Source organism: Triticum urartu, chromosome 4 (genome assembly GCF_003073215.2).
Source record: "Triticum urartu cultivar G1812 chromosome 4, Tu2.1, whole genome shotgun sequence".
NCBI classification, from domain to species: Eukaryota; Viridiplantae; Streptophyta; class Magnoliopsida; order Poales; family Poaceae; genus Triticum; species Triticum urartu.
The window spans coordinates 537,163,963-537,308,141 of NC_053025.1; positions in this window are offsets into that span (position 1 = coordinate 537,163,963).

Consider the following 144,179-nt stretch of genomic DNA (forward strand, 5'->3'; position numbering starts at 1 on the left):
GTTGAGACCGATGAATTGTGGGTTTATGATCAAGTCTATCTATGAATAATATTTGAATCTTCTCTGAATTCTTTTCTGTATGATTGGTTATCTTTGCAAGTCTCTTCGAATTATCCGTTTGGTTTGGCCAACTAGATTAGTAGTTCTTTCCATGGGAGAAGTGTTTAGCTTTGGGTTCGATCTTGCGGTGTCCTTACCCAGTGACAGAAGGGGCAGCAAGGCACGTATTGTATCGTTGCCATCGAGGATAACAAGATGGGGTTTATTTCATATAGCATGAATTTATCTCTCTACATCATGTCATCTTGCTTAAGGTGTTACTCTGTTTTTAACTTAATACTCTAGTTGCTTGCTGGATAGCGGTCGATGAGTGGAGTAATAGTAGTAGATGCAGAATCATTTCGATCTACTTGTCACGGACGTGATGCCTATATACATGATCATGCCTAGATATTCTCATAACTATGCTCAATTCTATCAATTGCTCAACAGTAATTTGTTCACCCACCGCAGAATACTTATGCTCTTGAGAGAAGCCACTAGTGAAACCTATGGCCCCCGGGTCTATTCTCATCATATCAATCTCCATCACTTTAATCTTGCTTTGCTTTTTTACTTTGCTTTTACTTTTAACTTTGCATCTTTATACCCAAAATACCAAAAATATTATATCTATCAGATCTCACTCTCGTAAGTGACCGTGAAGGGATTGACAACCCCTAATCGCGTTGGTTGCGAGTAGCTATCATTTTGTGCAGGTACGAGGGACTTGAGCGTGGCCTCCTACTGGATTGATACCTTGGTTCTCAAAAATTGAGGGAAATACTTACGCTACTCTGCTGCATCATCCCTTCCTCTTCGGGGAAAACCAACGCAAGCTCAAGACGTAGCAAGAAGGATTTCTGGCGCCGTTGCCGGGGAGTCTACGCAAAAAGTCAACATACCAAGTACCCATCACAATCCCTATCTCTCGCATTACATTATTTGCCATTTGCCTCTCGTTTTCCTCTCCCCCACTTCACCCTTACCGTTTTATTCGCCCTTCCTCCATTCAATCTTGTGTTACCATGTGCTTCCTTTTTGCTTGCATCTTCGCTTGCTAAGAGTTTATGGATCCTCATCCACTTGCTAATCTCTTTAAAAGATCCAATTATGATGAACCTATTGCTAGTGAGTTGAGTGCACTAGATTATCTTTATGAGGTTTTGCCTGAAATTCGTGAATCTAAAAATTGTGATAAAGTATTTTATGAAATGATTCACGATAGATCTTTGAATAAAAAGCATGATTGCAATGATTTTATTATAAATTCTATTGATGTAAATTGTGCTAATATATGCAAAACGCTAAGCTTGGGGATGCTAGTTTCGCTATGTCTACTACTTGTTTCAATGATCATGATTGGGGTGATTCTTCTTATGATCTTGAAAATTTATTTAAGCCCCATGATGAATATGAGATTGATAATAGTGTTTGGAATAATATTGAAAGTGGGTTTGGAAGAGTGTCAACTTTAGATCCCACATATTTGGAGCATGTTCAATCTTATGAAATTTTTGAGAAAAGTGGGTTTGGAGAGGTCATGACTTTATTTTATGATAATCCCACTATTTCGGAATAGTGTCAACTTTGCATACATGTGGATCGTGGTAAGAATATGTTTTCTGATAGCTATATTGTTGAATTTTCTTATGATCCTACATATAATTATTATGAGAGAGGAAAATATGGTTGTAGAAATTTTCATGTCACTAAATTACCTCTCGTCATGTTGAGATTGCTATCGTCTCTTTCTTCTTCCCTGCATATGCTAATTTTTGTGTGAAATTCAAAAATGCTCAGACATGAAAACTAAAATGTTCATCATGTGGAACATATTCTTCTGGTAATATTGGTGGTGAACCAACATTTTTGCAAAATGCCTAAGTGGCCTAAAATAGCTAAAACAGAAAAGCTTTAAAAAGAAAAAGAAAAAGGAAAAGCAAGGAGAAAAAGAAGAAGAGGAAGCCCCTGCCTCCCTGGGCCTTGGGCCATCCGGACCAGCCGGCCCATCCTAGGCGGCCCACCTCCCCTGGTCGCTCTCTTCCTCCCCTGTTCAGCCGACCGGGGCTCTTCCCGCATGTCCCCGCCAAACCGCCTCGCCGTCGACGACGAGGGAGGTTACAAGGCCCCGTGCCTCCCCACCTCCACTCACCCTACTCCCCCTGGCATCCTCGTCCGTTCTCCCCTGCCCCCACTAGCCCCACGCGCCTCACCTCTCTCTTTTCCCCACCTTGCCTGAGAGCTCACCGCCGTTCTCCGTCGAACACGCGGCCACCGTCCATACCGCACCTTGCCAACGCGTTACTGAGCACCTCCGTCGTCGACTACGTCCTCTACAGCAAGCCGTTGGGGACAGGAGCCATTACATCGCCGTCCCGTCTTCTCCTTCTTCCTCGGGCACCGCCGCCATCGTCTTCGATTGCGGCTACCTCGCGCCGTCCCCGAGCTCGCTGCCACTCCCCACGGCTCCACTTTGAGCTCACCCTCCTCTCCCCGCTCTCCCATGTCCCTCTGCCTAGCCGTAGCCGCTCCATCGCATTGCTGACCTCTGCCGCCCGCCATGACCACCGTCCACGGCATTGTGCGTCTCCCGCCCCCGCCCCACCGCGTGAGCCACACTGCTGTTGGGGAACGTTGCAGAAACAAAAAATTTTCCTACTCGTTTCACCAAGATCCATCTAGGAGTTCATCTAGCAACGAGTCATCGGATGCATCTACATACCTTTGTAGATCGCGTGCGGAAGCGTTCAAAGAACGGTGATGATGTAGTCGAACACAACGTGATCCAAATCACCGATGACCAAGCGCCGAACGGACGGCACCTCCGCGTTCAACACACGTACGGGACGGGAGACGTCTCCTCCTTGTTGATCCAGCAAGGGGGAAGGAGAGGTTGATGATGATCCAGCAGCATGACGGCGTGGTGGTGGATGCAGGGCGTCACAGTAGCAGGGCTTCGCCTATACTACGAGAGAGAGACGTAACGGGGAGAGAGGGAGGCGCCAGGGGCTGGTGTATGAAGTCCCTCCTCTCCCCCACTATATATAGGGGTGCTAGGGGGGGCGGCGGCCCTAGGAGATGGAATCTCCTAGGGGGGCGGCGGCCAAGGGTGGGGGGCTTGCCCCCCAAGCAAGGGGGCGCCCCCTTTAGGGTTTCCCCTCAACCCTAGCCGCATGGGCCCTAGGGGAGTGGCGCCCCAGCCCACTTTGGGCTGGGTTCCCTCCCACTTCAGCCCATGGGGCCCCCGGGATAGGTGGCCCCACCCGGTGGACCCCCGGGACCCTTCCGGTGGTCCGGTACAATACCGATGACCCCGAAACTTGTCCCGATGCCCGAAAAAGCACTTCCTATATATAATTCTTTACCTCTGGACCATTCCGGAACTCCTCGTGACGTCCGGGATCTCATCCGGGACTCCGAACAACATTCGGGTTACTGCATATACATATCTTCACTACCCTAGCGTCACCGAACCTTAAGTGTGTAGACCCTACGGGTTCGGGAGACAAGCAGACATGACCGAGACGATTCTCCGGTCAATAACCAACAGCGGGATCTGGATACCCATGTTGGCTCCCACATGCTCCACGATGATCTCATCGAATGAACCATGATGTGGAGGATTCAATCAACCCCGTATACAATTCCCTTTGTCAATCGATATGTTACTTGCCCGAGATTCGATCGTCGGTATCCCAATACCTCGTTCAATCTCGTTACCGGAAAGTCACTTTACTCGTACCGTAATGCATGATCCCGTGACCAGAAAATTGGTCACTTTGAGCTCATTATGATGATGCATTACCGAGTGGGCCCAGTGCTACCTCTCCGTCATACGGAGTGACAAATCCCAGTCTTGATCCATGTCAACCCAACAGACACTTTCGGAGATACCCGTAGTCTACCTTTATAGTCACCCAGTTACGTTGTGACATTTGGTATACCCAAAGCACTCCTACGGTATCCGGGAGTTACACGATCTCATGGTCTAAGGAAAAGATACTTGACATTGGAAAACTCTAGCAAACGAACTATACGATCTTGTGCTATGTTTAGGATTGGGTCTTGTCCATCACATCATTCTCCTAATGATGTGATCTCGTTATCAATGACATCCAATGTCCATAGTCAGGAAACCATGACTATCTGTTGATCAACGAGCTAGTCAACTAGAGGCTTACTAGGGACATGTTGGTGTCTGTTATTCACACATGTATTACGATTTCCGGATAACACAATTATAGCATGAATAAAGACAATTATCATGAACAAGGAAATATAATAATAATGCTTTTATTATTGCCTCTAGGGCATATTTCCAACAGTCTCCCACTTGCACTAGAGTCAATAATCTAGTTACATTGTGATGAATCGAACACCCATGGAATTCTGGTGTTGATCATGTTTTGCTCTAGGGAGAGGTTTAGTCAACGGATCCACTACATTCAGGTCCGTATGTACTTTACAAATCTCTATGTCTCCATCTTGAACATTTTCACGAATGGAGTTGAAGCGACGCTTGATGTGCCTTGTCTTCTTGTGAAACCTGGGCTCCTTGGCAAGAGCAATAGCTCCAGTGTTGTCACAGAAGAGCTTGATCGGCCCCGACGCATTGGGTATGACTCCTAGGTCGGTGATGAACTCCTTCACCCATATTGCTTCATGTGCTGCTTCCGAGGCTGCCATGTACTCCGCTTCACATGTAGATCCCGCCACGACGCTCTGCTTGCAACTGCACCAGCTTACTGCCCCACCATTCAAAATATACATGTATCCGGTCTGTGACTTAGAGTCATCCGGATCTGTGTCGAAGCTAGCGTCGACGTAACCCTTTACGACGAGCTCTTCGTCACCTCCATAAACGAGAAACATTTCCTTAGTCCTTTTTAGGTACTTCAGGATATTCTTGACCGCTGTCCAGTGTTCCTTGCCGGGATTACTTTGGTACCTTCCTACCAAACTTACGGCAAGGTTTACATCAGGTCTGGTACACAGCATGGCATACATAATAGAACCTATGGCTGATGCATAGGGGATGACGCTCATCTCTTCTATATCTTCTGCCGTGGTCGGACATTGAGCTGAGCTCAATTTCATACCTTGTAACACAGGCAAGAACCCTTTCTTAGATTGATCCATATTGAACTTCTTCAATATCTTATCAAGGTATGTACTTTGTGAAAGACCTATGAGGCGTCTCGATCTATCTCTATAGATTTTGATGCCTAATATATAAGCAGCTTCTCCAAGGTCCTCCATTGAAAAACTCTTATTCAAGTAGGCCTTGATGCTGTCCAAGAGTTCTATATCATTTCCCATCAAAAGTATGTCATCTACATATAATATGAGAAATGCTACGGAGCTCCCACTCACTTTCTTGTAAACGCAGGCTTCTCCATAAGTCTGTGTAAACCCAAACGCTTTGATCATCTCATCAAAGCGAATGTTCCAACTCCGAGATGCTTGCACCAGCCCATAAATCGAGCGTTGGAGCTTGCATACCTTGTCAGCATACTTAGGATCGACAAAACCTTCCAGCTGCATCATATACAATTCTTCCTTAAGGAAACCATTAAGGAATGCCGTTTTGACGTCCATTTGCCATATCTCATAATCGTAGAATGCGGCAATTGCTAACATGATTCGGACGGACTTTAGCTTCGCTACCGGTGAGAAAGTCTCATCGTAGTCAACCCCTTGAACTTGTCGATAACCCTTAGCGACAAGTCGAGCTTTATAGATGGTCACATTACCATCCGGGTCTGTCTTCTTCTTAAAGATCCATTTATTTTCTATGGCTCGCCGTTCAACGGGCAAGTCAGTCAAAGTCCATACTTCATTTTCATACATGGATCCTATCTCGGATTTCATGGCTTCTAGCCATTTGTCGGAATCCGGGCCTGCCATCGCTTCTTCATAGTTCGAAGGTTCACCGTTGTCTAACAACATGATTTCCAAGACAGGGTTGCCGTACCACTCTAGTGCGGAACGTGTCCTTGTGGACCTTCGAATTTCAGTAGGAGCTTGATCAGAAGTATCTTGATCATTATCATTAACCTCCTCTCTAGTCGGTGCAGGCACCTCAGGAACATTTTCTTGAGTTGCGCCTTTTTCCGGTTCAAGAGGCAATACTTCATCAAGCTCTACTTTCCTCCCACTTACTTCTTTCGAGAGAAACTCTTTCTCTAGAAAGGACCCATTTTTGGCAACAAAGATCTTGCCTTCGGATCTGAGGTAGAAGGTGTACCCAATAGTTTCTTTTGGGTACCCTATGAAGACGCATTTTTCCGACTTGGGTTCGAGCTTTTCAGGTTGAAGTTTCTTGACATAAGCATCGCATCCCCAAACTTTTAGAAACGACAGCTTAGGTTTCTTCCCAAACCATAATTCATACGGTGTCGTCTCAACGGATTTCGACGGAGCCCTATTTAAAGTGAATGCGGCAGTCTCTAAAGCATAGCCCCAAAAAGATAGCGGTAAATCGGTAAGAGACATCATAGATCGCATCATATCTAATAGAGTGCGATTACGACGTTCGGACACACCATTACGCTGAGGTGTTCCAGGCGGCGTGAGTTGTGAAACTATTCCACATTTTCTTAAGTGTGTGCCAAACTCGTGACTCAAGTATTCTCCTCCACGATCTGATCGTAGAAACTTGATTTTCCTTTCACGTTGATTTTCAACCTCACTCTGAAATTCCTTGAACTTTTCAAAGGTTTCGGACTTATGTTTCATTAAGTAGATATACCCATATCTACTTAAATCATCAGTGAGCGTGAGAACATAACGATAGCCACCGCGAGCCTCAACACTCATTGGACCGCACACATCAGTATGTGTGATTTCCAATAAGTCGGTTGCTCGCTCCATTGTTCCTAAGAACGGAGTCTTGGTCATCTTACCCATGAGGCATGGTTCGCATGTGTCAAATGATTCATAATCAAGAGACTCTAAAAGTCCATCTGCATGGAGCTTCTTCATGCGTTTGACACCTATGTGACCAAGGCGGTAGTGCCACAAGTATGTGGGACTATCATTATCAATCTTACATCTTTTGGTACTCACATTATGAACATGTGTAGTATCACGTTCGAGATTCATAAAGAATAAACCATTCACCATAGGAGCATGACCATAAAACATATCTCTCATATAAACAGAACAACCATTATTCTCGGATTTAAATGAGTAGCCATCTCGAATTAAACGAGAACCCGATACAATGTTCATGCTCAAAGCTGGCACTAAATAACAATTATTAAGGTTTAAAACTAATCCCGAAGGTAGATATAGAGGTAGCGTGCCGACGGCGATCACATTGACCTTGGAACCATTCCCGACGCGCATCGTCACCTCGTCCTTTGCCAGTTTCCGCTTATTCCGCAGCCCCTGCTTTGAGTTACAAATGTGAGCAACTGCATCGGTATCAAATACCCAGGAGCTACTACAGACACTAGTAAGGTACACATCAATTACATGTATATCACATATACCTTTTGTTTTGCCGGCCTTCTTGTCTGCTAAGTATTTAGGGCAGTTCCGCTTCCAGTGACCGCTTCCCTTGCAATAAAAGCACTCAGTCTCGGGCTTGGGTCCATTCTTTGGCTTCTTCCCGGCAGCTTGCTTGCCGGGCGCGGCAACCTCCTTGCCGTCCTTCTTGAAGTTCTTTTTACCCTTGCCTTTCTTGAACTTAGTGGTTTTATTGACCATCAACACTTGATGTTCCTTCTTGACTTCTACCTCCGCTGATTTCAGCATTGAGAACAACTCAGGAATGGTCTTTTGCATCCCCTGCATGTTGAAGTTCATCACAAAGCTCTTGTAGCTTGGTGGAAGCGACTGGAGGATTCTGTCAATGACCGCATCATCCGGGAGATTAACTCCCAGCTGAGACAAGCGGTTATGTAACCCAGACATAGTGAGTATGTGCCCACTGACAGAACTATTTTCCTCCATCTTACAGCTGAAGAACTTATCGGAGACTTCATATCTCTCGATCCGGGCATGAGCTTGAAAAACCATTTTCAGCTCTTCGAACATCTCGTATGCTCCATGTCTCTCAAAACGTTTTTGGAGCCCCGGCTCTAAGCTGTAAAGCATGCCGCACTGAACGAGGGAGTAGTCGTCAACACGTGTCTGCCAAGCGTTCATAACGTCTTGGTTCTGTGGGACGGGAGCTTCACCTAGCGGTGCTTGTAGGACATAATCTTTCTTGGCAGCTATGAGGATGATCCTCAGGTTCCGGACCCAGTCCGTATAGTTGCTGCCATCATCTTTCAGCTTGGTTTTCTCTAGGAACGCGTTGAAGTTGAGGACTACGTGGGCCATTTGATCTACAAGACATATTGTAAAATATTTTAGACTAAGTTCATGATAATTAAGTTTGTCTAATCAAATTATTAATGAACTCCCACTTAGATTAGACATCCCTCTAGTCATCTAAGTATTACATGATCCGAGTTAACTAGGCCGTGTCCGATCATCACGTGAGACGGACTAGTCAACATCGGTGAACATCTTCATGTTGATCGTATCTTCTATACGACTCATGCTCGACCTTTCGATCTTCTGTGTTCCGAGGCCATGTCTGTACATGCTAGGCTCGTCAAGTCAACCTAAGTGTTTGCATGTGTAAATCTGTCTTACACTCGTTGTATGTGAACGTCTGAATAAAACACCCGATCATCACGTGGTGTTTTGAAACAGCGAACTGTCGCAACGGTGCACAGTTAGGGGGAACACTTCTTGAAATTATTATGAGGGATCATCTTATTTACTACCGTCGTTCTAAGTAAACAAGATGCAAAACATGATAAACATCACATGCAATCAAATAATAAACGTGACATGATATGGCCAATATCACATAGCTCCTTTGATCTCCATCTCGGGGCTCCATGATCATCTTATCACCGGCTTGACACCATGATCTCCATCATCGTGTCTCCATGAAGTTTCTCGCCAACTATTACTTCTACTACTATGGCTAACGCGTTTAGCAATAAAGTAAAGTAATTTACATGGCGTTTCTGAATGACACGCAGGTCATATAAAAGAATAAAGACAACTCCTATGGCTCCTGCCGGTTGTCATACTCATCGACATGCAAGTCGTGATTCCTATTACAATAGCATGAACATCTCATACATATAGATCATTCATCATTCATCACAACTTTGGCCATATCATATCACAAACCACTTGCTGCAAAAACAAGTTAGACGTCCTCTAATTGTTGTTGCAAGTTTTACGTGGCTAAATTAGGGTTCTAGCAAGAACGACTTCTTACCTACGTTAAAGCCACAACGTGATTTGTCAACTTCTATTTACCCTTCATAAGGACCATGTTCATCGAATCCGCTCCAACTAAAGTGGGAGAGACAGACACCCGCCAGCCACCTTATGCAACTAGTGCATGTTAGTCGGTGGAACCGGTCTCACGTAAGCGTACGTGTAAGGTTGGTCCGGGCCGCTTCATCCCACAATGCCGCTGAAGCAAGAAAAGACTAGTAGCGGCAAGAAAGTTGACAAATCTATGCCCACAACAAATTGTGTTCTACTCGCGCAAGGAGAACTACGCATAGACCTAGCTCTGATACCACTGTTGGGGAACGTTGCAGAAAACAAAAATTTTCCTACTCGTTTCACTAAGATCCATCTAGGAGTTCATCTAGCAACGAGTCATAGGATGCATCTACATACCTTTGTAGATCGCGTGCGGAAGCGTTCAAAGAACGGTGATGATGTAGTCGAACACGACGTGATCCAAATCACCGATGACCAAGCGCCGAACGGACGGCACCTCCGCGTTCAACACACATACGGGACGGGAGACATCTCCTCCTTCTTGATCCAGCAAGGGGGAAGGAGAGGTTGATGAAGATCCAGCAGCACGACGGCGTGGTGGTGGATGCAGGGCGTCACAGTAGCAGGGCTTCGCCTGTACTACGAGAGAGAGACGTAACGGGGAGAGAGGGAGGCACCAGGGGCTGGTGTATGAAGTCCCTCCTCTCCCCCACTATATATAGGGGTGCTAGGGGGGGCGGCGGCCCTAGGGTGGGGGGCTTGCCCCCCAAGCAAGGGGGCGCCCCCCTTTAGGGTTTCCCCTCAACCCTAGCCGCATGGGCCCTAGGGGGGTGGCGCCCCAGCCCACTATGGGCTGGGTTCCCTCCCACTTCAGCCCATGGGGCCCTCCGGGATAGGTGGCCCCACCCGGTGGACCCCCTGGACCCTTCCGGTGGTCCCGGTACAATACCGGTGACCCCGAAACTTGTCCCGATGGCCGAAACAACACTTCCTATATATAATTCTTTACCTCCGGACCATTCCGGAACTCCTCGTGACGTCCGGGATCTCATCCGGGACCCCGAACAACATTCGGGTTACTGCATATACATATCTTCACTACCCTAGCGTCACCGAACCTTAAGTGTGTAGACCCTACGGGTTCGGGAGACAAGCAGACCATGACCGAGACGACTCTCCGGTCAATAACCAATAGCGGGATCTGGATACCCATGTTGGCTCCCACATGCTCCCCGATGATCTCATCGGATGAACCACGATGTCGAGGATTCAATCAACCCCGTATGCAATTCCCTTTGTCAATCGATATGTTACTTGCCCGAGATTCGATCGTCGGTATCCCAATACCTCGTTCAATCTCGTTACCGGCAAGTCACTTTACTCGTACCGTAATGCATGATCCCGTGACCAGACACTTGGTCACTTTGAGCTCATTATGATGATGCATTACCGAGTGGGCCCAGCGATACCTCTCCGTCATACGGAGTGACAAATCCCAGTCTTGATCCATGTCAACCCAACAGACACTTTCGGAGATACCCGTAGTCTACCTTTATAGTCACCCAGTTACGTTGTGACGTTTGGTATACCAAAAGCACTCCTACGGTATCTTGGAGTTACACGATCTCATGGTCTAAGGAAAAGATACTTGACATTGGAAAACTCTAGCAAACGAACTATACGATCTTGTGCTATGTTTAGGATTGGGTCTTGTCCATCACATCATTCTCCTAATGATGTGATCTCGTTATCAATGACATCCAATGTCCATAGTCAGGAAACCATGACTATCTGTTGATCAACGAGCTAGTCAACTAGAGGCTTACTAGGGACATGTTGGTGTCTGTTATTCACACATGTATTACGATTTCCGGATAACACAATTATAGCATGAATAAAGACAATTATCATGAACAAGGAAATATAATAATAATGCTTTTATTATTGCCTCTAGGGCATATTTCCAACACTGGCGCCCTCCAAGGCGTGCACATCACCGAGCTGCAGCCCCAACCGATCCCCTAGGATGCTCCCGATGCGATTCGAACGGGGCCCGAGCGCCACCGCCGCTCCCCGTCGTTGCTCCGGCCAGCTCCACCCCCAGCATCGCCAATTACCACCACTGGGCACGGCGTCGACCCGGCGTTCGAAAGAGCCCATCCGTGCCTCCGTTCGTGCTCCCTGTCGCTGACTCCGTCGATGCCCAAACTCCGGCATCCGCTCCGCCACTCGCCACTGCCGTCTTCGGCCGTTTTCGGCCAAGCCCCCCCACAGTTTGACGCGCAAGCGTGCGCCCATTCAAACGCCAGTAGCCACGCGCGAAACGACCCCCTGTGGCGATTTTCTGAACCACTCCGGCGACGCGCCGCCGCGGATTTGGTCGCCAGAGCTCTCTCCGGCGCCGACGCCGACGTGTATCGATGGGCCCCGCCCTTGGGTCGCTGACTAGTGGGTCCTGGGGGGCCCGTTGACTGGGTTGACTCAGTCAACATGCCGACTGGGCAGCCCCAGCCACTAACATGTGGGCCCCACTTGTTTAAAACATTTTATAAATAAATAAATCTATTAATTAGTTTTAATCATTAGTTAGTCACTGACACCAGGGGCCCACACCTCTAATTAGCCTATTAGACTAGTTTAATCCACTGTTAAGCTAACAGAGGCTGACATGTGGGTCCCACTGGACCCACAGGTTAGGTTTGACCTGGTCAGCAAGTCTGTTGACTGCCGACGTCATCAGCACATCATGCTGACGTCATATTTTCTTTTATGCTAATTTAATTAATTCCAGAAAATGTTTAAAACTTTGAAAATTCATAGAAAATAAACCGTAACTCCGCTGAAAATGTTTTCTACATGAAAGTTGCTAAAAAAATCCAACTAATCCGAATGCATGGTCCATTCACCTGTCACATGCCCCTAGCATGCTGAACATGGAATCGTCCCCTCTCTTCCATCTGTCCGAAATTCGTCTAACGCCGGGAATTCATCCTCGGATGTTTATCCCCTCCGTCTGCAACGTGTAGTACTACGTTAGGACAACCCTAGCTCTGCCTATCATCATGTAATGCTTAGTGATGCATCTGTTTGCTCTCTATTTACTGTTTCTTCCCCCTCTTCTCTCCGATAGAACCTGAGACCGATGCCGCCCCTGTGATCGACTACGTCGACGACACTTCTTTTTTAGCAGAGCTTCCAGGCAAGCAAACTGCTACTGTTTTCGATATCGCCCATTTCTTTCCCTCTCATGCTTGCATTAGAACTGCTACTGTTTTCTATATGACCCTACTCTGATGCATAGCCTGTTTTTGTTACCTGCTTATTGTTACCTTACCTGCTTATCCTAAACTGCTTAGTATAGGTTGGTTAGTGATCCATCAGTGACCCCACCTTGTCCCAGTTGCCTCGCTTTATGTTTGATGACTCGATCAACATGATCGATGTCCAAGTCCTGACACCGCACATCACCCCCTAGTTGTACGACTCTATAGAGTTACCATCGAGTGCCAAGGGTGGAACCTCTTACATCACTCCTGATGAGATCTCTGTAGTGTAGCTATACGGTCGAGGTCATCGAGGGCGATTTCCTCCTTAACCACTTCCGTTACGGCTCAGTTGTGCAACCCCTCAAGTGTGAACCTAGAGGGTGGATTCTCTTATGTTCACCTTGATGATAACATCGAGTGGAATTCACCGGGGGTGATTCCTCGGGTTTTCCCCTTCGTGTTAGACACACAGTTACTATGGTTACTATGAATTTACACTAAACCATGTTACTAAAGACGGGTCAGCCCTGAGGGGTACCCACGCGAGCTTAATAGCGAGTGATGTAGAGTCGGGTTGACCTGGAAGGTGCCCGCGAGATACTTATGAGGTGTAGCCGGGCATTCTTAGTCCTTGCCGCAAGTACTCGAGACGGGGCGACGGGGTCACATCTTTCGTGAGTCTCTGCTCGTGACCGCACTGCCAACGCACTAACGGTTTGGATATTTGATCCGAGGGGCCTCTGGCCTGATAGCACTAACCATCACGTGCGCATTGTATGGGCGTTCTGCGTCGTATGCATCAGCCAAAGCTTAATAGACGTCATGCGATTGAGCGGTGCACGCCGGGTTGGACTGGTAAGCTCCTGCCTTTTTAAGGAGGTGGCTAGATCTGCTCACGGGCCACCCACGCAACGTGCAGGAGTTCCTGGGGCGATGGTCCATGACCCCTGGGGGCATAGGTTTAGTCCGGCGTGCCTGACCTCTCTATTAAGCCTTGGTCGGGTTGCGGCGTATTATTTGGCCGAGGCCGGGCATGACCCAGGAAAGTGTGTCCGGCCAGAGTTAATCGAGCATGGTGGGTAAGTTGGTGCACCCCTACAGGGAAGAAAACATCTATCAATAGCCTGTCCTATGTTAACGGACACTTGGAGTTGTATCCCGATCGATACAACTAGAACTGGATACTTGAGATGAGAAATGGATAGGAGAAATGGATATGAGAAATGGATAGTATGGCTCTGGGATTGCTTTCTCGCAGGGAGTCAAGAAAGGATCTCTGGCCGAGGTTGATAACACTACTACTACTTTAAATTATGTTGATCTGTACTCTTCTTTATGCTGCAAGATGCTGGAAGATGCTAGTTTTTGATAGGCTAGGTTTTCCCCTTCTCTTCTAGCATTCTGCAGTTTAGTCCACAGATATAGTCCATTCCTTTGATACAGATGCATACTTAGTTTAGATTTGATGTAAGTCTTGCGAGTACTTTGGATGAGTACTCATGGTTGCCTTGCTACCTCGTTTTCCCCTATACCCGATTGTTGTGACCAGATGACGGATCCGAGGAGCCAGACGACACCACTGATGCTTACTACTACCCCGAGGGTGCCTACTACAACGTGACGGCCGCTGACGACTTGAAGTAGTTAGGAGGCTCCCAGGCAGGAGGCCTTGCCTGTTCGATCATTGTTGCTTTTGTGCTAGCCTTCTTAAGGCAGACTTGTTTAACTTATGTCTGTACTCAGATATTGTTGCTTCCGCTGACTCTTGTGTATTCGAGCTTATGTATTCGAGCCCTCGAGGCCCCTGGCTTGTAATATAAAGCTTGTATTATTTTAATTTGTGTCCAGAGTTGTGTTGTGATATCTTCCCGTGAGTCCTTGATCTTGATCGTACACATTTGCGTGTATGATTAGTGTACGATTGAATCGAGGGTGTCACAAGTTGGTATCAGAGATGACTGCCTGTAGGTAGCCCCCTTTCCAACTCCTTGGCCGAAGTTGAGTCTAGTCACTGAAAAACTTTTACTAACACTGGCTGTGTGTCTTACGGGTCCACTCGCCATTGGGTGGTATTAGGATCTTTTTTTCCTCGTCTATACTCTGGGACTCTGATCTCTCTTCCATTCGGGTTAAACGAATTTACTAACTCTAACATTAGGATCCCGTGACCACATTCACCCTAAAGTTGGATAAGCCATAGTTATTCCTTAGAATAGTATTCTGAATAGTACACACACTGTCGTGTTGACTACAAAGTGGTATCCTACGTACCTCTTTCATTATGCATGTTTCATCATGAATGATCCTTGTTTTTGCAAATGCTCAATGCTGAACTACCCCCTATTACATGTTAGCTGGATGGTTAGACCCGCTGGTCGTGGCCGTGGTGCCAACGATCCACCACTGCCCGAATTCTTTGCTGGAATGATGCAACAATTTGAGTTGAACCGCCAGTTCATGGAAGGAATGATGGCTCAGTTTCCTCGTTCGAACATGAATCAACAACCAACCCTAGTAACTCTGCAGGACTTCATGTGTCTCAACCCAACTATTTACTGCAGCTCAACTCAACCCCTTGATGCTGATGACTGGCTCCGCAACATCACGTATGAAATGGAGTCTGCTAGTGTGGCCCCTGCTAGCTATGTCACCTTTGCATCTTTCTTTTTGAAGGGTCCCGCTGCTCAATGGTGGGACAGCCACATGCATACCCTGCCTACTGGAACGGTCATCACTTGGCCGGATTTCCAAGCTGCTTTCCGTGCCCGCTTCATTCCTCAGGGAATCATGGACATGAAGAAGCGAGATTTCCGCAACGTCACCCAAGGCAACAAGACTGTAGATGCTTATCATCGGGAATTTCTGGACTTTTCATGTTATGCTGAAGAAGACATTTCAACTGATGCTTATAAGCAAGAGAAGTTTCGTGATGGACTTCACCCTGATATCAAGCTAGCACTGCTCATTCATGACTTTGCCGACTTTGCCACCTTGGTGAACAAGGCTATTCAGGTTGAGACTGGTCTGCAGGAACAACAGGGATCCCTTAGGCGTAGCCGTGACACTGGCTCATCTTCGGCCGCTTCAGTGCAGAACTGTCGGACATGGATTCCCCACAGCATGTATCGTCCACCTGCACCTGCACCAAGACAGTTCTATGCTGCACCTCATCTGCCTCCTCCACCGCAAAGGCAGCCTCTTCGAGCTGTACCACCCTAAGCTCCCGCTACCAATCCCAATGATGGTCTGTGCTTCAGAGGTGGCCGTCCAGGTCACCTAGCCAAAGAGTGCAATCAGAAAAGGAACCAGCTGGCTTTGCCCTCAACTGGTTGTAACAATCAGCCCCATAACAACAATGCTAGACCTTATGGTCGTGGTCAGGCTAATAATGTTGATCTGAATGAAGCTCAAGACCAGCCCGCCACTGTGATCGGTACTCTTCTCATAAATTCAGTACCAGCTTCTGTTTTATTCGATTTAGGAGTATCACATTCATTCATGTTAGAATTTTTTTTCTTACGCACACAACATCCGATGTGAGCCCATGAACACTCCGATAGTGGTACACACCCCTGTGGGTTAGTGTCGAACTACCATGATTGGTCACGACGTCCCCGTTGAAATCGAATGGTTGGAATTTCATGTTTCTCCCATTATTCTGGAGTCTTCCAACATTGACCTCATTCTAGGAATGGAATGGTTGAAAGCACATACTGCCTCTATCATTTGTGCCACCAAAGTCACTCATCTCCTACATCCTTCCGATGAGATAGTAAGCTACCATGCTCGGATTGTTCAAAACGCTGAAGCACGACTTTATGCCTTGAATGCGTTGAATGCAGCACCTCTTGAGGGAATTGAAAAGATTCCAGTTGTTCGCGACTTCCTCGATGTCTTTCCAGAAGAACTTCCAGGAATACCCCCTGCCCGGGCTATCGAGTTCGTCATCAACTTGAAACCAGGCACCGTTCCTATCGCCAAACGACCCTACAAGATGCCGCCTCATGAACTCCTTGAACTTAAGGAGGAAATCGACAAATCCCTTTGCAGTGGATTCATTCGTCCAAGTTCCTCAGCTTGGGGAGCACCTTCTCTCTTTGTGAATGAGGGAGTCCTGGATTAGGGGGTCTCCGGACAGCCGGACTATATCCTTTGGCCGGACTGTTGGACTATGGAGATTTTGTCTCGTGTCCGGATGGGACTCTCCTTGGCGTGGAAGGCAAGCTTGGCAATACGGATATGTAGATCTCCTCCCTTGTAACTGACTCTGTGTAACCCTAGCCCCCTCCGGTGTCCATATAAACCGGAGGGTTTAGTCCATAGGACAACAACAATCATACCATAGGCTAGCTTCTAGGGTTTAGCCTCTACGATCTCGTGGTAGATCAACTCTTATAATACTCATATCATCAAGATCAATCAAGCAGGAAGTAGGGTAGTACCTCCATCGAGAGGGCCCGAACCCGGGTAAACATCGTGCCCCCGCCTCCTGTTACCATCCGCCTTAGACGCACAGTTCAGGACCCCCTACCCGAGATCCGCTAGTTTTGACACCGACATTGGTGCTTTCATTGAGAGTTCCACTGTGACATCATCATAAGGAGGGATGGCTCGTCTCGTTGTCAAGAACAACATCACCTCTGGGGAGCCTTTGTTGTAGGCCAAACTCTCCGACTAGGCGGCTTCGTCATGACCGCCCGCTCAACCACCTCGCCGACGATGACTTCTCGGGTCATCGAAAATAGCCTCCACACCGGCACAAAATTCACCAAGAAGATGGATCCAATGGAGCTCTCCTTTTTGAATGAGCTCTTGGATCGCATCGCCGCTCTGGGTGTCGCTACCGACTATGATCGGATTCGGCTTAAACTCGACCAAAGGGAGGTTAACTCTCCGCCGGTCACCCATCAGATAGCGGTGGTGGAGGAGCAATGCGGCGATTCTTCCTCTATCCTGAGGACGAACTATGTACGGATTCCCGAGCTCTCCGAGCCGGATACCCATACCCATCCACGGGAGGACATCGCCCAAACCTTGAACCTAGAATCAGGTAGCATGCCGAACCTGCGGGGCAACATCCCGGAGCTCGAACTTCCAAGATCGGAAACTCCCCGCCCCTGGGACTCAGATTGGGTCAAGGTCTGGACTTAAATCCACCCACCCACCCAGATATAAACGATCTTTCCCACATTAGGCAAGAGCCCCAAGAGACAGTACATCACTATTGGGCTAGATTCCTCCTTGTAATGAACAAGGTCAAGGACTGTTGCGAGGAAGACGCAATTTCGTTCTTTTGCAACAATTGCACGGACAAGGGAATCCTCAACGCCATAAGTCGCCGTGAAATAGCACACTTCGCTGACTTGGCGGCCATAGTATGGAAGTACTGTGCGATGGAAAGCGCCTGGAAAACCGAAACAAAATTTTGGGATAATCCGGCCCTGACAAAACCCCCAGTCTGAACTAAAAGGGTGCACTCTCATAAGTCGCCTGACTCAATTACAAAGAAGCAAAAGCCCACTACAGGGCGTGGAACCATATTGGAGGGATGGCTTAACGGGCCCTACAAAATTCATAGTACAGCCGATACCATACCAACACACAGCCTTAGAGCATGTTGGGTACTCCGGCAGGTGGCCAAGAGCGGTGAGGATCTCCTCATTCAAAACACCGCAGAGCACCATCCCGTGGATAACAATACAGTATTGACAGTCTTCGAGACCTTCACCTCAAATAATAGGCGTAAGCGAGCAGTCCGCAGCCTTGCCGAAGTCTACCACGTGGCAGCAATAAATCCATGGAGTGACACGGCTATCACCTTCAATGCCAGTGACGAACCTAAATTCCGAACAGCCCGAGCACCAGCCGCCCTGGTCCTCAGCCCAATTGTGGACGACTTTTGGCTTACTAAAGTGCTCATGGACGGTGGCAGCGGACTAAACCTCATTTATGAGGAGACTCTTCAAAAAATGGAAATAGACAGAAACCGTATTGAGCAAAGCAGCACGACCTTCCGAGGAATCATCCCCAGTCAGGAGGCATGTTGTGCTGGGAAAATCACACTAGATGTGGTATTCGGCACTCCGGAGAATTACAGGTCCGAAGAAATTACATTCCAAGTGGCCCCGTTCAGTAGCGGATACCACGCCCTTCTAGGGCGGGAGGCATTCACGATCTTCCAAGCCATACCCCATTACGGGTACATGAAGCTCAAAATGCCCAGGCCCAATGGAATCATCACTCTAGCTAGTGATTCGAAGATAGCACTCCACGCTGAAAACAAAATAGCCGCACTGGCCCTCGAGGCATTATCCGAAACCCTTGCAGCGGAGGAATTAACTGCGCTACGCTCCACAATGGACAGGGACGACGTGGTACTTGACAAAAGATCCAAGTCCACTTCTTTTAAACCAGCGGATGAAATAGTCAAATTCCAAGTCCATCCAACGGACCCCCAAAAACAGCATCCATCGGGGGACAGTTAAACCCCGTTGTAGACACCGCACTACGGGAGTTCCTGCGCGAGAATTGGGACATATTCGCCTGGCATCCTTCAGACATGCCAGGAATCCCATGCAGGCTGGCCGAGCATAGCCTTAACATTCTAAAGGGATTCAAGCTGGTCAAGCAGACTCTTCGGTGTTTCTCTGAACCTAAGCGACAAGCCATGGGAGAGGAGCTAGCCAAGTTACTGGAGGCCGGATTCATCAGAGAAATAAAACATTCGGACTGGCTAGCAAACCTGGTGATGGTACCAAAGAAGGACAAATCCTGGCGCCTATGCGTCGACTTCAAGGACCTTAATAAGGCTTGCCCAAAGGATCCCTTCCCCCTCCCTCGCATCAATCAAATTATCGACGCAACCGCAGGACACGACTCATGGTGCTTCCTCGACACATACTCCGGTTACCACCAAATTAAGATGGTGGAGTCCGATCAAGCCGCAACGGCATTATCACTCCATACGGCCCCTTCTGTTTTAACACAATGCCCTTCGGGGTCAAAAACGCTGGCGCAACGTATCAACGCATGATTCAGACATGTCTGGAAAAGCAGATCGGCAAACAGTGGAGGCATACGTAGACGATGTGGTGGTTAAAACCAGACACGTCGACTCCTTAATAGATGACTTGAGGCTCACGTTCGACAATCTCCGAACATACGACATTAAGCTCAATCCGGAAAAATGCGTTTTCGGCGTGCCCATCGGAAAGCTCCTGGGCTTCATCATCTCTAGTAGAGGAATTGAAGCAAATCTGGCTAAAATCCGAGCTCTGTCGCAGTTGGCTATCCCAACTGACCTCAAGCAAATCTAGAAGTTAACTGGATGTGTGGAGGCCTTAAGCCGCTTTATCTCCCGATTAGGAGAAAAGGCACTCCCCCTTTATCGCCTTCTTCAGTGCACCGAACACTTTGAGTGGATGGATGTAGCCACGGCCGGATTGGAAGAAATAAAAGCCATCCTAGCCACCAACCCAATCTTGGCCGCGCTAATTGTCGGCGAACCAATGCTGTTATATATAGCGGTAACTCACCAAGTTGTAAGCGCAGTGCTCGTCGTCGAACGAGAGACGGACGGACATAAATTCCCACTTCAAAAGCCGGTATATTATGTATCCACTGTCCTCACTCCATGCAAATCACGGTACCCACATTATCAAAAGATAGCATACGTGATATTCATGGCATCCCGGAAATTACAACACTACATTCAAGAGTGTTCAATTACGGTGGCCTGAGAAGTACCACTCAACGACATAATAAACAACCATGATGCCACGGGCCGGATTGCCAAATGGGCTATCGAGCTCCTCCCGTTTGAAATAACATATAGACCACGGCGAGCCATTAAGTCGCAAGTACTGGCCGATTTCGTCGCCGAGTGGACAGAAGCCGAACTCCCTAAAGAGTACCGCGCGTACTCCAATTGGATCATGCACTTTGACGGCTCTAAAATGCTGGCTGGTCTGGGGGATGGCCTCGTCCTGACGTCCCCCACCGGAGATACAGTCCAATACGTATTCCAAATACTATACACAAAGTCCAACAACGCAGCCAAATACGAGGCCCTATTACATGGTCTCCGGATGGCAGTTTCCATGGGCATTCAACGCCTGGTGTCGGGGGTTTGGTGCGACATATACCAACGGATGGCTTATCATGGTGGGGGTGAGTAGAACGTCGCCGGTGCCTGGAAACGGGATAAGGCGAAGGCATGCACGCCGGCAAATCTTACCCAGCATCGGGGCTCTCCGGGGAGAAAATACCCCTACTGCTGCTCTACGGGGTCTCCGCATGATCACTATGGCAAAGTGTTTACACGGTTGCTCCTTGAGCTGTTTTCTGGTGGTAGGAGAGGGCAAGGCTAGCTCTCTCCCTTCTATATCATCTGGTCTAGAGCTAATGGGTTCCAACCCTTTGCATGGGTGCCCTGGGGGGTTTATATAGGCCTACCCCCCCAGGGGTACAATGGTAATCCGGCTGGACGCGGGCCCAGCCGTCAGTGCCTCTGGCCTCCGTCTTCTCTGCCGACCGTTGGGGCCCGCCGACTGGCGGGCCCCGCTGACTGGCCTGGTACGGAGCCGATAGGCCGCGTCCGTCGCGGGCGGGTCTTGCCGGCTGCTGATTACTGTAGTCGTGCTTCTGGTGACGCGGGCTTGATCATGAGGTCGTGGCAACAGCCCCACCGCCTAGCGGACGATCACTGTTGCCACTCCCCATCACATCTTGATTAATGGCGCGTGGGCCCCAAAGGGAGGGCTCGGCCGACTCCCCCGGGCCGACTCTCGACGGGTCCAACTTGTGGTTCTCCTGCCGTCCCCCGACGTCTCACTGACTGGTGGGGCCTGCTGCCTCCAGGCCGTACAAATAAGCTGTCATGGGTGCAGGATTCGGCCCTGCGGCGCTGATGTCAGGGCCGGCATGGCAACAGTGCCACGCCACACGGAGATCTTCCGGGGTACGGCGTGTTGTGGCCATGCCTGCCCTTGGTGAGGGGCGGGGGTGGTCTTCGCTGCAGCCACGCCCCTGCCTCGTCCCCTTTGATGAGGTCATGGGGTTTGTTGGAGTCGCAGGCCGACTCCCCAAACCGGCTTCTCTGGAAGTCGTCCCTGGGACTCGGCCGTGAGCAGGCAGTCGGCCGCCCTACCGTCGACTCCTCAGGAGGCAGCTCTTTGTCCTGGGGTCTTGAGGGGCGCAACCTGCCCCGATGTCTTGAAAGGTTCTGGGACTCGGGTTGGCCTACCTGTGGCCCATTACTCCGACAGTAGTCCCCGAAGCTGGTGAGGCGCCGCGGACGATCGGCTGAGAAGCCTCAGCAGTTTCTCTTTCCGGGTGCTCAACACATGGTCCTTGATTGTCTTCTGCCGGGCCGACTAGAAGGAGTCGGACTTGCTCAACTCGGACTCACTTAATTCCGACTCGCTCGGTATTTCGAACATCGCGGCGGGATTTAAGTGGCGTGCTAGCTAAGCCTCCAGGCCGCCGCCCGTTCTAGGCCTGTCACACGAGGGCACGTGGCTAGGCCGTCCTGCCAGCCTACGCGCGTGACGGGACAGGCCCACAGGCAGGGCCCGCCACTACCGTGCCTCGGCACCCGAGCGGATCCGCTGTGGCCCCGGTGGACGGTTGGGATTCCTGTGGAGTTACTGCGCACAGTAACTTTATCGTGGATCGAGGGGGTCGTGGGGTCGTGGGCGTAGTAAATCCCCACATCTGCCCCCTCGGCTTCGCAGCCCATGAGGCTATAAGTAGGGGGAAGAGGGGGCACGCGCGCCCCTGCTTCCCACTACTCCTCGTTCTCTTCCTTCTTGCTGCTCCTCTCTCTCCTCCTTCCTCTTCTCTTCTTCGCTCCGCCGCGCGCCCAAGCTACGGCGAACGCTGCGGCGACATCTCACGATGAGTTCTTCCTCCGCCGCCGTGCCTCCCCCAGTGCGCTCCGACACCTGGGACGACTCCGAAGTTCATGAAGACCACATCGAGTTCCTCCGCCGGACTTGTAGGCTCCCCGGCGAGGATCGCATGCAGGTGCGTCTTGCGCCTAAGGGGGAGATTTCCCCCGCGCCGCAGGAGGGTGAGCGGGTTATCTTCCGCTTGCACTGCCTGCACAGGTTGGGGCTGCCGGCGAGCAGTTTCTTCCGGTCCTTCCTGGAGTTCTACGGCCTCCAACCGCACCACCTCACCCCCAACGTAGTGGTGCTGCTGTCCGCCTTCGTGGCCATGTGCGAAGGCTTCCTCGGAGTCCTCCCCACCCTCGAGCTCTGGGGGGAGTTTTTCTTCTCCAAGCTCGGCACCCAGGTTGCGGGCGTGCCGGCTCAGTGTGGCGCTTTCATCGTCGTGCGAAGGTCGGGGGCCGACAATCCCTTCCCCTCCATCTCGCTGATCAAGTCGGTGAAGATGTGGCAGAGATCCTACTTCTATGTTAAGAACGCCTCCACGAGGGGGGACTGGGTCAACCTGCCGGCTTTCGAAGCCGGCCTGCCGGCTGGGCGACTGCCCAACTGGTCGTACCGGGCCAAGTCGCTGACGCCTGCGGGAGCCGGCGCCATCACGCGACTCCAAGTGCTGACACAGTCGGAGGGTCTGACTGGTCCGGACCTGCTGGCCGCCTTCGTTTTCGCGCCGATTTCTCCCACTCCAAGGCCGCCCCATGTGATATGCCAGATGAGCGGGCACCGCGACCCGAGTTGGATGTGCACCAAGGACATGCCTCACGAAGAGGTGGCCTTCATGGTGAACTACCTCTCGGACAGCAGGCTCCTGGAGGACTGGCGGTTTAGCAAGGAGCCGTACTCCCGCGCCAACCCCCCACCCGTGGTGAGTCGCCTTTCTTTTCTTTCTTTTGATTGTCTTCTTCTTGCCGAGTTTTGTTTTGACCAGTCGGCTTTGGTTAGAATCCCCTCCTCCACCCACCAGCCAGCACCTCGGGGCCGGTCCGCGAGTTCCTCGCCGACCGGGCGGAGAGCGACGTCAACGACCCCGATCTGGGGGCGGCGGCTTTGGAAGATGACGCCGAGGGAGGAGGAGGAACAGCAGGCGACTTCAGGCCCTCGACCACTTTCGTCGACTGGCCTGACGACGACGCCGAGGGAGAAGTCGCCCCTAGCCATCGGCCAGGGGCCAGCCAACCTGGCGCGGGCTCTTCTGTCACGCCGGGCGCTCCAGGCGGCGGAAAGAAGCGCAGGGCCGTGCCGACCTTGTTCGGCAGTCGGCCGAAGAAGCCCAAGGGTTCGGCTGCGGCGACCCGGCGGGACGAGGCGGCCGCGAAGGCCATACGCTTCCGTAAGGAAGTGAAGAAGCCGCCATTGGTCTCTGCGCAAGTATTCTGTCTTCAAAGTTTTATTCTTTCTTTGTGACTTTGTCTAAGTCTCTGCTTGCCCCTCTTGCTTTAGGGCTCCCCTCTCTCTTGAGAGGGTCACCGCCGCCTCCGTCATGGGGTCAGCGGAGATGTCCGCCACCACTCGGCGGATTGACCCCGCTGCTGACCTCCGGGAGGCGACGGAGCGGAATGCGCGGGAGAAGCGCAACGAAGAAGAGGCCCTCCGCCTGGAGAAGGCGGAGGCCGACAGGACGGAGGCCTCCGCTAAGAAAAAACTGGCGGAGGCCGAAGCCGCCGCCACGGCAAAGCGGCGGGCTGAGGAAGCCGCACACCGCCAGTCGGCGGTGCTCGTTACCCCGTTGAACTCTGCGCCGCCGCCTCCGGAGTTCACGGGGCAGACTGGGGAAGCCGGCGGGGAGAACCCCGTCGTGGAGGGGGAGGGCAGCGACCCCTCTACGCCGGATGTGAACGTTCCGCCGCCGCCTCCGCCGCCGTCTGAAGGTGCGCAGGGCGAGCAACCGGCGGGCCCTCCGGTGCCGCCGACCGAAGACGAGGCCGTGGCGAGGCTACTCCTTCAACTCGGTTCGCCAACGCACCGCCGTCTGGAGAAGGCGACTTCGGCACCCCGCCCCCTGGAAGCGGGCGCCGCCAGCTCGGCGATCCTAGACGCCGAGGCGACAAGCGCCGCGCCCATTGGGTGGGTGCGAGGAGGCGGCACAGGGTCGCTGAACCAGGCGCTTCTGGACGTCCAGGCGAAGCTTCGTGCCGAGGGCGACGCTCTCCAGAATTGCACCAAGGCGTACCTGGCGTCGCGGGCAGCCGTCCGGGTATGTTTTTCCTTTTGGCCTTTGTTTTTCTTGTTCCTCTCTGTGGGGGCACGCCAGCGCACCCACTGGGTGTAGTCCCCGAGTTTCGGGCTGGCTGCTGAGCAGGCAGCCCGGAACTCCAATTGATGAACTTTGGGTGTTAACTTTTTCTCTGAAACATTTGTCGCAGGATTACCACAACCTCCGCATTACTGCCTTCAACCGTAACGTCGAAGAGCTGGGCAAGCGGACCGCCGATCTGTCAAAGAGCCGGAGTAAGTCCTTTTCCTTCTTCGCGGGGCGTGCTGGCGCACCTGCAGGCTGTAGTCCCCGAGATTCGGGCCGACTGCTGAGCAGTCGGGCCGGATCTCCCCGGCGACCTTCTTTACTGATGACTTGACGCCTTCTTTCTTTATTCTTCTCAGGGGCCAACGCTGCTCTTCAACAGCAGCTGAGCGACGCCAACTCCGCTTTGCGCACCAAAGAGGAGGAGTGCAGCAAGCTCGCCACGGAGCGCGATCTGCTGGCCACTCAATTGGCAGAGCAGAAGGAGCTGCTTGTGAAGACGCAGAGGGAGGCGGAGGAGACGGAAACCACCCTCCTGGCCGAGTTCGCGAGCGAGCGCTCCTCCTGGTCTGACAAGGAGCCGCTGCTGTCCTCCGGCTTCCACGATATTGAAGACATCGTTGATGGTGAGTTTCTTTATTTTCTTTCTTTGAGCTGCCGACTTAAGTCGTGCCGACTCCTAGTTTTTGACTTGCTTCTTTGTTTCTTCGTGTCTTTGCAAACTTCTTCCCTGGGCAGTCGCAGGCCACCATCCAAGCCATCGAGGCTGACCGTGAAGGTCGGAGGGCGGAGGGGGCAGAGATTGCCGCCGATGCCCCCCCCCCCGAACTCTTGACGAGCACATCCTGAGCATCAAGGCTCGCCTTCGGCCGGCTCACTGGATGCTGCGCCGGCTTCAGCGTGTCGGTACCCAGGCGATTGCCGCCCTGTGGCCGGATATGCAGGCTCCGCGCACCCCCAGCCTGACGGCCGACTGGTTGGAGGTCGCGGATGGTCGTCTTGAGGCCTGGAAGGGCTCTTTGGCCTGAGCTGGAGCACGCCGGTCCTTGGAGTTCGTCAAGGCATGGTATCCGGGGTTGGACCTAGACCGGCTGGCCACGCTTCGGTCGGAGGCCCAGCCGGAGCTGGCGGCCGCGGAAGACGCCCTCGTCAAGCGTGCTGCGGCAATCGCCGAGTACACCGACACCAGCATCTTCGTCCCCAAGCGGTCTGAAGACGGCGAGGAGGTACCGCCGGAGTGGTTTGGGATGAACCCAGACTACGGCGAGGGCTCGGCGGAGGTGATTGGCTCCAGCGTCGAGGAAGAGGGCGAGGCGGAGGACGGAGGCGAGGCGGAGGCACCAGAAGATGGAGCAGACGGCCAGCCTCAGCTCGACCGTGCCTCCAGCAACGAGTCGCGTCCGACCGACCCGACTGCCGCCGGAGGCGATCAAGCCGAGACTAGCCAGCCGGCCGCCCCGACGCCTGGCGCTGGCGTCTCCTCCGACCCTCCGAGTCCGTCTGCTGCTTCCTAAGCTGCCGTTGTATCTTTGTTTTGTCTGCTTCAGCAGTCTTTGAAGAACTTGTTAATTCGCACAATTCCACCCACGGGGTGTATTTTGAACCTGTACTCGAAAATTCGGCCAAGGGCCTATGTTATGTAAATATATTTATCTAAGTTCTATCTTTTCTTGCTCATTTCTCTTTTGGCTTTTTTCCTTTGTCGTTTTCTCTTAGTTGCCTGCCTTGCCAATCGGATAGCTGCTTTGCGGACTGTTGCTGGATCAAGTGCTTGGCTACTTTGGGAAAGCAAGTACTTGGCCGTTTTTAATAGTTTTTGAGCAAGTTGGATAGAAGACGACAATCCGACTATCCGAGAGTCGGTTTGTGAGAAAGGCTGGAAGCCGTCTTGAGCTATGTTCTATGCTTTGAGTCCTTAACCATTTTTCATGCGAACACCCATTCTACCTTACCTCTGCCCACCGTACAGTCACTCTGCAAGCTGTGGCTTCTGACAGAAGACGGTTTAGGTGTTACACACTACTTGTCCGGCCACAGGAAGCATTTCATAGTGCAAGGCGGCAAGTCCCCGGGCCGACTTGTCGAGCCCGGTGCCAAGCGGCATGACAAAGAGTATCATACTTGTAGGCATAATTTTTATCATACAGACAAAAGAGGGCAGTCCCCGAGCTCATCTCGGGGGGCCCGAAGTCTTGGTACTTTAATACAAAAGGTAGCGTGGTACATACTGCATCAACTGTAAAATCTTCGGAGGAGATTTGCATTCCATGGCCGCTCTGTCTCCTTGCTAGAGTCGTCCCTCTTGCGTGCTCGGGGCTTTTGAGCGTCGATCAGGTAGTAGGAATCGTTGCCCAGTACTTTGCTGATGATGAAAGGGCCTTCCCAAGGCGCCGACAGCTTGTGCTGGCCGGCTGTTCGCTGGATCAGCCGGAGCATGAGGTCGCCTTCTTGGAAAGATCTTGGCCTGACCTTCCTGTTGTGGTATCGGCGCAGGCTCTGCTGGTAGATCCTGGACCGGCTGAGTGCCAACAGCCGGCCCTCTTCCAGCAGATCGACGCCATCTTGTCGTGCTTCTTCAGCTTCCTCCTCGGTGTACATGGTGACTCGTGGGGAGTCGAACTCTATGTCCGTTGGGATGACGGCTTCGGCACCGTAGATGAGGAAGAAGGGCGTGAAGCCGGTTGACTTGTTTGGAGTCGTGCGCAGACTCCAGAGGACGGCTGGTAGCTCATCGAGCCAGCAGCCGGCCGAGCGCTCCAGAGGCTCGATCAGCCGAGGCTTGATGCCGGACAGGATGAGGCCGTTTGCTCGCTCCACTTGGCCGTTTGACTGCGGGTGGGCGACAGACGCTAGGTCCAGTCGGATGCCCTGTGTTGCGTAGAAACGGGCCAAGGCACCTTTGGCAAAATTTGTGCCATTGTCGGTGATGATGCTGTGTGGTATGCCGTACCGAATTGTGATATCGGAGATGAAAGTTACGGCAGTCGGACCGTTCAGCTTCTTGATTGGCTTTGGTTCTATCCACTTGGTGAACCTGTCCACTGCGACAAGTAAGTGAGTTCAACCACCTCATGCTGTTTTGAATGGTCCCACCATGTCTAGACCCCAAACTGCGAAAGGCTAGGCAATAGGGATGGTCTTGAGTGCAGAAGCTGGCTGGTGCGGCTTGGAGCTGAACATCTGACACCCTTTGCATTTTTGGACCAACTCCTTGGCCTCTTCCAAGGCAGTTGGCCAGAAGAAACCATGTCAAAAGGCTTTGGCGACGAGTGCTCTTGAAGCCGCATGGTGGCCGCACTCACCTTGATGGATGTCTTTGAGAATCGCTTGGCCTTGCTCTGGCTCTACGCAGCGCTGGTAGACACCAGTGACGCTATGCCTGACCAGCTCTCTATTGACTATGGTGTAGGCTGCCGCCCGGCGTTGTATTTGCCGAGCTGAAGTTTCATCAGTCGGCAGCTCTTTGTTCACCAGGAATTTGAGGATGGGCTGGGCCCATGAGGGTGCTGCTATTTCTTCGATTGCCAGAACTGCGACTTGGACGAGGGCGGTTGGGCTGGGAGGCGGCGGGTTGGAGTCAACAGCCGCTTGCTGGGTTGATGAAGTCCCCAGGCCGACTGGCGCAGTCCTTGGGCCGAGTTCTGGAGTCTTCAAGTCCGCCACCGTTGTCCCCGGGCCGGGTTTGGCTATGGCAGCTTTGGGGTCTTTTGCCAAAATCCTCGTTCCGACTGCCGGAGCTCTGGAGTTGGATCCGACGTCTTCGGGAGGAGCCGGCACAAAAATGGAGTCTGATTCTGGTGCAGGCTTGACAGACAGCTTAAGGAGGCGTTGAAGGGCGACACCAGATGGTATTGCTTGGCGGGTAGAGCCGATTCGTGCCAATGCATCTGCTTGGTCGTTGTCATTTCTCGGCACATGGAGGAACTCGCACCCTTCAAAATACCCGCTGAGTTGCTGCACGAGGAAAGGGTAGCTCGCCATGTTTGCATCTTTCACGTCCCAGTCGCCAGATGATTGCTGGACCACTAAGTCCGAGTCGCCATAACACAAGATCCGGCGGATGCCAAGCTCTTTGGCAAGCCGGAGCCCGTGAATGAGCGCCTCGTACTCGGTGACGTTATTGGAGGCGGCAAAGTGGATTTGCAGCGCATATTTGAGCTTGTCACCTTTGGGAGAGGTGAGGACGACGCCGGCTCCCAAGCCAGTGCGCATCTTGGAGCCGTCGAAATGCATCCGCCAATGGGTGGAATCAGGTGCTGGAGGTACGTACTGGGTCTCGGCCCAGTCGACGAGGAAGTCGGCCAGTGCTTGTGACTTGATAGCGGTGCGGGGCTGGTAGTGGATGGTGTAAGGAGCCAGCTCTATGGCCCACTTGGCCACTCGACCAGAAGCATCTCGGCTACCGATGATCTCGGCAAGTGGGGCCGTGCAGACCACCGTGATTGGATGCTCTTGAAAATAAGGCTTCAATTTCTTGGCAGCAAAGTGTACGCCATAGCACATCTTCTGGTGGGGGTAGTTCTGCTTGGAGGTCGACAGTACCTCGCTCAGGTAATATACCGGTCTCTGGACAGGTAGCGCCTTGCCTTCCTCCTTGCGCTCCACTACAATGACCATGCTGACTACTCGGCTGGTGGCGGCGATGTACAGGAGCATAGGTTCCTTGGGAGTCGGAGCCGCCAGGATGGGTGGAGTAGTCAGCATCTTCTTCAACTGGTGAAAAGCTTTGTCCGCCTTATGGTTCCACTCAAAAAAAGTGGTCTTCTTCATGAGTTGGTATAAGGGGAGAGCTTTCTTAACCAGCCGACTGATGAATCGGCTGATGGACGCGAAGCAGCCGGTGAACTTCTGCACATCCAGCAGTCGGCTGGGTACCTCCATTCTCTCAATGGCCTTGATTTTTACTGGGTTGCATTCTACGCCGTGTTCAGAGACCAGGAAACCTAGGAGCTGGCCGGCTGGTACTCCGAAGACGCACTTCTCGGGGTTGAGCTTGATCTGGAACCGGCGCAGGTTCTCAAAAGTCTCCTTGAGGTCTTCCAGCAGTGTTCCACGCTTTTCCGTCTTCACCACCATGTCGTCCACGTAAACGTGGGTGTTCCTGCCGAGCTGATTGAGGAGGCACTTCTGCTTGCAACGCTGAAAGGTGGCGTCGGTGTTCCTTAAGCCGAACGTCATGGTGAGGTAGCAGAAGGCTCCAAACGGCGTGATGAAAGCAGTTTTCAGTCTGTCAGCCGGGTTTAGCTTGATCTGGTGATATCCTGAGTATGCATCCAAAAAACTCAACAGCTCGCATCCGGCTGTGGAGTCTATCACCTGATCGATTCTTGGTAAAGCAAATGGGTCCTTGGGGCAGGCCTTGTTGAGGCTCGTGTAGTCAATACACATTCGCCACTCCTTGTTCTTCTTTAGTACCAGGACCGGATTTGCTAGCCATTCTGGAAAGAACACTTCCATAATGAAGCCGTCTGCTAGGAGTCGGGCTATCTCTTCTCCGACAACTCTTCTCTTCTCTTCTGATAAGCAGCGCAGGGGCTGTCTGACCGGCTTTGCATCAGATCAGACATGTAACTTGTGCTCGGCGAATTCCGTCGGTACACCTGGCATGTCTTTGGGGGACCATGCGAAGATGTCCTGATTCTCATGGAGGAAATCGACGAGCTCGCCTTCCTATTTGCTGTCGAGGTTTGCACCTACGACGGCGTACCTCTCTGGGTGCTCCGGGTCCAAGGGTATCTTCTTTGTCTCTTTGGTCGGCTTGAACGAACCCTCAGCCTCCGACTCTTTTGGGTTGGGCGATACCTCAGGCTGCTTGCCGGCCATCGCCACAACTCGCTCAAGGAGCCGCTTCTCAGCCGCGATTACCAGGGACTCGGCCAGCCGACTGCTCTCTGCTGTGCAAGCAGACGACTTCCGGTAGTCGCCAGCCACAGTCAGAATTCCCCTGGAACTGGGCATCTTCATCTTGAGGTAGGCATAGTGGGGGACCGCCATGAACTTGGCCAAGGCAGGTCGGCCAAGCGGCGCATGGTATGGGCTCTCAAGATCCACCACCACAAACCAAACGGGCTCTCTACGGAAGTGATCTTTGTCCCCAAAGAGGACGTCCATCAGGATCTTGCCGATTGGCGAGCAGGAAAGCCCAGGAACAATGCCGTGGAACACAGTTCGGCTGTTCTGAAGCTGTCTTTGCTTGATTCCTAACTTCTCCATGGTGTCCTTGTACAGGATATTGATGCTGCTGCCCCCGTCTATCAGAACTCGCGAGAAACGTGCGGCTCATCTGTCCGTAGCAAAGGTGGCATCTAGGACCAAGGCATAGGAGCCCGGACTCGGCATCACTTCTGGGTGGTCAGCCCTGCTCCAGCTGATGGGCTTCTCAGACCAGTGCATGAACTCTGGCGTCTCCGACGCTACTGCATTCACCTCTTGTCGCTGCAGCCGCCTGCTGCGTCGATCATCAGCCACACTGGTGAACACCACATAGGCTCCATGCTCTTCAGGGTATTCGTCTTGTACCGCGCTGACTGGCCTGACAGCCGGCTGCTGGGGCGGAGGCGGAGGCGGCTGCCCACAGGCGGGGGACGCAGGAGGCCGTCTCCCTTGGCGATCCTGGTGAACCAGTGGCACTTCCGGGTGGTGTGATTCGACGGCTTTGCACCGCTGTGGAACTTGCAAGGTCCATCCAAGGTCTGCTCATAGGAGAAGGCAGGCAACCAGTTTGGCTTGCTCATCTGGCTGCTGGGCTTCAACGGTCGCGACCTGTCGGCTGCTGGAAGCCGGCTGCGGGGCCTTGCGCTTGTTGTCGCCCTGCTGTTGTCGCCGGCCGACATCTGCCGCCGGAGTTCTTGGAGCTTGAGGAGCCACTTTGCCAGTTGTGCTGATTTGAATTTCCGCCTTCATGGAGGAGTCGGCTATGGCGTACTTGTCCGCTATGATCAGCAGCTCGTCGAGGGTTTCTGACTCATCGCAAAGGAGCTTGTGCTTGAGGAGGGTGCCTTCTCTGCACCCGGCTGTGAAGTACTCGATGGTCTGCACCTCGTGCACGCCCTCGCAGGAGTTCCGGAGCTCGGCCCAACGCGTGAGGTAGTCGCGAGTCGACTCGTCGGGGCCTTGCACGCACAAGGAGAGCTGACGAGGCTTGGGAGGACACTTGTACGTGCTGGTGAAGTTGCGGACGAACGCTTCGGTGAAGTCGACCCAGCTGTTGATGCTGCGGGGCTTTAGGCTGTTCAGCCATGTCCGGGCCGTGCCCTGGAGCATGAGCGGAACGTACTTTACGGCGACACGCTTGTTGCCGTTTGCTATGTTGACAGCCGTGGAGTAGTCGACTAGCCAGTCTTCCGGCTTCACGGAGCCGGTATACTTGGGCGTGTCTCTTGGGAGCGTGAACCCTCTGGGAAAGGGTTCGTCCCGAATGCGGGGCCCGAAACAAGGCGGACCCAGCTCGCCTTCTTCTTCCAGCGCTAAGGATCGGTGGAGTCGGTCGATCCGGTGGCAGGCGTCGTTCTCTCCAACTCCCTCTCGGCGGCCAAGGCGGTCACCGAGAGTCGGATGGTCAACAGGCGGCGGGGAGACTCGCCTCTCCTTGCGAGGAGGGGGAGGCGGACAGTCGTCCAGTCGTTCCACTGCTCTTGGGCGGCCGTCTCGGTCGCGCTCTATGGTAATGCGAGTCCGACTGTGGCTGACAGTCGGCTCCTTGTCTCTTCTTCCTCGGGCGCTGCCAGTCGGCGTCCGAGACGTCGCACCTTGATCTCGGTGAAGGTCATCGACGGGCCGTTGAGGCGCCTCCGCACGGCAGCCGGCCTCGTTCTGCGCGGCGGCCGCGTCGAGAAGCCGCTGGACTCGCTCCATCATGAGGCGGCGTTCTTCGCCCTCGAAATTGTTTAGCTCGTCCGCCACTGCCTCGGCGGCTCGGATGTTCTCCGCTGGTGTAGCGTACACAGGGCGGCTTGCCCCAAACAGGTTGGCGATGGCTACGCCGCGCTACCGGACCGCGCCAAGGCGGCTGGGCCCCGCCGGGGCCGGCGAGCCGCCGACGGCGCGATCCATCTCCCGCTGGTAGGCTTCTGACAAGCGCCTCATGCTGGCCAGCTTCTTCGCGCCTTCAATGAGCTGAAGGCGGCGCGCCTCCAACGTCTCTGCGTGAGCGTCTTCCGGAATGGGCGTAGTTAGGTCTTGCAGCACCGCGCCGAGCGAGTCGTGCGCTCCTCCACTAGGGAGCTCGTCATGAATGATGACTAGCACCTCGGTGACGGTGCTTCCGTTGCTCTCTGCATGGGGGAGAGGTTCGTCGTAGACCACCACATTGGTGGGGAACGCATCGAGCGATGCGGTGTCGGAGTCGACCAGAATCGGGTCGATGGAGCCTACGGACTCCAAGTCTACGGCAGGCTCGCCGGAAACGTGGAGTTGATCGAGGAGGCCCGCGAGGAGGTTCTCGGGGCCGCCCGTGCCTGCGTTGGATGCAGGTTCGTCGGAGAGGCGGACCTCGCCGACAAGTTCAGCCAAGGAGCTGACCGCATAGGCGATCTCGATGTCGCTTAGCGCGTCGGCGCAAACTCCGTCTGGCATACCTGGCTGGCTGCGCTCGATAGGGAGGAAAAGGGTTCCCGTCCAGAGCAGATCTCCGGACGGCGGTGCACCAGGCCCCATGGTGGGTGCCAAATGTCGGGGGTTTGGTGCGACATATGCCAATGGATGGCTTATCATGGTGGGGGCGAGTAGAACGTCGCCGGTGCCTGGAAACGGGATGAGGCGAAGACATGCATGCCGGCGAATCTTACCCAACTTCAGGGCTCTCCGGGGAGATAATACCCCTACTGCTGCTCTGCGGGGTCTCCGCATGATCACTACGGCAAAGTGTTTACACGGTTGCTCCTTGAGCTGTTTTCTGGTGGTAGGAGAGGGCAAGGCTAGCTCTCTCCCTTCTATATGATCTGGTCTAGAGCTAATGGGTTCCAACCCTTTGCATGGGTGCCCTGGGGGGTTTATATAGGCCTACCCCCCCCAGGGGTACAATGGTAATCCGGCTGGACACGGGCCCAGCCTTCAGTGCCTCTGGCCTCCGTCTTCTCTGCCGACCACTGGGCCCCGCCGACTGGCCTGGCACGGAGGCGATAGGCCGCGTCCGCCGCGGGCGGGTCTTGCCGGCTGCTGATTACTGTAGCCGTGCTTCTGATGACGCGGGCTTGATCATGAGGTCGTGGCAACAGCCCCACCGCCTGGCGGGCGATCACTGTTGCCACTCCCCATCACATCTTGATTAATGGCGTGTGGGCCCCGGGGGAGGGCTCGGCCGACTCCCGACGGGTCCGACTGGTGGTTCTCCTGCCGTCCCCCGAGGTCTCACTGACTAGTGGGGCCTGCTGCCTGCAGGCCGTACAGACAAGCTGTCGTGGGTGCAGGATTCGGCCCTACAGCGCTGATGTCAGGGCCGGCATGGCAACAGTGCCACGCCGCACGGAGATCTTCCGGGGTACGGCGTGCTGTGGCCATGCCTACCCTTGGTGAGGGGCGGGGGTGGGCTTCGCTGCAGCCACGCCCCTGCCTCGTCCCCTTTGATGAGGTCATGGGGTTTGTTGGAGTCGAAGGCTGACTCCCCAAAGCCGGCTTCTCTGGAAGTCATCCCTGGGACTCGGCCGTGAGCAGGCAGTCGGCCGCCCTGCCATCGACTCCTCAGGAGGCGGCTCTTTGTACTGGGGTCTTGAGGGGCGCAGCCTGCCCCGATGTCTTGAAAGGTTCTGGGACTCGGGTTGGCCTACCCGTGGCCCATTACTCCGACACTTGGAGGTGCGCGGGGACTCGAACCTCACAATATCTCAAATAAATAGAGACTTCGATGCCAAGGATCCGAAAATGGCGGCATACCACAACACCGTCCTCAAAATGTCAGCTCGGTTCGAGGGGCTTGAATTCCACCATGTGGCTCGGGAAAACAATTAGGCGGCGGATATCCTCGCCCGTATCGGCGCTAAGCGCGACCCTGTCCCACCTAACATCTTCTTGGAAAGGCTGTTTAAGCCATCCGTGGTATGGGAAGGGGACACCGGTAACAATAGTCCGGACCCGGCCACAACACCAAATACCGAACACTCTGACACAATCGGAGGCTCTACCATCGAAATAACACCTTCAGCCCATGTGATAATGGCCGTCATCGCCCCATGGACAGAACCATTCCTGGCCTACCTAACCAGGTAGGAACTACCCGAGGACCAAAATGAGGCACGCTGCATAGTTCGGCGATCTAAAGCCTACAAGGTCCACGAGGGAGGGCTTTATAAGAAAAGCACAACCGGGGTCCTTCAAAGGTGCATCTCCGAAGAGGAAGGGCGGAAGCTTTTGGCAGAAATCCATGCTGGACTCAACGGCCACCACGCCGTAGCCCGGGCCCTTGTAAGCAAGGCCTTCCGTACAGGCTTCTATTGGCCGACGGCCCGAGAGATGCACATGATCTAGTCCAACGTTGCGTCGATTGCCAGCTTTTTGCAAACCAAAGCCATATGCCGCCTACCGCTCTGCAAACAATCCCCATTACTTGGCCCTTTGCGGTCTAGGGGCTTGATACGGTCGGACCCCTCAAAGGGGAACCCATAAGAAAAAATACTTACTGGTCATGGTGGATAAATTCACCAAATGGATAGAAGCCAAACCCGTTAAAACGGCTGAATCCGGACTGGTGATAGACTTCATATTTGGGATTGTACATCGTTATGGCATCCCCCACAGCATCATCACTGACAACGACACGAACTTTACAGCCGACGAGGTAAAACTTTGGTGCAGCAACAAGGGCATCAAGCTCGATTATGCTTCTGTCTATCACCCGCAAACTAACTGTCAAGTCGAGCGAGCAAATGGTCTTATCATGAGCGGGATCAAACCCAGATTAGTGCGGTCCTTAAAGGAATCAAACATGCACTGGGTAGAGGAGCTTGACTCCGTACTATGGGGGCTGCGGACCACGCCGAATCGCACTACCGGATACACACCGTTTTTTATGGTGTACGGCGCAGAGGCGGTTCCGCCTTGCGACATAATTCATGACTCACCTCGAGTGCACATGTACGAAGAAAAAGAGGCCGATCTCGATCGGCAGGACAGTTTGGACGACCTGGAGGAGGAGCGTGACGTGGCAAAAGCTCGTTCCGCATTCTATCAGCAACAGGCTCGAAGGTATCAAAGCAGAGAAGTACGGGCCAAAACCTATAACGTTGGCGAACTGGTTCTACGCCTGCCGGAGAAGAAAAAGAACAAACTCAAGCCCAAATGGGAAGGTCCCTTCATTATTGACCAGGTTCTGACCGGTGGAGCGAAACATCTGTGGGATGCATCGGACAATCGACTCGAGCCAAACCCATGAAACGCAGCCAGACTCCGAAGATTCTACGCCTAGTGTCGGACTCTATGTTCGTCTCCTTACCCCCGTCAATTTTTTGATATCCGTTATCTGTCTTTTCTCTCTTTCTATCTTCTTTTTTCTTCTCATCAAGGCCTTAAAAGGCTAACCTGTGTCTTGACTACACAATCTTGACGCGCTAACCGTGCTCGTTATACCTCAGGGCTTCTTATACAGAAGCTTAATATAACTATTTTTCTGGGCTTTATGCCCCGCACATGTGTTATTCTTCCACATGTACCTTTTCTCGCCATTATATGCATCGATATGACTTAAGTTTTGGCCAAGTTGGGTTGCCTGGCTCTTGTATTTATGCCCTACGTTCCCGTTAATTCGGCTAGGGCATAAGGGGAGCACCTCTGCGATTGTTACTGCCGGGTCAGCCGGATGTGTACCTCAGACTGGGTGAAGCCGAAAGCTAGCGTTCTTAAGGGAATATTCGGTCGGTGAACAAAAGATGAATTTTATTTATTTTGATACATGCCCCAAGATGTTTTAGGCTGTGTCTCTTTTCGCAGTTCGGACATGCACATTAGGGCATGCGTACCCAGGGAAAGGAACCCTTAAGGGAACTATTCTACCTGGAAGATGTTTCTTACTATCCATGTAATATAACATAGCTAGTTGGGTACTTGTCTGTTCAATCACTTATGACCCCTATGCCTGGTTTCCACGCATACCCCAGTTTTTACATAACCGAGTGGGTATTCGGATAAACTCCGGACTATCGGGTCCAGAGGTCGAAGCGAAAAGGTCCACCATGACAAATGATTTACAATACGGCTAGGGACATTATATATGTCACTTAAAGTACACAATTACTAAGATTGACTAAATTCTTCTTCTATACCATCCAACAGGTTGTCTAGCCAACAATCCTGTTGGGAATACTTTGCGCCTAATTCTACTTGTTCATACACCAAACTGACGGGGATCTCTTTCCCATCGGGCCCCATAGGTCCGACCTCGGCCATGTGGTTTGGGTCAGCTTTGGTATATCGCGTCTTCACCATGGCCCAGGCTTCCCTTGCACCTTGTCAGCAGGATGATATCTTCCATAATCGGAAGCGCCGCCGCGCTCCCTTGAGCTTCTCTATAAGCTCCCCCATGCCTCCTGGCAGGGAGGCGGATGGCCACAAGGCTTGGGCAATACCCTGCATCACCTGCCGAACTTGTTCGTGCAGTTGTGAGAGCTCTGGCAGAAGATCACCCGCAGACTCGGGCATCTCCTCCACGGGACGACCCATCAGCATACCCGCAGACATAACTCTGTTAGCCGGCTTCTTCACCCAACTCTTCAAAAGTTCGTTCAAGCACTTACTAAAAATGCCGCGTCGAAGCCGCTTATTCTCCTTCACGGAGTCCACAAGCTGGGCTCGGACATCTTTCAGTTCCATGCCCATCTGGATATTGGCTTCCGGGAGATCATTTTTCTCCTGCCTGACCCGCGTAAGCACGCGCTCGCCAGCATTTAGCTGTCGATTAGCACGTTGCGCATTCCCCGGCACGGCCTCCGGATTCACTCCGGAGTCATCTGCAACATCTATTGTTAGATTTGCATGCATGCCGCATACTATCTGGTACCTGTCATTCTTTGCAATGGAAACAAGTGTTACCAGAGGGGGCCTTCTCGGACTCCTTCAACACGGCAACCGCGGCCCGTAGCTGGGCTTTGCACTCTTCCAACTCTTGAGACAATTGGGTATTCTTCTTTGTAAGAACCTGCACAAATAATGATCCTTAAATTAGTTGTGTCAACTGTTTCAAGTCTCAGGGGCTACTGATATATATAATCGTTAGATTTTCTTACCCATATATCCTTTACATACTGGTCTGTGGCTCTGGCAAGACCGTTTTGAGCAGCACGGATGTACGCGTCTCCTGAGTTGAAGGCATCGAACATCTCTTGGGAGAAACAAGCGTCATGGAGTATGGCCGGTCGACGCCTGTGATTCATGGCGCTCTCCACTTTGGAATTTGTAGCGGATAGTCTATCCACATCCTCTGTAGTAGGAGCATCCGGCGTTCGCCCCATGTTAGCTTCCGCCTCTATGTCCGTCCCTGGAGCCCGACTGGTGGAGCCGTGATCGTCAACCTCTCCGGATATAGTCTAGCGAGAGTTTTTCTTACTAGGAAACATGGACGTCATTATATTTTAAGAAAGACAACAACCACGGAGCGAGGTTCTATATCATACCTCTGCGCCGGCGTCTCAGTCCTGACCGCCTTCCTTTTTAGCCTACCCAGCTTCGGTGTCCCTTGTTGGCGAGCCACTGCGGATTCGGCATGGCGTCCCGAGGGCCTTCCTTGTAAGACACCATATGTGTATGGTAGATGAAGTGCATAAAAGGGGATCCTTCTCGGAAGATGGGACTCCGGTTTTTCTTACATGCGATGCAGGGAGTAGCCGAGGGTAGTCGGCTATGATGGCCACCATGGCATCATCGCAGCTCAATTGATAGAATGTCATGTCGATCAGCTCCACAAATATGTCCGGATCCTCTTCGAGTCTGGGATCGAGGGCCCGGTAAGGGTCCTCCGGTTGTGCAGGTGGGCTGTTGACCTCCCTTATAGCTTTTTGCAGTTCCTGCCATGAAACGGCAAGGTGAGTATTTATGATGAAGAATGCGGGAAGGCTGGGAGTAAAAAGTGACAGCTCACCTAGCTTGGAGGGTTGTACATGGAGAATCCATCCCGTGGCTTAATACGGATGAACTCCTCTTCCTCTCCCTTGAACAAATCGGGCAGAATTTTTGCTAGAGCGGCAACTGAGTCCGGTCCCTTGCGCCCACAGCGGGTGGCATCATCTTCCCCGTTAAAGCGCCACATGGGGTGCCCTCGACATTGAAGTGGCTGCACCCCCCGCATTATACATATTGACATAACCTCGATTATTGTCAGTCCTGATCGAGCCAGCACTTTTATCCGGCCCATCAGGTAAAGGACTTCTCCGTTATCTTCCTCCTGAGGGCTCTGTGGGCGCCAGCTTTGGCGTTTCTTCAAAGGGGCATTGTCGAACTCAGGAAGACCCATCTGAATAGGATTTGGAAGGGGGACATCCTCCATGTAAAACCACTCCGAAGGCCAGTCTTCGGATGTCTTCTTCGGGGTACCGGATAGGTTTCCGGTCCCGGCGATGCGCCATATTTCGGCTCCGCCCACTTGATACATTGACCCCTTCTGTGTACGGGGCACAAGGCAGAATAGCCTCTTCCACAGCTTGAAATGAGCTTCGCGGCCCAGAAACAGCTCACAAAGGGCAACATAACCAACGATGTGTAATATGGAAGCGGGGGTGAAATTATGCAACTGGAGGCCATAAAACTCTAGGAGCCCGCGGAGGAACGGATGGATTGGAAATCCAAGTACCCTTAGTAAATAAGGGACAAGGCATACCTGCTCCCCCTTGGAGGGATTGGGGAAGCTCTCCGCTTGCTCCCCGCCATTATAGGTGGCGAGTCCGGCTCGAACGGGGACCATATACGCTGGAGGGAGAAATCCCTGGGTCTATAACTCTACTAATTGGCTGTGCAGGACGGAACACTTCTCCCAATCATTGGGCTTAGGGCTACGGGAGCGAGAGGAGGAGCTACGATGGCTGGCCATGTTGGAATGGATTTTTCCAAGCGCTCTCCGATGGATACTCGCCGTGGGAGGATGGTGTGGTCTGGATCTAAGAATCCCCGTCTCTTTAATAGACAGTTTACTTACATGGCTAGGGTGGCAAATGTAAAAATGCCCTGGCTCCTCGCATTCACTCGACGCATGGAAGATAGCCCTTATTGGGCGCGGAAGCCAAGAAGCGCAACATTTATGGGGAGCCGGACACTACTCAACAGATATTCAGAATTTGGAGAAGAACCCGCCTTGCAATGCCGAAGACAATCTGCGCGCCGGACTCATCGTCATTGAAGCCTGGTTCGGTGGCTACTGAGGGAGTCCTGGATTAGGGGGTCTCCGGACAGCCGGACTATATCCTTTGGCCGGACTGTTGGACTATGAAGATACAAGATTGAAGACTTCGTGTTGTGTCCGGATGGGACTCTCCTTGGCGTGGAAGGCAAGCTTGGCAATACGAATATGTATATCTCCTCCCTTGTAACCGACTCTGTGTAACCCTAGCCCCCTTCGGTGTCTATATAAACCGGAGGGTTTAGTCCGTAGGACAACAACAATCATACCATAGGCTAGCTTCTAGGGTTTAGCCTCTACGATCTCGTGGTAGATCAACTCTTGTAATACTCATATCATCAAAGATCAATCAAGCAGGAAGTAGGGTATTACCTCCATCGAGAGGGCCCGAACCTAGGTAAACATCATGTCCCCCGCCTCCTATTACCATCCACCTTAGACGCACAGTTCGGGACCCCCTACCCGAGATCCGTCGGTTTTGACACCGACAGTGAAGAAGAAGGATGGAACGAATCGTTTGGTCCAAGACTATCGTCCTATCAACCAAGCTACAATTCAGAACAAATATCCCCTTCCATGGATCAATGATATGTATGATCAACTGGCTGGTTCATCGATATTCTCTAAACTCGACTTGAGGTTGGGTTACCACCAGATCCGTGTTCGTGAAGAGGATATTCCAAAGACCGCATTCGTCACTCGTTATGGTTCTTACGAGTACACCATCATGTCTTTTGGCTTGACCAATGCTCCAGCCACATTCTCCCGTCTGATGAACTACATATTCATGGATTACCTCAACAAGTTCATCGTAGTCTATCTAGATGATATCCAGGTATATTCGAAGAACAAAGAAGAACATGCTGAACATCTTCAACTTGTTCTAGAGAAGCTTCAAGAACATCAACTTTATGCCAAGTATTCCAAGTGTGAATTCTGGTTACCCGAAGTCACCTACCTTGGTCATGTCAGCTCCAAGGATGGTATTGCCATCAACCCAGAGCGAGTGCAGGCTATTCTTGACTGGACCCCTGCGAAGACTGTCAAGCAAGTCAGAAGCTTTCTTGGTCTAGCCAGCTATTGTCGCCACTTTATCGATAACTTCTCCAAGATCGCCAAGCCACTGACCAATCTGCTTCACAAAGGCGTTAAGTTCAATTGGATAGACAAATGTCAGGAAAGTTTCCAGGCACTCAAAGACAAGCTGACATCTTCCCCAGTGCTTGCTCCCCCTGATTCTCGCAAGGACTTCGTCATCTATTGCGACGCTTCACGTCAAGGATTAGGCTATGTCCTAATGCAAGAGCGCAGAGTGATTGCTTATGCCTCTCGTCAAGTGCGTCCTCACGAAAAGAACTACCCAGTTCATGACCTTGAGCTTGTTGCGGTGATCTATGCACTGAAGCTATGGCGACAGTACCTTCTCGGTATTCGTTGTGAGATCTTCACTGATCATCCGAGTCTGAAGTATTAGTTTACTCAGCCAAATCTGAACCTCCATCAGCAGCGATGGATGGAAGCTATTGCTGACTACAACTGCGGTATATCCTATACTCCTGGTAAGGCTAATGTAATGGCTGATGTCCTGAGCCGCGAGTCTTATTGCAACAATCACATGGTCTTCAAAGCTCAACCCCGCCTTTATGAAGAACTTTGCAAGCTGAACCTTCAACTAGTTCCACAAGGTTCTCTAAATAACCTTGTCCTAGAACCACTCTTCTCAAAACAATTAAGTCTGCTCAAGCCAAAGATGCTCATGTTGATGTGATGAAAAAGGATCTTGCCTTAGAGAAATCCAGAGATTTTTCACTTGGTGAAGATGGAACCTTATACTTCAGAGATCGCATTGTGGTATCCCGATTCGAGCTTATGACAGAGAAGGTGATGAAAGAAGCGCATGAAACCCCTCTCTCTATTCATCCGGGAAGTACCAAGATATAATTGGACATTCGTCAGAAGTATTGGTGGTCTAAGATGAAGCAAGACATTGCTCGATATATTAAAGATTGTGACGTTTGTCGTCGCGTCAAAGCAGAACATCAGAAACCGGCTGGACTTCTACAACCACTTCTAATTCCTGAATGGAAGTGGGATAAGATTTAGATGGACTTTGTCACTGGCCTTCCCAAGTCACAGAAAGGTAACGATGCTATCTTTGTCGTCATTGACCAATTCTCGAAGGTTGCTCACTTTCTGCCAGTCAAGGAGACTATCACTGCTAGTCAATTAGCAAACTTGTATATCTCCCGAATTGTGTCACTCCATGGCATTCCGAAGGAGATCAGTTCAGACCGTGGTAGTATATTCACTTCAAAGTTCTGGGATAGTTTCCAAGAGGCAATGGGAACTCGTATTACCTGGAGCACTGCTTATCATCCCCAATCCCAAGGCCAAGTCGAGCGATTCAATCAAATTCTTGAAGACATGCTTTGGGCTTGTGTTATTTATTTCGGTAAGAAGTGGGAAGAATCTCTCCCTTATGCGGAGTTCTCTTGTAACAACAGCTATCAAGCCATCTTGAAGATGGCACCCTTTGAAGTGCTTTATGGACGTAAGTGCCGAACCCCTTTGAATTGGTCAGAAACTGGGGAACAGACGCTCATTGGTCTAGACATTATTCAACAAGCTGAAGAGCAGGTTCGCATTGTCCAGGATAATCTCAAGGCGTCCCAGTCCCGCCAGAAGAGCAACTATGACCGAAAACACTAGGATTCAACTTATCAACCTGGTGAACAAGCTTATTTGCGTGTCACTCCTTTGAGAGGCACTCATCGGTTCGGAGTCAAGGGCAAGCTAGCTCCGTGCTACATTGGTCCCTTCCGCATCCTCACCCGTCGTGGACTGGTGGCTTATCAATTGGAGTTGCCACCATAGTTCTCTCACGTCCATGACGTCTTCCACGTGTTGCAACTTCGTCGATGCTTCAAGGATCCGGAACATGAAGTGGATCCGGAATTGATTGAAGTTCAGGATGATCTCACATACAAAGAGCATCCGATTCGCATTCTTGAAGAAGCTGAACGTCGAACCCGCCAGAAGTTTACCAAGTTTCTCAAGGTGTAATGGTTGAATCATACTAAAGATGAAGCCACTTGGGAACGCGAAGATAACCTCCGGGCTGAATACCCCGATCTTTTCCCTTCTACCTCTTAATTCTCGGGACGAGAATTTCTTTTAGAGGAGGAGATTTGTAACACCCCGGTGTAATGATGCTACAGTAATCCCTGAGATCAAGCTAATATTTTTGCTATAACGGTGCTTGGTCACTTTGATCAATATTCCATTTCAAATTCCGGTTGAATTCAATTTGAATTTATGTGTGAAATTAAAAAATTCTCAGACATGAAAACTAAAATGTTCATCATGTGGAACATATTCTTCTGGTAATATTGGTGGTGAACCAACATTTTTGCAAAATGCCTAAGTGGCCTAAAATAGCTAAAACAAAAAGGCTTTAAAAAGAAAAAGAAAAAGGAAAAGCAAGGAGAAAAAGAAGAAGAGGAAGCCCCTGCCTCCCTGGGCCTTGGGCCATCCGGACCAGCCGAACCATCCTAGGCGGCCCACCTCCCCCGGTCGCTCTCTTCCTCCCCTGTTCAGCCGACCACGCCTCCCCGCCTCCTCGATCCCCACCTCCACTCACCCCACTCCCCCTGGCGTCCTCGTTCGTTCTCCCCTGCCCCCACTTGCCCCACGCGCCTCGCCCCTCTCTTTTCCCCACCTTGCCCAAGAGCTCGCCGCCGTTCTCCGTTGACCACGCGGCCCCCGTCCACGCCGTGCCTCGCCAACGCGTTCCCGAGCACCTCCGTCGTCAACTACGTCCTCTACAGCAAGCCGTTGGGGACGGGAGCCATTACATCACCGTCTCGTCTTCTTCTTCTTCTTCCTCGGGCACCGCCGCCATCGTCTTCGATTCCGGCTACCTCGCGCCGTCCCCGACCTCGCTGCCACTCCCTACGGCTCCACTGTCAGCTCGCCCTCCTCTCGCTGCTCTCCCATGTCCCTCTGCCTAGCCCCCCCCCCCCCCCGCGCGAGCCACTGGCGCCCTCCAGGGTGCGCATAGCACCGAGCTGCAGCCCCAACCGCTCCCCTAGGCCCATCCTGACGCGATTCGAACGGGGCCCGAGCGCCACCGCTGCTCCCCATCGTTGCTCCGGCCAGCTCCGGCCCCCAGCATCGCCAGTTACCACCACTGGGCGCGGCGTCGGCCCGGCGTTCGAAAGAGCCCACCCGTGCCTCTGTTCATGCCCCCTGTCGCTGACTCCGTCAACGCCGAACTCCGGCGTCTACTCCACCGCTCGCCACCGCCGTCATCGGCTGTTTCCGGCCAAGCCCCCCCCCAAAGTTCGACGCGCAAGCATGCGCCCGTTCGAACGTGAGTAGCCGCGCGCGAAACGACCCCCGTGGCGATTTTCCGAATGATTCCGGCGATGCGCCGCCGTGGATTTGGTCACCGGAGCTCTCTCCGGCGCCGACGCCGACATGTATCGATGGGCCCCGCCCCTGGGTCGTTGACCAGTGGGTCCTGGGGGCCCCGTTGACTGGGCTGACTCAGTCAACGTGCTGACTGGGCAGCCCCAGCCACTAACATGTAGGCCCCACTTGTTTAAAACGTTTTATAAATAAATAAATCTGTTAATTAGTTTTAATCATTAGTTAGTCACTGACACCAGGGGCCCACACCTCTAGTTAGCTTGTTAGATTAGTTTAATCTGCTGTTAAGCTAACAGAGGCTGACATGTGGGTCCCACTGGACCCACAGGTCAGGTTTGACCTGGTCAGCAAGTCTGTTGGCTGCTGACGTGATCAGCACATCATGCTGACATCATATTTTCTTTTCTATTAATTTAATTAATTTCAGAAAATGTTTAAATCTTTGAAAATTCATAGAAAATAAACTGTAATTGCGATGAAAATGTTTTCTACATGAAAGTTGCTCAGAAAAATCCAACGAATCCGAATGCACGGTCCATTCACCTGTCACATGCCCCTAGCATGCTGAACATGGAACCGTCCCCTCTCTTCCATTTGTCTGGAATTCGTCTAACGCCGGGAATTCATCTTCAGATGTTTATCCCCTCCGTCTGCAATGTGTAGTACTACGTTAGGACAACCCTAGCTCTGCCTATCGTCATGTAATGCTTAGTGATGCATCTGTTTGCTCTCTATTTACTGTTTCTTCCCCCTTTTCTCTCTGATAGACCCCGAGACCGATGCCGCCCCTGTGATTGACTACATCGATGGCACTTCTTCTTTTTCAGTAGAGCTTCCAGGCAAGCAAACCCTCCTTGAGCATTCCGATATCGCCCATTTTCTTTCCCTCTCATGGTTGCATTAGAACTGCTACTGTTTTTTGTATGACCCTACTCTGATGCATAGCCTGTTTTTGTTACCTTACCTGGTTATCCTAAACTGCTTAGTATAAGTTGGTTAGTGATCCATCAGTGACCCCACCTTGTCCCAGTTGCCTCACTTTATGTTTGATGACTCGATAAACGTGATCGACGTCCAGGACCCGACACTGCACATCACCCCCCTAGTTGTACGACTCTATAGAGTTACCATCGAGTGCCAAGGGTGGAACCTCTTACATCACTCCTGATGAGATCTCTGTAGTGTAGCTATACGGTCGAGGTCATCGAGGGCGATTTCCTCCTTAACCACTTCCGTTACGGCTCGGTCGTGCAACCCCTCAAGTGTGAACCTCGAGGGTGGATCCTCTTATGTTCACCTTGATGATAACATCGAGTGGAATTCACCGGGGGTGATTCCACGGGTTTTCCCCTTGGTGTTAGACACACAGTTACTATGGTTACTATGAATTTACACTTAACCATGTTACTAAAGACGGGTCGGCCCTGAGGGGTACCCACGCGATCTTAATAGCGAGTGATGTAGAGTCGGGTTGACCTGGAAGGTGCCCGCGAGATACTTATGAGGTGTGGCCGGGCATTCTTAGTCCTTGCCGCAAGTACTTGAGACGGGGCGACGGGGTCATATCTTTCGTGAGTCTCTGCTCGTGACCGCACTGCCAACACACTATCGATTTGGACATTTGATCCAAGGGGCCTCTGGCCTGATAGCATTAACCATCATGTGGGCATTGTATGGGCGTTCTGCGTCGTATGCATCAGCCAAATCTTAATAGACGTCACGCGATTGAGCGGCGGGCGCCGGTTTGGACTGGTAAGCTCCTGCCTTTTTAAGGAGGTAGCTAGGTCTGCTCACAGGCCGCCCACGCAACGTGCGGGAGTTCCTGGGGCGATGGCCCAAGACCCCTGGGGGCATAGGTTTAGTCCGGCGTGCCTGGCCTCTCTATTAAGCCTAGGTCGGGTTGCAGCGTATTGTTTGGCCGCGGCCGGGCATGATCCAGGAAAGTGTGTCTGGCCAGAGTTAATCGAGCGTGGTGGGTAAGTTGGTGCACCCCTGCAGGGAAGAAAACATCTATCGATAGCCTGTCCTACGGTAACGGACACTTGGAGTTGTGTCCCGATCGATACAACTAGAACTGGATACTTGAGATGAGAAATGGATAGGATATGAGAAATGGATATGAGAAATGGATAGTATGGCTCTGGGATTGCTTTATCGCAGGGAGTCGAGAAAGGATCTCTGGCCGAGGTTGATAACACTACTGCTACTTTACATTATGTTGATTTGCACTCTTCTTTATGCTGCAAGATGCTTGAAGATGCTGGAAGATGCTAGTCTTCGATAGGCTAGGCTTTCCCCTTCTCTTCTGGTATTCTGCAGTTTATTCCACAAATACAGTCCATTCCTTTGATACAGATGCATACTTAGTTTAGATTTGATGTAAGTCTTGCGAGTACTTTGGATGAGTACTCATGGTTGCCTTGTTACCTCGTTTTCCCCTATACCCAATTGTTGCGACCAGATGACGGATTTGAGGAGCCAGACGACACCACTGATGCTTACTACTACCCCAAGGGTGACTACTACAACGTGACGGCCGCTGACGACTTGGAGTAGTTAGGAGGCTCCCAGGCAGGAGGCCTTGCCTGTTCGATCGTTGTTGCTTTTGTGCTAGCCTTCTTAAGGCAGACTTGTTTAACTTATGTATGTACTCAGATATTGTTGCTTCCGCTAACTCTTGTGTATTCGAGCTTATGTATTCGAGCCCTCGAGGCCCCTCGCTTGTAATATAAAGCTTGTATTATTTTAATTTGTGTCTAGAGTTGTGTTGTGATATCTTCCCATGAGTCCTTGATCTTGCTCGTACACATTTGCGTGTGTGATTAGTGTACAATTGAATCGAGGGCGTCATTGGTTTGAACCCTTCTAGGAATTCATGTTCCATTACTTCGTCAGTGAAGCAGAGAGGGTGTGCGACGCCTCTATATCGGGCCAGGTCACAACGTATTTCAGATGTAGTCCGTCTGTGATTTTTGGCTCGGACGTAACTATGCTTGCCGTGTTCGGCTCGATAGCCGTCGTCACGCGTCGGGCCATGCCCCCGTGATCCATAGATCAATCTGGCTAGACCTGCTTTATTCTTCAGGCCCTGCCAAAGATCATATGTGTATCGCTGAGCAGTTTTGTCGCTGTCTTTACGGCGAGGTGGTACGGGCTGGTGTTCGGCTTGGGTTGCCGCTTTGTCCCGACCACATGGTGGTTGGTCAGCCGCATTGTGCGCTGATGGCACGGGCTCCAACGCCTCGTCATCGAATTGAGGTAGTAATTTGCGCTTCGGGTAACTTTTGAGTGGTCGCTTGAGGCCGTACTCCTCGGCTTCCAGGACGTTAGTCCATATGTCATTGAGCAGATCTTGATCAGCTTGAAGCTGTCGCTGCTTCTTTTTCAGGCTCCTTGCAGTGGCTATTAGCCGGCGCTTGAAGCGCTCCTGCTCGAGAGGTTCCTCAAGCATGATAAAATCGTTGCCGAGGCTCACCTCATCCTCGGAGAGTGGAATATAATTGTTGTCCTCCGAGTCTTCGTGCACGGCCTGTTCATCAGGGCCGAACCGCACATCTTCCCGTTCATCTTGTTCGGAAGTTGCCTCAATGGGGTCTTTATTGTATTTAGCACTATCCGGAGTGTTATATTCTCCTGTGCAAGTGTTGTTGTCTTTGCTATGGCGTGATTTAGAGCGGCACCGCTGACGCCGGCGTTTTGGTTGTATCTCATGAGGTTTATCCTCAGCTGGATCTTCCTTGTCATCGCCACTATTCTCTTTTGGTGCATCTACCATGTATACATCGTATGAGGAGGTGGTCGTCCATCGTCCGGTGAACGGTGGGTTTTCGGCCTACTCCTCTCCAGCATCGTCATCCATACCATCAATGTCTTCAGAGCCGTAATCGAGCATGTCGGTTAAGTCTTCGACAGTGGCTATTAAATGGGTGGGGGTGGGAAGCGGGATTCTCCGTCATCAGCCTGCAGTTCAAACCGGATATAGTTCAGCTGAGAGTCCCCCGCTAAGGAGAGTGTTTTTAATGAGTTTAGCACGTCACCTAAAGGCGAGTGCCGAAAGATGTCCGCGGAGCTGAATTCAAAGATCGATGCCTGATCAAGCTCGTCGTGCGCGGATGCACATGGTTTGAAACTTGTAGCCAGAGATGGGTTCGAGGTTCCGGTGACATGGACCCCACTCGAGATTGGGTCGGTGTGTGATACTTCTCCGTCATATCTACTTTTCCAAACATTTTTTCCCTTGTTTTGGACTCTATCTTGTATGATTTGAATGGAACTAACCCGGACTGACGCTGTTTTCAGCAGAATTACCATGGTGTTGTTTTATGTGCAGAAAACAAATATTCTCGGAATGAACTGAAACTCCACGGGGGGTCTTAGAAAAAATAATAAAAAATCCTCGCCAAATATGAAGACCAGGGGGCCCACACCCTTCTCACGAGGGTGGGGGCGCCCCCCCCTAGGGCGCGCCCCCTACCTCGTGGGCCCCCTGGAAACCCTCCGACGCCAACTCCAACTCTATATATTTGCTTTCGGAGAGAAAAAAATAAGAGAGAAGAAATCATCGCGTTTTATGATAGGGAGCCGCCGCCAAACCCTAAAACCTCTCGGGAGGGCTGATTTGGAGTCCGTTCGGGGCTCCGGAGAGGGGGATTCATCGCCATCGTCATCATCAACCATCCTCCATCACCAATTTCATGATGCTCACCGCTGTGCGTGAGTAATTCCATCATAGGCTTGCTGGACGGTGATGGGTTGGATGAGATTTATCATGCAATCAAGTTAGTTTTGTTAGGGTTTGATCCCTAGTATCCACTATGTTCTGAGATTGATGTTGCTATGACTTTGCTATGCTTAATGCTTGTCACTAGGGCCCGAGTGCCATTGAGGGAGTCCTGGATTAGGGGGTGTCCGGATGACCGGACTATACCGTCAGCCGGACTCCTGGACTATGAAGATACAAGATTGAAGACTTCGTCCCGTGTCCGGAAGGGACTTTCCTTGGCGTGGAAGGCAAGCTTGGCGATACGGATATGCAGATCTCCTACCATTGTAATCTACTTTGTGTAACCCTAACCCTCTCCGGTGTCTATATAAACCGGAGGGTTTTAGTCCGTAGGACAACATACAGAACAACAATCATACCATAGGCTAGCTTCTAGGGTTTAGCCTCTCCGGTCTCATGGTAGATCTACTCTTGTACTACCCATATCATCAATATTAATCAAGCAGGATGTAGGGTTTTACCTCCATCGAGAGGGCCCGAACCTGGGTAAAACTCCGTGTCCCTTGCCTCCTGTTACCATCCGGCCTAGACGCACGGTTCGGGACCCCCTACCCGAGATCCGCCGGTTTTGACACCGACATTGGTGCTTTCATTGAGAGTTCCTCTATGTCGTCGTCGTCAGGCTTGATGGCTCCTATGATCATCAATGGCGATGTAGTCCAGGGTGAGACCTTCCTCCCTGGATAGATCTTCGTCTTCGGCGGCTTCGCACTGCGGGCCAATTCACTTGGCCATCTGGAGCAGATCGAAAGCTATGCCCCTGGCCGTCAGGTCAGATTTGGAAGTTTAAACTACACGGCTGACATCCGCGGGGACTTGATCTTCGACCGATTCAAGCCACTACCGAGCGCGCTGCACTGTCACGACGAGCGTGATCTAGCTCTGCCGCCGAATAGTGCCTTGGAGGACGCACCCGCATCGGCTTCGACCCTTAGTTTGGAGCCAATTACGCCGATCGAGGATGGGTGGTTGGACGCCGCCTCGGGGGCTGCGATCCCAATGGCGATCGAGCCGAACACCAGCCCCGCACTCTGCGAGACTCGTGAATCCAAGGAGCCGGACTCCTCTCCGGACTCCGAACCCTTCGCGCCCCTGCCGATCGAATCCGATTGGGCGCCGATTATGGAGTTTACCGCCGCAGACATCTTTGAGCACTCGCCTTTCGGCGATATTCTGAAGACACTAAAGTCTCTCTCTTTATTAGGAGAGCCCTGGCCGGACTACGGTCAGCAAGGTTGGGATTCGGACGATGAAGAAATTCAAAGCCCACCCACCACCCACTTTGTAGCCACTGTCGACGACTTAACCGACATGCTCGATGTCGACTCCGAAGACATCAACGGTATGGACGCCGATGAAGGAGACGATGAAGAACCAGCGCCTATCAGGCCCTGGAAAGCCACCTCGTCATATGACATATACATGGTGGACACCCCAAAAGAAGGAGATGGCGATGGAACAGTGAAGGATGACCCCTCCAAGAAACAGACTAAGCTCCGGCATAAGCAGCGCCGCTCAAAATCCTGCCAAAACAAATACGGTGATTCCAGCACGAGATATAATAATACTCCGGAAAGTGCCGAAGAAAACCACCTCCCGCAAGATTTAGCACAGGAGGATGGAGAAACCAGCCCTCATGAGAGAGCGACAGACAGAGAGGTCGAGAACGATAATTATATGCCTCCCTCCGAAGACGAGGCAAGCCTCGACGACGACGAATTCGTCGTGCCAGAGGATCCCGTCGAGAAAGAGCGTTTTCAACGCAGGCTTATGACCATGGCAAGAAGCCTCAAGAAAAAATAGCAACAGCTTAGAGCTGATCAAGATTTGCTAGTCGACAGATGGACTGAAGTCCTTGCGGCCGAAGAGCATAATCTCGAACGCCCCTCCAAGAGCTACCCAAAGTGCAGGTTGCTACTCCGATTAGAGGAGGAAGCACTTGATGCGGCCGACCGGCCACCTCGTGGCCGCAACAGAGAGGCCTCTCGGCCCTCCACTCAAGCCGCACCCCGTACCAAGGCACGGGAATATGCGCCGGACTTACGAGATATGTTGGAGGACAAGGCAAGGCAAACAAGATCGATCTACGGATCGCGTGGGCGCCCCACGGCTCGAGACGGTAACCGTCACACCGGCCACAAATTCGGCAGGGCCGAACACAGTAGACAAAGCTCATTGGAGCTACGTCGTGATATAGCCCAGTACAGAGGCGCCGCACACCCACTATGCTTCACAGACAAAATAATGGATCATCAAATCCCTGAGGGTTTCAAACCCGTAAATATCGAATCATATGATGGCACAACAGATCCTGCGGTATGGATCGAGGATTATCTCCTTCATATCCACATGGCCCGCGGCGATGATTTCCACGCCATCAAATACCTCCCACTCAAGCTTAAAGGACCAGATCGACATTGGCTTAACAGCTTGCCAATAGGATCAATCAGTTGTTGGGAGGACCTGGAAGTCGCATTCCTCGACAATTTCCAGGGCACTTATGTGCGACCCCCAGACGCCGATGACCTAAGTCACGTAATTCAGCAGCCAGAGGAATCGGCCAGGTAATTCTGGACATGGTTCCTAACAAAGAAAAATCAAATAGTCGACTGTCCGGATGCTGAGGCCCTAGTAGCCTTCAAGCACAATATCCGTGACGAGTGGATTTCCTGGCACCTTGGACAGGAAAAGCCAAAGTCTATGGCAGCACTCACGACACTCATGACCCGATTTTGCACGGGAGAAGATAGTTGGCTTGCTCGTAGCAACAATATGACCAAGAACCCTGGTAATTCGGATACCAGGGACAGTAGTGGCAGGTCGCATCGCAACAAGTAGAAGCGCCGCATTAACGGCGACAATGCTGAGGATACGACAGTTAATGCCGGATTCAGAGGCTCTAAATCCGGTCAGCAGAAAAAGCCATTCAAAAGGAATCCTAGGGGGCCGTCTAGTTTGGACCGAATACTGGTCCGCTTGTGCCAGATACATGGCACCCCCGAAAAGCCGGCCAATCACACCAACAGGGATTGTTGGGTGTTCAAGCAGGCAGGCAAGTTAAACGCCGAAAATGAAGACAAGGGGCTGCATAGCGATGACGACGAGGAGCCGCGGCCGCCGAACAACAGTGGACAGAAGGGTTTTCCCCCACAAGTGCGGACGATGAACATGATATACGCAACCCACGTCCCCAAAAGGGAGCGGAAGCGCGTGTTAAGGGACGTATACGCGGTAGAGCCAGTCGCCCCAAAGTTCAACCCATGGTCCTCCTGCCCGATCACCTTTGATCGAAGGGACCATCCCACTAGCATCCGTCATGGCGGATTCGCCGCATTGGTTCTAGACCCAATTATTGATGGATTTCATCTCACTAGAGTCCTTATGGACGGCGGCAGCAGCCTGAACCTGCTTTACCAGGATACAGTGCGGAAAATGGGCATAGATCCCTCGAGGATTAAGCCCACCAAAATGACCTTTAAAGGCATAATACCAGGTGTAGAGGCCAACTGTATAGGCTCAGTCACACTTGAAGTGGGCTTCGGATCTCTGGATAATTTCCGAAGCGAGGAGTTAATCTTCGACATAGTCCCATTCCGCAGTGGCTATCACGCACTGCTCGGGCGAACCGCATTCGCCAAGTTTAATGCGGTACCGCACTACGCATACCTTAAGCACAAAATGCCAGGCCCTCGAGGAGTAATTATGGTCAATGGAAACACCGAACGCTCCCTCCGAACGGAGGAGCACACGGCGGCCCTTGCAGCAGAAGTACAAAGCAGCCTCTCCAGGCAGTTCTCCAGTCCGGCCATTAAACGACCGGACACCGTCAAGCGCGCCCGGAGTAACCTACAACAAGACCGCTTGGCACGACCCGAGCAGGCATAGCAATGCGGCCCCAACCCCAGCCCTCGCAAAAATGCGATACCAGTACTTCGCGTACATAACTACGCTCTAGAAATACCATGGGTACAGGGGGGAGGGGCACCATCACGGCACGCCCGAAACATGGCTTAAACTGCACCAGGGGCTACCGATTTTTTAATTTTCTCTTACTTTCAGGACTCCACTCTTTGGAAGGCCCGTTCGGTAGTTCAATTGCCGAACAAACGATGCAAGAACCAGGGAAGCAGACAAGCCACGCCGCATTACGGAACTCCCAGGTGGTCTCTATCACGAGCAGTATACCTGTTTCGCATACTATTCCGCAGCTTTCCCCTGTAACGGACACGTTAAATAGTCCAACCTTTTGCTTATTGCATTATTTGTATCGTTCTGCTTTGATCGCAGCCCTCTTTAATAAACAATGCATAGCTTTTGTCTATTTTTGCATTACTCTTTTTTAATATATGTTCCTTAACGACATGTTGCATCCGTACACTTTGGTACGACCAAAATACGCCAGGGGCTTTAGTACCCCTCAATATGGTGTGAGAAGTCCGAACACTTTAACAAGTGCGGCACCCCAAACTTATAGCATTATATGCATCGGCTCCGAATCATGTCTTGGGTCAATAGTTGGGTTTGCCCGGCTCCTATGTTTTGGTGCCTTACGTTCCGCTATATCGGCTAAGGTAGCACTAGGAGAACCACTGCGATTGTGCCCCAGTTGAGCTGGGTCGAGCACCTCGGTGGAGAAAGCTAAAACTGACTGTCATGATGAAGCGAGAGCTGGTCGCTGTTCGAGAGGTTTTATGAGTCCCTAACGACTTATGCCGCTTAGAGCGAGGAGCCGGCTCTGTCCGGCCAAGGCGTGGATAGCGCCCCGAACTCGGTCTCCCGAATACCAGGGGCTTCGCCGAAATTTTAAATTATAGAATTCTATGGCTAAGTGAGAGTGTTCACGCATTATAGTCCGATTGCCTTGTTCGTTGGGTTGAGCGCCTCCCTCGAAGGACCCAAACATGGGAAAAAGAGCGCTCAGGTTTATCCCCGAACACCCCAGCACTAGCAGCACGGGGGCAGAAGCCGACGACTTGCCATCTCTCAAAATTGATAAACAGCCGCACAGAAGGTAATATTTTAAATTCCAACAGCATTGCTTAGCGCATATGAACAAGTTTTCAGCGCACAGGACAAAACGAGCAAGTTTCACTCAAAAATGACATCCCTAGAACATTCATCCGCCACAAGGCAGGCGCCCTTCAGAACATCCTTATAATAATTCTCGGGCTTGTGATGCTCTTTCCCCGGCGGTGGCCCGTCCTTCACAAGCTTCTCAGCATCCAGCTTGCCCCAGTGCACCTTAGCACGGGCAAGGGCCCTACGGGCACCTTCAATTCAGACGGAGCGCTTGATTACTTCAAGCCTTGGACAGGCCTCCACCAGCCGCCGCACCAGCCCGAAATAGCTCCCAGGCAGAGCCCCTCCAGGCCACAGCCGAACTATGAGGCCCTTCGTGGCCTGTTCGGCTGCCTTGTGGAGCTCGACCAGTTGCTTAAGCTGGTCGCTCAGGGGCACGGGGTGTCCGACCTCAGCATACTGAGACCAGAACACCTTCTCTGTCGAGCTGCCCTCCTCGGCTCGATAGAATGCGGCGGCATCGGACACACTCCGGGGAAGATTTGTGAACGCTCCTGGAGAGCTCCGGATTCGGGTAAGTAACAAGTCACTCACGTTTATGTGTTTGCTTTGCATAAAGAATGCCTTACCCGCCGCTATCTTCTTCACCTCAACCAACTCCTGGAGGGTCTTCTGGGATTCGGCCTTGGCAGACTTGGCATTTTCAATAGCCACCGCGAGCTCGGACGCTCGCGTCTTTGAGTCAAGCTCCAAACTCTCATGTTTTTCCATGAGATCCTGGAGCTCTTGCCGTACCTTGCCAACCTCGGCCTCATACTTCTCCCGCTCAGTGCACTCCGTGGCCGCCCTCTTCTCGGCCTCGACTAGCGCTTGCTTAAGGGTCGCCACCTCAGACGTGGCCCCTACAATAGCCACGATAAATCCTGTCATTTTTTGCAATTGCACCTCTTTATATATATTTAAACAAGGTATTTCTTACCTTCATTGTCCTCGAGCTGCTTCTTGGCACACCCGAGCTCTTTCTCGGACCGCTCGAGGTTCTGCTTTAGCGTGTCCACTTCCGCAGTCAGTGCGACGGATGCAAGCAGAGAAGCCTGCATACGCATATTGACTCCTTTTTGTTAGACTCCTGTGAATTTTATTTGATCCTCTATTCGGCTTTTCTTCCCGAACGCCAAACAGAGCATCAGGGGCTACTGTCTATGCGGTAATATTATTTACACATTCTTTACTTACCTCAAAGCCTGTTAAAAGGCTAGTACAAGCTTTAGTCAGTCCGCTCTTGGCGGACTGAACCTTCTGGACCACCGCACTCATAATGGTGCGGTGCTCCTCGTCGATGGAGGCGCCTTGGAGCGCCTCCAACAGATTGTCCGGCGCCTCCGGTTGGACGGGGGTCACCAGCATGGTGGGCTTGCTCCTCTTGGAAGGAGGTCCCCTGCCGGACTCTGGAACCTTTGAAGGTTCCGGAGCGATGTCCGGCCTAGAGCCGGACTTGGAGCCCTAGGGGGTTTCATCCCCTTTACTCCTGGAGTCCGGGAGGTCGCCTTGCGGCGCCTCCAGGACCACCTCCTCCTAGCTTGGAACCTGTTGGGACAACACTTCGGTGTCGTCCGTAGGGCGGGGGGAGGAAGCCGTCGGAAGAGAGTTCACATCCGACGAGTCCAGTGAGCCGCTCGACAACGCGTTGAGCCGGTCTTTGGGTGGGCTGCATAAACATATTCGACATAAGGGAAAGTTGTGCAATAAACGAATACTATGAATTACTCTGGTATCTGGATACTTACGATTTTGCCAGGGGCTTGGCCCTGGGCGACCACTCCTCTCCGCCGTCGTCGACGTCGGTGGAGTAGTCCGAAGGAAGGGTTTTCCCCTTCTTGGACCCTCCGGCCTCCCCAGAGAGGGCGGCCTTCCTTTTCTTCTCTCCTCCCGCTGGAGGGGGAGAGGTCTCTTCTTCTTCCTCCTCGTCTTCACGGGAGGAATGCGCCTCGGAACCGTCGGATGATGGATCCGACACCTCCTGGCGCCGGGCACTCTTTCAAGTCCCCGTAGCCTTTTTCGCGGCCTTCTTCTCCGGCACCACATAGGGTGCCGAAACCAGCAGCTTCGCCCAGCGAGCGTCCGCTGGGCCTTCGGGCAAAGGAGCCGGACAGTTGATCTGTCCGGACGTCACCTGCCAATCCCGTCAAAGGTAAGGGACCTTAGATCCCGCATGGAGTCAAACTATGAAAAACGGATACCCTGTAAAAGGAAAAAACAGCTTGCCGCATGAGCGTGACGCTGCATACTGAATCCGCGATCCTCGGTAGCGGATGCGGGGGCCTCGGCGCCCTTGAAAAGCACCTTCCAGGAATCTTCATACGTCGTGTCGAAGAGCCTGCTCAGAGTTTGGTGCCGCGCCGGGTCGAACTCCCACAGGTTGAAAGCCCGTTGTTGACACGGGAGGATCAGGCGGATGAGCATAACTTGGACTACGTTGACAAGTTTGAGCTTCTTGTCCACCAGGGTTTGGACGCATGTTTGGAGTCCGGTCAGCTCTCCTTTTTTACCCCACGACAGGCCTGTCTCCTTCCAGGAGGTGAGCCGCGTAGGGGGTCCGGATCGAAACTCGGGGGCTGCAAACCATTCGGGGTCGCGTGGCTCGGTGATGTAAAACCACCCCGATTGCCACCCCTTCAGGGTCTCCACAAAGGAGCCCTCGAGCCATAAGACGTTGGCCATCTTGCCCACCATGGCGCCTCCGCACTCCGCCTGGTTGCCGCGCACCACCTTCGGCTTGACATTGAAAGTCTTGAGCCATAGGCCAAAATGGGGGCGGATGCGGAGGAAAGCCTCGCACACGACGATAAATGCCGAGATGTTGAGGACAAAGTTCGGGGCCAGATCGTGGAAATCCAGGCCATAGTAGAACATGAGCCCCCGGACACATGGGTGAAGAGGGAAGCCCAGTCCGCGGAGGAAATGGGGGAGGAATACCACCCTCTCATGAGGCCTAGGGGTGGGGATGAGCTGCCCCTTTTCGGGAAGCCGGTACGCAATGTCGTTAGACAAGTATCCGGCCTTCCTTAGTTTTTTGATGTGTCCCTCCGTGACGGAGGAGACCATCCACTTGCCTCCCGCTCCGGACATGGCTGGAGAAGGTTGAGGTGGGGAGTGCGGACTTGGGCGCTGGAGCTCGAGTGCGCGAGAATGGATAAGCAAGGGAGGAAGAAGGCGTAGGTGAAAAGGTGGATCCTTATCCCCTTATATGGGTGGACACAACTACGTGTCCTCACCAGCCTGGTAAAACTCACTTATCTCCAAGCGCCATAATCAATGGCGCGGTTGGGTTACCCACGCCCGTATTGATGAGAATCCCGGAATAAGGGGACACGATCTCTGCTTTAACAAGACGTGCCAAGGAAACCGACTCGCATGACACGCTGAGGTGGGATAATGAAACGACTCGGATAAAGGCTTGGCCGTGGTGTGTCACACTACGGAATACGTCAGTAGATTAGATTTGTGTAAATATTATTCTCTCTATGGCAATATGTGGAAACTTATTTTGCAGAACCGGACACTATCTTTGTGTTCAAAATCTTCTATGAAGTACTTGGAGGAGGAACCCGCCTTGCAATGCCGAAGACAATCTGCGCGCCGGACTCGTCGTCATTGAAGCCTGGTTCAGGGGCTACTAAGGGAGTCCTGGATTAGGGGGTGTCTAGATGGCCAGACTATACCTTCAGCCGGACTCCTGGACTATGAAGATACAAGATTGAAGACTTCGTCCCGTGTCCGGAAAGGACTTTCCTTGGCGTGGAAGGCAAGCTTGGCGATACGGATATGCAGATCTCCTACCATTGTAACCGACTTTGTGTAACCCTAACCCTCTCCGGTGTCTATATAAACCGGAGGGTTTTAGTCCGTAGGACAACATACAGAACAACAATCATACCATAGGCTAGCTTCTAGGGTTTAGCCTCTCCGATCTCATGGTAGATCTACTCTTGTACTACCCATATCATCAATATTAATCAAGCAGGACGTAGGGTTTTACCTCCATCGAGAGGGCCCGAACCTAGGTAAAACTTCGTGTCCCTTGCCTCCTGTTACCATCCGGCCTAGACGCACAGTTCGGGACCCCCTACCCGAGATCCGCCAGTTTTGACACCGACAGCCATGATTTCAGATCTGAACCTATTATGTTTTCATGAATATATGTGAGTTCTAGATCCTATCTTGCAAGTCTATAGTCACCTAGTATGTGTTATGATCCGGCAACCCCGAAGTGACAATAATCGGGACCACTCCCGGTGATGACCATAGTTTGAGGAGTTCATGTATTCACTATGTGCTAATGCTTTGTTCTGGTTCTCTATTAAAAGGAGGCCTTAATATCCCTAAGTTTCCAATAGGACCCCGCTGCAACGGGAGGGTAGGACAAAAGATGTCATGCAAGTTCTTATCCATAAGCATGTATGACTATATACGGAATACATGCCTACATTACATTGATGAATTGGAGCTAGTTCTGCGTCACCCTATGTTATGACTGTTACATGATGAACCGCATCCGGCATAATTATCCATCACTGATCCGGTGCCTACGAGTTTTCCATATACTGGTTTACGCTTATTTACTTTTCCGTTGCTACTGTTACAATCACAACAAAATACCAAAAACATTACTTTTGCTGTCTTTACTTTTGTTGCCGCTACCACCACTATCATGTTACTTTGCTACTAAACATTTTGCTGCAGATACTAAGTTTCCAGGTGTGGTTGAATTGACAATTCAGCTGCTAATACTTGAGAATATTCTTTGGCTCCCCTTGTGTCGAATCAATAAATTTTGGTTGAATACTCTACCCTCGAAAGCTGTTGCGATCCCCTATACTTGTGGGTTATCAAGTCCTTTTTCTGGCGCCGTTGCCGGGGAGCATAGCTCTATTCTTTGAGTCACTTGGGATTTATATCTGCTGGACACTATGAAGAACTTGAGAGATCCAAAAACCAAGATCTATCCCTCAACTACGAGGGGAGGTAAGGAACTGCCATCTAGCTCTGCACTTGATTCACCTTCTGTTATGAGTAAGTTTGCGACACCTACACCTGCTTCTGCTACTCGTTCTGATATTTCGCATGTTATTGATGATGCCACTTCTGCTATGCATGATACTTATGATGAAACTGCTTCTATGTCTGATACTACTGTGCCCCTTTGCGAATTTCTTGATGAACAAATTGCTAGGGCTAGAGAAAGAGAAATTATTGAATCTGAATACGATGATGATAGTGATGATGAAAATATGCCTGTTATTCCTGAGGGTTATTTATTTGATCAAGATGCTTCTTTAGCTATTTTAGCTTGGAGAGATAGATATGAGCTTAAGAGGTTATTAATTAAATGGAACAAAGAATCACTTAGAGATAAAATGAAACCTGATCCTGCTTTTGCTACTTCACCTATATGTGTTCCTGATAAGGATTATGAATTCTCTGTTGATCCTGATATAATTACTTTGGTTGAATCTGATCCGTTTTATGGCTATGAATCTGAAACTGTTTTGGCACATCTTACTAAGTTAAATGATATAGCTGCCCTGTTCACTAATAATGAGAGATCACGTTACCTCTATTTACTCAAAATATTTCCGTTCTCATTAAAGGGTGATGCTAAGATATGGTTTAATTCTCTTGATCCTGCTTGTGTACGTAGTCCCCAGGATATGATTTATTACTTCTCTGCTAAATATTTCCCTGCTCATAAGAAACAAGCTGCTTTGAGGGAAATATACAACTTTGTGCAAATTAAAGAAGAGAGTCTCCCACAAGCTTGGGGGAGGCTTCTCAAGTTACTTAATGCTTTGCCTGATCATCCTCTTAAGAAACCTGAAATACTTTATATCTTTTATAATGGACTAACCGATGCTTCCAGAGATTACCTAGATAGTTGTGATGGTTCTCTTTTCAGGGAAAGAACACCGGATGAAGCTGAAATTCTATTGAATAATATGTTGACAAATGAAAGTAATTGGGCACCTCCTGAGCCAGCTCCTGAGCTAACTCCTGCTCCAATTACTGAGCCTATTCCTAAACCAACTTCGAAGAAGAGAGGTATTCTATTTCTCAGTCCCGAAGATATGCAAGAGGCAAAGAAATCTATGAAAGAAAAAGGTATTAAAGCTGAAGATGTTAAGAATTTACCTCCTATTGAAGAAATACATGGTCTTAATATACCGCCTGTTGAAGAAACATATAATCTCAATTCTTTATTTACTACAGAACTTCCTGATCCCGATATCCCGACACAGGTAGTAAAGGTAAATTCTCTCTATAGATATGATAAAGCTGAAGTCCCTCCTACTAAAATTGCTAGTCGGTGCTTGGATGAGTTTGATAACTTTATTTTTAAGCAAGACGACTTCAATGCTTATTTTGGTAGACAATTAAAAGAAAATGATTATATGATTAGACGCTTGGGTGATTATATGGCTGATATTAAAGGTGAACTTAAACTTGTTGGCAAACATGCTTCTATGGTTACCACTCAAGTAGAACAAGTACTTAAGGCTCAAAAAGAAGTGCGTGATGAAATGAATAGTAAGAAAAATGATTATGCTGTTAGAGTGGCTACTAGAACTGGTAAAATGACTCAGGAACCTTCGTATCCGGAAGGCCACCCTAAGAGAATCGAGCAAGATTCTCAGAGAAATAATATTGATGTTCCTAGTTCTTCTAAAAAGAAGAAGAGGAAAAATGATAGAACTGTGCAAACTTCTAGTAAACCTATTGCTGAACCACCTGATAATCCAAATGATATATCTATGTCTGATGCTGAAACACAATCTAGTAATGAACATGAACCTAGTAAAAATATAAATGATAATGTTCATGATGATGCTCAACCTAGTAATGACAATGATGTAGAAATTGAACCTGCTGTTGATCTTGATAACCCACAATCAAAGAATCAACGTTATGATAAAAGAGACTTTGTTGCTAGGAAACATGGTAAAGAAAGGGAACCTTGGGTTCAGAAACCCGTGCCTTTTCCTCCGAAACCATCCAAGAAAAAGGATGATGAAGATTTTGAGCGCTTTGCTGAAATGATTAGGCCTATCTTTTTGCGTATGCGATTAACTGATGTGCTCAAAACAAATCCTTATGCTAAATATATGAAAGATATCATTACTAATAAAAGAAAGATACCGGAAGCTGAGATTTCCACCATGCTTGCTAATTATACTTTTAAGGGTGGAATACCAAAGAAACTTGGAGACCCCGGAGTACCTACTATACCTTGCTCCATCAAAAGAAATTATATTAAAACTGCTTTATGTGATCTTGGGGCCGGTGTTAGTGTTATGCCTCTCTCTTTATATCGTAGACTTGACTTGAATAAGCTGACAGTGTGCAGCTATGACGCCACTGAGTCTGCGGTTTCCGTGGCGGGGTTGCGCTTCCCGTCCTCGGATGGCACAATCTGCTGCGGATCTAGGGCCAGAGCAGTTACAGGCGCTATCCCCTGGGCATGGTCCGATGACAAATTTAAGTCATGTTCATCGTGGCGACAGGGAGCGGCTGCCACGGTGTTATTTTTGTGGAGAAATAAAAGTTCTCGGAATGACCTGAAACTTCACGGAGAATATTTTTGGAACATATGAAAAATACTGGCGAAAGAATCAACATTAGGGGGCCCACACCCTGTCCACGAGGGTGGGGGTGCGCCCACCCCCTGGGCGCGCTGATACGTCTCCAACGTATCTATAATTTTTGATTGTTCCATGCTATTACATTATCTGTTTTGGATGTTAATGGGCTTTATTTTACACTTTTATATTATTCTTCGGACTAACCTATTAACCCAAGGCCTAGTGCAAATTGTTGTTTTTTGCCTATTTCAGTGTTTCGCAGAAAAGGAATATCAAACGGAGTCCAAACGGAATGAAACCTTCGGGAGCGTGATTTTTGGAACAAACGTGATCCAGAGGACTTGGAGTGGACGTCAAGAAACGAACGAGGTGTCCACGAGGCAGGGGGCGCGCCTACCCCCCTGGGCGCGCCCTCCCCCCTCATGGGCCCCTCGTGGCTCAATCGACCTACTTCTTCCTCCTATATATGTTCACATACCCCAAAAACATCCAGGAGCACCACGAAACCCTATTTCCACCGCCGCAACCTTCTGTACCCAAGAGATCCCATCTTGGGGCCTTTTCTGGAGCTCCACCAGAGGGGGCATCGATCATGGAGGGCCTATGCATCAACTCCATGGCCCCTCTAATGATGTGTGAGTAGTTTACTTCAGACCTTCGGGTTCATAGTTATTAGCTAGATGGCTTCTTCTCTCTCTTTGAATCTCAATACAAAGTTCTCATCGATCTTCTTGGAGATCTATTCGATGTAACTCTTTTTGCGGTGTGTTTGTCGAGATCCGATGAATTGTGGGTTTATGATCAAGTCTATCTATGAACAATATTTTATTCTTCTCTGAAATCTTTTATGCATGATTGGTTATCTTTGCAAGTCTCTTCGAATTATCAGTTTGATTTGGCCTACTAGATTGATATTTCTTGCAATGGGAGAAGTGCTTAGCTTTGGGTTCAATCATGCGGTGCTCGATCCCAGTGACAAAAAGGGAAACGACACGTATTGTATTGTTGCCATTGAGGATAAAAAGATGGGGTTTATATCATATTGCTTGAGTTTATCCCTCTACATCATGTCATCTTACCTAATGCGTTACTCTGTTCTTATGAACTTAATACTCTAGATGCATGCTGGATAACGGTTGATGTGTGGAGTAATAGTAGTAGATGCAGGCAGGGGTCGGTCTACTTGTCGCGGACGTGATGCCTATATACATGATCATGCCTAGATATTCGCATAATCATTCACTTTTCTATCAATTGCTCGACAGTAATTTGTTCACCCACCGTAATACTTATGCTATCCTGAGAGAAGCCACTAGTGAAACCTATGGCCCCCGGGTCTATTTTCCATCATATAAGTTTCAAATCTATTTTACTTTGCAATCTTTACTTTCAATCTATATCATAAAAATACCAAAAATATTTATCATTGGTACTGTATGACTGGGACTGTGTGCCCTCGGGTTTAAATACCTAGCCGCTCCAACCAGACGTACAACTCTCACAGCAGTTGGAACTAGTCTACCAAATCAATGTCTTCACCGAGCTAACTTGTTCTATTTCCTCAACCCTTTCATTTCCTCATTAATGCGTTGTTGTACCTGATCGTTACTGTTTGAAGACTTTGACTGAAGACTTTCTCAATTTCCTCAGTTCAAATTCTTTAGTCAGTTTGTCTACAACCTGCTTATCCTGTGTTTACGCTTTCTGTACTCTGTGCTTGTTTCCAATTCTTCATGATGACTATGCTACTACTCTGTTATGCCTGCATCTTGCTACCCCTTGAGCACTGCGTTGGTTTTCCCTTGAAGAGTAAAGGGTGATGCAGCAAAGTAGCGTAAGTATTTCCCTCAGTTTTTGAGAACCAAGGTATCAATCCAGTAGGAGACTACACGCAAGTCGCCTCGCACCTACACAGACAAATAAGAACCTTGCAACCAACGCGATAAAGGGGTTGTCAATCCCTTCACGGCCACTTGCAAAAGTGAGATCTGATAGAGATAATAAGATAAATATTTTTGGTATTTTTATGATATACATTGAAAGTAAAGATTGCAAAGTAAAATAGATTGGAAACTTATATGATGGAAAATAGACCCGGGGGCCATAGGTTTCACTAGTGGCTTCTCTCAAAATAGCATAAGTATTACGATGGGTAAACAAATTACTGTCGAGCAATTAATAGAAAAGTGGATAATTATGAGAATATCTAGGCATGATCATGTATATAGGCATCATGTCCACGACAAGTAGACCGAAACGATTCTGCATCTACTACTATTACTCCACACATCGACCGCTAGCATGCATCTAGAGTATTAAGTTCATAAGAACAGAGTAACGCATTAGGCAAGATGACATGATGTAGAGGGATAAACTCAAGAAATATGATATAAACCCCATCTTTTTATCCTCGATGGCAACAATATAATATGTGCCTTGCTGCCCCTGCTGTCACTGGGAAAGGACACCGCAATATTGAACCCAAAGCTAAGCACTTCTCCCATTGCAAGAAAGATCAATCTAGTAGGCCAAACCAAACTGGTAATTCGAAGAGACTTGCAAAGATAGCAAATCATACATAAAAGAATTCAAAGAAGAACCAAATATTGTTCATAGATAATCTTGATCATAAACCCACAATTCATCGGATCCCGACAAACACACCGCAAAAGGAATTACATCGAATAGATCTCCAAGAAGATCGAGGAGAAATTTGTATTGAGATCCAAAGAGAGAGAAGAAGCCATCTAGCTAATAACTATGGACCCGAAGGTTTGTGGTAAACTACTCACACATCATCGGAGAGGCTATGGTGTTGATGTAGAAGCCCTCCGTGATCGATTCCCCCTCCGGCGGAGCTCCGGAAAAGGCCCCAAGATGGGAAATCTTGGGTAAAGAAGGTTGCGGCGGTGGAAATAGGGTTTCATGGTGCTCCCGGATGTTTTTTGGGTATATGAGTATATATAGGCAAAAGAAGTCGGTCAGGGGCGCCATGAGGGGCCCATGAGGGTGGGGGCACGACTGCCCCCCTGGGCGCGCCTCCCTGCCTCGTGGCCTCCTCGATACTTCCTTGAGATCCACTCCAAGTCTCCTGGATTGCATTTGTTCCAAAAAATCACTCTCCTAAAGGTTTCATTCCATTTGGATTCCGTTTGATATTCCTTTTCTGCGAAACACTAAAATAGGCAAAAAACAGCAATTTGCACCTGGCCTTTGGTTAGTAGGTTAGTCCCAAAAATATTATAAAAGTGTATAATAAAGCCCATTAAACATCAAAAAACAGATAATATAATATCATGGAACAATCAAAAATTATAGATACGTTGGAGACGTATCAAGCATCCCCAAACTTAATTCCTGCTCGTCCTCGAGTAGGTAAATGATAAAAACAGAATTTTTGATGTGGAATGCTACCTAGCATAATTTTCTATGTAATTTTCTTTATTGTAGCATGAATGTTCAGATCCGAAAGATTCAATACAAAAGTTTAATATTGACATAAAAATAATAATACTTCAAGCATACTAACTAAGAAATTATGTCTTCTCAAAATAACATGGCCAAAGAAAGTGCATCCGTACAAAATCATATAGTTTGGTCATGCTCCATTTTCGTCACACAAGAATGCTCTCATCATGCACAACCCCGATGACAAGCCAAGCAATTGTTTCATACTTTAGTAATCTGAAACTTTTTTCAACTTTCACGCAATACATGAGAGTGAGCCATGGATATAGCACTATAGGTGGAATAGAGTATAATGATGCGGGTTATGTGGAGAAGACAAAAAAGGAGAAAGTCTCACATTGATGCGACTAATCAACGGGCTAGGGAGATGCCCATCAATTGATGTCAATGCAACGAGTAGGGGTTGCCATGCAACGGATGCACTAGAGCTATAAATGTATGAAAGCTCAACAAAAGAAACTAAGTGGGTGTGCATCCAACTTGCTTGCTCACGAAGACCTAGGGCATTTGAGGAAGCCCATTGTTGGAATATACAAGCCAAGTTCAATAATAAAGAATTCCCACTAGTATATGAAAGTGGCAAGAGAATCTCTATCATAAAGATCATGGTGCTACTTTGAAGCACAAGTGTGGAAAAAAGGCTAGTAGCATTGTCCCTTTTTATTTCTTTTCTCTTTTTTTGGGCCTTTCCTTTTTTTATTTGGCCATTCTCCCTTCTTTTTTTTGGGCAATGCTCTATTAATGATGATCATCACACTTCTATTTATTTACAACTCAATGATTATAACTCGATACTAGAACAAAATATAACTCTATATGAATGCTTCCGACGGTGTACCGGGATGGGCAATGAATCAAGAGTGACATGTATGATAAATTATGCATGGTGGCTTTGCCACAAATACGATGTCAACTACATGATCATGCAAGGCAATATGACAATGATGAAGCGTGTCCTAATAAATGAAACGGTGGAAAGTTGCATGGCAATATATCTCGGAATGGCTATGGAAATGCCATAATAGGTAGGTATGGTGGCTGTATTGAGGAAGATATAAGGAGGTTTATGTGTGACAGAGCGTATCATATCACGGGGTTTGGATGCACCGGCAAAGTTTACACCAACTCTCAAGGTTAGAAAGGGCAATGCACGGTACCAAAGAGGCTAGCAACGATGGAAGGGTGAGAGTGCGTATAATCCATGGACTCAACATTAGTCATAAAGAACTCACATACTTATCGCAAAAATATACAAGTCATCAAAAACCAAGCATTACACGCATGCTCCTAGGGGGATAGATTGGTAGGAAAATATCATCGCTCGTCCCCGACCGCCACTCATAAGGATGACAATAAAAAACACCTCATGTTTCAAATTTGTTACACAACGGTTACCATACGTGCATGCTACGGGACTTGCAAACTTCAACACAAAAATTTCTCAAATTCACAACTACTCAACTAGTCAAAATAATATAAGTGAAGCATGAGAGATCAGTAATTTCTATAAAATAAAACCACCACCGTGCTATAAAATAAATAAGTGAAGCACTAGAGCAAAATTATCTAGCTCAAAAGATATAAGTGAAGCACATAGAGTATTCTAATAAATTCCGATTCATGTGTGTCTCTCCCAAAAGGTGTGTACAGAAAGTATTATTGTGGTAAACTAGAAAGCAGAGACTCAAATCATAAGAGACGCTCCAAGCAAAACACATATCATGTGGTGAATAAAAATATAGCATCAAGTGAAGTTACCGATGGACGAAGATGAAAGAGGGGATGCCTTCTGGGGCATCCCCAAGCTTAGGCTTTTGGTTGTCCTTGAATTTTACCTTGGGGTTCCTTGGGCATCCCCAACCTTAGGCTCTTTCCATTCCTTATTCCATAATCCATCAAATCTTTACCGAAAACTTGAAAACTTCACAACACAAAACTCAACAGAAAATCTCATGAGCTCTGTTAGTATAAGAAAACAAACCACCACTTAAGGTACTGTAATGAACTCATTCTTTATTTATATTGGTGTTAAACCTACTGTATTCCAACTTCTCTATGGTTCATACCCCCCGATACTAGCCATAAATTCATCAAAATAAGCAAACAACACACGAAAAACAGAATCTGTCAAAAACAGAACAGTCTGTAGTAATATGTAGGTTTCAAATACTTATATAACCCCAAAAATTCTGAAATAAAGTGGTGAACATGAGGAATTTGTCTCTTAATCATCTTCAAAAAGAATCAACCTAATCGCACTCTGCAGTAAAAAATGGCAGCAAATCTCGTGAGCGCTAAAGTTTCTGTTTTTTACAGCAAAATCGCAAAAACTTCCCCCAAGTCTTCCCAAAGGTTCTACTTGGCACAAACACTAATTAAAAACATAAAACCACATCTAAATAGAAGCTAGAGAAATTGTTAATTACTAAACATAACCAAAAATCAAGAAACAAAAATAAAATTGGGTTGCCTCCCAACAAGCGCTATCGTTTAACGCCCCTAGCTAGGCATAAGAACAAGAATAGATCTAGGTATTGTCATCTTTGTGTGACGCCCCAAGATCGGAGCTTCAGGTGCCTTCCATGATTTCCGGGTTTCGTCGCGTGATTTGTTTGGTTCGTTGCATTCATCTTTGCATCATGTCATCATGCAACCCGTTTAAAAAAACTCAATAAATAAACCGTATGGATCTTTGATCCATTTAAATCGAGGGAATTCACATGGTGAGTTCTCTTTATAACATACCCTCCCGATATTTAGGGAGCTATATTAAACCATTCCATTGGCTTGGAATCACCCACAAACACATATGCACCGTTCTTCAAATTTCCTTTGATCCTTCTCAACTTCCCCTTCTTCCTTTGGGGCCTTTTAGTAAAATTGAGTGGCAATTTTACTTTACCCATAAATGTTCCAAATCTGCCCATAAATCACATATATTGTGTAGGATCACCTCCTATAATTTCAACCCATTTGGAGTTCATTTGAATGGGTTTCAAATTCGAACTTGCCGAGTTAAATCCAACGCGTGTGGATTTTACTTCCTCCAAAAATCGCCAGGCCATTTTTGTCAAATTCCTCATATTTTTATGACTCCGGAAAAATTGTCCTCCTGCCCAAATTCCTTCCCTAACACCTCTCTTTCTTTTATTTCTCTCTAATTCTTTTTTTGCTAAAAAAACTCAGTGGGAGAAGAGGAAGCCCAACGAGGCCGGCCCATTCATTTCCTCTCAGCCCACCAGGCCGGGCCTCCTCCTCGTGTAACCTAGCGCCAGGAGACCCCCATCCCCTCATTCTCTCCCTCATCCTCTCCCCTCGCGCCGCCAAAGGCCAGACCCCAGCGCCCCATCTCCCTCGCTCTTCTCTCCCTCGATCCCCTCCATCTTCCTGTCGCACTAGTAGTACCGCTTGGACTTTGACGAATAGCTAGTTACCTCAGCTACGATCTTGTACCTTGGAGGGACTTGTAGATAGTCAGGCTTCTCGGCCTTTTTCTTTTGTAGTTGTCTGTACTCAGACATGTAATGCTTCCGTTGCTTGTATGCTCTAAATGATGGGTCATGTGACCCCTGTTTGTATTTATTGCTATGTGGCTCTTCTGAGCCTTTATCTATATGAGTTGTGTTATGTTGTGATGCCATGTTGTACATCACATACTTGCATGTTATGCGTACGTGTGATGTGTATTGCTATGTGTGGGATCCGACAATCTAGTTGTTTGTCCTTGGCAGCCTCTCTTATGGGGAAATGTAGTCTAGTGCTTCCTTGAGCCATAGTAGTCCACTACAGCTCCGGTTCACCGGAGTCCTGCTAGCCCAACACTACTGCTCAGAACATTACTGGCCGGCATGTGTTCCACTTCGTTCCTATGTCTGTCCCATTCGGGGAAATGTCACGCGGTGACTTCCAGAGTCCTGTTAGCCCAGTGCTACAGCCCGGATTCATACGCTATTGACCGACATGCTCGATGTGATTCATGTATGCCTGTCTCCATAGGTCTGTGCCGCTTTGGGTTCACGACTAGCCATGTCGGCCTGGGTTCTCTATAATATGGATGCTAGCGACACTATCATATACGTGAGACAAAAGGCGCAAACGGTTCCAGGCCATGGTAAGGCGACACCCGTGGGGATACCGTGCGTGAGGCCGCAAAGTGATATGAGGTGTTACATGCTAGACCGGTGTGACTTAGAATCGGGGTCCCGACACCCGGGGAGTTGAGCTTCGATGTGTTGTTGTCACAATTTTATCGTTGCAGTTCTAAAATACCCGAGTTTAGTTTCGCCGACATCGAAAATCTCTTTTATGCAGTTGTTGGTGAGATAACCTCGACGCCACCCAGTACTAGGGTGGGAGTTTGGGAGTATTTCTATAACTCGTATAACGGATGCTTTTCGAAGGTTGAGGTAAACGATTTCCGAAGGTTTCTTGGTTATGTGTTGAAGGATGGATACAGCTGGATGTAGGATTTGCTAGTTTTGGGTGAGATATTATGCTTCCCCTGTATCCCCAACACCTGATTGCATAACCGGAAAAATTTCGGGAGTTTATAAGTGGGAAATCAAGTAGCTCCTAGGATTTCTTTCCGACAGATGTATGATATGAAATTGGGGTTCGACGTCTAGTGGTCCGCCTATCCACGGTTGGTTTTACAGTGGTCTCGTTGTGTCTTAAAGAGTCCTTGGCTATGCCGACTCGGGGACGCTTCGTATGTCATGTGCACTGCCTTGTACATGATGGTGTTGTACGATCGAGCCCGTGTAGGCCCCACCATGAAAACTTCGGGCGAAATCTCTATCATATGTTTGTTCCATCTTAGTTTGCAAGCCAATCCTTTTTGTTTTGTTTTTGAGCTGTGGTATTCGAGTTACTTCGAAGTCAAATGTTGATTCCATACTTTTCCTAAGCGGTGTTCTCATATTCGTATGTGAATACTAATCCTTCTTGATCATCGAGATTGTCTTGCCAATCCTTTTCAACCGATGTGCTTCTCTTCAAGCGGATCCGTCCATTTTCAACATCTGCAAGATCTAGTATCAGTTCTTCTCAACGGTGTTTGTTTCATCCGTCTCCAAGTTGCCTTTATTTTTCCCGCCCACCCTCCCTTTTTCTTCGAGGACTCAGAATTCTTAATCAAGTATCCATCTTATTGGTTATGAAGTCTCTCCATTCTTTTCCATCAATATTCTTATCCGGTGATTCTCATGAAGATTCTAACGGAGATTCAAGTTCATCATTCTTCGTGCTTTTCCTTTTTCGGTGGATTCAATTCGAGTTTTCAGTGTTGATCATATTCTTTTCTTTGTTTCTAATGCTATTCACATGTCGGTGCACCTCTTAATCATCTACTTCTCGCTATTCAATTGTTCCAGAGTGTTGAAGGTATCCCGAAGATTCGTGCTTACACTCTGCTTCCGTTCAACCTATCTCGAGGTTGTTATCTCATCCAAGCCATTTAAATCATCTGGTGCAACATCTTTCAAGTAATCGTTCTACGGTGTTTCTTTTGAGTGGGCCCTAACCCACAGGTCGTTTCCCGGGATCTTACCTGACTCTTCTAATTTTCCCGGAGATTTTCAAATTCTTTTCTAAAGTCTGACGTAAGAATGAATTGTCATCAGTCAGATGGTTTCTCCAAGATCTTATAATTTTTTCTAATCATTGGCTCAACCTCTACGCTTTTCATTCTCCCGGAGTATCTCAATAATTCATGACGGTGTTTCTCGTCGTCATTCTCAACACTTGAAGACCGAAGAAGAGTTTCTCTTAAATCTTGCCCCATTCTCTTCAAAGATGTGTGGTTCTAGCTTGATGCCATCCTCTCATAACTGTTTTCGATTGTGAGAATTCTTTTCAACCATCCGGAGCAATTCAGGAGTCTTTTCAGTGGGATTCTCCAGAGCCCATCATCTCAGAAGTGTTCATTCTCAGCTTTCAGCTCTCGTTATCCAAATCTTACCAGTGCATCATTCAAGTATTCTCTAATCAGTTCATGATTTATTCGTTCATTTGTATCTAAATTCCCTCAAGTATCTTCATTCGTTCTCTAATTCTTAATGGTGATTCATCCCTTGTACTTCGTTCGTTTTCAAGTCTTACGGTGGTTCGTTCAAGATTTCTCTTCCTTCTTTATCTTATCAATTCATTCGTTCTTCCAAATCCTACCGGTGGTTCATTGAAGACCTTCCCAAGTTTGCGCTATATCTATCTTCATCTTTTCTACGAGAATAAGTAGTGTGCCAAATCCATTGTTGGTTATAAATTTAATTGGTGAAGGATAAGCATAATGTAATTCTTATTCTTGTTTCATCCTAACGATTAATTCCTTATTCCGGAGGTTCTTCAAATTCTCTATTTCAATTGTTTCATCTTTCTTTTCCGGAGTTCCGAGGTTTTCCGTTTTATCTCATCGCGAAGATCCATCTAATCATTACAAGGTTTCACCTTGATTTTTCAACTTCTCCTTCCTTTCGTTATCCTTTTGTTTACCAGAGTTCTTCATGGAGGTTCTACATGATGGTTCATCAAGGATTTAATTCCTTTTCGAAGTGTTCATCAACATTCTTTTCAGAGGAGCTCAAGTATTCTTCATCTTGCTATCCGGAGTGCAATTCTTTCTAACGTATCATTGGAGGTGGTATTATGTCATTCTTGATAATTTGAGTTCATGTTTCATGATTCACATGTTGTTAAGAATGAGGTATTTTAAAATCCATCAATATTATCATCGGAGTTTTCTTGTGTTATATTTCACCTAAAGTCTTCCCTAAGTATTGTTGCTATTTATGGTGCTTATATATGACCCAATTTCTTCATTTATCCTTCCGGTGATATAAGTGTCTCATCTCCTTGTTGATATCAATCCAACCGTGAGTGGTAGGTTGTCACCTCATAATTTGAGATGTATTCCATAAGACCATATCAAGCTTATTCTTTCATTGGTGTTTTTTTCCAACAACTCCGTTCGACCCTTCCCCTAAGGATGCCTGTTCAAGCTCTTTTGTGGCAGAAATTGGCATTTTCTTCTCCATTCTCCTATTTCAATTATCTATCCTCTATTCTTTTGTTCCGGAGGCATTGTGATGTTGCTCTTTTCAACCCATCATCTCGTTTTTTCAAAGATCATGTTCTTTTCATGCCTGTCCATTTAACCGGAGTGTTGTGCCCTTTTGCTCAAGTTCTTTTCGCTTTATCATTCCTTGTACATCTTGTTTTAACCGGAGTGCTTGCATGTACTTCTTGTCCTTTGAAACCTTTCTCTTGTGTCTTTCAACCTACAGGGTTCTCGTGATGTTCCTTGTTCCTCTTTTCTAACGGAGGTTTTAAACTTTGTTCAATCTTCGTTGTATTCTTTCTTTCAAATTTGTTCAACCTTTTCAAGGTTCTTTGGTTTCACTCATTGGTCAAATAAGCAACTTAGTTTTACCTCTTCTTGTTCTCTTCCGTTTTTTCCTCCGGTGCCATTCTAGATCTCGGGACGAGATCCTCTTGTAGTGGTGGAGTGTTGTGACACCCCAAGATCGGAGCTTCAGGTGCCTTCCATGATTTCCGGGTTTCGTCGCGTGATTTGTTTGGTTCGTTGCATTCATCTTTGCATCATGTGCATTGCATCATGTCATCATGCAACCCGTTTAAAAAAACTCAATCAAATAAACTGTATGGATCTTTGATCCATTTAAATCGAGGGAATTCACATGGTGAGTTCTCTTTATAACATACCCTCCCGATATTTAGGGAGCTATATTAAACCATTCCATTGGCTTGGAATCACCCACAAACACATATGCACCGTTCTTCAAATTTCCTTTTATCCTTCTCAACTTCCCCTTCTTCCTTTGGGGCCTTTTAGTAAAATTGAGTGGCAGTTTTACTTATAAATGTTCCAAATCTGCCCATAAATCACATATATTGTGTAGGGTCACCTCCCATAATTTCAACCCATTTGGAGTTCATTTGAATGGGTTACAAAATTCGAACTTGCCGAGTTAAATCCAACGCGTGTGGATTTTACTTCCTCCAAAAATCGCCAGGCCATTTTTGTCAAATTCCTCATATTTTTATGACTCCGGAAAAATTGTCCTCCTGCCCAAATTCCTTCCCTAACACCTCTCTTTCTTTTATTTCTCTCTAATTCTTTTTTTGCTAAAAAAACTCAGTGGGAGAAGAGGAAGCCCAACGAGGCCGGCCCATTCATTTCCTCTCAGCCCACCAGGCCGGGCCTCCTCCTCGTGTAACCTAGCGCCAGGAGACCCCCATCCCCTCATTCTCTCCCTCATCCTCTCCCCTCGCGCCGCCAAAGGCCAGACCAAGCGCCCCATCTCCCTCGCTCTTCTCTCCCTCGATCCCCTCCATCTTCCTGTCGCCGCCTCGCTTCGCCAGGGAGAGGAGCTCCCCAACGCTCCATCCCCTTCTCCGGCCTCCCAGTTGACTTGCGCCTTGGGCCACCGCCGAACCTCCTCCCTCCGTGCCAAGGTCGCCGTTGTCGCTTCGTTGCTTCCTCCAGGCACCGCTCGCAGCTACCGCCATGGATCCGAGCTCGGAGCTCCGCTGCTTCCTCGGCTCTGCACCGTCCTCCACTGCCTCCCCGCCAGAGGCCCTCGCAGGCTCCTCCTCGTTGCCCTTGCCTCGTCGCTGGACCCTGCTCCGGCGCCGCGCCGCTGCGGCCAGGAGCTGCTACACCCTCTCGACGCGCCCCTGGCCCTGCTCCACCTTGCCGCCTTGCCTCGTCGCTGGCCCCTGCTCCACCTCGTCGCCTCGCATCCGCAGAACCAGGCCACGGCCGCGCCATGCCCACCTCCCTCCTTTGCACCTGGCCTCGGCTGGAGTCGCCCCTGTCAGCAACTAGCACGACCACGAGGCTGCCCTCTCCTTCCCCTGCACAGGAGCTCGCAGCTACCACCATCGCCTCCTTGCTGTTGGCATCCCGAGGCCCCTTGTGTTGTTTTGTGTTGGACGTCAAGGCCACCAAGTTCGACTACGAGGATTCGCCAGGTACCATTCGGATGCACCAAGTTCGACTACATGGACCGCCAAGTTCCTCCACCGATGACTCGAACGGCTACAAAACATGAACCACTACCGCCGACCCGCAAAGAACCATGGACGTCAAGTTCCGTGTCTTTGACCCCGAACCTCTACGAAAATGTGCACGACTACTTCCGTGGCCAAATACCCGTGTACAACTACCCTCACTGAAGGCCGTCGTGTGAATGTCTACCCACATCGTGTATTTGACCAAGTTCGATGACGACCTCCGAAGAACTCGGATTCTCCAAGTTCCACTACCGTCGCCCCCGGAAACCTTGGATTCGTCAAGTACCTCTCCGAAAACATACGGAACCACTACTTCCCTCGAAGACCAGGGAACGACTACCGCCGCCCCCGGAAACCTCGGATGCGTCAAGTACCTCTTTAAAAACGAATGTGTACCACTACCGTCGAAGTCCGATAGAACCACGACTTCGACTACCGTCGCGGGAACGTCTACTTCCCCTACACCGCATCGAACTTGAACCCCTCCGATAACGCACGCTTCGAAGGTATAACCCCGAGATGACCGCCCGTGAACGAATGCATGTGTGATGTATGAGATGCCCGTGTTTGCTCCGTGCTCGAATTGTCGGTGCACGTTGCCCCTCTTTTGCCTTGTCACCGTCATAGACCCGTGGGAACCCGGTAACCGGGATCACCCCACCATCTCTTGCACGCTCCCGTCACTTTTCCTTTTGCACCGGTATCCCCGTGAGCTACCGGTATCGATATGGTGCCGTGGCATCATTTTCGGATTCGTCGCCGTGGCACCCTTTCTTTCCGCCACGATGACAAATACTTCATAGTATGTTCATGTCAACCTTTTAAAAAATTGCATAAAACTTGCATATGCCATTCGCATCATGATAACAACATTTAAAATGGTTAAAAGTGTTGTTTTCTTAAATTACTAATTGCACATGAGGTTTTACCGGAATTGTTGTTTGATGTTTCCGGCCTCATTTAAAATGCCTAACTATGTATTTTACTCATGTTTCACCTCTTGCCATGTTTAAACAACATTTAATATTGTTGAGTACCTAACCGGGAGAGAACTAAATAATTGATGTGGTGTTTCGTCAATATGCAACCCGTTGCATATTGAGCTCCACTTAACTTGTAGTTTTGTTTGTGCCCTTTGCCATGCCATGCATACTTAAACCGGACAGGCATCATACTTGGTTGTGCATCATGCCATGATTATGTGATGGTTTTTTACTATGTTGTTTGCTTCTTTCCGGTGTTGCTTCTTCGGGTTGGTTCCAATAACGTTGCGTTTGTGAGGATTCGTTCGACTACGTCCGTTTGTCTTCTTCATGGACTCGTTCTTCTTCCTTGCGGGATCTCAGGCAAGATGACCATACCCTCGAAATCACTTCTATCTTTGCTTGCTAGTTGCTCGCTCTTTTGCTATGCCTATGCTGCGATACCTACCACTTGCTTATCATGCCTCCCACATTGCTAAGCCAAGCCTCTAACCCACCTTGTCCTAGCAAGACTTTGTTCGGCAATGTTACCGCTTTGCTCAGCCCCTCTTATAGCGTTGTTAGTTGCAGGTGAAGATTGGATCTTGTTCCATGTTTGGAACATGGTTATTTTGTTGGGATATCACAATATCTCTTATTTAATTAATGCATCTATATACTTGGTAAAGGGTGGAAGGCTCGGCCTTATGCCTGGTGTTTTGTTCCACTCTTGCCGCCCTAGTTTCTGTCATATCGGTGTTATGTTCCCGGATTTTGCGTTCCTTACGTGGTTGGGTTATAATGGGAACCCCTTGATAGTTCGCCTTGAATAAAACTCTTCCAGCAAGGCCCAACATTGGTTTTACCATTCGCCACCTAGCCTTTTCTTTCCCTTGGGTAGGCCTGCCCAAGGGTCATCTTTATTTAAACCCCCGGGCCAGTGCTCCTCTGAGTGTTGGTCCAACCTGTCAGCTGCCGGTGGCCACCAGGGGCAACTCTGGGCTGGCCTACCGGAACCTTGGACAATCCGGTGTGCCCTGAGAAAGAGATATGTGCAGCTCATATCGGGATTTGTCAGCACATTCGGGTGGCTTTGCTGGTCTTGTTTTACCATTGTCGAAATGTCTTGTGACCGGGATTCCGAGTCTGATCGGGTCTTCTCGCTAGAAGGAATATCCTTCGTTGACCATGAGAGCTTGTGATGGGCTAAGTTGGGACTCCCCTGCAGGGATTTGAACTTTCGAAAGCCGTGCCCGCGGTTATGGGCAGATGGGAATTTGTTAATGTCCGGTTGTAGAAAACCTGAAGTTGACCTTAATTAAAATACATCAACCGCGTGTGTAACCGTGATGGTCTCTTTCCGGCGGAGTACGGGAAGTGAACATGGTGTTGGAGTAATGCTTGACGTAGGTTGTTCTAGGATCACTTCTTGATCATAGTTTTATCGATCATGCCTTGCCTTCTCTTCCCGCTCTCATTTGCATATGTTTAGCCACTATATATGCTAGTCGCTTGCTGCAGCTCCACCTCATACCTTTTACCCTTCCTATAAGCTTAAATAGTCTTGATCGCGAGGGTGTGAGATTGCTGAGTCCCCGTGACTCACAGATTACTTCCAAACCAGTTTCGAGGTGCCGAGGTTACGAAGCAGATGACACAACCGGGCTCAAGGAGGAGCTCGATGAAGATCTTGTTCATTGTGTTGTGTCGTTTCAGTTGATCAGCAGTGGAGCCCAGTTGGGACGATCGGGGATCTATGTAGCTTTCGGGGTAGTCTTCTTTTATTTTGGTTCCGTAGTCGGACCTTGATTGTATCTGGATGACGTAATGCTTTATTCATGTATTGTGTGAAGTGGCAATTGTAAGCCAACTATGTATCTCTTTCCCTTATGTATTACATGGGTTGTGTGAAGATTACCTCACTTGCGGCATTGCTTTCAATGCGGTTATGCCTCTAAGTCGTGCTTCGACATGTGGGAGATATAGCCGCATCGAGGGCGTTACAAGTTGGTAATCAGAGCCTTCCCCGACCTTAGGAGCCCCCTGCTTGATCGAATCGCTGGCGTTATTGAGTCTAGAAATGTTTTGAATCATTTAGGAATTATATATATCGGAGAGTTAGGAATTCTTTTTACTCCTCAGTCCCTTCGTCGCTCTAGTGAGGCATCCTGACGTAGAGTTTTGACTTTCTCTTCTCAAATTTCACTAAAAAAAATTTAGGATCACGCGGGTATCTTGGAATCGTTCCGATGGTTTTGTGACGAGAACATTGTTCTTGGTGCCTCCTGACATTTAGGGGTTGTGGCAGTGTCCCGATGTCACATCCCTAGTTCTGGTATGACCTAGGCTAGCTAGTCATGTGTGCATCATGTTTAAATTCCATTTAAATTTGAAATGGGGATTGGTGAAACCCTCAAAATCATTTCTGGAAATAACCCAGATAAAAATTGCTCCAAAAGGGTCCAAGAAAATGTTCATGTTGCTCTCTGAAAATATTGGTCAGAGTTAAAATTCAAACCAATATTTTTAGGAGCTCATAAATATTTATTTTGGCCATTTGGAATTAATCCAGTAATTATTTGCGTTGGATAAATATTTTATTATATATAAAATATTGTCCAATAATTCTGAATTTTGGCGAGGGGCTTTGGAGTGGTCCAACTAGTCCCTACTAAAATTTACAGAATAAAATAAAATGATTTAGTATTTTTATTAAATCAAAACAAATGTCAGAAAATAGAAAATAGAAACAGAAATGGTAAAAACCCACCTGTGCTTACCTGCTACCAAGCTCCTGTGCTGGCCCAGCACTGTGCAGCCCACCAGCAGCCCAGTCCACCTGTCCCCCTCCCCTGTCGTCTTCCTCCTGCCAGGAGGACAGCGCGTGTGGCCGCCGCGCGCGAGCACGCGCCGGCCACCTCCTGCTTCCCCGCTCGCTACTGGAGGCCCCCGACGACGCCACGCACTCCCCTCGACTCTCTCTCACTCTCTCTCGCTCTCCCTCCTCCCCTGGATCCCTCTCTCTCGACCCGCCCGAGCGCTGCCGTCGCCGCCGCTCGCCGTTGCCATAGCCACCGACTTCCCCTCGCCTCGCTGTTGTGTCCAGAAGCTCCGCCACGTCTGCGTCTACCTCCTCGTCGAGCCACGCGCCTCGGGAGGCCCTGGAGCGCCTCCATCGTCGTTGTCTTCATCTCCGGCCGCCGTGGATCCCCATCGCCGCACCGTCGACCTCAGCGCGTCCCCGAGCTCCCTGACGACGTCTACGATCTCCCCGTGAGCTCTACTTCGTTCTCCTCTCCTCCCCGTGCTCGTTTGCCCCGCCTAGCTAGCTCAGCTACCGCGCCTGAGACCTCATCGCCGCCGGCCATGGCGCCATCGTGGCCAGAGGCCGAGCCAGCCGCTCCTGCGCGCGTCACCGTGCTCCTGGTGACGACAGGAGGCCGTAGAGGGCCTCTGCAGTTCCTGTTGTGCCCCGCAGCCTGTTTTTCGCCCGAAGCCATGCTCCGGCCGCCGCCTCGAGCTCGTTTCCGGCGAGCTCAGGCACCCCCACAGCCTCCCGCTTGCTCCAAACGATGTGGACGAGCTCCAGCTCCTCGTCCGTGATCTCCGCCGCCTAAATGGCCACCGGAGGATGTTTCCCAAGCCCTCCGCTGTGTTCGGCCTCGCCGGTGATTAAACGCCGGTGGGGTTTGACCCCTTTGACCTCGCGGGCCCGTCAGGTGGGCCCCATGGGTCAGGTGATTAGCTTAAGGCTAATCACCATTTAACTAAACCTGACACTGACAGTGGGCCCCTGCGCCACTAATCCTATAATTAGGATAAACTAACCCCCTGTTAACTAACCGGTCACTGATGTGTGGCCCCCACATGTCAGGTTTGACCTGGTCAGCCCTGCTGACGCCTCTGTGATGTCATGCTGACGCAATAATGATTTTTCTGGATTGAGAATTCCAGAAATTGATATAAACATCAAAAATTCATAGAAATTCAACCATAGCTCAGATTAAAATAGTTTATATATGAAAAATTATCAGAAAAATTCAATCTATCCATCTGTACCATTTTTCATGCATGAAAAACCATCTATACATGCTGTATATATGAAAACACACTTATGGCATATTTAAGAACTTAATTTGGAGTTGTATTTGAACCCTTGGTTCAAATGGACTTCAACCAAATAAATGCTAGATGCATTAACTCAAACAACATCACATACTCATGCCATGTTCATGCATCATAATGTTGCATATGCTTGTGTTTGATTTCCGACACCGTTCCTTCTCGATAGGTCCTGCTCTGGAGAGTGTTCGAGAGTACCTGTCTGAGGAGTAGTACCCCTATTGATCTACCAGGCAAGCTACCCCCCCCCTTGTTCATTCTGATAAAATCCTACTCTCTCGCTCCTGCTCTCATTTATTGCATTAGGACAACAACGATTCAACTGCTACTTTATGCTGCGGTAGTTGAACCCATTCCTCTGCATGACCTGTCATTGCCACAGTAAATAGTTAAAACCCACTAGCACGTGTAGGAGTTGTTTGAGCCATGTTGTGTTCCTACCATGCCATGCCTGCTATTGCTTAGAGTTGTGTCAGGTCTGATTCATCGGGAATGAATTGGAATGTTATGATATGTTCTGGTAATGAGAGTTAAGCGTGTGAACACGATTTGGTAAAGGTAGCGGTGAGAGGCCATGTAGGAGTACATGGTGGGTTGTCTCATTGGGACCGTCCTTAAGAACTGAGTTCTGTGTAAGTTGTCCAATGACTAGCTACTACCACACATTGGGCTCCGGGCGCTCCAAGCTCTCTCGACTTATTAACCGCCTTGAACTCTGTCCAGGAGTTGCAAATAGTTTCTGGTGTTTGTAGGTAGTGCTATTTTTCTACCGAGTGGCACCCGGCAGGGTGGACTTGGGACAGACTAGGCACACGTGGCCCGGTGTACCGAGTGGCACCCGGATGGTGGGCTCGGGAACCCTATACACATCGTTTGGGGCCGTGAGCGAAACCTCGGCCGGATCTCCTTGCCGGATGGAACCCGAATAGGCGATAAACCTGGACTAGAGTCTTTGTGGTTAGTCAGGTCGTGGCCGACACCCTCGCCAGGCTTCCGCTTGAAGGTTGCCGAGATACATGACGGGTATATGGTGATAAGTGGTGAGAGCGTGTGTGATGAAGTACACCCCTGCAGGGTTATCATGATCTATTCGAATAGCCGTGTCCTCGGTTATGGACTTCTTGGATGCTTACGTGGTACATAGACAACTTAAAGTGGATACTCTAAAATGCTCAAGATAATGTGTGAGTGCTATGGATGGCCTTCTCGTAGGAGAGACGGGGATGAATCCATAGTAGTGTATTGATGTGGTGATTAGTGGACTCGTGTGCGCTGCCTCACCTCAAAGAAGTTTCTCATTGTCGTAGAACAGGATAGACACTGAGTCAAAGCTGGCTTGCTACAACTAAACCCCACATTACCTTCTTGATACAAATGCATGTATGATAGGATCTGATGTAAGTCTTGCTGAGTACCTTTGTACTCACGTTTGCTTTATTTATGTTTTGAAGGTGAGACATCTGTCTCACTAGTAGTACCGCTTGGACTTCGACGAGTAGCTTGTTACCTCAGCTACGATCTTGTACCTTGGAGGGACTTGTAGATAGTCAGGCTTCTCGGCCTTTTTCTTTTGTAGTTGTCTGTACTCAGACATGTAATGCTTCCGTTGCTTGTATGCTCTAAATGATGGGTCATGTGACCCCTGTTTGTATTTATGCTACGTGGCTCTTCTGAGCCTTTATCTATATGAGTTGCGTTATGTTGTGATGCCATGTTGTACATCACATACTTGCATGTTATGCGTATGTGTGACGTGTATTGCTATGTGTGGGATCCGACAATCTAGTTGTTTGTCCTTGGCAGCCTCTCTTATGGGGAAATGTAGTCTAGTGCTTCCTTGAGCCATAGTAGTCCGCTACAGCCCGGTTCACCGGAGTCCTGCTAGCCCAGCACTACTGCTCAGAACACTTGACTGGCCGGCATGTGTTCCACTTCGTTCCTATGTCTGTCCCATCGGGGAAATGTCACGCGGTGACTTCCAGAGTCCTGTTAGCCCAGTGCTACAGCCCGGATTCATACGCTGTTGACCGACATGCTCGATGTGATTCATGTATGCATGTCTCCATAGGTCTGTGCCGCTTTGGGTTCACAACTAGCCATGTCGGCCTGGGTTCTCTGTCATATGGATGCTAGCGACACTATCATATACGTGAGCCAAAAGGCGCAAACGGTTCCGGGCCATGGTAAGGCGACACCCGTGGGGATACCGTGCGTGAGGCCGCAAAGTGATATGAGGTGTTACATGCTAGACCGGTGTGACTTAGAATCGGGGTCCCGACAGCTTTGGTATCAGAGCCTAACTGCCTGTAGGATTTCCAAGCCAACCTGGTCGAAGTTGAGTCTAGAAATTCTTTAGCTATATAGGGGAATTGATTGTGGAAGGGAACGTAAGGCTCTTTTTACTCCTTATGCCTCATGCCTTCTGATCTGAGGCATCCTATCTTTCCTACGGGGTTAAGGAACTAGGCTTCCTCTTCTCTCTATCAGGATCACGTGTTACTACTCCATAGTCCCTTAGGATTGGTTGATCAGAGTCTTATCCCAGTTTGAGTACCTCCGGTGTAACCTATTTAGCAATATCTCAGAACCTTGAGTGATGATGTTGAGTATGGTGCTACTCCGTTTTTTGCAGAATGTCTCATTTCGAGCATTTTACTACCGTTATGCTGCCGGAATTGTCCTAGGAGTTCAAGAGATAGTATTTTTCCTCGTACTATATTCTACATCCTTATGATGATGCTGAATCCATCCTTGTTTCCTTGGTTGGTTCTTCAGGATGTTGCCAGTTAACCGAAGTTCTGTTGCTCGTATCCGGAACCACGGAGATGGTAGGGATGATGATCCTCCCGACCAGTCTTCGTTGGCAGAGTTCATGTTAGAGGTTGAGAGGAACAAGCGTGAGTCTAACCGCTTGCTAGCACGTATTGAGGAGAACACCTCCCATCAGCACAAAGAGTTTGTGTCCATCCATGACTTCATCGGTCTGAAACCACCTACCTTCCATCATTCCATTGAACCACTCGATGCAGATGACTGGCTCCGTAGTATCACACACAAGTTGCGTTCTACGAACGTAGCTGAAAGTGACAGGGTCACCTACGCTGCTTATCATTTGGAAGGTCCTGCTAGTATTTGGTGGCAGAACTATGAGGCTATGCTTCCAGCTGGCCAGATAACCACCTGGAGGGATTTCACTGAGGCTTTTCGCAAGCATCACATTCCTCAAGCCCTCATTGACCGCAAGAGAGAAGAGTTCTGTAGTTTCACACAGGGTAAGATGGCTGTTGATGCTTACAGTAGAGAATTTGAGAACCTTGCCCGCTATGCTACAGAAGAAGTGTCCACAAACGCCAAGAAGCAGGCTAGATTCCGGAAGGGTCTCAACCCCAAGTTGCGTCGTGATCTCCACTTGCATCATTGCAATACCTTCCAGGCTCTTGTGAACAGGGACATTAATGCGGAGACAGCTCGGCTCACTTACGAGGAGTCTCGTAAGCACACCCGTGATTTGGTTTCTTTCTCCGGTTCTAGTTCGTAGAAGCGCCGGATTTGGGTTCCGAACTCCGCTCTTCCACCCAGATATTCACCGAGGCCATCTTGTGTGGCACCTCACCCAGTTCAGTTACATGCTCCACCCAGGCCTATTGGTAGACCGCTTGTCAATGCGGGTCCACGTCCTACTTCAGGGACTTGTTTCACATGCGGAGAGCCAGGACACTATGCACGTGACTGCTCTCAAACCAACTATGCTCCACCCCAGCCTGAGAAGTCTGTTGTCCGTGGTAAGCCATCACGCAAGATGATTAGTGTCAAGTCAGCTCCCGCTGATCGTGGATGTGTGCATCACGTCTCAGCTAAAGACACTCATGATGATCCGGTTGTCGTTCTTGGTACCCTCCTTGTCAATTGCCATCTAGCTTCGGTTCTGTTCGATACCGGAGCATCTCACTCCTTCATTTCTGAAGGCTATGCTCGTTTGCATGACATGTCATTTTGCGATATGCCAACTCCACTTGAAATCCAAACTCCAGGGTCTAGATGGCAAACTACCAGAATAAGCCATGGTAATGAAATCCTTGTTGACAGACTTGTATTCCTTGCATCACTTATAGCCCTCAAGTCTACAAATATTAACATCATCTTGGGTATGGACTAGATGAAAGCTCATCATGCCAAGATTGATTGTTACACAAGGTCTGTTCAGCTTACACACCCATCCGGCAAGATAGTCACCATCTCCACTAGAGTTGCAAAGCGTCAGCTCTATTCTCTTAATGCCAACCCCCTTCCAGACCTTGAAGATATCCCGGTAGTCCATGACTTTTCGGATGTCTTTCCAGAGGAACTGCCACGCATTCCACCTGACATAGATGTAGAATTTGTCATAGATCTTATCCCAGGAACCGCTCCAATCTCTAGGAGACCTTACAAGATGGCACCCTTAGAACTAGCTGAGCTTAAGAAACAACTCGATGAATCATTGCAAAAGGGTTTCATCCGTCCTAGTTCTTCTCCCTGGGCTTGCTCCGTTCTCTTCGTCAAGAAGAAGGATGGTACGGACCGGATGGTTGTAGATTATCGTCCCGTTAATTTGGTCACTATAAAGAACAAGTATCCTCTCCCCAGGATCAACGACTTGTATGATCAGCTCGCTGGATCCTCAGTCTTTTCCAAGATGGATTTGAGGTTAGGCCACCACCAAATCAAGATCAGAAATGGGGACATTCCTAAGACGGCTTTTGTCACTCGTTATGGTCAGTACGAGTACACCGTCATGTCCTTCGGTCTAACTAATGCTCCAGCTACATTCTCCCGCTTGATGAACTCGATCTTCATGGAGTACTTAGATAAGTTCATCGTGGTTTACCTCAATGATATCCTTATTTACTCGAAGAACGAGGAAGAGCATGCCGAACATCTTAGACTTGTGCTAGGAAAACTCAGAGAGCACCGCCTTTATGCCAAGTTCTCCAAGTGCGAATTTTGGTTGCCAGAAGTGACCTATCTCGGCCACGTAATCTCTGGTAAGGGCATTGCTGTCAATCCCGAAAGAGTTCAGGCCGTTCTTGATTGGACTCCGCCTAAAACAGTTAAGCAAGTTAGGAGTTTCCTTGGTCTAGCCAGTTATTGTCGCCGATTCGTTGAGAACTTCTCCAAAGTGGCCAAACCTCTCACGGAACTTCTCAAGAAAGATAAAAAGTTTGAGTGGTCCCCACAGTGTGAGCATAGTTTTCAGGAACTGAAAAGACGCTTGACTTCTGCTCCCATACCTGTGCCACCGGATTTCACTAAGGACTTGTTATCTATTGTGATGCCTCACGACAGGGACTAGGTTGCATTCTTATGCAAGATTGCCATGTGATTGCCTATGCATCTCGACAGTTGCATCCACATGAGGAGAATTATCTTACACATGATCTAGAGCTTGCAGCCGTAGTCTATGCACTTAAGACATGGCGACATTACCTTCTCGGTAAACGTTGCGAGATTTACACCGATCACCAGAGTCTCAAATATATTTTCACCCAACCAGATTTGAACCTTAGGCAAAGACGTTGGTTGGAGTTGATCTCAGATTATGACTTAGGGATTACCTACACCCCAGGTAAGGGGAATGTCATGGCTGATGCACTAAGTCGTAAGTCCTATTGCAACAATCTCATGTTGCAGCAGGGCCAACCAGTTCTTCATGAGGAATTCTGTAAGCTTAACCTTCACATTGCTCCTCATGGATTCCTTTCTACCTTGGTGGCGAAATCTACTCTTGTGGATTAGATCATCTCTGCTCAGAAGCAGGATACGGGAATTTCCCGGATCAAGAGAAACATTAACAAAGGAGTTGGTGGTAGTTTCTCTATAGATGATCGTGGTGTTGTTTTCTTTGAGAGTCGCTTGGTGGTTCCCAAGAATCAACATCTTCGACAATTAATCCTTAAGGAGGCGCATGAATCTCCTCTCACGATTCATCCCGGTAGTACTAAGATGTATCAGGACCTACGCCAGAGGTTCTGGTGGACTAGGATGAAGAGAGAAATTGCTCAATTTATTGCTAACTGTGACATTTGTCGTCACGTGAAGGTAGAGCATCAGAGACCTGCTGGCACCCTTCAACCTTTAGCTATTCCTGAGTGGAAATGGGATAAAGTTGGTATGGACTTCATCACCGGCTTTCCTAGGACCACGAGAGGGAATAATGCTATCTTCGTAGTCATTGATCGTCTTTCCAAAGTGGCTCACTTCCTACCTGTTCGAGAGAGTATCACTGCTAGTCAGCTCGCTGACTTATATATTTCTCGAATAGTGTCACTTCATGGTGTTCCACTAGAGATCAATTCAGACCGTGGTAGTCTTTTCACTTCTCACTTCTGGGACAGTTCCCAAACTGCCATGGGCACCCATCTTTCCTTCAGTACCGCTTTCCACCCTCAATCAAGTGGTCAGGTGGAAAGGGTCAACCAAATTCTCAAAGACATGCTTAGAGCTTGCGTTATCTCATTCGGTATGGATTGGGAGAAGTGTCTTCCCTTCGCCGAGTTTGCTTATAACAACAGCTACCAATCCAGCCTCAAGAAAGCTCCTTTTGAGGTTCTGTATGGACGAAGATGTCGAACACCTTTGAACTGGTCAGAAACCGGTGAAAGACAATTCTTTGGACCGGATATGATCCAGGAGGCAGAAGAACAAGTTCGCATCATTCGTGAGAATTTGAAAATTGCCCAATCTCATCAAAAGAGCCAGTATGACCGTAGTCATAAGGAAGTGGCTTATGAAATTGGCGACAAAGCTTACCTTTGGGTTACCCCTTTGAAGGGTACCCTTAGATTTGGTATCAAGGGCAAGTTGGCTCCTCGTTACATTGGTCCCTTTCTCATTCTCGCTAAGCGAGGAGAGGTTGCCTACCAGTTGGAACTACCACCACATCTTTCTCGAGTTCATGATGTTTTCCACATCTCTCAACTCAGGCGTTGCTTCTCGGATCCCATCCGCGGAGTGGACCACGAAACGCTTGATCTCCAAGATAACCTCACATATCGAGAGTACCCTGTTCGCGTTCTTGATCAAGCAGAGCGTGTCACTCGACGTCAGAACATCAAGTTTCTCAAGGTTCAGTGGTCGCATCATTCCAAGAGAGAAGCTACTTGGGAGCATGAAGATCGTCTTTGACTTGAGTACCCCACTTTCTTTCCGCCGACTCCTGAATCTCGGGACGAGATTTCTTCGAGTGGGGGCGAGTTGTCAGATCCCTAGTTCTGGTATGACCTAGGCTAGCTAGTCATGTCTGCATCATGTTTAAATTTCATTTAAATTTGAAATGGGGATTGGTGAAACCCTCAGAATCATTTCTGGAAATAACCTAGATAAAAATTGCTCCAAAAGGGTCCAAGAAAATGTTCATGTTGCTCTCTGAAAATATTGGTCAGGGTTAAAATTCAAACCAATATTTTTAGGAGCTCATAAATATTTATTTTGGCCATTTGGAATTAATCCAGTAATTATTTGCGTTGGATAAATATTTTATTATATATAAAATATTGTCCAATAATTCTGAATTTTGCTGAGGGGCTTTGGAGTGGTCCAACTAGTCCCTACTAAAATTTACAGAATAAAATAAAATGATTTAGTATTTTTATTAAATCAAAACAAATGTCAGAAAATAGAAAATAGAAACAGAAATGGTAAAAACCCACCTGTGCTTACCTGCGGCCCAGCTCCTGTGCTGGCCCAGCACTGTGCAGCCCAGCCCACCTGTCCACCTCCCCTGTCGTCTTCCTCCTGCCAGGAGGACAGCGCGTGCGGCCGCCGCGCGCGAGCACGCGCCGGCCACCTCCTGCTTCCCCGCTCGCTGCTGGAGGCCCCCGACGACGCCACGCACTCCCCTCGACTCTCTCTCACTCTCTCTCGCTCTCCCTCTTCCCCTGGATCCCTCTCTCTCGACCCGCCCGAGCGCTGCAGTCACCGCCGCTCACCATTGCCGTAGCCACCGACTTCCCCTCGCCTCGCTGTTGTGTCCAGAAGCTCCGCCACATCTGCGTCTACCTCCTCGTCGAGCCACGTGCCTCGGGAGGCCCTGGAGAGCCTCCATTGTCATCGTCTTCATCTCCGGCCGCCGTGGATCCCCATCGCCGCACCATCGACCTCAGCGCGTCCCTGAGCTCCCTGACGACATCTACGATCTCCCCGTGAGCTCTACTTCGTTCTCCTCTCCTCCCCGTGCTCGTTTGCCCCGCCTAGCTAGCTCAGCTGCCGCGCCCGAGACCTCATCGCTGCCGGCCATGGCGCCATCGTGGCCAGAGGCCGAGCCAGCCGCTCCCGCGCGCGTCACCGTGCTCCTGGTGACGCCAGGAGGCCGTAGAGGGCCTCTGCAGTTCCTGCCGTGCCTCGCAGCCCGTTTTTCGCCCGAAGCCGTGCTCCGGCCGCTGCCTCGAGCTCGTTTCCGGTGAGCTCAGGCACCCCCGCAGCCTCCCGCTTGCTCCAAACGACGCGGACGAGCTCCAGCTCCTCGTCCGTGATCTCCACCGCCTAAATGGTCGCCGGAGGATGTTTCACGAGCCCTCCGCCGTGTTCGGCCTCGCCGGCGGTTAAACGCCGGTGGGGTTTGACCCCTTTGACCTCGCGGGCCCGTCAGGTGGGCCCCATGGGTCAGGTGATTAGCTTAAGGCTAATCACCATTTAACTAAACCTGACACTGACAGTGGGCCCCTGCGCCACTAATCCTATAATTAGGATAAACTAACCCCCTGTTAACTAACCGGTCACCGACATGTGGCCCCCACACATCAGGTTTGACCTGGTCAGCCCTGCTGACGCCTCTGTGATGTCATGCTGACGCAATAATGATTTTTTTGGATTTTAAATAATTCAGAGAATTCCAGAAATTGATATAAACTTCAAAAATTCATAGAAATTCAACCGTAGCTCAGATTGAAATAGTTTATATATGAAAAATTATCAGAAAAATTCAATCTATCCATCTGTACCATTTTCATGCATGACAAACCATGTATACATGCTGTATATATGAAAACACACTTATGGCATTTTTAAGAACTTAATTTGGAGTTGTATTTGAACCCTTGGTTCAAATGGACTTCAACCAAATAAATGCTAGATGCATTAACTCAAACAACATCACATACTCATGCCATGTTCATGCATCATAATGTTGCATATGCTTGTGTTTGATTTCCGACACCGTTCCTTCTCGATAGGTCCTACTCCAGAGAGTGTTCGAGAGTACCTGTCTGAGGAGTAGTGCCCCCCTGTTGATCTACCAAGCAAGCTACCCCCCCCCCTTGTTCATTCCGATAAAATCCTACTCTCTCGCTCCTGCTCTCATTTATTGCATTAGGACAACAACGATTCAACTGCTACTTTATGTTGCGGTAGTTGAACCCATTCCTCTGCATGACCTGTCATTGCCACAGTAAATAGTTAAAACCCACTAGCACGTGTAGGAGTTGTTTGAGCCATGTTGTGTTCCTACCATGCCATGCCTGCTATTGCTTAGAGTTGTGTCAGGTCTGATTCATCGGGAATGAATTGGAATGTTATGATATGTTCTGGTAATGAGAGTTAAGCGTGTGAACACGATTTGGTAAAGGTAGCGGTGAGAGGCCATGTAGGAGTACATGGTGGGTTGTCTCATTGGGACCGTCCTTAAGAACTGAGTTCTGTGTAAGTTGTCCAATGACTAGCTACTACCACACATTGGGCTCCGGGCGCTCCAAGCTCTCTCGACTTATTAACCGCCTTGAACTCTGTCCTTGAGTTGCAAATAGTTTCTGGTGTTTGTAGGTAGTGCTATTTTTCTACCGAGTGGCACCCGGCAGGGTGGACTTGGGACAGACTAGGCACACGTGGCCCGGTGTACCGAGTGGCACCCGGATGGTGGGCTCGGGAACCCTGTACACATCGTTTGGGGCCGTGAGCGAAACCTCGGCCGGATCTCCTTGCGGGTGGAACCTGAATAGGCAATAAACCTGGACTAGAGTCTTGTGTGGTTAGTCAGGTCGTGGCCAACACCCTTGCCAGGCTTCCGCTTGAAGGTTGCCGAGATACATGACGGGTATACGGTGATAAGTGGTGAGAGCGTGTGTGATGAAGTACACCCCTGCAGGGTTATCATGATCTATTCGAATAGCCGTGTCCTCGGTTATGGACTTCTTGGATGCTTACGTGGTACATAGACAACCTGAAGTGGATACTCTGAAATGCTCAAGATATGTGTGAGTGCTATGGATGGCCTTCTCGTAGGAGAGACGGGGATGAATCCATGGTAGTGTATTGATGTGGTGATTAGTGGACTCATGTGCGCTGCCTCACCTCAAAGAAGTTTCTCATTGTCGTAGAACAGGATAGCCACTGAGTCAAAGCTGGCTTGCTGCAACTAAACCCCACATTACCTTCTTGATACAAATGCATGTATGATAGGATCTGATGTAAGTCTTGCTGAGTACCTTTGTACTCACGTTTGCTTTATTTATGTTTTGAAGGTGAGACATCTGTCTCACTAGTAGTACCGCTTGGACTTCGACGAGTAGCTTGTTACCTCAGCTACGATCTTGTACCTTGGAGGGACTTGTAGATAGTCAGGCTTCTCGGCCTTTTTCTTTTGTAGTTTTCTGTACTCAGACATGTAATGCTTCCGTTGCTTGTATGCTCTAAATGATGGGTCATGTGACCCCTGTTTGTATTTATGCTATGTGGCTCTTCTGAGCCTTTATCTATATGAGTTGTGTTATGTTGTGATGCCATGTTGTACATCACATACTTGCATGTTATGCGTACGTGTGATGTGTATTGCTATGTGTGGGATCCGACAATCTAGTTGTTTGTCCTTGGCAGCCTCTCTTATGGGGAAATGTATTCTAGTGCTTCCTTGAGCCATAGTAGTCCGCTACAGCTCGGTTCACCGGAGTCCTGCTAGCCCAACACTACTGCTCAGAACATTTTACTGGCCGGCATGTGTTCCACTTCGTTCCTATGTCTGTCCCATCGGGGAAATGTCACGCGGTGACTTCCAGAGTCCTGTTAGCCCAGTGCTACAGCCCGGATTCATACGCTATTGACCGACATGCTCGATGTGATTCATGTATGCCTGTCTCCATAGGTCTGTGCCGCTTTGGGTTCACGACTAGCCATGTCGGCCTGGGTTCTCTATAATATGGATGCTAGCGACACTATCATATACGTGAGACAAAAGGCGCAAACGGTTCCAGGCCATGGTAAGGCGACACCCGTGGGGATACCGTGCGTGAGGCCGCAAAGTGATATGAGGTGTTACATGCTAGACCGGTGTGACTTAGAATCGGGGTCCCGACACCCGGGGAGTTGAGCTTCGATGTGTTGTTGTCACAATTTTATCGTTGCAGTTCTAAAATACCCGAGTTTAGTTTCGCCGACATCGAAAATCTCTTTTATGCAGTTGTTGGTGAGATAACCTCGACGCCACCCAGTACTAGGGTGGGAGTTTGGGAGTATTTCTATAACTCGTATAACGGATGCTTTTCAAAGGTTGAGGTAAACGATTTCCGAAGGTTTCTTGGTTATGTGTTGAAGGATGGATACAGCTGGATGTAGGATTTGCTAGTTTTGGGTGAGATATTATGCTTCCCCTGTATCCCCAACACCTGATTGCATAACCGGAAAAATTTCGGGAGTTTATAAGTGGGAAATCAAGTAGCTCCTAGGATTTCTTTCCGACAGATGTATGATATGAAATTGGGGTTCGACGTCTAGTGGTCCGCCTATCCACGGTTGGTTTTACAGTGGTCTCGTTGTGTCTTAAAGAGTCCTTGGCTATGCCGACTCGGGGACGCTTCGTATGTCATGTGCACTGCCTTGTACATGATGGTGTTGTACGATCGAGCCCGTGTAGGCCCCACCATGAAAACTTCGGGCGAAATCTCTATCATATGTTTGTTCCATCTTAGTTTGCAAGCCAATCCTTTTTGTTTTGTTTTTGAGCTGTGGTATTCGAGTTACTTCGAAGTCAAATGTTGATTCCATACTTTTCCTAAGCGGTGTTCTCATATTCGTATGTGAATACTAATCCTTCTTGATCATCGAGATTGTCTTGCCAATCCTTTTCAACCGATGTGCTTCTCTTCAAGCGGATCCGTCCATTTTCAACATCTGCAAGATCTAGTATCAGTTCTTCTCAACGGTGTTTGTTTCATCCGTCTCCAAGTTGCCTTTATTTTTCCCGCCCACCCTCCCTTTTTCTTCGAGGACTCAGAATTCTTAATCAAGTATCCATCTTATTGGTTATGAAGTCTCTCCATTCTTTTCCATCAATATTCTTATCCGGTGATTCTCATGAAGATTCTAACGGAGATTCAAGTTCATCATTCTTCGTGCTTTTCCTTTTTCGGTGGATTCAATTCGAGTTTTCAGTGTTGATCATATTCTTTTCTTTGTTTCTAATGCTATTCACATGTCGGTGCACCTCTTAATCATCTACTTCTCGCTATTCAATTGTTCCAGAGTGTTGAAGGTATCCCGAAGATTCGTGCTTACACTCTGCTTCCGTTCAACCTATCTCGAGGTTGTTATCTCATCCAAGCCATTTAAATCATCTGGTGCAACATCTTTCAAGTAATCGTTCTACGGTGTTTCTTTTGAGTGGGCCCTAACCCACAGGTCGTTTCCCGGGATCTTACCTGACTCTTCTAATTTTCCCGGAGATTTTCAAATTCTTTTCTAAAGTCTGACGTAAGAATGAATTGTCATCAGTCAGATGGTTTCTCCAAGATCTTATAATTTTTTCTAATCATTGGCTCAACCTCTACGCTTTTCATTCTCCCGGAGTATCTCAATAATTCATGACGGTGTTTCTCGTCGTCATTCTCAACACTTGAAGACCGAAGAAGAGTTTCTCTTAAATCTTGCCCCATTCTCTTCAAAGATGTGTGGTTCTAGCTTGATGCCATCCTCTCATAACTGTTTTCGATTGTGAGAATTCTTTTCAACCATCCGGAGCAATTCAGGAGTCTTTTCAGTGGGATTCTCCAGAGCCCATCATCTCAGAAGTGTTCATTCTCAGCTTTCAGCTCTCGTTATCCAAATCTTACCAGTGCATCATTCAAGTATTCTCTAATCAGTTCATGATTTATTCGTTCATTTGTATCTAAATTCCCTCAAGTATCTTCATTCGTTCTCTAATTCTTAATGGTGATTCATCCCTTGTACTTCGTTCGTTTTCAAGTCTTACGGTGGTTCGTTCAAGATTTCTCTTCCTTCTTTATCTTATCAATTCATTCGTTCTTCCAAATCCTACCGGTGGTTCATTGAAGACCTTCCCAAGTTTGCGCTATATCTATCTTCATCTTTTCTACGAGAATAAGTAGTGTGCCAAATCCATTGTTGGTTATAAATTTAATTGGTGAAGGATAAGCATAATGTAATTCTTATTCTTGTTTCATCCTAACGATTAATTCCTTATTCCGGAGGTTCTTCAAATTCTCTATTTCAATTGTTTCATCTTTCTTTTCCGGAGTTCCGAGGTTTTCCGTTTTATCTCATCGCGAAGATCCATCTAATCATTACAAGGTTTCACCTTGATTTTTCAACTTCTCCTTCCTTTCGTTATCCTTTTGTTTACCAGAGTTCTTCATGGAGGTTCTACATGATGGTTCATCAAGGATTTAATTCCTTTTCGAAGTGTTCATCAACATTCTTTTCAGAGGAGCTCAAGTATTCTTCATCTTGCTATCCGGAGTGCAATTCTTTCTAACGTATCATTGGAGGTGGTATTATGTCATTCTTGATAATTTGAGTTCATGTTTCATGATTCACATGTTGTTAAGAATGAGGTATTTTAAAATCCATCAATATTATCATCGGAGTTTTCTTGTGTTATATTTCACCTAAAGTCTTCCCTAAGTATTGTTGCTATTTATGGTGCTTATATATGACCCAATTTCTTCATTTATCCTTCCGGTGATATAAGTGTCTCATCTCCTTGTTGATATCAATCCAACCGTGAGTGGTAGGTTGTCACCTCATAATTTGAGATGTATTCCATAAGACCATATCAAGCTTATTCTTTCATTGGTGTTTTTTTCCAACAACTCCGTTCGACCCTTCCCCTAAGGATGCCTGTTCAAGCTCTTTTGTGGCAGAAATTGGCATTTTCTTCTCCATTCTCCTATTTCAATTATCTATCCTCTATTCTTTTGTTCCGGAGGCATTGTGATGTTGCTCTTTTCAACCCATCATCTCGTTTTTTCAAAGATCATGTTCTTTTCATGCCTGTCCATTTAACCGGAGTGTTGTGCCCTTTTGCTCAAGTTCTTTTCGCTTTATCATTCCTTGTACATCTTGTTTTAACCGGAGTGCTTGCATGTACTTCTTGTCCTTTGAAACCTTTCTCTTGTGTCTTTCAACCTACAGGGTTCTCGTGATGTTCCTTGTTCCTCTTTTCTAACGGAGGTTTTAAACTTTGTTCAATCTTCGTTGTATTCTTTCTTTCAAATTTGTTCAACCTTTTCAAGGTTCTTTGGTTTCACTCATTGGTCAAATAAGCAACTTAGTTTTACCTCTTCTTGTTCTCTTCCGTTTTTTCCTCCGGTGCCATTCTAGATCTCGGGACGAGATCCTCTTGTAGTGGTGGAGTGTTGTGACACCCCAAGATCGGAGCTTCAGGTGCCTTCCATGATTTCCGGGTTTCGTCGCGTGATTTGTTTGGTTCGTTGCATTCATCTTTGCATCATGTGCATTGCATCATGTCATCATGCAACCCGTTTAAAAAAACTCAATCAAATAAACTGTATGGATCTTTGATCCATTTAAATCGAGGGAATTCACATGGTGAGTTCTCTTTATAACATACCCTCCCGATATTTAGGGAGCTATATTAAACCATTCCATTGGCTTGGAATCACCCACAAACACATATGCACCGTTCTTCAAATTTCCTTTTATCCTTCTCAACTTCCCCTTCTTCCTTTGGGGCCTTTTAGTAAAATTGAGTGGCAGTTTTACTTATAAATGTTCCAAATCTGCCCATAAATCACATATATTGTGTAGGGTCACCTCCCATAATTTCAACCCATTTGGAGTTCATTTGAATGGGTTACAAAATTCGAACTTGCCGAGTTAAATCCAACGCGTGTGGATTTTACTTCCTCCAAAAATCGCCAGGCCATTTTTGTCAAATTCCTCATATTTTTATGACTCCGGAAAAATTGTCCTCCTGCCCAAATTCCTTCCCTAACACCTCTCTTTCTTTTATTTCTCTCTAATTCTTTTTTTGCTAAAAAAACTCAGTGGGAGAAGAGGAAGCCCAACGAGGCCGGCCCATTCATTTCCTCTCAGCCCACCAGGCCGGGCCTCCTCCTCGTGTAACCTAGCGCCAGGAGACCCCCATCCCCTCATTCTCTCCCTCATCCTCTCCCCTCGCGCCGCCAAAGGCCAGACCAAGCGCCCCATCTCCCTCGCTCTTCTCTCCCTCGATCCCCTCCATCTTCCTGTCGCCGCCTCGCTTCGCCAGGGAGAGGAGCTCCCCAACGCTCCATCCCCTTCTCCGGCCTCCCAGTTGACTTGCGCCTTGGGCCACCGCCGAACCTCCTCCCTCCGTGCCAAGGTCGCCGTTGTCGCTTCGTTGCTTCCTCCAGGCACCGCTCGCAGCTACCGCCATGGATCCGAGCTCGGAGCTCCGCTGCTTCCTCGGCTCTGCACCGTCCTCCACTGCCTCCCCGCCAGAGGCCCTCGCAGGCTCCTCCTCGTTGCCCTTGCCTCGTCGCTGGACCCTGCTCCGGCGCCGCGCCGCTGCGGCCAGGAGCTGCTACACCCTCTCGACGCGCCCCTGGCCCTGCTCCACCTTGCCGCCTTGCCTCGTCGCTGGCCCCTGCTCCACCTCGTCGCCTCGCATCCGCAGAACCAGGCCACGGCCGCGCCATGCCCACCTCCCTCCTTTGCACCTGGCCTCGGCTGGAGTCGCCCCTGTCAGCAACTAGCACGACCACGAGGCTGCCCTCTCCTTCCCCTGCACAGGAGCTCGCAGCTACCACCATCGCCTCCTTGCTGTTGGCATCCCGAGGCCCCTTGTGTTGTTTTGTGTTGGACGTCAAGGCCACCAAGTTCGACTACGAGGATTCGCCAGGTACCATTCGGATGCACCAAGTTCGACTACATGGACCGCCAAGTTCCTCCACCGATGACTCGAACGGCTACAAAACATGAACCACTACCGCCGACCCGCAAAGAACCATGGACGTCAAGTTCCGTGTCTTTGACCCCGAACCTCTACGAAAATGTGCACGACTACTTCCGTGGCCAAATACCCGTGTACAACTACCCTCACTGAAGGCCGTCGTGTGAATGTCTACCCACATCGTGTATTTGACCAAGTTCGATGACGACCTCCGAAGAACTCGGATTCTCCAAGTTCCACTACCGTCGCCCCCGGAAACCTTGGATTCGTCAAGTACCTCTCCGAAAACATACGGAACCACTACTTCCCTCGAAGACCAGGGAACGACTACCGCCGCCCCCGGAAACCTCGGATGCGTCAAGTACCTCTTTAAAAACGAATGTGTACCACTACCGTCGAAGTCCGATAGAACCACGACTTCGACTACCGTCGCGGGAACGTCTACTTCCCCTACACCGCATCGAACTTGAACCCCTCCGATAACGCACGCTTCGAAGGTATAACCCCGAGATGACCGCCCGTGAACGAATGCATGTGTGATGTATGAGATGCCCGTGTTTGCTCCGTGCTCGAATTGTCGGTGCACGTTGCCCCTCTTTTGCCTTGTCACCGTCATAGACCCGTGGGAACCCGGTAACCGGGATCACCCCACCATCTCTTGCACGCTCCCGTCACTTTTCCTTTTGCACCGGTATCCCCGTGAGCTACCGGTATCGATATGGTGCCGTGGCATCATTTTCGGATTCGTCGCCGTGGCACCCTTTCTTTCCGCCACGATGACAAATACTTCATAGTATGTTCATGTCAACCTTTTAAAAAATTGCATAAAACTTGCATATGCCATTCGCATCATGATAACAACATTTAAAATGGTTAAAAGTGTTGTTTTCTTAAATTACTAATTGCACATGAGGTTTTACCGGAATTGTTGTTTGATGTTTCCGGCCTCATTTAAAATGCCTAACTATGTATTTTACTCATGTTTCACCTCTTGCCATGTTTAAACAACATTTAATATTGTTGAGTACCTAACCGGGAGAGAACTAAATAATTGATGTGGTGTTTCGTCAATATGCAACCCGTTGCATATTGAGCTCCACTTAACTTGTAGTTTTGTTTGTGCCCTTTGCCATGCCATGCATACTTAAACCGGACAGGCATCATACTTGGTTGTGCATCATGCCATGATTATGTGATGGTTTTTTACTATGTTGTTTGCTTCTTTCCGGTGTTGCTTCTTCGGGTTAGTTCCGATAACGTTGCGTTTGTGAGGATTCGTTCGACTACGTCCGTTTGTCTTCTTCATGGACTCGTTCTTCTTCCTTGCGGGATCTCAGGCAAGATGACCATACCCTCGAAATCACTTCTATCTTTGCTTGCTAGTTGCTCGCTCTTTTGCTATGCCTATGCTGCGATACCTACCACTTGCTTATCATGCCTCCCACATTGCTAAGCCAAGCCTCTAACCCACCTTGTCCTAGCAAGACTTTGTTCGGCAATGTTACCGCTTTGCTCAGCCCCTCTTATAGCGTTGTTAGTTGCAGGTGAAGATTGGATCTTGTTCCATGTTTGGAACATGGTTATTTTGTTGGGATATCACAATATCTCTTATTTAATTAATGCATCTATATACTTGGTAAAGAGTGGAAGGCTCGGCCTTATGCCTGGTGTTTTGTTCCACTCTTGCCGCCCTAGTTTCTGTCATATCGGTGTTATGTTCCCGGATTTTGCGTTCCTTACGTGGTTGGGTTATAATGGGAACCCCTTGATAGTTCGCCTTGAATAAAACTCTTCCAGCAAGGCCCAACATTGGTTTTACCATTCGCCACCTAGCCTTTTCTTTCCCTTGGGTAGGCCTGCCCAAGGGTCATCTTTATTTAAACCCCCGGGCCAGTGCTCCTCTGAGTGTTGGTCCAACCTGTCAGCTGCCGGTGGCCACCAGGGGCAACTCTGGGCTGGCCTACCGGAACCTTGGACAATCCGGTGTGCCCTGAGAAAGAGATATGTGCAGCTCATATCGGGATTTGTCAGCACATTCGGGTGGCTTTGCTGGTCTTGTTTTACCATTGTCGAAATGTCTTGTGACCGGGATTCCGAGTCTGATCGGGTCTTCTCGCTAGAAGGAATATCCTTCGTTGACCATGAGAGCTTGTGATGGGCTAAGTTGGGACTCCCCTGCAGGGATTTGAACTTTCGAAAGCCGTGCCCGCGGTTATGGGCAGATGGGAATTTGTTAATGTCCGGTTGTAGAAAACCTGAAGTTGACCTTAATTAAAATACATCAACCGCGTGTGTAACCGTGATGGTCTCTTTCCGGCGGAGTACGGGAAGTGAACACGGTGTTGGAGTAATGCTTGACGTAGGTTGTTCTAGGATCACTTCTTGATCATAGTTTTATCGATCATGCCTTGCCTTCTCTTCCCGCTCTCATTTGCGTATGTTTAGCCACTATATATGCTAGTCGCTTGCTGCAGCTCCACCTCATACCTTTTACCCTTCCTATAAGCTTAAATAGTCTTGATTGCGAGGGTGTGAGATTGCTGAGTCCCCTTGACTCAAAATTACTTCCAAACCAATTTGCAGGTGCCGAGGTTACCAAGCAGATGACGCAACCGAGCTCAAGGAGGAGCTCTATGAAGATCTTGTTCATTGTGTTGTTTCATTTCAGTTGATCAGTAGTGGAGCCCAGTTGGGACGATCAGGGATCTGTGTAGCTTTTGGGGTAGTCTTCTTTTATTTTGGTTCCGTAGTCGGACCTTGATTGTATCTGGATGACGTAATGCTTTATTCATGTATTGTGTGAAGTGGCAATTGTAAGCCAACTATGTATCTCTTTCCCTTATGTATTACATGGGTTGTGTGAAGATTACCTCACTTGCGACATTGCTTTCAATGCGGTTATGCCTCTAAGTCGTGCTTTGACACATGGGAGATATAGCCGCATCGAGGGCGTTACACTTTGGTATGCAATCCATAAGTGGCTCTCATAATAGATTCATAAGGTAATTTAGTTTTCTTTCTAGGAAAGTGTTCCATGCCTTTCCTTAACGGAAATTGGAATCTAATATTTCCTTCTTTCATATCAATAATTGCACCAATCGTTCTAAGGAAAGGCCTACCAAGAATAATAGGACATGTAGGATTACAATCTATGTCAAGAACAATGAAATCTATGGGCACATAATTACTATTTGCAACAATAAGAACATCATTAATCCTTCCCATAGGTTACTTAATGGTGGAATCCGCAAGATACAAGTTTAAAGAACAATCATCAAGTTCACGGAAACCTAACACATCACACAAAGTTTTTGGAATCATGGAAACACTAGCACCCAAATCACATAAAGCATAGCATTCATGATCTTTAATCTTAATTTTAATTGTAGGTTCCCACTCATCATAAAGTTTTCTAGGGATAGAAACTTCTAATTCAAGCTTTTCTTCATAAGATTGCATTAAAGCATCAACGATATGTTGGGTAAAAGCTTTATTTTGACTATAAGCATGTGGAGAATTTAACACGGATTGCAACAAGGAAATACAATCTATAAAAGAACAATTATCATAATTAAATTCCTTGAAATCCAAAATAGTGGGTTCATTGCTATGTAAAGTTTTGACCTCTTCAATCCCACTTTTACCAATTTTTGCATCCAGATCTAAAAACTCCGAATCATTGGGACGCCTTTTAACTAAAGTTGACTCATCTCTAGTCCCATCATTACCAAGATTCATATTGCAAAACAAAGATTTAATAGAATACACATCAATCACTTTTAGATCTTCATCATTATTATCATGAAAACTAGAAGAACACGCTTTCATAAAGCAATCTTTTTTGCACGCATCCTAGCGGTTCTTTCTTTGAACTCATCAATGCTCATGGCGTTGAGAGACTCATTGATATCATGCTTAGGTGGAATAGATCTAAGTTTCAAAGAATCAACATCAAGAGAAATTCTATCCACGTTCCTAGCCAACTCATCAATCTTAGACAATTTTTCTTTAATGAAAGCATTGAAACTCTTTGCAAACTAATAAATTCTTTAATACTAGATTCAAAATCAGAGGGCATCTTATTATAATTTCCATAAGAATTGTTGTAGGAATTACCATAATTATTAGAGGAATTACTAGGATATGGCCTAGGATTAAAGTTTCCTCTATACGCGTTGTTACCAAAATTGTTCCTACCAACAAAATTCACATCCATAGATTCATTATTATTCTCAATGAAAGTAGATAGAGGCATATTATTAGGATCAACAAGAGCACTCGTATTAGCAAACAACTTTATAAGTTCATCCATCTTTCCACTCAAGACATTAATTTCTTCTATCGCATGAACCTTTTTACTAGTAGATCTTTCGGTGTGCCATTGAGAATAATTACCCATAATATTATCTAGGAGTTCGGTAGCTTCTCCTAAAGTGATTTCCATAAAAGTGCCTCCCACATCTGAATCTAAAAGATTTCTAGAAGCAAAATTCAATCTGGCATAAAATTTTTGTATGATCATCCATAAATTCAAACCATGAGTAGGGTAATTACGAATCATTAATTTCATCCTCTCCCAAGATTGTGCAACATGCTCATGATCTAGTTGCTTAAAATTCATAATATCGTTTCTAAGAGAGATGATCTTAGTGGGAGGAAAATACCTAGAGATAAAAGCATCTTTGCACATATTCCAAGAATCAATACTATTTTTAGGCAAAGAAGAAAACCAAGTTTTAGCACGCTCTCTAAGAAAAAACGGAAATAGCTTCAATTTAACAATATCATTATCCATGTCCTTTTCCTTTTGCATGTCACACAAATCAACAAAGTTGTTTAGATGGGTAGCGGCATCTTCACTAGTAAGGCCAGAAAATTGATCTTTCATGACAAGATTCAGCAAGGCAGTATTAATTTCACAAGATTCAGCATCGATAAGGGGAGCAACTGGAGTGCTAATAAAATCATTATTGTTGGTATTGGAATAATCACACAATTTAGTATTGTCTTGAGCCATTGTGACAAACAATCCAACACACAAGCACACAAGAAGCGAGCGAAAAAGAGGCGAACGGAAAAAGAGGGCGAATGGAAAAGAGGGCGAATAAAACGGCAAGGGTGAAGTGGGGAAGAGTAAAACGAGCGGCAAATGGCAAATAATGTAATGCGAGGGGTAAGAGTTTGTGATGGGTACTTGGTATGTCTTGACTTGACTTGACTTGGCGTAGATCTCCCCGGCAATGGCGCCAGAAATCCTTCTTGCTACCTCTTGAGCACTGCGTTGGTTTTCCCTGAAGAGGAAAGGGTGATGCAGCAAAGTAGCGTAAGTATTTCCCTCAGTTTTTGAGAATCAAGGTATCAATCCAGTAGGAGACTACACGCAAGTCGCCTCGCACCTACACAAACAAATAAGAACTTCACTACCAACATATAAAGGGGTTGTCAATCCATTCACGGCCACTTGCAAAAGTGAGATCTGATAGAGATAATAAGATAAATATTTTTGGTATTTTTACGATATAGATTGAATGTAAAGATTGCAAAATAAACTAGATTGGAAACTTATATGATGGAAAATAGACCCGGGGGCCATAGGTTTCACTAGTGGCTTCTCTCAAAATAGCATAAGTATTACGGTGGGTAAATGATACGTCTCCAACGTATCTATAATTTTTCATTGCTCCATGCTATACTATCTACTGTTTTGGATGTTTATGGGCTTTATTATACACTTTTATATCATTTTTGGGACTAACCTATTAACCCAGAGCCCAGTGCCAATTTCTGTTTTTACCTTGTTTTAGGGTTTCGAAGAAAATGAAAATCAAAAGGAGTCCAATTGACCTGAAACTTCACGGAACTCACTTTTGGAAGGAAAGAAGCCCAGAAGACTTGAAGTGCACATAAGGGAAGCTTCGAGGAGGCCATGAGGTAGGGGGGCACACCCACCCCCCTGGGTGCGCCCTCCACCCTCGTGGGCCCCTCGTGGCCCCCCTGACGTACTTCTTCTGCCTATATATCTCCATATACCCTAAAAACATCCGGGAGCACAATAGATCGGGAGTTCCACTGCCAGAAGCCTCCGTAGCCACCGAAAGCCAATCTAGACCTGTTTTGGCACCCTACCGGAGGGGGGCATCCCTCTCCGGTGGCCATCTTCATCATCCCGGTGCTCTCCATGACGAGGAGGGAGTAGTTATCCCTCGGGGCTGAGGGTATGTACCAGTAGCTATGTGTTTGATCTCTCTCTCTCTCGTGTTCTTGAGGTGATACGATCTTGATGTATCGCGAGCTTTGCTATTATATTTGGATCCTATGATGTTTCTTCCCCCCTCTACTCTCTTGTAATGGATTGAGTTTCCCCTTTGAAGTTATCTTATTGGATTGAGTCTTTAAAGACTTGAGAACACTTGATGTATGTCTTGCCGTGGATATCTGTGGTGATAATGGGATATCACGTGATTCACTTGATGTATGTTTTGGTGATCAACTTGCGGGTTCCGCCCATGAACCTATGCATAGGGGTTGGCACATGTTTTCGTCGTGATTCTCAAGTAGAAACTTTGGGGCACTCTTTGAGGTTCTATGTGTTGGTTGAATAGATGAATCTGAGATTGTGTGATGCATATCATATAATCATACCCATGGATACTTGAGGTAACATTGGAGTATCTAGGTGACATTAGGGTTTCGGTTGATTTGTGTCTTAAGGTGTTATTCTAGTACGAACTCTAGGGCTATTTGTGACACTTATAGGAATAGCCCAACATATTGATTGGAAACAATAACTTTGAGGTGGTTTCGTACCCTACCATAATCTCTTCATTCATTCTCCACTATTAGTGACTTTGGAGTGACTCTTTGTTGCATGTTGAGGGATAGTTATGTGATCCAATTATGTTAGTATTGTTGAGGGAACTTGCACTAGCGAAAGTATGAACCCTAGGCCTTATTTCAACGCATTGCAATACCGTTTTCGCTCACTTTATCATTCGTTAGCTTGCTGTTTTTATATTTTCAGATTACAAAAACTATTATCTACTATCCATATACCACTTGTATCACCATCTCTTCGCCGAACTAGTGCACCTATACAATTTACCTTTGTATTGGGTGTGTTGGGGACATAAGAGACTCTTTGTTATTTGGTTGTAGGGTTGCTTGAGAGAGACCATCTTCATCCTACGCCTCCTACGGATTGATAAACCTTAGGTCATCCACTTGAGGGAAATTTGCTACTGTCCTACAAACCTCTGCACTTGGAGGCCCAACAATGTCTACAAGAAGAAGGTTGTGTAGTAGACATCAAGCTCTTTTCTGGCGCCGTTGCCGGGGAAGTGAGTGCTTGAACGTATATCTTTAGATCTTGCAATCGAGTCTTTTAGCTTCTTGTTTTATCACTAGTTTAGTTTATAAAATAAAATTTAAAAAATGGAATTGAGTTTGTCTCATACGCTTCACCTTTTTAATATCTTTCGTGAGTATGATGGAAAGGATAATTGTGCTCAAGTGCTAGAAGAAGAAATCTATAAAATGTTTGGCACTAAATATGTGAATGATGAGCATGATTGCAATATTGTTAGTACGAATTCTTTGAATATCCATGATACTAATGATGATTGCACTAGTTATGATGAAAATGTCTCCTATAAACATGTCAATTTTGTGGAGTACATTGGGTTTGTACGAACACACCAAATAGGGAAGATAGATATTGCAAGAGGCATAAGTACTTAGAAACTAAATTGTTGCAAGAAAGGCTAGATGAATGTGCTGAAAATTTAAATTATATTGGCCATACTTGTGAGCTTTGCAATGAACATGATCATTTCAATACCCAATGCAAATTGTTTCATGATCGTATCGTGTCCAAAAATTGTGATGACTTGATTTCCCTTGCACATCATAATGAACTTAGTTTGCTTATGGCTTACGAAGAAATGAAACGTATAACTAATTATCTTCCAGAATTTGCCCGTTATAAACTTCTTGGATTTGATCTAGAGGAAATTTATATGTATTGTGCGGTGAAATGTATTGAAAATCCTTATATTGCCAACTACATAAAGAAAAGAAAACAAATAGAAGATGAAGAGAATACTAATGAAAGGGAAGAGACTTCCCAATATCCTCCTATTATTTCTTATGATGAATCAGGTAACGAGGAGGAGCCTCCTATTCAACCAATCTCATTAATAAGGAGCTCCAAAAAGAGGATTGAACCCACAAATGATGTGGTGAAGAGGAAGAAAAGAAAAAGGAAGAGAGGTAAAATGATATCTCCCCCAAATAATGTTGCTCCTATTACTATTGTGCCTCATGAAAATATAATCATGGAAGATAATGATACTTCTTATGATCTTGAAAATCTTTTTGGCACTTGCTTGGAAGAATATGATAATTGCTATACTATTGGTGCTATCCATACTATTAATTATGAGAGTGATTATGCTTATGATTTGAAAAGGCCCAAGCTTGGGGATGCTATGTTTGATGAAGATGATGTTTTTGAGAATATATTTGCTGAAATTAATGTTTGTCCTAAGCTTCGGGAAGCTATGTTTAATGAAGATGATATTTTTAGTCTCCCAAGTTTTGATATGCAAATTTATAATGATGATAGCATGCCTCCTACCTATGATGATTATTGTGATGATACTTATGCTATAAAAAGTAGTGATTATATTTATAAAACTTGTCATGATTATGATTATCCCTTCTCTGAACATTACTCTTTTAATGTGGAAACAATTTATAGTATTCGAGTCTCTTATGATGCTCCGACTATTCTGAATGAGAAGAATTATGCTTATGTGGAGAGTAATAAATTTTCTATGCTTGAAGATCATGAAAAGAATGCTTTATGTGCTGGTTATATTTTTGAATTCATTCATGATTTTACTGAAAATTATTATGAGGGAGGAATATATGCTTGTAGGAATTGCAATAATATCAAGTCTCCTCTCTATGTGCTTAAAGTTTTGAAGTTATGCTTGTTTTACCTTCCTATGCAAGTTGATTCTTGTTCCCACAAGTTGTTTGCTCACAAAATCCCTATGCATAGGAATTATGCTAGACTTAAATGTGCTAGTCATATTCTTCATGATGCTCTCTTTATGTTTCAATTCTTATCCTTTATGTGAGCATCATTGAAATCATCATGCCTAGCTAGGGGCATTAAATGGTAGCGCTTGTTGGGAGTCAACCCAATTTTATTTTTATTCCATGATTTTTATTCCTGTTTAGTAATAAATAATTCATCTATCCTCTTTTTAGATGTGGTTTTATGCCTTTAATTAGTGTTTGTGCCAAGTAGAACCTTTGGGAAGACTTGGGGAAAGTCTCTGGGATCATGCTGTAAAAAACAGAAACTTTAGCGCTCACGAGAATTGCTGCCATTTTTTATTGGAGAGTGATATATAGTTAATTACTTTTGAAGATGATTAATAAATAAATTCCTCATGTACAGCAATTTATTTGAGAATTTTATGAGTTCCAGAAGTATACGTTTGATCCAGATTACTACAGACTGTTCTGCTTTTGACAGATTCTGTTTTTCATGTGTTGTTTACTTATTTTGATGAATCTATGGATAGTAAAAGAGTTTATAAACCATAGAGAAGTTGGAATACAGTAGGTTTAACACAAATATAAATAAAGAATGAGTTAATTACAGTACCTTGAAGTGGTGATTTATTTTCTTATACTAACGGAGCTTACGAGTTTTCTGTTAAGTTTTGTGTTGTGAAGTTTTCAAGTTTTGGGTAAGGATTCGATGGAATATGGAATAAGGAGTGGCAAGAGCCTAAGATTGGGGATGCCCGAGGCACCCCAAGGTAATATTCAAGGATAGCCAAGAGCCTAAGCTTGGGGATGCCCCGGAAGGCATCCCCTCTTTCGTCTTCGTTCATCGGTAACTTTACTTGGAGCTATATTTTTATTTACCACATGATATGTGTTTTTCTTGGAGTGTCAAATTATTTTGTTAAGAATTGCTTGCTGTTATTTAGAACAATGTTTTGCATCTTTTATTTCAATAAAAGTGGCATTGATAGCCTTTACTATGCCTATTTTAGAAGTCCACATGTTGCTGTTTGAAAACAGAAAGTTTACCGCTATTGCAATAATTCCCTAGAAAATTCAGCATGTGATACAATGTTGAAACCTTTTGCATATTAAGATCTTATAAATTTACTACAGTGGTAATTTTCTTTCATAATTTTTGGAGCTAGGGAAGTATGGATGTTGCTACATTCTTTACAGACTGTCCTGTTTAGGCAGATTGCTGTTATGTTTGCATTGTTTGCATATGTTTGCTTCTTTAATGATTCTATTTGAGGATAGGACTATTAAATATGCAGAGGCATTTAGTATGCAATGTTGAATAATAATTTTAGGTATTTGCTACAGTAGAGTATGATAAGGTTTTGGCAATGGTTTATACTAACTTATCTCACGAGTCCTTGTTGAGTTTTGTGTGGATGAAGCTTTTGAGATTTATGGAGACCGTGATATGAGAGGAATTAAGGAGACACAAAAGCTCAAGCTTGGGGATGCCCAAGGCATCCCAATATAATATTTCAAGAGGTCTCAAGCGTCTAAGCTTGGGGATGCCCGGTTGGCATCCCACCTTTCTTCTTCAACAACTATCGGTTAGTATCGATTGATCCTAAGTTTTTGCTTCTTCATATGATGTTTGCTATTCTTAGATGTCGTTTTATTTTGTTTTGCTTGCTGTTTGAATAAAATAACAAGATCTGAAATTATTAAATGTTAGAGAGTCTTCACATAGCTAAATAATTATTTAACTACTCATTGATCTTCACTTATATCTTTCGGAGTAGTTTGTCGTTTGCTCTAGTGCTTCACTTATATCTTTTTAGAGCACGGTGGTGGTTTTATTTTACAGGAATTAATGAACTCTCATGATTCACTTAGATTATTTTGAGAGTCTTAATAGCATGGTAATTTGCTTAAAATCCTAATATGCTTGGTATTCAAGGTTAATAAATTTTTTCTTATGAGTGGATTGAATACTAAGAGAAGTTTGATGCTTGATGACTGTTTTGAGATATGGAGGTAATAATATCAAAGTCGTGCTAGTTGAGTAGTTGTGAATTTGAGGAATATTTGTGTTGAAGTCTGCAAGTCCCGTAGCATGCACGTATGGTAAACGTTATGTAACAAATTTGAAACATGAGGTGTTATTTGATTGTCCTCCTTATGAGTGGCGGTCGGGGACGAGCGATGGTCTTTTCCTACCAATCTATCCCCCTAGGAGCATGCGTGTAGTGCCGAGGTTTTTGATGACTTGTAGATTTTTGCAATAAGTATGTGAGTTCTTTATGACTAATGTTGAGTCCATGGATTATACGCACTCTCACCCTTCCATCATTGCTAGCCTCTTCGGTACCGTGCATTGCCCTTTCTCACATTGAGAGTTGGTGCAAACTTCGCCGGTGCATCCAAACCCCGTGATATGATATGCTCTGTCACACATAAACCTCCTTATATCTTCCTCAAAACATCCACAATACCTACCTATTATGGCATTTCCATAGCCATTCCGAGATATATTTCCATGCAACTTTCCACCATTTCGTTTATTATGACACGCATCATCATTGTCGTATTTCTTTGCATGATCATATAGTTGACATCGTATTTGTGGCAAAGCCACCTCTCATAATTCTTTCATACATGTCACTCATGCATCATCGCAATCCCGGTACACCGCCGGAGGCATTCATATAGAGTCATATTTGTTCTAGTATCGAGTTGTAATCATTGAGTTGTAAATAAATAGAAGTGTGATGATCATCATTTTCTAGAGCATTGTCCCAAGTGAGGAATAAAAAAAGGAATAAAAAAGAGAAAGGCCATAAAAAAGAAAAGGCCCAAAAAAAGAGAAAGGCCATAAAAAAGAGAAGGCCCAAAAAAATTAAAAAAAGAGAGAAAAAGAGAGAAGGGACAATGCTACTATCCTTTGCCACACTTGTGCTTCAAAGTAACACCATAATCCTCATGATAGAGAGTCTCTTGTTTTGTCACTTTCATATACTAGTGGGAAGTTTTCACTATAGAACCTGGCTTGTATATTCCAACAATGGGCCTCCTCAAGTGCCCTAGGTCTTCGTGAGCAAGCAAGTTGGATGCACACCCACTTAGTTTCTTTTGTTGAGCTTTCATACATTCATAGCTCTAGTGCATCCGTTGCATGGAAATCCCTACTCCTTGCATTAACACCAATCGGTGGGCATCTCCATAGCCCATTGATTAGCCTCGTTGATGTGAGACTTCCTCCTTTTTTGTCTTCTCCACATAACCCCCATCATCATATTCTATTCCACCTATAGTGCTATGTCCATGGCTCGTGCTCATGTATTGCGTGAAAGTTTATAGGTTTGAGATTACTAAAGTATGAACCAATTTCTTGGCTTGTCATCGGGGTTGTGCATGATGAGAGCATTCTTGTGTGACGAAAATGGAGCATGACTAAACTATATGATTTTGTAGGGATGAACTTTCTTTGGCCATGTTATTCTGAGAAGACATAATTGCTTAGTTAGTATGCTTGAAGTATTATTATTTTTATGTCAATATGAACTTTTATCTTGAGTCTTTCGGATCTGAATATTCATGCCACAATTGAGAAGAATTACATTGAAATTATGCCAAGTAGCATTCCACATCAGAAATTCTATTTTTATCATTTACCTACTCGAGGACGAGCATGAATTAAGCTTGGGGATGTTGATATGTCTCCAATGTATCTATAATTTTTGATTGCTCCATGCTATATTATCTACTGTTTTGGATATTTATGGGCTTTATTTTACACATTTATATCATTTTTAGGACTAACCTATTAACCCAGAGCCCAGTGACAGTTTCTGTTTTTACCTTGTTTTAGGGTTTCGAAGAAAAGGAAAATCAAACGGAGTCCAATTGACCTGAAACTTCACGGAACTCATTTTTGGAAGGAAAGAAGCCTAGAAGACTTGAAGTGCATGTAAGGGAAGCTTCGAGGAGGCCACGAGGTAGGGGGGCGCGCCCACCCCCTGGGCGCGCCCTCCACCCTCGTGGGCCCCTCGTGCCCCCCCTAACGTACTTCTTCCGCCTATATATCTCCATATACCCTAAAAACATCCGGGAGCATAATAGATCAGGAGTTCCGCCGCTAGAAGCCTCCGTAGCCACCGAAAGCCAATCTAGACCCGTTCCGGCACCCTGCCAGAGGGGGCATCCCTCTCCGGTGGCCATCTTCATCATCCCGGTGCTCTCCATGATGAGGAGGGAGTAGTTCTCCCTCGGGGCTGAGGGTATGTACCAGTAGTTATGTGTTTGATCTCTCTCTCTCTCTCTCGTGTTCTTGAGGTAATACAATGTTGATGTATCGCGAGCTTTGCTATTATATTTGGATCCTATGATGTTTCTTCCCCCCTCTACTCTCTTGTAATGGATTGAGTTTCCCCTTTGAAGTTATCTTATCGGATTGAGTCTTTAAAGACTTGAGAACACTTGATGTATGTCTTGCCGTGGATATCTGTGGTGACAATGGGATATCACGTGATTCACTTGATGTATGTTTTGGTGATCAACTTGCGGGTTCTGCCCATGAACCTATGCATAGGGGTTGGCACACGTTTTCGTCGTGATTCTCCAGTAGAAACTTTGGGGCACTCTTTGAGGTTCTATGTGTTGGTTGAATAAATGAATCTGAGATTGTGTGATGCATATCGTATAATCATACCCACGGATACTTGAGGTGACATTGGAGTATCTAGGTGACATTAGGGTTTTGGTTGATTTGTGTCTTTAGGTGTTATTCTAGTATGAACTCTAGGGTTGTTTGTGACACTTATAGGAATAGCCCAATGGATTGATTGGAACGAATAACTTTGAGGTGGTTTCGTACCCTACCATAATCTCTTTGTTCGTTCTCCGCTATTAGTGACTTTGGAGTGACTCTTTGTTGCATGTTGAGGGATAGTTATGTGATCCAATTATGTTAGTATTGTTGAGGGAACTTGCACTAGCGAAAGTATGAACCCTAGGTCTTGTTTCAACGCATTGCAATACCGTTTACGCTCACTCTTATCATTTGTTACCTTGTTGTTTTTATATTTTCAGATTATAAAAACTATTATCTACTATCCATATACCACTTGTATCACCATCTCTTCGCCGAACTAGTGCACCTATACAATTTACCTTTGTATTGGGTGTGTTGGGGGCACAAGAGACTCTTTGTTATTTGGTTGCAGGGTTGCTTGACAGAGACCATCTTCATCCTATGCCTCCTACGGATTGATAAACCTTAGGTCATCCACTTGAGGGAAATTTGCTACTGTCCTACAAACCTCTGCACTTGGAGGCCCAACAACGTCTACAAGAAGAAGGTTGTGTAGTAGACATCAGTAAACAAATTACTGTCGAGCAATTTATAGAAAAGTGCATAATTATGAGAGTATCTAGGCATGATCATGTATATAGGCATCACGTCCGCGACAAGTAGACCGAAACAATTCTACATCTACTACTATTACTCCACACATCGACCGCTATCCAGCATGCATTTGGAGTATTAAGTTCATAAGAACAGAGTAACACATTAGGCAAGATGACATGATGTAGATGGATAAACTCAAGCAATATGATATAAACCCCATCTTTTTATCCTCGATGGCAACAATACAATACATGCCTTCCTGCCCCTGCTGTCACTGGGAAAGGACACTGCAATATTGAACCCAAAGCTAAGCACTTCTCCCATTGCAAGAAAGATCAATCTAGTAGGCCAAACCAAACTGATAATTCGAAGAGACTTGCAAAGATAACAAATCATACATAAAAGAATTCAGAGAAGAACCAAATATTGTTCATAGATAATCTTGATCATAAACCCACAATTTATCGGATCCCGACAAACACACCTCAAAAAGAATTACATCGAATAGATCTCCAAGAAGATCGAGGAGAACTTTGTATTGAGATCGAAAGAGAGAGAAGAAGCCATCTAGCTAATAACTATGGACCCGAAGGTCTGTGGTAAACTACTCACACATCATCGGAGAGGCTATGGTGTTGATGTAGAAGCCCTTCGTGATCGATTCCCCCTCCGGCGGAGCTCCGGAAAAGGCCCCAAGATGGGATCTCTTGGGTACAGAAGGTTGCGGCGGTGGAAATAGGGTCCCGTGGTTCTCTCGGATGTTTTCGGGGTATATGAGTATATATAGGCAAAATAAGTCGGTCAGGGGAGCCACGAGGGGCCCACGAGGGTGGGGGCGCACCTGCCCGCCTGGGCGCGCCTCCCTACCTCATGGCCTCCTCGATGCTTCCTTGACATCCACTCCAAGTCTCCTGGATTGTGTTTGTTCCAAAAATCTCTCTCCCGAAGGTTTCATTCCGTTTGATATTCCTTTTCTGCGAAACACTGAAATAGGCAAAAAAATAGCAATTTGCACTGGGCCTTTGGTTAGTAGGTTAGTCCCAAAAATAATATAAAAGTGTATAATAAAGCCCATTAAACATCCAAAATAGATAATATAATAGCATGGAACAATCAAAAATATAGACACGTTGGAGATGTATCACATCTAAGTACTTATTCCGCTGCTAAGTAGTTCGTTGCTTAGGAATTTCCTCACCCTGAAATTCCTCAGTGACGAATTTGTAAATGTCTCCTATTCACCCCCCCTCTAGTCGACTTAACGCACTTTCATCAATAATATCAAGTTTCTTCTCTATGTGTTGATTGTTTTGAAGTTACACTTGTTTTGCCTTCCTATGCTAGTTGATTCTTGTTCCCGTAAGTTGTTTTCTCACAAAATCCCTATGCATAGGAAGCGGGTTTGACCTAAAAGTGCTAGTCGTATGCTTCATGATGCTCTCTTTATGTTTCAATTCATTACTTTTATGCGAGTATCATTGAAATCATCGTGCCTAGCTTAAAAGGCATAAAAGAAACGCGCTTGTTGGCAGACAACCCAACACTTTTACCTACTATTTTTGTGTGTTCACATGATTTTGCTACTGTAGTAATCATGTTTTATTGCTTGTGTTTCAATAAAGTGCCAAGTAAAGCCTTTGGGATCTTGTTGGGTGGTAGTTGCTTTGATCTTGCTGAAAATAGAAACTTTTGTGCTCATGAAAATAATTCTAGTTTTTACCAGAAGAGTTATGTTGAGTTGATTATTTTTGCAGAAAATTAATATACAAAATTCTCACGTGGTCCTAAATTTTCAGATTTTTTGGAGTAGTAGAAGTATGCTTTGAGTGCAGATTGACAGATTATGTTTTCAATGCATAGTTGCTTGTTTTCTAGTTTCTATGGCTTATATTGCTCAATATAAATTGTAGAAATGATATGATATAGTAGGCATTGTGTGAGAACAATTATGAATCTTTTCTTTGGCAATACCAAAAGTGGAATGGTTTGCTCTTTATCATACTAACCTATCTCATAAAGTTCCGTTAAGTTTTGTGTGATTGAAGTTTTCAAGTTTTGGGTGAGATATCGATATGATGAGAATATGGAGTGACAAGAAACTAAGCTTGGGGATGCCCCGGAAGACATCCCCTCTTTCGTCTCCAACATTATTAGTAACCTCACTTGGAGCTATGTTTTCATTCGTCACATGATATGTGTTTTGCTTGGAGCATCAATTTATTTTGTTAGGATTTGCTTGCTGTTATTTAGAATAACGTTTTGCATCTTTTATTTCAATAAAAGTGGCAATGATAGCCTTTGTCATGCATATTTTGCAAGTATACATGTTGCTGTTTGAAAACAAAAAGTTTACGGCTGTTGCAAAAATTCCCTAGAAAAGTCAGAATGTGATAAAATGTTGATTTTTTGCATAATAAGCTCTGATGAATTTTCTACAGTGTGGTAAATTTTCATAAATTTTGGAGTTATTAAAATATTGATACTCTTGCATTCTTTACAGATTGTACTATTTTGGCAGATTGCTATTATGTTTGCATTGTTTGCATATGTTTGCTTGTTTAATGATTCTATTTGAGGATAGGAGTATTAAATATGCAGAGGCATTTAGTATGCAATGTTAAATAATAATTTTAGTGATTTTCTACAGTAGAGATTGATAAGGTTTTTGCATTGGTTTATACTAATTTATCTCACGAGCTCTTGTTGAGTTTCGTGTGGATGAAGGTTTTGGGATTTAGGAAAACCGTGATATGAGAGGAATTAAGGAGACAGAGAAGCTCAATCTTGGGGATGCCCAAGGCACCCCAAAATAATATTTCAAGAAGTCTCAAGCATCTAAGCTTGGGGATGCCCCGGTAGGCATCCCACCTTTTCTCTTCAACAATTATCGGTTAGTATCGGTTGAGCCTAAGTTTTTGCTTCTTCACATGATGTGTGCTATCCTTGGATTGTCATTTTATTTTGTTTTGCTTGTTGTTTTAATAAAGTACTTAGATTTGCAAGTCTTTAAATAAAATTGAGTCCTCAAATAGTTGCCAGGGAGGATAAATAAGTGGCATTCACATCCCGTCAATGAAGCTCTTTTCTATGTCATTTACTCTTGTGCTTTACTTATATCCTTTGAGTAAATTGTTGAATAAATTAAAAGTCATGAAGTTGAAATCATATCATGCCTAGTGGTAGCTTCACATTGGGTTTAGAAAGTGAAATCTTTTGAGGCTTGACAATCACAATATTGGTCATACAAGCAATTCACGAATAATTAGTATAAGGAAGAGAACTTTCACATATAAATACACTATCATGGAAATCTTTTGTGATCGTGAGCCCCCATCAAAATATTATATGACAAAATTGTTAACGTTGGACAAGGAATACAACGTAATGGTTTATGTTTTTTCACATTCACATAGAAGTTATATTGTCATAGATCCTTCAACATGTGGTGCTTGCCCCCATCTTTTCTAGCCAAAAATTCCGCACCAAGTACAGATACTACTTGTGCATCCAAAACCCTTAAACCCAAATCTTATTTTCAAGAGTCCACCATACCTACCTAAGGATTGAGCAAGATCCTTCAAGTATGTGGTCATCGGTGCAATAAGGCGATAAAAATTGCTTCTGAAAGTGTGAGATCATTTAGTGTAAGAGAAAATTGAGCGTTGTGCGAACTTGTGATGGTAAAGCAATAAAAGCAACGGACTACATAATAAACGTTGCTATCATAAGGGGCAATACAACGTGACGTTATTTTGCACTAAGGGATTGAGCATATAAACAAATAAGCGCATGACAACCTATGCTTCCCTCTGCGAAGGGCCTATCTTTTACTTTTATGTATTTACTTTTATGCAAAGAGTCAAAGTATTACTCTCTATTCCTTTTTATTTTCTCTTTTGGTAACCATCATGTGGTGAGGAAAGATCTAGGCACATATGTCCAGTTGAATATGGGTAGCATGAGTTATTATTGTTGACATCACCCTTGAGGTGAATGCATTGGGAGGCAAAACAATAAGCCCCTATCTTTCTATGTGTCTGGTTGAATCATTTTGCCCATGTGTATGTGGTGAGTGTTAGCAATCATAGAAGACTATATGATGGTTGAGTATGTGGAGCTCTTACTTAAACTCTGTTGAATAAGTTGAATTGCAATTGCTTGGTGACTAAGAACATAGGTTGTTGGGTTTCAAGAGAATTCATTGTTTGAACCTTAACATGTGAATTGGTTGTCACTATAACATGAGAAGTTTCGTAAGAAAGAATTGTTGTTATGTTGCTAGGAAAAGTGATTGAAATTTTTATTGATCAAACTTGTGCACTTTGCTAGCATTCACACTTCATAAGTTATTTCTTTTATCATTTACCTACTCGAGAACGAGTAGGAATTAAGCTTGGGGATGCTGATACGTCTCCAACGTATCTATAATTTATGAAGTATTAATGCCAATATATTATCATTCTTGGATGTTTTACAATCATTTTATAGCAACTTTATATCAATTTTTGGGACCAACCGATTGACCCAGTGCCAAGTGCGAGTTGCTGTTTTTTGCTTGTTTTTTACATCGCAGAAAATCAATATCAAACGGAGTCCAAACACTACAAAACTTTTTGTGGATTTTTTATGGGCGAGAAGACTCCTGATGGGCCAAAGCAGCACCTGGGGGTGCCCGAAGGGGGGCACAACCCACCAAGGCGCGCTAGGGCCCCCTGGCGCGCCCAGGTGGGTTGTGCCCACCTCGGTGGCCTCCCGTACCCCTTCTTTCCACTATAAATTCCCAAATATTCCAAAACCCTTCGGGGTTAACCTAGATCAAAAGTTCCACCGCCGCAGGGCTCTGTAGCCACCGAAAACCAATCTAGACCTGTTCCGGCACCCTGCCGGAGGGGGGATCATCTCTGGTGGCCATCTTCGTCATCCCAGCAGCCACCACGATGAGGAGGGAGTAGTCCACCCTCGAGGCTGAGGGTTTGTACCAGTAGCTATGTGTTTAATCTCTCTCTCTCATAATCTATATCATGGGATTTGTTAATATAGTCAGATCATATGATGTTTCTCCCCTCTATACTCTTGTTGTGATGAATTGAATCTTTACCCTTTGAAGTTTTTCATGTCGGATTGAATGTTCAGATTTGAGAACACATGATGTATATCTTGCGGTATGAATACTTGAGGTGACATTGGGGTATCTTATTGATTTACTTGATATACGTTATGGCACTCAACTTGCGGATTCCCGTGGTGATATTGGGGTAATCTTTGCATAGGGGTTGATGCATGTTTTTATTATCTTTTCTTCGATGGAAACTTTGGGGTCCCCTTGTAGTTCTTTGTGTGGATTGAGTATTATGAATATGAATATGCTTTGGTGTTATTCTAGTATGAACTCCAGGATAGATCGAACGGAAAAAATAGCTTTGCGTTATTTTAGTACGAACTCTTGAATAGATCGAATGGAAAGAATAGCTTTGAGGTGGTTTTGTACCCTACAAACAATTCCTATCATTTGTTCTCCGCTAATAGGAACTCGGGAGTGATTCTTTATTCCACTTTGAGGGATAATCATATGATCCAACTATGTTAGCACTGTTGAGAGATTGCACTAGTGAAAGTACGGACCCTAGGCCTTGTTTTTAAGCATTGAAACACCGTTTTTGTGCCTGTTTACTATTTTCTACATTGCTGTTTTTATTTATGCAGATTATAAAAATATATTTCTACCATCCATATTACACTTTTATCACCATCTCTTCGCAGAACTAGTACACCTATACAATTTGCCATTGTATTGGGTGTGTTGGGGACACAAGAGATTTCTTGTGTTTGGTTGCAGGGTCGTTTGAGAGAGACCACCTTCATCCTACACCTCTCATGGATTGATAAACCTTAGGTCATCCACTTGAGGGAAAATTGGTACTGACCTACAAAAATCTACGCTTGGAGGCCCAACACGTGTCTACAAGAATAAAGTTGCGTAGTAGACATCACAGTACAATTTCATTAAAATTATGTGCACATATAAACAAATCATGAAGGAGTGATATCAATGCTAGAAACAATTCAACTTCTTTTCGCCGACATGTGGGACATCCTTCATCCGGCTCCACCTGCCATGCAGCAATATTGAGTGCACAACTGCAGGGAAAGATTCACCCCGGTCATTGCGCCGTAGTAGTAATGACTAGTGAGCAGTCAAATCACAGAGCCCCACCTTCGCCACAGTAAGTTGCTCGGACGAAGCAACCATCATTTCTCTGTTCATTGAATCTGCTGGTACTCCCATATTCCTAGAGTAATAAGTTGCTCGGGCGAAGTAACCATCACTTCGCCTTTCCCACAGTAAGTACTACCTTCTTTTTTCTTATTCTAGAAACAACCACACGCGAATATTGGACGGTAGAAGCACAACAACTGAATCAAAAATCGAAACCAACCAATGAACTACTACTAATGGTGAGCATTTGCTAGTATCATGTACTCCGTCTGTCCATGTATATAGGGCTTAATGCGTTTTCCAAGACTTTGGCCTGTTTGGATCCATGGGTTAGAGTTAGTTTGAGCTAGTTGGGTCTCAAATAGCCCTAAAGTATCCAAACATGAGGGTTAAATTGGAGCAAGTTGCACCAAACCCACCAAAGAAACTAACCCACCCAAAAGATGCTAATTGGAGATAGTTCTCATTGGGCCCACTGAAAAATCACTTTTCTCCCTCTATCCTGCCAGCCAAGTGGTGCTAATTGGAGCTAGTTATCGTGGGTCCCACTAAAAATCACTTTTCTCTCTCCATCAAGTGCATTGATTGTCAATCTAACACTGTCATCCAAACACCTCTTTGACTATAGTTAGTTCAGGGTTAGTCATGAGTTAGTCTAACCTCTAGCTAAGTTAGAGTAGCCAAACATGAGCAGTATAGGACATGCAAGTTGCTCAAAAGCATACCGTCAAATTCGTACATGAAAGGATTTTTTTTAAACGGAACGTGAAAGGATCTTCAAATGATATATGAGGCAGTCCTGGATTAGGGGGTCTCCGGACAGCCGGACTATATCCTTTGGCCGGACTGTTGGACTATGAAGATACGAGATTGAAGACTTTGTCCCATGTCCGGATGGGACTCTACTTGGCATGGAAGGCAAGCTAGGCAATACGGATATGCATATCTCCTCCTTTGTAACCGACCTTGTGTAACCCTAGCCCCCCTCCGGTGTCTATATAAACCGGAGGGTTTTAGTCCGTAGAAGGGGATACAATCATACCATAGGCTAGCTTCTAGGGTTTAGCCTCTCCGATCTCGTGGTAGATCAAATCTTGTACTACTCATATTATCAAGAATAATCAAGCAGGACGTAGGGTTTTACCTCCATCAAGAGGGCCCGAACCTGGGTAAAACATCGTGTCCCCTGCCTCCTGTTACCATCCGCCTTAGACGCACAGTTTGGGACCCCCTACCCGAGATCCGCTGGTTTTGACACCGACATTGGTGCTTTCATTGAGAGTTCCTCTGTGTCATCACCGTTAGGCGTGATGGCCCCTTCGATCATCGATAGAGATGCAGTCCAGGGTGAGACTTTTCTCCCTGGACAGATCTTTGTATTCGGCGGCTTCGCACTGCGGGCCAACTCGCTTGCCCATCTGGAGCCGATCGAGAGTTACGCCCCTGGCCACCAGGTCAGGTTTGGAAGCTTAAACTACACGGCCGACATCCGCGGAGACTTGATCTTCGACGGATTCGAGCCCCTGCCGAGCGCGTCGCACGGTCACGATGAGCATGATTTAGCTCTACCATCGGACAGTGTTCGGAAGATCGCACCAGCAACCGCTCCGACCCTCAATTCGAAGCCAACTGCACCATCCAGGGACGGGTGGATAGACCCCTCCACGGAGGCCGCATTTTCATTGGTGATCGAGCCGAATATCGACCTTACCCTTCACGAGAGCCGTGGCGCCAAACTGCCGGATGATAACCCACAAGTTTAGGGGATCGCAACAGCTTTCGAGGGTAGAGTATTCAACCCAAATTTATTGATTCGACACAAGGGGAGCCAAAGAATATTCTCAAGTATTAGCAGTTGAGTTGTCAATTCAACCACACCTGGAAACCTAGTATCTGCAGCAAAGTGTTTAGTAGCAAAGTAATATGATAGTGGTGGTAGCGGCAACAGAAGTAAAGACAGCAAAAGCAATGTTTTTGGTATTTTGCAGTGATTGTAACGGTAGCAACGGGAAAGTAAATAAGCGAGAACCAGTATATGGAAAACTCGTAGGCACCGGATGAGTGATGGATAATTATGCCGGATGCGGTTCATCATGTAACAGTCATAACATAGGGTGACAGAGAACTAGCTCCAATTCATCAATGTAATGTAGGCATGTATTCCGTATATAGTCATACGTGCTTATGGAATAGAACTTGCATGACATCTTTTGTCCTACCCTCCCGTGGCAGCGGGGTCGTATTGGAAACTAAGGGATATTAAGGCTTCCTTTTAATAGAGAACCGGAACAAAGCATTAGCACATAGTGAATACATGAACTCCTCAAACTATGGTCATCACCGGGAGTGGTCCCGATTATTGTCACTTCGGGGTTGCCGGATCATAACACATAGTAGGTGACTATAGACTTGCAAGATAGGATCAAGAACTCACATATATTCATGAAAACATAATAGGTTCAGATCTGAAATCATGGCACTCGGGCCCTAGTGACAAGCATTAAGCATAGCAAACTCATAGCAACATCAATCTCAGAAGATAGTGGATACTAGGGATCAAACCATAACAAAACTAACTCGATTACATGATAAATCTCATCCAACCCATCATCGTCCAGCAAGCCTAAGATGGTATTACTCACGCACGGCGGTGAGCATCATGAAATTTGTGATGGAGGATGGTTGATGGTGACAACGGCGACAAATCCCCCTCTTCGGAGCCCCGAACGGACTCCAGATCAGCCCTCCCGAGAGGTTTTAGGGCTTGGCGGCGGCTTCGTATCGTAAAACACAATGATTTCTTCTCTCTGATTTTTTTCTCTCCGAAAGCAAATATATAGAGTTGGAGTTGGCGTCGGAGGGCATCCAGGGGGCCCATGAGGTAGGGGGCGCGCCCTAGAGGGGGGGGCGCCCCCCACCCTCTTGGACAGGGTGTGGGCCCCCTGGTCTTCATCTTTGGCGATGATTTTTTATTATTTTTTCTAAGATGTTCCGTGGAGTTTCAGGTCACTCCGAGAATATTTGTTTTCTGCACATAAAACAACACCATGGCAATTCTGCTGAAAATAGTGTCAGTCCGGGTTAGTTCCATTCAAATCATACAAGTTAGAGTCCAAAACAAGGGCAAAAGTGTTTGGAAAAGTAGATACGATGGAGACGTATCACCGGATTCTTCCCCGGCCACGGACTCCGAACCGCCTGCGCCCGTGCCTATCGGATCCGATTGGGCACCGATCATGGAGTTCACCTCCGCAGATATCTTCCAGCACTCGCCCTTCGGCGACATACTGAGCTCATTAAGGTTTCTCTCCCTGTCAGGAGAGCCCTGGCCGAACTATGTTCGGCAAGATTGGGATGCGGATGACGAAGAAATTCGCTGCCCACCCACCACCCACTTAGTAGCCACTGTCGACGATTTGACCGACATGCTCGACTTCGACTCCGAAGACATTGACAGTATGAACGACGATGCAGGAGACGAACAGGAACCACTGCCCACAGGGCACTGGACTCCCACTTCATCATATGATGTATACATGGTGGACACACCCAAAGAAAACAACAACGAGGAACGGAAGGACGCAATGAAGGGCTGTTCCCTCGAGAAGCAGTCAAAGTGGCGGCGTAAGCGCCACTCGAAATCCCGCCTCGGCAGAAACAGTGATCATATAGACCCAGCAATAGAGCAGGGTGAACCATCGCCCGACCACGGCAACACGGAGAATCAAACCGAACAACCTGACTCCGTCAAAGATAACAGTCCGGACGACATCACACCGGACAGGCACCCGGAGCAACAGAATGCCCATCAAAGGCTTGTTGCCACTGCGAGGAGTCTGAAAAATCAGAAGCAAAGGCTCAGGGCTGCACAAGACACACTCAGAATCAGATGGAGTGAAGTACTCAACACTACAGAGAAGTACGACGGTAATCGCCACACCAAGAGCTACCCGAAGCGAAAGTTGCTACCTGAATTCGATGAGGAGGCCTTAGATCCCCCGCAACCAAAAAACAAAATGGCCATCTGGTCGGATAGACGACCTCGTGGCCAACATAGAGCGGCAAACGACGCCGCACATAAGCCAGTACGTGATCCACGTGAGGGCTCGCATCAAAAGGACGGCGCAACCAGATCCATCTACGGGCCACGCAAGCGTGCTCCAGCATGCAATGCAACACAAAAAACATCCCAACACCATGGTACACCCAAATACAGGGGTGCCGCACACCCCCTATGTTTCACCGATGAGGTGCTGGACCATGAATTTCCAGAGGGATTCAAACCCGTAAACATAGAGGTGTACGACGGAACGACAGACCCTGGGGTCTGGATTGAGTACTACATCCTCCATATCCATATGGCTCAAGGAGACGATCTCCATGCCATCAAGTACTTACCCCTCAAGCTCAAAGGGCCAACTCGGCACTAGCTTAAAAGCCTCCCTGAAAACTCCATTGGAAGTTGGGAAGAGCTCGAAGAAGCCTTTTGGGCAAATTTTCAAGGGACCTATGTCCGACCACCGGATGCAGACGATTTAAGTCATATAACTCAACAGCCCGGAGAGTCAGCCTGAAAGCTTTGGAACAGGTTCCTCACTAAAAAGAACCAAATAGCCGACTGTCCGGACGCCGAAGCCTTAGCAGCTTTCAAGCACAGCGTTCGAGACGAATGGCTTGCCAGACACCTCGGCCAAAAAAAGCCGAGAACAATGGCAGCATTAACAAGCCTCATGACCCGCTTTTGCGCGGGCGAGGACAGCTGGTTAGCCCGATGCAGCACCACCCAAGTACATCCGAAGTCAGGAACGGAAACGGGAAATCACGACGCAGCAAAAACAAGCACCAGAATAAAGAAGACAGCCCGAAGAGCACGGCGGTAAACGTCGGATTCAGAAGCTCTGGGTCAGATCAGCAAAAGATGCCCTCCAAAGGCAACAGAGACGAACTGTCCAGCCTAAACAAGATTCTGGACCAAATATGTCAGATCCATAGCACCCCCGATAAACCTGCAAATCATACCCATAGAGAATGTTGGGTCTTCAAGCAGTCCGGCAAGCTCAACACCAAACATAAGGGGCGGGATACACCAAGCGAAGACGAGGACGAGCCTCGCAAGCAAAGCACTGGGGAACAGAAGAAATTCCCACCAGAAGTCAAAACAGTAAACGTGTTACACGTGAAAAAGGGGAGAAACAAAGCGGCACTCCTAGAGACACATGCCCCAGGGCCTATCACCGCGGAGTTCTGCCACTGGTCGTCCCAACCGATCACCTTCGACCATCGGGATTACTCGGCAAGTATCCGGCGTGCAGGATGGGCTGCCTTGGTATTAGACCCAATAATTGACGGATACCACTTCACACAAGTCCTGATGGACGGCCGCAGCAGTCTAAACCTGATATATCAGGACACAGTCCGCAAAGTGGGGATAGACCCAACAAAAATTAGCCACAACAATACTACCTTTAAAGGAGTAATGCTAGGCCCAGAGGCCCATTGCACGGGCTCCCTGCTACTAGAGGTTATATTCGGCTTTCCCGATAACTTCCGCAGCGAAAATTTAACGTTCCACATCGCTCCATTCCAAAGTGGTTATCAAGCACTACTCGGACGCGAAGCTCTCGCTCGCTTTAACGCTATACCGCATTACGCTTCTCTCATGCTTAAGATGCCTGGTCCACGCGGCATCATTAAAGTAAATGGCAATATTGAGCGCTCCTTGCGCGCGGAAGACTGTGCGGCTGCCTTGGCAACCGCACACTAAACGGCCTCACCAACTAAAGCATCTGACCGGTTGTTAAGACCACGAACGCGGTTAGACGAGTCCGGCGCATCTATATGTATTTGATACAGGTTTGATGGCTATACCCCTATTACAATACAAGGGGCTTAACATGCGTAAACAAGTGGCAATTAGGATCAACTTTACTCATCTTGAACTGTGCATATTTTCTTTAGTACAACCTACCTTTTTGCACGACAACTTTTCAACTAAGTTCCTCTCTTTTACAGATGACCATCGTGCTACACCCGTCCAGGATACGGCACAACGGAGACACAAGCGCAGACGTGCAACAGGGACCCGTTCCAAGGATTCTTTTTAGATTAAGACCCTGCGTAAACCTTTTTTACCGTCTCTTGTTGATACACATTCCGACGAATGCCATCTTTCAGGTTATATACACATATACATAAACGGCTGCACAGGAGGCATCATAGTACTTTCGGGAAAAAGTATAAATACAACCTTGATAAACTCAATAAAACATTGTTTTTACAATGGGAATACATGTCACTCAAACATAATATTCTTCGAGCACTGAGCCTCTATCGAACGAGCGCCTTCAAGACCTTCTTCAAAGTAGTGCTCGGCAGCTACTCGGCCTATGGCCGAACCCTGTGCCGCAAAAGTGGTGCCATCCATCTCCGCCCAGTATGTTTTGACACGGGCAAGGGCCATCCGCGAGCCTTCTATGCACGCCGACCTCTTTACAGCATCGATGCGTGGCACAGCGCCAAGGAATTGTTGCACTAAGCTAAAGTAGCTATTTGGCCTTGGCCCTCCTGGCCACAAATGATCCACAACGGACCTCATGGGCAGTCCGGATAATCTATGGAGCTCGGCCCAACCGGTCAATTGCTCATTTAGCAACAGCGGACGGACTGGAGCGTGAAACTGTGACCAGAACAGCTTCTCCACTTCAGGACCTTTCTGATCCTTGAAGTACTCGGTCGCATCCACAGCACTTGCAGCCAAATCCATGTACTCATCCGCAGAACTCCATAGCCGGTCTAGAGGAGCATATTTCGGACCTCCGAACTTCGTCCGCAACAAGAAGGGCTTCCCAAAAACGATATCCGCAGCTTGATTTAGCTCCTGCTTCCTCGCTCTAATTTTGGAGCGGGCTTCCTTGGCAGCGACCCAGGCCTTCTCCAGGTCCATCGCCTTCACCCAATTTTCTTCTTCAAGAAGCCGGTAACGGTCAGCAGCATCTTTCAACTCCACGGCCATCTTGGCAATTTTTTCTTTGCTCCCGCAATGTGCGGCCTGTTCGGCCCTTAACTCTTCGGCCGCCTTTAAAGCGGCCGCATTACTACTCCTTGCTTGCTCCTTAGCTCGGGCAAGCTCCCCCGAAGGGTCTCCACGGTGGCAGCTCCATCTGCATTCACAACATATTAAAGATACTGGCATCATGCTGCTCTTACTATGTGACATTCACCAGAAAAATCACCTACCCTGTGCCTCGTCAAGCCGCTTGTTAACAAGCACGATGTCGGCATCTGCCGCATCCAGTTGCCGCTTTAGTTCGGCAAACCCATCAGTCCGGCTAGCCACCGGAGCTTCAACCACCTGCGCATACAGGCGGTCTGGTTATTACCTGGGACTATGATCCTCTGTTTGCTGCTGTTTTCGATGACAACCAGAGTCTCAGGGGCTACTATCTACACAGGGCGCATCTAAAAATGTGCGATACTGTCAAAAATGTACATCATTTCACGTACCTCAAAACCCGTCAGTAGACTCATAAAAGCTTCATGCAACCCGCTTTCGGTGGATGAAATCCTTTCAATCACCGTACCCATCAACGTACGGTGCTCTTCTGAGATACTCGCTCGCTCTAACAGATCCCTCAGTACGTCCGACCGCACACCAGACGGTGCCAGACTCTTTTGATTACTCTCTTCAAGAGCCGGATACTGAGGACTTCGGGTGGCCATAGGATTACCTTCTGGCCTTGCCGAATCAGGAGAAACCCTCCGCGACGACACCTCGGGGTCGCCCGCCTCGTGAGGCGGTGTGGCAGGGGGAGGCGTTTCACTCTCCATCATCTCTGGAAGAAGATCTCCTGAAGACGAGCTCTGCTGAGAAGGGCTAAGATCCGAACTGCAAGATAAATGCTTAGGTTATTTTCCTTAGAAGTAAAGTGAGATATTTTCATTATTAAGTACCCTTTTACTTACAGCTCGGTGGAGGGCTGATCCCCTTGAGGGCATACTGCGGCCAGGGTAGTCCCCGAGGCAGGACCCTCCGGCGAAAATTTCTTCCCCCGTTTGGAGACCATTGTCTCCGGGTCCTCGAAGGCGGTCCTCTTCCTTCCCTGGGGGAGGAAGTTTCAGTCCCTTCTCCCCTGCTAACCTCCTTCGCGGAGACGCTTTTGCCCTCTTTATTCCCCCCTTTATCTTCCTTTGAGGGCACTACACAAGGTGCTGGCTCGAGCATCTTTTCCAGCACCGGATTGTCTAAGCCTTCAGGAAGGGGGGCCGAACACCGTATCATCTTCGCCTTTGTTATCCAGTCCTGGTTAAAGAGCGATTCTTCATAATGATGTCATGATAAATAAAAGTATAGTATGTTCGGCCATGGGATTACTTACTTAGGCAGCGGGGAGGTTGCAGCTCAGGCCAACGTCCTCGGTAGTGTCCGAACACTCTATTTGGGGTCCGAAGAACGATTTGTACATCTCCTCGTGCGTCATGCCGAGGAAATTCTGAATAGTGCGCAGTCCTTCCGGGTTGAATTCCCACATGCGGGGGGGCCGGCGTTTGCAAGGCTGGACTCGACGAACCAGCATAACTTGCATTACAATAACCAGACTGAAATATCCCTCGAAGAGATCTTGGATACGGCTCTGTAGTATTGGCACGTCCTTGGCTGGACCCCAGCTCAGCCCCCTGCTGATCCATGACATCAGTTGTGGTGGAGGGCCCGAGCGAAAAGTGGGGGAGCTACCCACTTGGCACTTCGAGGAGCTGTGACGTAAAACCACTCCCGTTGCCACAATCCGGACACCTCTGGAAAGGAACCCTTTGGCCATGGAGCATCAGCAATTTTGCTTATTAGAGCACCTCCGCACGCTGCGTACTGCCCCTCGACCATCTTCGGCCTCACATCGAAGGTCTTGAGCCACAGGCCGAAGTGAGGGGTAATGCGGAGGAAGGCCTCACAAACGATAATAAATGACGAGATGTGAAGAAGGGAATCCGGGGCCAGATCGTGAAAATCCAGCCCATAATAGAACATAAGACCCCTAACAAAGGGATCTAGAGCGAGGCCTAGTCCTCGGAGGAAGTGGGAGACAAACACAATGCTCTCGTTGGGTTCGGGAGTAGGGACAACCTGCCCTCGGGCGGGCAGCCTATGCAAAATTTCGGCGATCAGATATCTGGCCTCCCTCAACTTCTTGATGTCCTCCTCCGTGACGGAGGAAGGCATCCACCGGCCTTGAAGGCTGGATCCGGACATGATTGAAGGTCCGAAGCACCTGACCTGGGCTTTGGGTGTTAGAACTCGAGGCGGGGGAAGGATTCGATTGAGCGCGGGAGGGAAAAAAGAAAAAGCCTTGTCCCTTTATAAAGGGGATGAATATCAAGCGTCCTCCTCGTGGCCATTCCAGACTTACCTAAGGCACGGTTGGGTTACCCACATTTGTATTGATGAGAATCCCGTGATAAGGGGAACACGATCTCTGCTTTGACAAGACGTGTCAAGAAACTTCCTTGCGTTATGTGCGGGGATGGTTAAAGAAAAACAGTTCAAATAATTACCGGGCCATGGCGTGATGTCATGCTGCCAAAGCGTGTCAGCAGATTAGATTTGTGGAAATATTATTCTCTCTACGGTGGTATGTGGAACTTATTTTGCAGAGTCGGACACTATCCTTGTATTCAAACTCTTCTGTGGTGTATTCGGAGGAGGAACCCGCCTTGCAATGCCAAAGACAACACTGCGCGCCGGACTCATTGTCATTGAAGCCTGGTTCAGGGGCTACTGAGGGAGTCCTGGATTAGGGGGTCTCCGGACAGCCGGACTATATCCTTTGGCCGGACTGTTGGACTATGAAGATACGAGATTGAAGACTTCTTCCCGTGTCCGGATGGGACTCTACTTGGCGTGGAAGGCAAGCTAGGCAATACGGATATGCATATCTCCACCTTTGTAACCGACCTTGTGTAACCCTAGCCCCCTCCGATGTCTATATAAACCGGAGGGTTTTAGTCCGTAGAAGGGGATACAATCATACCATAGGCTAGCTTCTAGGGTTTAGCCTCTCCGATCTCGTGGTAGATCAACTCTTGTACTACTCATATTATCAAGAATAATCAAGCAGGATGTAGGGTTTTACCTCCATCAAGAGGGCGCGAACCTGGGTAAAACATCGTGTCCCCTGCCTCCTGTTACCATCCGCCTTAGACGCACAGTTCGGGACCCCCTACCCGAGATCCGCCGGTTTTGACACCGACAATATGGTTTTCAAATTATATAGAATCTTATCAATAGTCAAAGGCAACCTCGAAGAATACATTAGGCCCTATATAAAATCTTACGCATTAATATTTAAAACCAAGTGTTATTACTACACCAAACAAGTTCAAAACAAGAAACTGGACCCACTCACGACACGGCACGCCTGTCTCGTTTGGTCCGTCGGTCAAAGTGCTTCCTCTTCTTAGCATAACAATAGAGCACAACAATTTTTTTAGAATGCTCTTGGAATGTCGCTAACATGTCATGAGTTGACCGACCTCAATAGATGGCAAAATCGCCAGCCCGCCGCACTTGGAGAGAGACGAGGAGCGAGAAGCGATACGGGCTGGTGGATTACTAGAGGTAGGTGTCGCACGGAGGCCAAGAAATATGGTGATAGCATGGGTTGGCCATGTATGATGTAACTACACTGGGCTGCCGTGTTTCGAACTCTTCCGGGCTACTGTGGAGAAGATTGGGTAGATTTTATATCGCCGAATAACAAAGAGTCCAGATGCTCCACCGCGAGGTTTCTTGCTCCTTCTCGGTCATCGGAAAGCCTTCTTCTAAGTTTTTCCGACATGTGGGACATCCAGCATCCAGGTCCACGTGTCATGCAAGAAAATGGAGTTAAGTATAGTAGGAGAAACTCACCAATGGTTACGAACATAGGTGGAGTACGTGCATGAATCACCCGGAAAAAAAGGAATACGAGTATGAAGAGAAGAGGTGCTGGCACCAACGCAGGTACTCTTTGCCTCTTTCCCTAATACTCACGCGTGGGTACACGGTGAGCTCATTTCTGTATGAAGAGGCAGCTCACGAGATAATTTGGCGAGTGTAGTACGTAGTTGTTCATGGGAACCACGCACAGACGAATCAAAGTTCGATCATGATGCGGTGGCGCGTTTTTTATAAATTAAGTTATTATATTCGATGGCACTAACGCAACATTATTTTCTCAATGGAACATGGATCGTGCATGCACTGAATGACGGAGGATGAGGAGAAGCTTTTGCTTTACGATAGTGTACAGGCGGTGGACGTGCAGCAGTTCATTCAGTGTCAGATTGTCAAAAGTATCTATACTGTAGTACCATCATCATTGTTCGACTTCCGGAAGAGGCGAAGAGCCAAGCGCACGGTCACCTACTCATAGTATAACCGATCGTGTTTCCACGGATTTTTTAACGTAGTACAATCTGAGTGGATTGCTCCAGTGGTCATCACACATGAGCCAATTGATTCGCACCCTTCTGCGCTCCATTTTGTCTTGCGTTCCTTCCTCCGTCTAGCACGCTGACAAGTGGGCCCCATGCTCATGTATGCCAAAGTGGTAGTATTATTTTGCCTGAGTCAGCTATCACACCCTTTCTATGCCACGTCAATGTACCCACTAAAAATAAGTTAGACTTGTTCGGTTCAACCGCCTCCCTAGGTGTTTGGATAGGAATTGGCTGTCGCGCGGCGGTTCTGTAAGTGGGCAGGCGGCAAAAAACAGGGGAAAATACGCAAACCAGCTAGACGAGAGATTTGGTTGATTTTATATTGCTGAATAATATAAAATATTATGAGTGCCGACGCTCTACTGCGAGGTTCCTTACTCCTTCTCGGTCGTCAAGAATCTATGAGGATGTTTGGTTCATGGCCACACCACGTAGTCTTTGGTTCAAGCCACACCTTAGTCAAGCCACACTTGGACCCCACATGGCATACACACAAAAAATATGGCAGGATTCCCTTATGCTTGCCAACTTGTAGCTCTCATTTTGATAAACTAACCTTAGGCAAGCTTGACAAAAATGTGTGGCAAAGTGTGGCAATGCTAGCCTAGAACCAAACAGCCCCTTTGCCACAACTAACCTTAGGCAAAGTGTGGCTGCCACAAAAAGTGTGGCTATGGCCACCACAAGTGTGGCAAGATTTGGCAAAAAAATGAGCCTATGACATGCGGACCATATAACTAGAGAAGTGTGGAAATGAACCAAACACATGTCTAAGATGTTGTGGCATGACTAAGGTTAGGTGTGGCAACCTTAGGCTGGGAACCAAACAAGCCCTATGTTCTTCCACTCTTTTTTTGAGGTGAGCTTTGTTCATCCTTTTGCCAACATGTGGGACATCTAGCATCAGGGTGCATGTGTCATGCAAGAAAATGGAGATAAGCAATGCGTAAGTGAGTCATGAACTTCGATGGCACCTAGTACTACGCAATATTTTTTCTCCTCAATGGCACGTGAATAGTGCACATACTCAATGACGGAGCACGGGGTGGTAGCCATGGACATGGTCGGCCCTTTTTGGAGAGAGTACTAAATAATTTTGATGTGTCCCGTCAACTCGCAGAATGACAAGAAGCTTGCTTACTACACCTTCTCCCTCACCAACACGTGCGTGGTGGCTCGCAGCATGAGACTTTTGCTTACAAGCGATGGACATGCAGCAGTTCATTTGGTGTCAGATTGCTAGAAGTACTACTGTAGTACCATCATTCTTGTTTGACTTCCGGAAGAGGAGAAGAGCCAAGCGCAAGGTCACCTACTAACCTACTCCCTCCGTCCGGTGAAGAGTGTACATCTAGGTTCAAAAATTGTCCACAAAAAAGTGTACTTCTATCTTCCCAATGCACTCTAAAGTAGGAAAACATACTTCTCTCTCATCACACGGTAATCAAGACCAATAGCAATCTACACATAGTCTTCTTAATTTCTACATGCACTTAGCTCATTGGAGGGTGGGTAATTAAAGAGGAGAGAGGTAGTGGCTTGCACCTTTTCAATGCATTTTTTAGTCAACTCCATAATTTGTCCTAAAATTCCTAGATGTACACTCTTCACCGGACGGAGGGAGTATAGTAATAGTATACTAGTATAACCAAAGTTGGTCCACCTTTTTAGAGCATGGTTAATTAATATATGCGGCTCTTGCAGCGTCACATCATGAACACAGTCCTCTTGCAGCAGCAAGTACTCTCTTCATAAGGAAAAACAAAGGATTGGAGTGGCATGTCCACTTGAATCCCATAGCATTAACACAGTGTTCCCCTAAAAAAACACCAGCGTGTTTGACACAGGAAAAACAAAGGAAGTGAAAAAAAGTTGGGTGGATGCTAGATTGCCAATTAACACATGATTACATAGGAAAAAAAATCTTATAACATTCTATCATATGAATTAAACGACCAATGTAGGGAGAACGGTGCTGCCTCTCATCGACCTCCTCTGCAGGAGTTTTCTTCTAGTAGTGGCGGAGCTTAGGCCAAGGACACAATTGATTTTCAAGTAGGGCTCGATTAACTCAACTATGTCTCCAAGCTAGTAGTGCCCACCTGCAGATGAGCGCCACCGTGAGCTGCGCGGTAATGATAGAGGCTCTGGGAGGACCAGAGGTAGGTGGGTGATGAGCCGACGAGGTAGCCCGATGACCCCTTGAGCTTGTAAGGCACCTGCATGATCTCCTCTCCTCATAGGGAAGGTCGGGGTCCATTGGGTACATCTCCCACGACATCCGCAGCTTCCGACGGTGTTGTTGCCATTTCTTTAGTGTAAATAATTAGTCAAATCCTACTCAACAATCAAATCTGCCTAAACTCTAACATGTGAACACTAAAACTGCTCAAGGGGGTGATATACCCGGTTTTAGAGATTTGAGGGTAAAAATCGTACCAAAATTGACTTTGGGGGGTTATTTGTCCATCAACTTACATTTGAGGGTGAAAAATATACTTCTTTCAATGGTCCGCCGATCAGAGTATTCTTTTTAGATTTATAACATGTGGAACCGAGTGTGAGCGAACCGACCTCAATCAACGGCAAAATCGCTTGTCGGGCGCACTTTGAGAGAGGCAAGGAGCAAGAAGCGATACGGGCTGGTCGTGTCATGCAAGAAAATGGCTGGGCTCATGTTTAAAACTTGTTGTACTATAGTAGAGGTAGATGTAGATGTAGTGCGGATGTAGATGCAGATATAGATGTACATGTTGAGATGTAGAGATAAGTGAGACTCACCAACGGTCACCAACGTAGGCCGAGTATGTGCATGAATCACCCACAAAAAAAGGAGTACGTGCACGAAGAGAAAAATTGCACGCACGGACACACGTACTATGTGCCTCATTCCCTAACACGCGCGCGCGGGTACACGATGGAGCTCATTTCTGGATGAAGAGGCAGCTCACGTGATAATTTGATGCATTTAGTTGTTGTTAACTTAGTGGAGGGTCGGGAACCACACGTGGACGAATCAACGTTCGAGCATGACGCGGTGGCGTGTTTGTTTTTATTTTATTTTTTCTTCAATGGCACGTACATAGTTTTTTTCTTGAATGGCGCATGAATCGTGCACATACTCGATGACGGGGCACGGGATGGGATGGTAGCCATGGACATGGTCGGCCCTTTTTGGAGACTACTACACTAGTACTTTGATGTACATTTTGAAAAAAACTACTAATTTGATGTGTCCTGTCAACTCGTAGATCGATGAGAAGCTTGCTTACTACACCCTCTACATAGCCCATGATATTTCCCCGTCCGGACCGACCCCAACTTGGCTTCTCACATTTCTAGCCCACCAAAAACCCCTCCCCCCTCCCGCTTGCGCTTCCTACCCGGCGCCAGCTGAGCCTGCCGCTCCACACTGATGGCAAGTCAAGGTGACGCGACCTCTCACTGCTTCCGCCATTGAAGTGGCGCGCCGACCGAGGGCACTGCCCGCTGCACGCCCGACATTTCAGACTACTCACAGTGCAGAGTAATTTTAGAGCAAGTACTGCAATTAGGTGACATAAGCAGGCTATAAGGATTTAGATATAGTATTTGTGCTTAGGCTATTTGTAATGGGGAGTGTCATATACTAGTATCATGCATATGATACTAGTGTATGATACTATCTCCCTAATGCATAGTATCATATAGTATTAGTATCATGTAGTACTCTATTTATTGCCATGCATGACACATAGTAGCATAGCATTTATTATGATACGGTATCATGATATGATACTCAACCGTCTCTTTCTTCATTTAATTATATGACACCTCATCAAAATTGCCTAGTTGGCATGCATGATACTAGCTATGATACTACCATTACGACCAGCCTTAGTTGAAGGAGAGAGAAGAGAAGCGGGTTGTTAACTTGTAGCTGGTTGTAGCATGAGCTCCAACAAACTTTGTGAGACAAAGGGTGGCGCCATGGGCCTGTTTGGTTCGTGACTAACTTTGCCACAACTAAGCTTAGGAAAAGTGTGGATGCCACAAAAAGTGTGGCTAACAAAATGACCACCACAAGTGGCAAGATTTGGCAAAAGATTGAGCATATGACATGTGGACCATGTTGCTAGAAAAGTGTGGCAATGAACCAAACACCTAAGATGTTGTGGTACGACTAAGGTTAGGCATGGCAACCTTAGGCTATAAACCAAATATGCCCCATGTATTGATGATATAGTATTATACTAAAGGGACTAACTATTGTACTAGCAGGCTATTAGGTTGGCTCTAGATGATGTGTCAACTTCATATAGCCGGATGTTGGCTATACTATTAACCATGCTCTAAGTGCCGTGTGAGTGGGACTTAATTTTAGTCACATACTACTAGGTGAGTGTGAGTTGCACCACTTTATAATGTGATCTATTCTAGCATTTGCATGAGCATGATAATACGAAACCTACACGCGCGCTCTTCGGGGATGAGCCTGTCCAAGGACAAAAGCTATGCACTTGGTCTATATTTTTGTTGGTCGGAAAATTTATTAAGTCATTAATTAATAATTAACGGATGCCTTAGTTACTTAGTCGTTTTTGATTCTTTTGGATAGTGGGGCTATTATTGACTTGGACGTGGGGTTTGGGCCAAAGGCCTACTATTATACTTGCTCTTACTCGCACGACCGACCTGACAGGCTCTACCCTAGCCGCCGCTATATCATATGGTTTCGCACTGTTCCAAATCATACCGCCGCCACGCAATTCTTATCCATCCCTCCTTATGGCGTGCACAGCGAGAAGCGACAGCAGTCCTCCGAACCCCGCCTTTCGTGATCCTGTATGGGAGAGGGGCGATCAGGTTTTTGGGGAGCACACTCATGCGACTGCTGCCAGCGACGACTTCCTCAACGACAACCTTCTTCCCCGACCTCGGTAACCTCTTCATCAACTACATGAGTGACAACATCAACCACAGTTGTTCTGCTCTCGCTGTACAGTATGTGATTCTGTCCTCCTGGTTTAGTCTACATCATTACTTTGATCTTTGCAATTGTCGTCATGATCTATTTACTGTTGATTCGGATTAAATATGATAGTAAATTGCTCGTATATTCAACAATCCAATCCACAAAACTGATTATAGGCAATTTACTCCGAGTGGTTTTGCTTCGCTTTTGAAGCCGTCTACCTTTAAGGAGGTGCAATATAAAAGGTGGCACACAAGAGCAGTATATTGGTTTCAGATCATGTACTGCTATGACACCACTAAGGGTAAGCCTGAGGGTGATCTTAATCCTACATAGCAGGAAGCTTTTGAGAACATGGATACCCTCTTCAAAGCTGCACTGCTAAGTGTTCTTGACGATCCCATTGTGGATTCATATATGTCGTTTGACAGCGGCAAAGACATGTGGGCTGCGCTCGAGGCCACATTTGGGGCCTCGGGCGCTAGCAACGAGTTGTATTTCATGGAGAAATTCTGTGACTACAAGATGACTGATGAGCACTCTATTGTTCAGCAGACTCATGAGATACAATCACTCGCTAAGGAACTTGAGTACTTTAAGTGTGTGTTGCCGGAAAAATTTGTTGCTGGGACCATCATTGCCAAGCTTCCACCTTCGTGAAACAATTTTGCTACTTCTCTGAAAAACAAGACACATGATTTTTCTGTTTTAGATCTCATTAGCACTCTTGATTTTGAAGAGAAGGCGAGAGCAAAAGGCACACGTGCTCGAGTCGCTGAGGGAGCTTCTAGTGCCCACATGGTACATGAGAAGAACTTCTAGCCAAACAAGCCCCAAAACAACAAGAACAAATCTCAGGGGAAAGGCAAGTTTGATGCAAAGAACAAGTTGTCACATTCTACCAACTTCAAGAAGAATTCTCATAACGGGAAGGGACACAAACCTCAATTTTGGTAGCACTGCACAAAATTATATGGCTGCATCTACCTATTGTCAGCTAACGTCATGGTGCTCCAGGTATTCCTACATTCGTAACTAGGTACAATGACCATCGCAAGATGAAATAAGCTTATTCGTACGTTGACTTGCTAATTGTAGTGCGGAACGATCCTGTCATGTGTGGAGGACCAAACAAGCAATGCAGCCGAAGGTGGAAATCAACTAAGCACTTATGAAATTATATATAATCTTCCTCAGGCAGGTCAGTATCCCCTTCGTCTAGATGATCGTGTTTTGTCAAGCCGAGCTATTGATATGTGCTACTATTTTGCAACAACGTTTAAGTATAGCTATTGTTTTCCTATCTTTTCAGATTTAGGACAATGAAGATGATTTCAAGGGAAATGCACAATATGGACTGATGTTGAGTCATCTCTATTTCCTCATGTGTTTGTTGCAAATGTGTCAGCATCAATTGCTAGATGAGGCAACCAGCTAGCTGCGGAGTTGCCAACATCCTCAAAGTGCTCACAACATTGAGAAGAAACAAGCATGGGAGGCCCTTTGCTCAGAGAAGCATCGACCAATTTTCTTTATTTCCACACCTTCTCACAGCTTTGTATTGGTTATAGTATGGTGAATCATTGAGATGCATAAACATGCTGAACTTTTGTTCTTATGAATGTTAGTATGCATACCGTATCTTCTGAAGCTTAGTTTGATGTGAATGTTAACTAGCCTGTGAACCTTCATAATCTAGTAAGTATATTGTAGGCCTGTTATTTGACACCTCACTTTGCCGCGCTACGCGACCAGTGTGAGTGCCTGCATCCAGTACCGCATACTCTAAAATGGAGTCGGCTGGCCCCAGCGCCAAGAAGATGAGGCTCCGGCCAGCGGTGACACCGGTTGTAGATCCCACACCCGGCAGCGCAGGGAGACGGGGCGAGCCCCCCCACCCCCACCCGGATCTGAGGAACCGGTAGAATCTCCGGTGGACCGCATCAGCGTTCTCCCGGATGTCACCCCTGAGAAGATCATCTCACTTCTCCCGACCAAGGATTGCTGTCGCACCCAAGTCCTCTCAACTCGGTGGCGCCCTCTATGGTGCACCGCGCCCCTCAATCTCAACTGTCGTCAGATATCTGTCCTTTTTGAATTTGATCTCTTCAGAGCCATTGTCTCCTCTCACCAGCAGGGCCCCGTTCAACGCCTATGCATCCCGACACGCTACCTTTTGTCCATACCAGGCACGGTGAACGCTTAGTTGACATCCCCTGAATTCGAAAAACTCTAGCAGTTTGAGTTATACGATTACCACGAAACCGAACACCAAGAATTTGTACCCACACCACTGATATGTCTCCAACATATCTATAATTTTTGATTGTTCCATGTTGTTATATTATCAATCTTGGATGTTTTATAATCATTTTATAGTCATTTTATATCATTTTTGGTACTAACCTATTAACATAGTGCCAGTTGTTTTCTACATGTTTTTACATCGTAGGAAATCAATACCAATCGGAGTCCAAATACAACGAAACTTCACAGAGATTTTTTATGGACCAGAAGACACCCAATGGGCCAAGGCGGCGCCTGGGGGGTGCTCCGAGGGGAGCACAACCCATCAGGAGGCCCAGGAGCACCCTGGTGGGTTGTGCCCACCTCGGGTGCCCCTCCGACCACCTCTTTGCTCTATAAATATCCCAATATTCCAGAAACCCTAGGGGAGTCGATGAAAATCAATTCCAGCTGCCGCAGAGTCCAGAACCACCTGATCCAATCTAGACACCATCACAGAGGGGTTCACCACTTCCATTGGTGCCTCAACGATGATGCGTGAGTAGTTCTTTGTAGACCTTCGGGTCCGTAGTTAGTAGCTAGATGGCTTCCTCTCTCTCATCTGATTCTTAATACAATGGTCTCTTGGAGATCCATATGATGTAACTCTTTTTGCGGGTGTTTGTTGGGATCGGATGAACTTTGAGTTTATGATCAGATCTATCTTTTTATATCCATGAAAGTTATTTGAGTTTATTTGATCTCTTATATGCATGATTGCTTATAGCCTCGTAATTCTTCTTTGATATTTGGGTTTTGTTTGGCCAACTTGATATATTTATCTTGCAATGGGAAGAGGTGCTTTGTAGTGGGTTCGATCTTACGGTGCTTGATCCCCGTGATAGAAGGGGAACCGGCACGTATGTATCATTGCTACTAAGGATAAAACGATGGGGTCTATCTCTACATAGATAGATCTTGTCTACATTATGTCATCGTTCTTATTGAATTACTTTGTTTCTCCATGAACTTAATACACTAGATGCATGCTGGATAGCGGTCGATGTGTGGAGTAATTGTAGTAGATGCAGGCAGGAGTCGGTCTACTAATCTTGGACGTGATGCCTATGTAATGATCATTGCCTGGATATCATCATGATTATTTGAAGTTCTATCAATTGCCCAACAGTAATTTGTTTACCCACCATTTGTTATTTCTCTCGAGAGAAGCCACTAGTGAAACCTACGGCCCTCGGGTCTCTTTCTCATATTATTTTCCTTTGTGATCTACTTTTCCTTTGCTTTTATTTTTAGATCTATTAAACCAAAAATACAAAAATACCTTGCTGCATTTTATTCTTATTTATTTTATTTGGCGTTTGATCTAATAATCTACTACAATTTTATTCACGTTCGTTTGCCTATCTTGGGGCGCCGCTACCCGAAAGGGATTGACAACCCCTTTTACACGTGGGGTTGCGAGTATTTTTTATTTGTGTGCATGAGTTGTTTACATTGTGTTGCTTGGTTCTCCTACTAGTTCGATAACCTTGGTTTCATAACTGAGGGAAACACCTACCGCAGATGTGATGCATCATCCCTTCCTCTTTGAGGAAATACCGACATAGCTTCAAGCCGCCATCAAAAGAAATTTCCGGCGTCGTTGCCGGGGAGGACCTTCAACATATACCAGGCTCCTAATCACAAATCTCATCTCCTCGCAATTTACATTATTTGCCATTTGCCCCTCATTCTCCTCTCCCTGTTGGGGAACGTAGTAATTTCAAAAAAAATTCCTACGCACACACAGGATCATGGTGATGCATATCAACGAGAGGGGAGAGTGTGTCCACGTACCCTCATAGACCGAAAGCGGAAGCGTTAGCACAACGTGGTTGATGTAGTTGTACGTCTTCACGATCCAACCAATCCAAGTACAGAACACACGGCACCTCCGAGTTCTGCACGCGTTCAACTCGATGACGTACCGCGAGCTTCGATCCAGCAAAGCATCACACGAGAGTTATGATGTCTACTACACAACCTTCTTCTTGTAGACGTTGTTGGGCCTCCAAGTGCAGAGGTTTGTAGGACAGTAGCAAATTTCCCTCAAGTGGATGACCTAAGGTTTATCAATCCATAGGAGGCGTAGGATGAAGACGGTCTCTCTCAAGCAACCCTGCAACCAAATAACAAAGAGTCTCTTGTGTCCCCAACACACCCAATACAATGGTAAATTGTATAGGTGCACTAGTTCGGCGAAGAGATGGTGATACAAGTGGTATATGGATAGTAGATAATAGTTTTTGTAATATGAAAATATAAAAACAGCAAGGTAACTAATGATAAAAGTGATCGTAAACGGTATTGCAATGCTAGGAAATAAGGCCTAGGGTTCATACTTTCACTAGTGCAAGTCCTCTCAACAATAATAAAATAATTGGATCATATAACTATCCCTCGACATGCAACAAAGAGTCACTCCAAATTCACTAATAGCGGAGAACCAACGAAGAGATTATGGTAGGGTACGAAACCACCTCAAAGTTATTCTTTCCAATCAATCCGTTGGGCTATTCCTATAAGTGTCAAAACAACCCTAGAGTTCATACTAGAATAACACCTAAAGACACAAATCAACCAAAACCCTAATGTCACCTAGATACTCCAATGTCACCTCAATTATCCGTGGGTATGATTATATGATATGCATCACACAATCTCAGATTCATCTATTCAACCAACACATAGAACCTCAAAGAGTGCCCCAAAGTTTCTACCGGAGAATCACGATGAAAACGTGTGCCAACCCCTATGCATAGGTTCATGGGCGGAACCCGCAAGTTGATCACCAAAACATACATCAAGTGAATCACGTGATATCCCATTGTCACCACAGATATCCACGGCAAGACATACATCAAGTGTTCTCAAGTCTTTAAAAACTCAATCCGATAAGATAACTTCAAAGGGGAAACTCAATCCATTACAAGGGAGTAGAGGGGGAGGAGAAAAATAAGATCCAACTATAATAGCAAAGCTCGCGATACATCAAGATCGTATCACCTCAAGAACATGAGAGAGAGAGAGAGATCAAACACATAGCTACTGGTACATACCCTCATCCCCGAGGGAGAACTACTCCCTCCTTGTCATGGAGAGCACCGGGATGATGAAGATGGCCACCGGAGAGGGATTGCCCCCTCCGGCAGGGTGCCGGAACGTGTCTAGATTGGTTTTCGGTGGCTACGGAGGCTTCTGGCGGCGGAACTCCCGATCTATTGTGCTCCCCGATCGTTTTAGGGTATATCGAGATATATAGGCGGAAGAAGTACGTCACAGGGGCCACGAGGGGCCCACGTGGGTGGAGGGCGCGCCCTAGGGGGGTGGGCGCGCCCCCCTACCTCGTGGTCTCCTCGAAGGTCCCCTGACATGCACTCCAAGTCTTCTGGGCTTCTTCTGATCCAAAAATGAGTTCTATGAAGTTTCAGGTCAATTGGACTCCGTTTGATTTTCCTTTTCTTCGAAACCCTAAAACAAGGTAAAAACAGAAACTGGCACTGGGCTCTGGGTTAATAGGTTAGTCCCAAAAATGATATAGAAGTGTATAATAAAGCCCATAAACATCCAAAACAGTAGATAATATAGCAAGGAGCAATCAAAAATTATAGATACATTGGAGACGTATCAGCATCCCCAAGCTTAATTCCTGCTCGTCCTCGAGTAGGTAAATGATAAAAACAGAATTTTTGATGCGGAGTGCTACTTGGCATAATTTCAATGTAATTCTTCTTAATTGTGGCAAGAATATTCAGATCCGAAAGATTCAAGATAAAAGTTCATATTGACATAAAAATAATAATACTTCAAGCATACTAACTAAGCAATCATGTCTTCTCAAAATAACATGGCCAAAGAAAGTTTATCCCTACAAAATCATATAGTTTAGTCATGCTCCATTTTCATCACACAAGAATGCTCTCATCATGCACAATCCTAATGACAAGCCAAGCAATTGTTTCATACTTTAGTAATCTCAAACCTATAAACTTTCACGCAATACATGAGCGCGAGCCATGGATATAGCACTATGGGTGGAATATAATAATGAGGGGGTTATGTGAAGAAGACAAAAGGGGGAGAGTCTCACATCAACGAGGCTAATCAATGAGCTATGGAGATGCCCATTGATTGATGTTAATGTAAGGAGTAGGCATTGCCATGCCACAGATGCACTAGAGCTATAAATGTATGAAAGCTCACAAAAGAAACTAAGTGGGTGTGCATCCAACTTGCTTGCTCACGAAGACCTATGGCACTTGAGGAGGCCCATTGTTGGAATATACAGGCCAAGTTCTATAATGAAAAATTCCCACTAGTATATGAAAGGGACAAAACAAGAGAATCTCTATCATGAAGATTATGGTGCTACTTTGAAGCACAAGTGTGGCAAAGGATAGTAGCATTGTCCCTTCTCTCTTTTTCTCTCATTTTTTTTATTTTTTCATTTTTTTATTTGGGCCTTTTCCTTCTTTATGGCCTTTCTCTCTTTTTGGTTCTTCTCCTTTTTTTATGGCCTTTCTCGTTTTTTTATTCCTCACTTGGGACAATGCTCTAGAAAATGATGATCATCACACTTCTATTTACTTACAACTCAAGAATTACAACTCGATACTTAGAACAAGATATGACTCTATATGAATGCCTCCGGCGGTGTACCGGGTTATGCAATGAACCAAGAGTGACATGTATGAAAGAATTATGAACGGTGGCTTTGCCACAAATACTATGTCAACTACATGATCATGCTAAGCAATATGACAATGATGAATGTGTCATGATGAACATAATGGTGGAAAGTTGCATGGCAATATATCTCGAAATGGCTATGGAAATTCCATAATAGGTAGGTATGGTGGCTGTTTTGAGGAAGATATAAGGAGGTTTATGTGTGATAGAGCGTATCATATCACGGGGTTTGGATGCACCGGCGAAGTTTGCGCCAGCTCTCAATGTGAGAAAGGGCAATGCACGGTACCGAAGAGGCTAGCAAGGATGGAAGGGTGAGAGTGCGTATAATCCATGGACTCAACATTAGTCATAAAGAACTCACATACTTATTGCAAAAATCTACAAGTCATCAAAAACCTTGGCACTACGTGCATGCTCCTAGGGGAATATATTGGTAGGAAAAGACCATCGCTCGTCCCCGACCGCCACTCATAAGGAAGACAATCAAATAACACCTCATGTTTCAAATTTGTTGCATAACGTTTACCATACGTGCATGATACGGGACATGCAAACTTCAACACAAGCATTTCTCAAATTCACAACTACTCAACTAGCACGACTTTGATATTATTACCTCCATATCTCAAAACAATCATCAAGCATCAAACTTCTCTTAGTATTCAATATTCTATATGAAAGTTTTTACTATTCTTGGATGCCTAGCATATTAGGATTATTTAAGGAAATTACCATGCTATTTAAAACTCTGAAAATGGTATAAGTGAAGCATGAGAGTTCATCTATTTCTATAATACCACCACCGTGCCCTAAAAAGATATAAGTGAAGCACTAGAGCAAACGACAAACTACTCCGAAAGATATAAGTGAAGATCAATGAGTAGTCAAATAATTATGCAACTATGTGAAGACTCTCTAACATTTAAGATTTTCAGATCTTGATACTTTATTCAAACAGCAAGCAAAACAAAATAAATTGACGCTCCAAGCAAAACAAACATCATGTGAAGAAGCCAAAACTTAGGATCAACCGATACTAACCGATAGTTGTTGAAGAAGAAAGGTGGGATGCCAACCGGGGCATCCCCAAGCTTAGGCTCTTGGTTGTACTTGAATATTACCTTGGTGTTCCTTGGCCATCCCCAAGCTTAGGCTCTTGCCACTCCTTGTTCCATAGTCCATCGAATCTTTACCCAAAACTTGAAAACTTCACAACACAAAACTTAAGAGAAAACTCGTAAGCTCCGTTAGCGAAAGAAAACAAAACACTACTTCAAGGTACTGTAATGAACTCATTATTTATTTATATTGGTGTTAAACATAATGTATTCCAACTTCTATATGGTTTATAAACTCTTTTACTAGCCATAGATTCATCAAAATAAGAAAACAGCACACGAAAAACAGAATCTGTCAAAAACAGAACAGTCTGTAGTAATCTGTAACTAACGCAAACTTCTGGAACCCCAAAAATTCTAAAATAAATTGATGGACCTGAGGAATTTATCTATTAATCATCTTCAAAAATAATTAACTAAATAGCACTCTCCAACAAAAAATGGCAGCAATTCTCGTGAGCGCTAAAGTTTCTGTTTTTTACAGCATGATCAACAAGACTTTCCCCAAGTCTTCCCAAAGGTTCTACTTGGCACAAACACTAATTAAAGACATAAAACCACATATAAACAGAGTCTAGATGAATTATTTATTACTAAACAGGAGCAAAAAGCAAGGAACAAAAATAAAGTTGGGTTGCCTCCCAACAAGCGCTATCGTTTAATGCCCCTAGCTAGGCATGATGATTTCAATGATGCTCACATAAAAGATAAGAATTGAAACATAAAGAGAGCATCATGAAGAATATGAATAGCACATTTAAGTCTAACATACTTCCTATGCATAGGGATTTTGTGAGCAAACAACTTATGGGAACAAGAAACAACTTGCATAGGAAAGGAAAACATGTATAACTTCAAAACTTTAAGCACATAGAGAGGAAACTTGATATTATTGCAATTCCTACAAGCATATATTCCTCCCTCATAATAATTTTCAGTAGCATCATGAATGAACTCAACAATATAACCAGCACCTAAAGCATTCTTTTCATGATCTACAAGCATAGAAAATTTACTACTCTCCACACAAGCAAAATTCTTCTCATGAATAATTGTGGGAGCAAACTCAACAAAATAACTATCATGTGATTGAAAATTAAGATCAAGATGACAAGTTTCATGGTTATCATCATTATTTAAAGCATACGTGTCATCACAATAATCATCATAGATAGGAGGCATGCTTTCATCATAATAAATTTTCTCATCACAACTTGGGGGGCAAAAAATTTCATCTTCATCAAACATAGCTTCCCCAAGCTTGTGGCTTTGCATATCATTAGCATCATGGATATTCAACGAATTCCTACTAACAACATTGCAATCATGCTCATCATTCAAATATTTAGTGCCAAACATTTTAATGCATTCTTCTTCTAACACTTTGGCACAATTTTCCTTTCCATCATACTCACAAAAGATATTAAAAAGATGAAGTGTATGAGGTAAACTCAATTCCATTTTTTATAGTTTTCTTTTATAAACTAAACTAGTGATAAAACAAGAAACTAAAAGAATCGATTGCAAGATCTAAAGATATACCTTCAAGCGCTAACCTCCCCGGCAACAGCGCCAGAAAATAGCTTGATGTCTACTACACAACCTTCTTCTTGTAGACGTTGTTGGGCCTCCAAGTGCAGAGGTTTGTAGGACAATAGCAAATTTCCCTCGAGTGGATAACCTAAGGTTTATCAATCCGTAGGAGGCGTAGGATGAAGATGGTCTCTCTCAAGCAACCCTGCAACCAAATAACAAAGAGTCTGTTGTGTCCCCAACACACCCAATACAATGGTAAATTGTATAGGTGCACTAGTTCGGCGAAGAGATGGTGATACAAGTGCAATATGGATAGTAGATAATAGTTTTTGTAATCTGAAAATATAAAAACAGCAAGGTAACGAATGATAAAAGTGAGCGTACACGGTATTGCAATGCATTGAAACAAGGCCTAGGGTTCATACTTTCGCTAGTGTAAGTTCCCTCAACAATAATATCATAATTGGATCACATAACTATCCCTCAACATGCAACAAAGAGTCACTCCAAAGTCACTAATAGCAGAGAACGAACGAAGAGATTATGGTAGGGTACGAAACCACCTCAAAGTTATTCTTTCCAATCAATCTGTTGGGCTATTCCCGTAAGTGTCACAAACAGCCCTAGAGTTCGTACTAGAATAACAACTTAAGAAACAAATCAACCAAAACCCTAATGTCACCTAGATACTCCAATGTCACCTCAAGTATCCATGGGTATGATTATACGATATGCATCACACAATCTCAGATTCATCTATTCAACCGAGACATAGAACCTCAAAGAGTGCCCCAAAGTTTTACCGGAGAATCACAACGAAAACATGTGCCAACCCCTATGCATAGGTTCATGGGCAGAACCCGCAAGTTGATCACCAAAACATACATCAAGTGAATCATGTGATATCCCATTGTCATCACAGATATCCACGGCAAGACATACATCAAGTGTTCTCAAGTCTTTAAAGACTCAATCCGATAAGATAACTTCAAAGGGGAAACTCAATCTATTACAAGAGAGTAGAGGGGGAGGAGAAACATAAGATCCAACTATAATAGCAAAGCTCGCGATACATCAAGATCGTATCACCTCAAGAACACGAGAGAGAGAGAGAGAGATCAAACACATAGCTACTGGTACATACCCTCAGCCCCGAGGGAGAACTACTCCCTCCTCGTCATGGAGAGCACCGGGATGATGAAGATGGCCACCAGAGAGGGATTACCCCCTCCGGCAGGGTGCCGGAACGTGTTTAGATTGGTTTTCGTTGGCTACGGAGGCTTATGGCGGCGGAACTCCTGATCTATTGTGGTCCCCGATCGTTTTAGGGTATATGGAGATATATATAGGCGGAAGAAGTATGTCAGGGGGGCACGAGGGTGGAGGGCGCGCCCTAGGGGGGTGGACGCGCCCCTACCTCGTGGCCTCCTCGAAGGTCCCCTGACGTGCACTCCAAGTCTTCTGGGCTTCGTCTGATCCAAAAATAAGTTCCGTGAAGTTTCAGGTCAATTGGACTCCGTTTGATTTTCCTTTTCTTTGAAACCCTAAAACAAGGTAAAAACAGAAACTGGCACTGGGCTCTGGGTTAATAGGTTAGTCCCAAAAATGATATAAAAGTGTATAATAAAGCCCATACACATCCAAAACAGTAGATAATATAGCATGGAGCAATCAAAAATTATAGATATGTTGGAGACGTATCAACTTACGTCAGCACGACGG